The following is a 121,896-nucleotide window of genomic DNA, read 5'->3' as shown; positions in this document are numbered from 1 at the left end:
CTGGATATATGATGATCTTTAAAATGGACCTAGTGTTTCGGAAGGAGTGTATTTCTGAAGGGGGCCCTTTATGTGGGTCTAGTGCAGGGGTAGGCAACCTTTTAGTAGCACTGTGCCGATATAGGATTGTGATGTCCCGTAGCGTGCCGGTCCTATTTTTTTAAATTGAGGTCTGTAAGCTGCCGTTTTCTGCTTGTGTAATTTATACTGTAATTTCTTTGTATCTTTATATTTGTGCGTATATGAGCTATTATATTGTATATGTTAAGGAGTAGTTTGTGGTATCGTGTATGATACATATGAATGTGGGCTGTGTATGGGGACTGCTTGTAGAATTGTGTGTGTGGATGGATGAGTCACATTGTGTGTTTGGTAGTGTGTGTGGGTGGGGGCTGTTTGGGGTATTGCATGTGAGAGGCTGCATGTGGGGTTGTGTGCATGTATGTGGATTGTTAAAGGGTTACGTTTGTGCGGATTGTGTGTATGTTTGTTTGTGGGCTGTTCTTATTATTTGTATGAGGGGAGGGTTATTGTTCATTTCTGTGTATATCTAGCAGTGTGGGTGGCTTCCCTGGGTTCCAGTGGGGGGCCAGGCTGGTCAGGTACAGGTCAAGGACAGGAGCTGCAACAGCAGCTGCAGGATGCTCTACTACAGTGTGGATTCCCATTTACAAGTGCTGGGAGGAAGTGATATGAGATAGTTATCTGAGATCACTTCCTCTACGTGCTGCAATGCATAAATTGAGGATTGTCACCACCTTTTTGTATTAGCAGATATCTGAAGTTTCACTGGGACTCCTGATAGGCCAGAGCCTGTTTGGCTCTAGCAGCCTTGAGTGCCGTGCAAAGACACCTTGAGTGCCGTGCATGGCACTAGTGCCGTAGGTTGCCTACCCCTGGTCTAGTGTATTGTAGCAATTTGAAAAAAATTAGAGTTTGCTATGATGTCTATATTTGCAATTATGGATGCACTCAATTAGCTCTGATGATGCGGTGCTTTTATGCAACAGTATTGTACATTGTTTCAAATAAGTTGCAAAATAGGTCTGGTCTGTCTCCTCTATGCCACCTTGTGGTGATAAATACTACTTAGTATCGGATTGAGATTTTCTTAGTCATGGTTAGAGATATACTTATCTGCTATTTTAGTCTGGTATTTGTTTGTTGGCTGGTTTCCAGTTCTCTTTGGGCTCTGCGCACTGTGTATATGTGCACATATACTAAGCGCACATACATATTTTAGTTGTACAATTCATGGTGTTGTCTACTTTCTCTTTTTGTGGGGGGGGGGGGGGTTGTTGTACCTATTTATTGAATTAGTATATTGGAATGGGTTGCGGCTTTTTCTAATCTTTTTTTAGATCTTTGTACTTTTCTCTAATTCTGCACTCATATGGAACTCATACTTAAATTATGTAGACTAGTGGATCAAGGGTTAACTGATACTCAGAGCCTCACTTTCACGGTCACTTTCACTTTCACGGTCACCCTCGATCTAAATTTCTCAGGTGAGGTATTTAGGTTTGCACTTTTCATATTACCAGCTTCCTGATAAATGTCTTGTGTGTGAGACTAAAACCATGAAGTTAAAGCTATATCCTGCTTCTGATTAAATAAAGCCGTGACAAATTTCTGCAGCAAAACATGTGAGTGCACTTCATTTTGTTGAGTGTGTATATAAATATATATATATATATATATATATATATATATATATGTGTGTGTGTGTGTGTGTGTATACTCATTTGTATATATATTATTTATACAATATTTTACGAGTACGGATACATAGAGATTTAGCTAATTTTCAAGTATGTCAAGTATGTTTGGGAGACATTTCTGAACACAAATGTAAAACGTATTATGACAGTAATATCATCAGTGAAAGAGCAGTACTTGTGTGAAAAATGCAAAAAAAAATTAAGAACAATAATTTACAAAAACTGGACATAACCCATTTTTGCAAATGGTATGCCATAATTGTGGTGATTTTGATTCCTGGGTTGCCATCCAGTTTTAAAGGCAACATAGGTCCAGCAAAGCAATCTGGCAAATTACAATGTGTAAAAAATTAAATGGGCATGCTCTTTATTTGACCCTGTAACTTTCCCCAAAAAACATGAAACCTGTACAAGGGCGCAAGGTTGTACCCGTGGGACATTACAGCATACATATATGTGTATTTTATTGCAGTAAAAGCTTACAGTATTACAACATTCACAGTTAAAATGTCATGCAGAACTTGGAAATTAACAATATTTCATAATTTCTCACACTTTATTATTCATTTTAAATTATGTTTTAAATATAAATATGTATTTGGATTAATCCTTAAGGGGTCTCTTTATCTATAGCTGTACAAAATTGTGAAAAACACACACTATATATAATGTGTTTTTCATAATCAGTGTATAGATATAGATATTTTTCAGAGAATTTTTTTTTTTTTTTTTTACCATCAGTTCTAACTATTGACCCCAGGACTTTCTCCAGACCTGATTAACCTGCACTGCAGGGGGCGGAGCTGCACTGTTCCTACAGGTACCCATGTAACAAGCACATTCTATGGAATCCGCGGAGTAAGAGCTTGGAATACTGATACTGATCTAGAATGACGGAAGAGAAGACTCAGAGCGATGGGGACCGGCAGCCCCTGGAGGAGAGCTCGCCTCTCAGGGGTAAGTCCAGCTGGATCCCCCGGTGTCTCCGCCGAATGTTGCCTCCTGGCTTCCTGGATGAAGTGAAGGAGCAGTTTGCTATGGCCGGACCTGTGGTAAGAGGGTAGCAGCGCTATGGATATAATATAATATTATGTGTATATATGTGTTTATAAATGTATGCTGCCATTTGTCGGAAGTGTTAATATTTAGTTTCATTTGCTGTAACCTATATGATTATTTCTTCCCTTATCTAGGATGGCATCATTAAGCAAATTATCTTATCTTTCTAATAAAAAAAAAAATACTGATAGATTAAAACAACAATGGATTTAAACGTGCTTTTTAATGTATTTTTTTTTTGTGCAAATTACAATTTTTTTAGGCAGAACATGCAAATCAAGTATATAGTCAAACATTTTTCAAAAGGCAGATTAAAAATATAAATTTAATTTTAAAATATTATATGTACAGGTTTGGTTCAGTCTATTTGAACCAAAATAAATTTTCTTTCTAAAATCTCAGTAGTACAGTACAAAGTATTACAATGACAAGTGTAACCAAAACCAAACATTCCACAGATAAAAGTTTTTTTTTTATCATAACTTTATTTAGATCTTGCAAAATACAACCTTTTAACTCACATTTATTCATTTATTTTTACAGAATTTCTCATGGATCCCCCTCTTTTTATTTAAATTTACAAAGCACGTTTGTTTAAAATGATTGAAATGATTGAAAAGAACTAAAATCCAAAATAAAAAATTAAGATTAAAAAAAAAAAAAAAACAGAACATAAAATGATTTATGCTAGTTTACTTATGGAAACACGTTCTAAAATTAGGGCAGTCACCATAGTACATGGATGCCTCCTGGACAAATACCAATGAAAAGCTCAAGTTGGTTACCTATAGAGATCCATTATGTAATATCTCTGAAACACCAACGTACAGATCTACAGCATTGGAACATGGGATGTTTAAGTTTACAATTAGGGTTAGATTTAGGAATTACCATTTACATTGGAGATCCATAACACTTGGGGATGATGATAAAGTTAGAATAATGTTCAATGATTACATTTAGGGTTAGCATATCTGTTAGACTAAATTAATCCCTTACCTTAATTTTAAACCTCACATAAACCCTAAATTTTCTAACACACTCCCTAAATCAGGGGTAGGCAACCTACGGCACTAGTGCCATGCACGGCACTCAAGGTGTCTTTGCACGGCACTCAAGACTGCTAGAGCCACACAGGCTTTGGCCTATAAGGAGTCCCAGTGAAACTTCAGATATCTGCTAATACGAAAAGGTGGTGAAGGACAATCCTCAATTTATGCATTGCAGCACATAGAGGAAGTGATCTCAGATCACTTCCTCCCAGCACTTATGAATGGGAATCCACACTGTAGTAGAGCAGCCTGCAGCTGCTGTTACTGCTCCTGTCCTTGACCTGTACCTGGCCAGCCTGGTCCCCACTGGAACCCAGGGAAGCCACCCACACTGCTAGATATACATGGAAATGCAGAATAACCCTCCCCTCATACAAATAATACGAACAGCCCACACGCAAACATACACACAATCCGCACAAACATAGCCCGCTAACAATCCACATACATGCACACAACCCAACATGCAGCCTCTCACATGCAATACCCCAAACAGCCCCACATATACACACCCTACCAAACACACAATGTGACATATCCATCCACACACAATTCCACAAGCAGCCCTCATACACATCCCACATTCATATGTATCATACACGATACCACAAACTACTAATGAACATGTACAATATAATAGCTCATATACGCACAAATACAATGATACAAAGCAATTACAGTAAAAATAACACAAAATAGGACCGGCACGCTATGGGACATCACATTCCCCCTGCCCTAAATACAAGTGAAAACTTGACCCTGCAGGATCTTTAATAAGCAACCGTCATCAACCAGTGTTTGTTACCCAGGGCCGGACTGGGGATACAAAGCAGCCCTGAAAAAAGAAATCTATGCCAGCACCGCAGCACGGTGTGGGAAAAAAAAAGGTGAGTCAAAACACTATTTTTAAACACACACAGACACACCATGACAGACACAGACACACACATATACCATGACAGATGACAGACACACACACCCCATGACAGACACACACATACCATGATAGACACACACATACCATGATAGACACACACCTTGACAGACACACACACCATGACTGACACACAAACACACCTTGACAGACACACACACCTTGACAGACACACACATACCATGACAGACACTCACAACTTGACAGACACACACACACACACACACCATGATAGAGACAAACACACGTCTTGACAGACATACACCATGATAGACACACACACTCACACCATGACAGACACACACACACCATGACAGACACACACGTCTTGACAGACACACACACATCATGATAGAAAAACACACATCTTGACAGACACACACACACACCATGATAGACACAAACACCTTGACAGACACACACATACCATGACACAGACAGACACACCATGACACAGACAGACAGACACACACCATGACACAAACACAGACAGACAGACACCATGACACACACACACCATGACACATAGCATGACACACACACACACACTGACACATAATATAGCTACCTGTGGGCAACCGGCCAGGGAGTCGTGCAGGACAGACAGCTGGGTCAGGTGTGCTGGCGGCCACAGGGGGGGGGGGGGGTGGCTCCTGGCTGTTTCGGTGGCTGCAGGGGGGAGCTGGCTCCTGGCTGTTCTGTGCTGGCTCTTCTCCCCAGCGCGCAGCTTAATGAGACCGGATATTCCGACCCCGGTCTCATTAAGTAGCGTGCAAGGGCAGGGGAGCACAGCCAGCTTCACCATGCGGCCGACGGAGCAGCCAGGAGCCAGCTCCCCCCTACGGCCACCGGAACAGCCAGCCCCCCAGCCAGCTGTCTGTCCGGCCCCAGGTGTCGACGGCCCACCGTGAAATTTCCCGGTATCCCAGTGGGCCAGTCCGGCCCTGTTGTTAACCCATCTCTGCTGGTAACAAACTTGATCGTGACACTGTCTTTGATGAATTATTAAGAAGCAAACCCACATTCATATTCCCAGCTAAATTGCTTCATGCTCTTGTCAGAATCAGTGCATCTGAATGTTAGTGTGTGTTCAGGGTGATTGTCAGTGTATGGGACTGTTTATATATGCATTGTTAGTTATGTCAGTTTATGCCAGTGCCGCTCACGCGCATTAGAACTCCCCATAGGAAAGCATTGAAAAAGCTTTCAATGCTTTCCTATGGGGATTTCAGCAACGTTGGAGGTCCTCACATAGTGTGAGGACATCCAGCGACATTATAGCACACTTTTCTATAAACACGGAAGTGCCCTCTAGACAGCCACTAGAGGAGGAGTTAACCCTGCAAGGTAATTATTGCGGTTTATAAAAACTGCAATAATTACACTTGCAGGGTTAAGGGTAGTGGGTGTTGGCACCCAGACCACTCCAATGGGCAGAATTGGTATGGGTGCCTGGAGTGTACCTTTAAGCTACGGTGGTTGTGGAGTCTGTGGTGGTTGTGGTGCTTATGGTCCTCGGCATCAGCTAGGAAGCATCCGTCAATAGAGGTGCCCAGTTGGGGTGCCAGGTGATCCATTACAGCTTCAAACTGTTTTTTTTTTGCCTTCTTTTGGATCAACAGCAAAAAAATAAATGTGAGGAAGGCTGAACTTGATGGACGCAAGTCTCTTTTCAGCTATGTAACTATATGTAAATATGATGGCTAGATGACTGGATAAAATAATCTCCAAGATTACCACCTACCAAAAGTGGTGCAGAGAAGGACAAACAGTAAACCAGCATCAGGGTCATCAGGCTCATTGATGCACAAAGGGAAGAGAAGGCTTTTCCACCTGGTCTAATTAAACTGAACACCAGTTCAAATTGCTGTTGTGATAGTGATAAAGGAATCTTTTATGCAAACCGATAAGTTTGAATGACTATCTGTTCCTGACCAAATTAGAGATGTTTAAATTGCGTATACGCAGAAGTAAATTCACACTGACACAAGGTTCAGGTTAGATGAAAGAACTTCAGGAAATTTATTGGCATCTGTTAAAAAGCGGGCTCGCAGACCCTTTTAAAGGCAAAATTACATCATTGGAAGAAATCAAGATATAGGCAAATAAACATTGTCAATTGGCTCAAGTGCAAAGTGGTTAGTTAAATGCCCTCCCTGTTGGGTGTTACATCTTTATGTCATAGCTGACGTCATGACGAGCTCCTACAGGTTTCGGCACCATCTTGCTGGCACGAGGGAGCTCTCTCGATGGGAGGGGGCTTTTGGCAGTTGTCCATAATGAGCAACTGGCACGTTAGTCGGTCAAGGTTAGTTTCCTCAAGGCCTTTTTTAGCAATTATACATTCTATTAAGACTATCTGCTACAGTGTTTCATTTAATCAGGATTCTAGCATTTCCTGCTGACACGCTATTTCTATGAACAAAGCAATCTTGTAAGATTTAAACTATGAGGCCTGAGAACTGAATATGAGAATATAGTATTAAAGGGGCCCAGTAAGGGTATATTTTATGAGGGGCCTAATAATTCTACAACATTCCCCCCTATAGAGTGTTAATTACTAAAAAGGATAAACTTTATTTGTTAATATCAGAAGATTTGTTAGCCCAAAGACACATAAAACCCCCATGTCCGCTAATTTTGGTGTTAATGCAAAGTGCAAGTCTATCCCTAATCTGACCCTAATAGGCTGCAACTCATCCGTCAGTACGGCTCTCGAACACTTCACTCCATGGGTATCCCACGGTGGCTTGTCCACCACTTCTCCACACGGTAGGCTAACCCATACAGACGGAAGCTGTCCCTTAGCTGTCCCTCCCTAGAATTTCTGCACTTCGTCATAGGGAAGAGTTTGTAGCGGAATGCAGGGCGATGTGAGATCTTGATCACCAATTTCCAGATGAGTAAAGGTTGGTGTCGTTTGGTCTTCAGTCTTCTGTAGGAATTTTCTGAGGCATGGGAGGACACAACAAACGAGAAGAGCAAGAATAAAAAGAAAAATTAGTAGAGCCATACCAATATGAACTAAAGCTTTTTGCGAACCAGTCATCCAACCAAACCATTTTTCCCAGGGATCTGTCACCCCAGAATTTATTTTCAACTCTTCTGAGAGTTTATTTAATTTTTCTATGGCCAGGGTGACCTTACCATTAGGGCCTGTGTTTTCTGGAATGTAAGTGCAACATGTCATGGTGTCGGGTAGTATTTTACATACACCCCCCTTCTCGGCTAGAATCATGTCTAAGGCCAGTCTGTTCTGGAAGGTCATCTGGGATGTGGCTTGTAGTTGTTCGGCTAAACCCTGGAGGGCATCCCTGGTATAATTAACAAAGCGCTGTTGGCATTGGCGGATCCAGGGGGGGGGCAACGGGGCAATTGCCCCCCCCGAGATTCCCCCCGGCCGGCTAGTGCAGGGCTGGCATTGCCCAAGTGCCAGCCCTGCAATGTGCCTGCGGACCGGGAAGAGAGATCAGTGATCTCCCTCCCCGGTCCGCAAGCACTGTGCTGGCAGCCGGCAGGAGAGTGAGAGAGGACCCGGCAGGAGCTCAGCCTGCAGCTCCTCCGGGTCCTCCTCTCACTAGCATGGAGCGTTGCCGCGGTAACCACGGCAACGCTCCAAATCTCGCGAGAGTGAACTCTAGCCCTGGAGCGCGGGCTAGAGTTCACTCTCCCCACCTGACCACCAGGGAATCACACTGGGACCACCAGGGACGGAGAAATGTCCCCCCTCCTCCTCCTCAATAAAGGTAAGAAGGGAGGGGGGACATAAATATATTAATTTTATTAAATACATTTTTTTTTTTAATTAAAAAAACCTCCCTTCCCTCCTCCCCCCGTACACACACTGCCCCACAAACACACACTGTCCCCATACACACACTGTCCCCATACACACACTGTCCCCTTAAACACACTGACCCCTTAAACACACTGACCCCATAAACACACTGACCCCATACACACACTGACCCCATACACACACTGACCCCATAAACACACTGACCCCATAAACACACTGACCCCATAAACACACTGACCCCATACACACACTCTCCCCATACACACACTGACCCCTTAAAAACACTGACCCCATAAACACACTGACCCCATACACACACTGACCCCATAATCACACACTGACCCCATAATCACACACTGACCCCATAAACACACTGACCCCATAAACACACTGACCCCATACACACACTGACCCCATACACACACTGACCCCATAATCACACTGACCCCATACACACACTGACCCCATACACACACTGACCCCATAGACACACTGACCCCATACACACACTGACCCCATAAACACACTGACCCCATACACACACTGACCCCATACACACACTGACCCCATAATCACACACTGACCCCATAATCACACTGACCACATACACACACTGACCCCATACACACACACTGACCCCATAAACACACTGACCCCATACACACACGTCCCCATAATCACACTGACCCCATACACACACTGACCCCATACACACACTGACCCCATACACACACGTCCCCATAATCACACTGACCCCATACACACACTGACCCCATAAACACACTGACCCCATACACACACTGACCCCATAATCACACACTGACCCCATAATCACACACTGACCCCATAAACACACTGACCCCTTAAAAACACTGACCCCATACACACACTGCCCCACAAACACACACTGTCCCCATACACACACTGACCCCATAAACACACTGTCCCCATACACACACTGACCCCATAAACACACTGACCCCATAAACACACTGACCCCATAAACACACTGACCCCATACACACACTGACCCCATACACACACTGACCCCATAATCACACACTGACCCCATAATCACACTGACCCCATACACACACTGACCCCATACACACACACTGACCCCATAAACACACTGACCCCATACACACACGTCCCCATAATCACACTGACCCCATACACACACTGACCCCATACACACACTGACCCCATACACACACGTCCCCATAATCACACTGACCCCATACACACACTGACCCCATAAACACACTGACCCCATAAACACACTGACCCCATATACACACTGCCCCACAAACACACACTGACCCCATAAACCCACTGACCCCATAAACACACTGACCCCATAAACACACTGACCCCATAAACACACTGACCCCATAAACACACTGACCCCTTACACACACTGACCCCTTACACACACTGACCCCTTACACACACTGACCCCATAATCACACTGACCCCATAATCACACTGACCCCATACACACACTGACCCCATACACACACTGACCCCATAAACACACTGACCCCATAATCACACACTGACCCCATAATCACACTGACCCCATAATCACACTGACCCCATACACACACTGACCCCATAAACACACTGACCCCATACACACACTGACCCCACAAACACACACTGACCCCATAAACACACACTGACCCCATAAACACACTGACCCCATAAACACACTGTCCCCATAAACACACTGACCCCTTAAAAACACTGACCCCATACACACACTGCCCCACAAACACACACTGTCCCCATACACACACTGACCCCATAAACACACTGTCCCCATACACACACTGACCCCATAAACACACTGACCCCATAAACACACTGACCCCATACACACACTGTCCCCATACACACACTGTCCCCATACACACACTGTCCCCATACACACACTGTCCCCATACACACACTGACCCCATACACACACTGCCCCCATACACACACTGTCCCCATACACACACTGTCCCCATACACACACTGTCCCCATACACACACTGCCCCCATACACACACTGCCCCCATACACACACTGTCCCCATACACACACTGTCCCCATACACACACTGCCCCCATACACACACTGCCCCACAAACACTGTCCCCATACACACACTGCACACCCATATACACACTGCACACCCATACACACACTCCACACACACACACACACAGACACATACAGTGCCGTACACACACTGCTGCCCCCCCATACACGCATTGCCCCACACACACGACCCCCCGCATACACACACTGCCCCACACATACATACAGTGCCTCCCCATACATACAGTGCTCCCCATACACACACTGCCCCACAGACATACAGTGCCCCCCATACACACACTGCCACCCTCACACACACACTGCCCCACACATACACTGCCCCCTAACACACACACTGCAACCCTGAAATACACTGCCGCCCTTACGCACTCACACACACTTTACCGCTCACACACACACTGCACCTTTCACACACACCACTTCTCCTATGCCCTATATCCCAGCAGACCCCAGGTAAGTTGTCAAACTGTTCTTAAACGGTATGACTACTTACTCTGGGGTGGGATCCTGGCACTACTGGCACCATAACTACTACACTGAGCTGTAGTGGTTATTGTGCCATGATTATTTATTTAAATAATCTACAAGTGCCCCTCCCGAGATCAGGCTCTGGATCCGCCACTGGCTGTTGGTTGTAATAGATATAATTTATCCAGTTAAGGTTCTTATTGGCAGTGACTATAGTGAACAGTGATTCAAACCCCACTGCAACTTCATCTCTAGCTTTAAATTCATTAGGTACCCCCCTAGGTACCCCAATGGCATCTATGTAAACATGTGGGTCAAAACTGCCTTTTACTTGGGTTTCTCGTTTGGCTCTGGCTGGTGTATGTGGTGGGCCGGGTGTGTCAGTATGGTTATCGGAAATAATGTGTATGGGCATAATGACTTTAGCTAGGGCACACTCACCCCACCATTCAATCTCCAGTCTAGATCTTATCAGTAGATCCCCACATAACCAGTAAATATCCCCCAGTGACCTAGTATGATGCTGTAGCAGGTGTTTAGGGGCAGTTCTGTAGTTGGCACAATAACCTTTTGAAAAGTTACCCACAAATTTACCAGTTCCGTCATAGTTGGTATAGCAAGTATAATTACCTTTGTAAATTGTAACTCTGTCAGGGGGTTTGACATTTCCAACTAAGAGAGGGTATTCTGCTGTCCATGCTTTGCAGAGGGACTGGTTGGAACCATAATTAAAGGCAAAAAGACTTAGAAAACAGGTTTCTATTTCTAAAGGGATAGTTAAAGGGACGGTGCCAAGATGGGGTCGGGCACCTCCACATACATAACAGGCGGTTTTATTGTGCTTGTTGGCATTATATCTCATCCATTCTAACCCCAAATTTATATCATTAAAGCCTGTTTCAGCAGCCATAGTATCTTTAAAAGTAGGGTTAGCAATGGCCATCATGTCCCTAAAGGACTGGATATGAGGTTTTAGCGGATTTGGGACCATATGTTCAGCCCCTTGCCACTCTGGAGAGTGACACATGTCTTTGAGGTAGAAATGGCCTAGATAGGAACCTCTTCTCCAATACATTCCCATCACATATTGATCAGCATCCTCTGGGCCAGGATGTTAAATATTTAACATTAGTTTCATAGGTGTACCTCCTCCAGGCTTTCTTAAAGTCATTCTTTGAAGGAGGGATCGACCATGGTCATCTATTTTTGATAAAGCACTTTTAGGTTTGTAACCCCAGGCAGGCCCGGCATTCCATCCCGCCGCCCCCCAATGGTTACAGTTGTGCCCCCACTATTTGTCAACTACACAAACATAGGGGTCTTTTGCTTGTGGTATATCTTTATAAATGGCTTGAATCTGTGATTTAGGGAATGGGCAATCTACAATGTCACAGTAATCAAAAGTAAAGGTGGCTACACGGGTACATGATGAGTTATACCAGAAGGTGTACCCACTAGCATCTTTAGTAATGGCCACCTGCTGGGCTTTAAGAAGGCCAATCAAGGGGATTAGGTACCAGAAGTACATGGTTGTGCAGAATTAGCTTCCATTGGAGCGGGTGTCTTTTTGCAATGGGAGGCGTGGATCCAATGTGGCCTACCAGCCAGCTTGACAGAGGTAGCGGTGGTCAGGAGGACCTGGAATGGTCCCTCAAATCTTGGTTCCAGAGTGTGTTTTCGCACAAATTTCTTGACTAGGACCCAATCACCAGGAAGCAGACTGTGGTTGCCTGTGTCAGAATCAGGATCTGGAATTGAAGAGAAAACTTGGGCATGGATTTTGTTTAAGGCACTTGCAAGTTCAGTCACATAATCTACTAAAACATCAGTCTGAAGCTGCAGTTGTTGGGGAAAATAGCAACCTAGTCTGGGTGCAGTCCCAAATAGAATCTCATACGGGGACAATGAGGGCTTTCCCCTGGGTGTATGTCTGACACTGAACAGGGCTATTGACAAGCTTTCTGGCCAGGGCATTTTTGTTTCTTGTGACATTTTTAACATTCTAGTTTTCAAGGTACCATTCATACGCTCTACCTTACCACTACTCTGTGGGTGGTAATGGGTGTGAAAAGCAAGAGTCACTCCTAGAGCAGTCCAAATTTCTTTGGTAACTGATGCTGTGAAGGCCGGACCTTGGTCACTTTCAATGACTTCCGGCAATCCAAATCTACACACAATTTCTGTAAGTAGACGTCGTGCTGTTGTTTTGGCGGTAATGTTATTCACTGGGTAGGCTTCTGGCCAGCCTGAGAACATGTCCACTATTACTAGTGCATATTCGTAGTTGCCACTCTTTGGCATCTGGATATGATCTATCTGGATTCTTTGGAATGGATACATGGGCTTAGCCAGGCGCTTCAAGGGGACTTTAGCTGTTTTCCCAGGATTACATTTAGCACAGATGACACACGCTTTGCAGTAGTTATTGATTAGCGTGGTAATTCCAGGAGCTTCATAGTACTTCTGTACAAGAGCATTCATCAGATCTTTTGATAAGTGTGCAGGGCCATGCGCCCATTGAACAACTGCTGGGTACAAACTTTTAGGGAGACAGAATCTGAGGTTGTTGTAATACACTCCATCTTTTAGAACAGCCCCTTTCTGTTTCCATTTCTGTTTTTCCTCAGGGGCTACTGTAGCCTGTTGTTCTCGTAAGATCTTCAGGTTGGTTGGGAGAGTCTGCAAAGTGAATATTGGAGTTTCTTCATTTCCGGACACTCTTCTTTCCACTTCCTGTGGTCCTCTTGCAGCTTGCTTTGCAGCTTGATCAGCTAGATGGTTGCCCTTTGCTTCATCCGAGTCCAACTTCCCATGTGCTTTTATCTTCAAAACAGCCACTTCTTCTGGAAGTAGGAGGGCATCCATCAGCTCCTTGATTGCAAAACTGTGCTTGACTGGTGTGCCGGCAGTAGTAAGAAATCCTCTTGTTTTCCAAATCAGTCCGAAGTCATGAGCCACGCCCAGTGCATATCTTGAGTCTGTGTAGATATTGGCGCGCTTTCCTTCAGAAATCTTGCATGCTGAAGTTAGAGCTTGTAATTCAGCTTCTTGTGCAGACTTTGTTGATGGTAGTGATGATGACTCAATAATTTCATCTGTTGTGGTGACGGCATATCCTGTATTATATTTTCCTTCTTCATCAGCATATCTGGAGCCGTCCACAAACAGGGTGATGTCAGGATCTGTTAGGGGAACCTCAGGCACGGTTGGTAGGTGTATGGTTTCCATTTTCATTTGTTAAAAGCAGTCATGGGGGGTTTCTGGATCATAGTCATGCTGTATGTCCAGGTCTTCAAATTCTTCTTCCAGAAAGTAACATGGCCATGCTCTTACAGGCTCACGTTCAGTTGATGCATACCTGGCAACACCTATTTCTTGCAGTTGTGAATCATTCATGGTGGCCCATAATTTTGCCATGGGCCCAAGACTTAGTCTTTGACTTGGTTACAGGGACATGTGGAATGGCTGTGTCCCAATGATGGTACAGATGTTTAAGTTCATGTGGCAGTTGGACTAAAGTCATGCTGTAACCTTCAGTATCATAGTAGAAGTCCTGTAAGGTGAATGTTATCTCAACCAATTGGAAAAGTTCATCTTCATAGCGAGGGTCAGGGTTGATGGTTGGTTTGTACCACATGGTGCAAAAAGCATATTCAGGCCTGTCACAGGGAGGCAAGGTGGGGAGCAGTTTTGCCAGGGTGTGTATAAGGAGTAGGACATATCCTTCATCCATGATGAATCCATAATAGGTACCCCCCTCAGGGAGTGGCAGAAGAGTGGACGGGTTTAAAACCTGGCATCTTTGGAGGGTAAAAAACAGAGATAAAGGATGGCGCTAACAATTAGTTGTAATATAAAAAAATATCATATATAAAAGAACAGTGCAGCACACATAAAAACCACCCAAGTGTATAGTCACTGTATAACACTTACATACAAAGATAAAAGGAAAGAGGGCGGTGGTTGCGCACACAGTAAATGATATCCTTGGTCTTAAGCGTAGACCCCTAGGTTCTGTAAGTATAAAAAACCAACATAGGGCAGTACATCTTAGACACAATAAGAGTATAAAAAACTTGGAAAACTCACAATATTTAGAGCCTTTCTGAGTTGGCTCTAAACTTTTAAAGCAGTGTGATCAGTCTGGTGCAGGTAATGCAGTATGGGTCCCTTGGGAAAAACGCCAAACCACCTTCTTTGTATAGAAGAAATCAGGAACCAGGATCACCAGGTGAGTAGAAGGTAAATACTTTAATATTAAAACATAAAAGTATATGTAAAACACAACGCGTTTCGACCCAGTCCAAATAGGTCTTCCTCAGGTGCATAACAAAAACGGACTGACAACTTTCTTATATACCATACATGCTACATACAATTATTGGTAAAACATTAGCAGCTGTGTAAAGTCCATCCTTCCATCCATACAAGGAGTGTTTCCGGCGAGGGTAGTAATACTTGTGCCTCTTCCAAGATGGCCGCCGTCTATTCATGTCTATGGGAGTGCGAGCGACCTTCCCAAGATGGTTTCGCTTTGCTCCGGTCACATGGTACAGCTTCCGATCATGTGACACCAGGGGGAGGTGTGGGTAGATGATTGCACAAACGGCCAGATAGTGAATAAGGAGGATAGTAAACCCTATCACTCCAAGTCCATATTATTAGTCCATATTACATAAAAATAAAGAAAGAGAGAAAGTGATATCAGGTAGAGGTATTCACCAATGTTATCATTAATAAAAATGTATCATTAATAAAATATTAATAAATAAATGTCATAAAAAATAAAAGCATTCAGGTGAATAAGAGTAATATAATAAAACCTACATATCAAATTTGACTATAATAAATTAGTAGTATCACACATAAAATAATTTTTTTTTTTTTTATAAAATTGAGCTTATTCCAAAATCAATGTTTAAGCCTTTTGGACATAATGTTTGGAGCTCAAATATCCAGTTTGCTTCTTTTCTATTTAAATTCATAGCACCATTGCCACCTCTCCAGTCATTTTCTATTTTATGAATTGCTGTAAATTGCAACTCACTGGGATTAGAGTTATGTTTTTCTAAGAAGTGACTCGATACACTATGATTTAAAACCCAATTTTTATATTTCGAATGTGTTCATAGATCCTAGTTTTTAACGGTCTTGAGGTTTTACCTACATATTGTAGGCCGCAAGTACATTGCAGCAAATAAATGACATTGGTAGACTCACACGAGATAAAAGAATTGATGTTAAACATTTTTTTGGTTATATTAGAAATAAAATCCACTTTCTTTTTTTTGGTTATATGGGTATTTTTGCATGCATAACAATTACCACAGTGGTAAAAACCTTTTTGTGCTTCTGACCACTTAGTTAAAAAATTAGGATTCTTATTTTCTTTATCGACATAATTTGAGGTTAAAATTTGCTTAAAATTTCTTGCCCCCCTAAAGATGAACTTAGGTTGATCCCCTAAAAAATCTCGCATTTCATGATCCTGTTGTAAAATGTGCCAATTTTGATTAATAATCCCTTTTAAAGTGCCCACGTTGCTGCAATAATTAAAAATAAGAGGAATTTGTTTGTTAAATTCTTTTGGTTCTTTTTTATCCTTGTTCTTATAATTCAATAACTGTGGCCTATTTAGATCACCAATATTGTTAATATCCTGTTGGAGATCTTTTTCACAATAACCTTTTTGTACAAATTGTTTTTTTAAAAATAAAGATTGGGAATTAAAATCCTTTTTATCTGTACAATTTCTTCTCATACGCAGGAACTGGCCTTTTGGGATATTTTTAATCCATGGATCATAGTGGCAACTACTTGTTTTGATAAAACTGTTTACATCCACTTGTTTAAAGAAAGTGCGTGTTTTGAGTTGATTATCAGAGATAAAAATGTTCAAATCTAAAAAATCAATATTATTGGGGCTCACATTTTTGGTCAATTTAATTCCCCAAGTGTTCGAATTCAGGTAATTAAAAAAAGAATTAAAATCAGACTCAGTGCCTTTCACAATAATAAAAATGTCATCAATATAGCGTCTGTATAGGGCCAAGTTTTCTCCCCAGCCATGCTCCTGATAGATAAAAAGATGTTCCCAATCGCAAGAACGATAAAAGAGCTAAAGCCCAACAAAAGCCCAGGTCCAGATGGGTTCACTGGGCTATATTACAAGACATTCGCACCCAATCTGATACCACACCTGTGCACATTATATAACACCATACTACAGGGAGACCATCTACCGAATGAAATGCTACAGGCGAATATATGCCTCCTACCTAAACCCAACAAAACTAATCTCGACCCTGGACATTACCGACCAATCTCACTCCTAAATGTGGATATTAAGATATTCACCAAAATCCTAGCAGACCGCCTAAGCCCCAACCTAACCACACTAATAAACCCAGATCAAGTGGGCTTCATACCGACACGACAGGCAAGTGACAACACGAGACGAACATACAACCTCATCTGGTCAGCCCACAAGACACACACCCCAGCCCTCTTCCTATCACTAGACGCCGAAAAGGCATTTGATAGGCTCCTATGGCCCTTCCTATTCGCCACACTAGAAAAATTTGGACTCCCACAAACATTCATAAATGCCCTGCACGTGCTTTATGCCTCACCACAAGCACACCTCCTCCTCCCACTCACACGCCCTCCAACCTTCACAATCCATAACGGTACTCGCCAGGGATGCCCACTTTCCCCAGTACTTTTCGCTCTGTCCCTAGAACCACTCCTACAAATCCTCAGACTTCATAGGGACATAAAAGGAATGACGATACGAGGGGAAGAATACAAAACGGCGGCGTACGCAGACGACCTGCTCCTAACAATTACAGAACCAGTCACATCCCTACCACCACTCTTAGACGCCCTGCATGCCTACGCCAAGGTCTCGGGATATAAACTCAACATTAACAAAACGGAGGTACTACCAATACACATAGACCCCACCACTAAAACAGCTATACACAACATATATCCATTCGACCTTACTCTCAATCACATTAAATACCTGGGTATAACCATCCCGGCAGACCTTTCCCTTTGCTATGACCTGAACTACACACCTACAATTCAAAACATCACCCGCGACATAGATAGATGGCAAGACATGCCGATATCCTGGCTAGGACGGTTGGCGTCTGTCAAGATGAACGCCCTACCGCGACTTTTATACCTATTCCAAACTCTTCCGATCCCAATACGCCCCACAGACTTCAAACAGCTGCAGTCAAAGATCGATAAATTTATATGGGCCAACAGACGCGCTAGAATAAAAAGACAGACCCTATATGTACCCAACAAACAAGGAGGTCTGGGCCTCCCGCACCTCACCCATTATTATCAGGCTGCACAGCTGGCACAAGCACAGAACTGGCACGTTCCACCAGGGGCAAAGAGATGGGTCGACCTGGAACACAATATTTTTGGCAGGGATTTCCCCTCAATGTATATATGGCTGCCCAAACCAGCGAGACCCCCCCTCCCCCAAACATCACCCGCAATCCTAAACACTATTAAGGTATGGGATAAAATCGCACACAAACATGGCCTGACAACCCAAATTTCCCCGCTAACCCCCATACTCCGGAACACTCAATTCCCACCGGGCATGACGCCCAAAGACTTTACCCGCTTCGAAGATAATGACCTCACGAGACTACAACACTTTTACAAAGACGGCCGCCCGATTCCATTCGCAGAACTTCCACAAAACACTCCTTTTCGCACCTTCGACATGTTTCGCCACATACAAATAAAAAGCTTTCTAGAAACCCCGACAATAACTCAGGGAGGGACCAGAAAGCAGACACTCTTTGAAAAACAATGCCTACAAACCCCAGCACGTAAAGGCCAAATCTCAGAGATATACTCACACATAATACAACACACCAAAGACGGAGCACTCACGTACGTGTCGGCTTGGGAGAGGGACTTAGGCCCGGCAGAAGACCCATCAGACTGGGCCGACATCTGGGAAGCTATAGCTACCATCTCAATTTGCGTTAACCATAAAGAACAGGCTTACAAGACCCTCATGAGGTGGTACCTCACCCCCTTAAGACTCAAGCAGATGGGCAGGTCAGACAACGACTCATGCTGGAAGGGCTGCGGACAGAAGGAAACATACCTTCACATGTGGTGGGAATGCCCCCACACAGCGCAACTATGGCACCAAATTGCTACTATGGTTTCACAGATCTTGCACACTAACATCCCGCTGGACCCATGGATATGGCTCCTGTCCAAACCCCTGGCAGACACACCACGGGCCCAAAACAAACTCATCGCCAAAATAGCTCTGGCCACCAGAAGAGCAATCGCAGAAAAATGGGGTAGCCCAGATACCCCAACAATGGACACAATTAAGCGGAAAATCAAAGACACTATAAAAATGGACGAAATGTCCGCTTTAATCCATGACACTACAAAACACCACAACAAGATCTGGGACCCCTGGTTCTATGAATTCCCAACCCTGCCATAAGACATAAGAAGGAAACAATCCCCACCCGCTGGCGAAACACACACACCCACCACCACCTTCAAAACACAACCCAACCCACCACTCACAAAACCCACAAAACCCCTCTACGGAGAGCGCTTAATTGATAAAGACCTACACCCGAAACCGCAAAGACATTAACCAAGGGCGCACTCACACCGAGCCCACACATAAGAAAGGAAGAGAAAGTGGACTCACGAGGAGGACCACTACACAACAAACACCCTCCCACTAACCAGGGGAGATCAACACAAAAAGACCCATCCCACAGGACACACAACGACACCTCAAAACACCTCGAAACGAAACTCCAACAAGAACCAACACCCACACACACGATCAACCGTCACCACAAACGACTACACGCACAACCTTCCAAAAGGCTACAAAAACCCACCACAGACGCAACGACAAGCAAACATCAGACTCACACCCCCCAACCCAATCCCTCCAAAACCCACAGACACTACAGAGAAGTGCTACAACCGAATAGCCTAAGCTAATCCCCCACAAACTCACACACACACCAGATACCAGACAAACCCGACCCACAAATCAGTAAGAGGATACGACATCAGAGCAAAGACAAAAGGACAAAATATCAGGATATCCAATCCCCCCCCCTCCTTCTTTTCTTTTTGCACCCCACCCCAACCATTAGACAAGGAAAAGACGATACGAAACACATCTGTAACACTGGGCCAATGAACAAACGCCCAAAAACTAACTCTATAAACAATTGTATTGTATTTTGAACAACAAGAACGACCACTGCAAATAATGTATGAAACAAACTGTTACAGACATGTAAAACTGTTAAGCTTGATAAATTGTCATGTTAAAACATACCTGCTCTGTGAAACAGGTACTAATTATGCATCCCCAATTTTTCTTTTCTGTACCCCAACCCCAAACAACAAAATCTTTCAAAATAAAGAATTTATAAAAAAAAAAAAAATTATGTCGATAAAGAAAATAAGAATCCTAATTTTTTAACTAAGTGGTCAGAAGCACAAAAAGGTTTTTACCACTGTGGTAATTGTTATGCATGCAAAAATACCCATATAACCAAAAAAAAGAAAGTGGATTTTATTTCTAATATAACCAAAAAAATGTTTAACATCAATTCTTTTATCTCGTGTGAGTCTACCAATGTCATTTATTTGCTGCAATGTACTTGCGGCCTACAATATGTAGGTAAAACCTCAAGACCGTTAAAAACTAGGATCTATGAACACATTCGAAATATAAAAATTGGGTTTTTAAATCATAGTGTATCGACTCACTTCTTAGAAAAACATAACTCTAATCCCAGTGAGTTGCAATTTACAGCAATTCATAAAATAGAAAATCACTGGAGAGGTGGCAATGGTGCTATGAATTTAAATAGAAAAGAAGCAAACTGGATATTTGAGCTCCAAACATTATGTCCAAAAGGCTTAAACATTGATTTTGGAATAAGCTCAATTTTATAAAAAAAAAAAAAAAATTTCTTTTATGTGTGATACTACTAATTTATTATAGTCAAATTTGATATGTAGGTTTTATTATATTACTCTTATTCTCCTGAATGCTTTTATTTTTTATGACATTTATTTATTAATATTTTATTAATGATAAATTTTTATTAATGATAACATTGGTGAATACCTCTACCTGATATCACTTTCTCTCTTTCTTTATTTTTATGTAATATGGACTAATAATATGGACTTGGAGTGATAGGGTTTACTATCCTCCTTATTCACTATCTGGCCGTTTGTGCAATCATCTACCCACACCTCCCCCTGGTGTCACATGATCGGAAGCTGTACCATGTGACCGCAGCAAAGCGAAACCGGAAGTGAATTGAAATACACACATTCTCTTGGAAATAACGTGCGGCCATCTTGGGAAGGTCGCTCGCACTCCCATAGACATGAATAGACGGCGGCCATCTTGGAAGAGGCACAAGTATTACTACCCTCGCCGGAAACACTCCTTGTATGGATGGAAGGATGGACTTTACACAGCTGCTAATGTTTTACCAATAATTGTATGTAGCATGTATGGTATATAAGAAAGTTGTCAGTCCGTTTTTGTTATGCACCTGAGGAAGACCTATTTGGACTGGGTCGAAACGCGTTGTGTTTTACATATACTTTTATGTTTTAATATTAAAGTATTTACCTTCTACTCACCTGGTGATCCTGGTTCCTGATTTCTTCTATACAAAGAAGGTGGTTTGGCGTTTTTCCCAAGGGACCCATACTGCATTACCTGCACCAGACTGATCACACTGCTTTAAAAGTTTAGAGCCAACTCAGAAAGGCTCTAAATATTGTGAGTTTTCCAAGTTTTTTATACTCTTATTGTGTCTAAGATGTACTGCCCTATGTTGGTTTTTTATACTTACAGAACCTAGGGGTCTACGCTTAAGACCAAGGATATCATTTACTGTGTGCGCAACCACCGCCCTCTTTCCTTTTATCTTTGGAGGGTGACGTTGTCAGGTAATAGGAGGCGACACTGGAGTCGAAGGTGTCTGGCAGCTGTGACATGTTTGATTTGGACTTGGTTAATGATTGCAGAAATATCATGAGGTGCCAAAACAGTAAGAGGGTGACCAAGAACCAGGTCCCCAGTACATTCAATAAGTTCTTGAGCTGCAAAGACAGCACGAAGGCAGGAGGGGGTGCCCCTGGCTACGATATCCAGTTGACAGGAGAATAATCCAATAGGCCTCTGACGTCCGCCAGGACCATGTGGTTGAGTGAGGACGCCTGTAGCATGGCCTTGTCTTTCAGACACAAATAATTTGAAAGGCTTGTCATCATTTGGTAGGCCAAGAGCAGGGGCAGAGGCAATTGCTCGCTGAAGAGTATAGAAGTTGTCAAGTGCCTCTGGTGACAGGCAGAAGGGGTCTGATTTGAGAGCGTCATACAAGGGTTGCATGAGCAGAGAGGCCTCAGGGATCCAGGCTCTGCAGTATGAGATGAGGCCTAGGAAAGCGTGTAGGGACTTTGTGCTCTTTGGAGGTGGAATGGCCAACACTGCTCTGACACGATCACGTGTGAGGTGTCTGGTGCCATGTGACAGGCAGTGGCCTAGGAAGATTACAGTAGGCTGGCAGAATTGAAGTTTGATGAGAGATGCCTTACATCCTTGATCTGCAAGATAACAGAGGAGATCCAGAGAGCATTTTTCTGTTGTGGGGACATCATCTCCACAAAGGAGCAGGTCATCTACATATTGGAGTAGGACAACCTCCGGATGGTCAGACTGCCAGGGGTCAAGGATGGTACTCATTGCTTTTGCAAATTGGCTCGGGGAATTCTGTGCCCCCTGGGGCATAACAGTCCATGTATATTGTTGTTTTTCATGTGTGAAGGCAAACAGGTATTGACAGCTTGGTTCCAGGGGAACACTGAAGAATGCATGGCCAGGTCAATCACTGTGAAGTATCTGGCAGAAGGTGGAACGCCAGAGAGGAGTGTGTGCGGATTTGGCACAATTGGGGTGTCCAGGACTGTTGCCTCATTTACTGCTCTGAGGTCCTGGACCATTCGGTACTTCTCTGGTTCACCCTTGGGTGTCTTCTTTTTCACAGGAAACAAAGGAGTATTACATGGAGATTCACATTTAACAAGAGCCCCTTTCTCCAGCAGTGCTTGGACTTGCTTGGTAATGGCTGCCGCTTGGGCAGGTTTCAATGGGTATTGGGACTTTCTTGGTAGCTTTGCCCCTGGAATGAGTTTGACCATCACTGGTGGGACTTTGAGATGGCCTATGTCTTCTGGGCCTGAGGACCACAAAGTCTTAGGGACACTGTTCATTAGAGATTCAGGAAAATTGTCCCTCATGTTCTCTGCATAACCATGGGGAGTTTCTAGATGAAGCATCAGAGGTAAGGAACACAAGGCTGAGGTATCTGAATCAGACAGGGCTGAAGATAATTCCACTTGGCCATCAGGTGTGAAAGTGATTGATGCCTGCAGGCGGGAAAGTACATCAGCACCTAACAGGTTAATGGGACATGTGGATGACACCACAAAACGGGCAAGCAGACTAGGGCAGCTGCCAACCCGCAAAGGAGTAGTTAATGGACTTTGTCTTGGGAGACCATCCACTCCCACACAGGAGACATCAATATTGGACAGAAAGGAAGAATCAGGCAGGTCTTGTTCTCGCAGAACACTTCGGGCTGCACCTGTATCAACAAGGAATGTGGTGGGGTGGCCTTCAATGGGTAGAGTGACAGTGGCTAATGGCCCCCCTTGTTCCCCTGCAGAAACTGCCATAACAGGGGTTAATGATACAGGCTTGCCAATATCCTAGTCTTCTTGGGCTGAATCAGGTGAAGGAGGTGCTGGGGCCTTTGTGGCAGATTTAGGCCTGTTTGACGGTTGGGGTTTAAGCGGTGCAGGGCAGTCACTCCTAAAATGGCCCTTTTCCCCACAGTTGAAGCAGATTCCATCTGCAGGCTTAGTGCCTTTAGGGATCGGTGGTCGTGACACCATAAGGGGAGTGGGATGGGGTCTCCTTGGAACCTGTGCGGCTTCTAAGCCCCTGGCAACTAGGAGCAGCTTATCAAGGGGAACCACTCTATACTCAGGGCGGGCAGCAATAATACCCTTACGTATAGAGTCTTTGATGCCTAGTACAAAGGCACCGGAAAGCATCTGAGCGTGTATTTTATTACTGAGCTCAAACCCTAGGTCAGTGAACACTTGGAAAAGTCTAGCATGAAATCTAGAGGTAAGGCCTGCTGCTAAATCTGCAAGCTTATCTTTGGCCCAGGCCCTCAGTTGGTCACAGAACTCAATACCAGACAAATAATCTGTGTCACTGACTAACCAATTAGTACAGAGGTGGCGGGCAATGCTAGGCCAGTAGGCATCCCCAGCTTTAATGGCACAAAGGCTCAGTAAGTCTCGCCAAGCGGCGGAGTAAGTTTGTTGGATCTGAACTATTGCTCTGTAGAAGGGCATGGGCTGTTTTTCGGGGTCAGGGAGTGATTTCATCAGTGTACTGGCTTGTGTAGGGTTAAAGGTGACATACATTACAGGGGCCTCAACTTCCTGAAGCCTGCGGCCAAAGGGGTAATTTAGAGAACGCCGGGATGATTGGGGCGAAGTTTCCCTGGCGTCCGGTGGCACCTGGTAGCCATGGGTGCTAACCGAGTCAGATTCATCTGCTTGTGTCACCCGGATGCCCGGGGGGCGCACTACTTGGGGTGTCAAGGCTGGGGGCAGAAGTGGCACTCCTCCGGCTGGGGCTGCCGGTGTACTAAGAGTTGGTGGAAGCAGATCATTCGGAAGGACCGGCATAAGAGGTGCTGTGTTACTGGGGGACGCCATATTGGAGGCGTGGAAGGAAGTGACGTTTGGGTTCAGTGAGGAAGTGGCGGCCATGTTGGATGTGGGCATAACAAGGGCAGGTGTAAGAGGGGCTGGTTGCGTGACTACGGGAGGCACAGGGGAAGTGGGTGTATAGGGCGGAAGTGACGGATAAGGATATGAGAGGGGCCAAGACAGTTGGGTGGAGTAGGCGTAGGGCGGTGGTGACGAGTAGGGACTAGGAAGGGCGGAAGGATACAGAGGATATGGACATGAGGACGCGGAAGGGGAGGGAAGAGAAGCGGGTGGAGTAGGAGGGGGAGAGGGTGGTGTAGGTGGGGCTGGAGGGGTAGGAGGAGGAGAAGGTGGGACAGGGGAAGTAGGGGAGGCGAAAGGAGGAGAGACAGGCAGAGGGGATGGGTCAGTGGGAGGAGGAGAGGAAAATGGACAGGCACGAGGGCGTGTAGGTGGGGACGGGCGGAGGGACGTCATGTTGGAGGGGTGGAAGGGGCTGGAGGGAGATGGATGGGGTGACGGGTTGGATGAGGATGATGGGAGTTGCGGGACTCATGGTGGGGAAAATATGGATCCATCAGCATTCAGGACTGGGTAAACGGGGGCAGTGGCAGAGAGGGGACTAGGAGCGGGAGCTATGGTCAGTTGCTTTTCAATCATTGCTGAAGTGATGCTGGGAGGGGTCACCTCGTGTGCGCCATAACTAAGCGCAGGCTGGGAGAGCCTCCCTGAAACAAAGTTTCTGTAGTACACAAACAGTTTTACACCTTTATGATCAACCTCTTCCTCAATCCATCCCTCTTGCTGAATAGCCTTTGCCACCCGGTACCAAGCCTCAGCTGTCCGGACTAAATCATGATCTGAAAGCTTTCCTTTCTTTTCTGTCAGTAACTTACGCCAGCTCTCTGGCTGCAATCTACCGCACGGAGGTACGGCAATTCCACACACTTTAGCAATCTTATCAACCTTCTTAACCATCTCTTCCCCTTCTCTATCTTCTACCAAATCACACGCGAACCACCCCTTACTGGGTTTTCCTAATTTCTGTCCCATACCCTCTATATAAGGCGTCCCAGATACAGAGAGAGAGAGAGAGAGAGATAAATAGAAAGAGAATGTCTACAATGCTCGACTGCTACGCAAGAATAAATTCCAACGTACGTCTTCCCAAAACGTAGACTAGTCACTGATTCCGCCTACCCAAGGTAGCCGCGGATTGGAGCGAGGCGAGAAGTGTGTGACCAATCACTTCTCTCAGAACAGAGAAATAGGAGGGGAAAGTGTAAATGATACAGAGAGTAAGATGAAAGTAAATACAGGAACCAGCGTGACAGACAATGAAAACAATATTCAAGTGTAAATACAGTACATGCATCACAGTGTAAATAAGTTCAAACAGTTCAAACAGGGTTAACAAAAATCCCTTTCCCTTACACGTGTGGCAAAAGCCACCTACCTCAATCCCGTAGTACACCTGCAGACCCACCCGCAGGTACCACTACCACGTGGTGATGGAGACAGCAATACCAGCCTGAATCCACCTGCCACAAAAGTTAAACTGGAACACCCAGCGTCAGCGCTCAAGGCTGCAGTGTTCCACCTCTCTGCACACAACAAGCAGAGTAAAGTGGTGTCCAATGAGGCTAGCAGTCAAAGTGACACTTATGGGAAACCCCCAGGAGGCAGTGAGTCTACACCCCTCCACAGATTCCCCCCCTCTTTTTCCTTACTGCCGTAGCTACTCGGCACCTAAAAGAGGAAAACAGGTAAACAGAAGATCCCCAGGAAAACGTCCACAGATCCACCCCCCTTTTTCCTTACTACCACAGCCACGTGGTACCTAAAAGGGGTAAACAGGCAAATGAACAAATAAACCACCCAGGCACTAGAATAAGGACAAATTAATAAGAGCACACCCAGGTAACAGATAGTCAGTATGTGCAGGTAAAGTAGGTATCAACAAGTAAGGTGTGGGGTCTCTGGGCAAGATATTACCTGTCTTTGATGACCTCTTGGCAGCCAATCACAGACGCTGGGGCAGGTCAATCACAGGGGCTGGAACATACCGGGCAGGTGCTGCAGCAGACTCAACCGTGTATTCAGAGGTGATCAATCTCCTTCCTTCCCCCAGGATTCATCCACCCCACGCCTTCTCGGACGGCTGCCCTAGCAGGGCATAACCCAGGCCCCACGTTGGGCGCCAGCTGATAAAGGAATCTTTTATGCAAACCAATAAGTTTGAATGACTATCTGTTCCTGACGCAAATTAAATTGCGTATACGCAGAAGTAAATTCACACTGACACAAGGTTCAGGTTAGATGAAAGAACTTCAGGAAATTTATTGGCATCTGTTAAAAAGCGGTCTCGCAGACCCTTTTAAAGGCAAAATTACATCATTGGAAGAAATCAAGATATAGGCAAATAAACATTGTCAATTGGCTCAAGTGCAAAGTGGTTAGTTAAATGCCCTCCCTGTTGGGTGTTACATCTTTATGTCATAGCTGACGTCATGACGAGCTCCTACAGGTTTCGGCACCATCTTGCTGGCACGAGGGAGCTTTCTTGATGGGAGGGGGCTTTTGGCAGTTGGCCATAATGAGCAACTGGCACGTTAGTCGTTCAAGGTTAGTTTCCTCAAGGCCTTTTTAGCAATTATACATTCTATTAAGACTATCTGCTACAGTGTTTCATTTAATCAGGATTCTAGCATTTCCTGCTGACACGCTATTTCTATGAACAAAGCAATCTTGTAAGATTTAAACTATGAGGCCTGAGAACTGAATATGAGAATATAGTATTAAAGGGGCCCAGTAAGGGTATATTTTATGAGGGGCCTAATAATTCTACAACAATAGAAAGGTGTCAGAACACACAGTGCATCACAGTTTGCTGCATATGGAGGGCTATATAGCTGCAGACCAGTCAGAGTAATGAGCCTTGTCCACTGCCAAATAGCTTTCAAAGTGGACGTTAGTGTCACAACTGGACCATGGAGCAATAGAAGGTTGCCTGGTTTGATGAATCACATTTTCTTTTAGATCAGGTGGATAGTATACTTGGGAAAGAGATGGTAGCAGGATGCACTATGGGAAGAAGGCAAGCTGGTGGAGGCAGTGTTATGCTACAGGCCATATACTCCCCTTCATGGCAGTGAAGCATGAACAGTGTTCAATGGTGGCAGGGGCCTCTTTCAGCAAAGGAACGCACCCTGCCACAGTGCAGAAATTGTTCAGGAATAGTTTGAGGAACATGACAAAGAGTTTAGAGTGTTGCCTAGCCCTCTAAATTCCCCAGTTCTCAATCTGTGGGATGTGCTAAAACAATAAATCTGATCATTGGAGACCCCACCTCACACTTGCAGGACTTACAGGATCTGCTGCTAATGTATTGGTGCCAGATACTACAGGGCACCATTAGTGGTCTTGTTAAGTACATGCCTTAACGCACCTGAGCTGTTTTGGTAGCACGTGAGGGACCTACACAATTTTAGGCAGGTGATTTTAATGTTGTAACTGATCAGTGTACATGTTAATATATTCTGTCTTTTCAAAAACAATCTTGGTACACAATATTAAAGGCCTTCATCCTTCCCCCTCTGCACAATCATTGGGCCTGCTTAAGCACACTTTTCTAAACAGGGTCATTCTACCTGATAACACTGACATGCAGGTTTCACTGCTAGCACTTAAAATACCACTCAAACTCCGCATATCACTTCAACATTCTTGAGTATCCCATAATAATGCCAGTTTATTATAAGTGATTAATGACCCCCATTGGCTGTCAATCAACTCAGAGCCTGCCTCCTCCCCTCCATACCTCAAATCAGACCTCAGAACAGGATGCTGTATGCACGTGTGTGCATGGAGTAGGACTTTCAGAGGCTTCTGAAGCTCTTTTCAGACATACCCCAATGAAAACATGTATAAAATATGCATGGGGGTTTATCTAATAAACTGAGATTTAAAATGTTATGCCCATTTGGGCATTTTCCCATCAACAAACATGATAAACACTTTCTGGGGGAAATATCTGTGATAAGTAGTACAAAATGGCCTAATATAAAGGATCATGCAGATTAAAACTGGATGCACCTTTAAAACAGGGGTTCCTGAAAGGTGGATCCCTTGACACTTTGCATGCCATTTCTTGTCTTTAGAATAACAAAATATCATTGAAGTTGTATTTTTTAAAACATATGGGGATATATATTTTGGGCACACCTGCTTTAAAATGTTCAATATAAGATAGGATGGGAAAGGCACTTCTTAGTCAGTAATTCCTTATACTACAGATTCTGTATTAGAAAGAGTTCGTAACTGAGATTACAGTATGTGCTTTATAAAACAAAATGCTAATCTTACAGGTTTTGCATAAAACCACTAAGCACCAGATGAATACCCCTAAGGTAAAAAATAAGTAGTTAAGCCACATACCCTGTAATAGCATTGTAATTTTTCTGCTGAGGCATTTAAATGAAAGCAATGTAGTTATTCCATTACTTGTGGCCAAAAGGGACAGTTACAGCTCAAAGCCTAACTAAATAGGACATATTCTGAGTATTATGTGGCAGCAGGGTAAACTACTATTGTTTGTAGACTTTAGATTTTATGTTGTAGGAGAATACAACTTCTGTCATGCTGCTTTTCACTAAGTTTTCATGGAGCATAATGATTGCTGGGGTACACTGTACTGCCCTGTTGTGGTTATGGGACAAGCAGTGCCCTGGCACCCATCCATTGTAAGGAGTCAAACTGTTTAGTAAGTGTTAGGTGCACTAAGGTGCACTGCTCCACACCTCCTCTCTGCCAGAAGCCCTCTTCATTGAGCTTAGCCCGACACAGTACAGCAAGTTAAAAATAGCAGAATCTTGTGGCTCGCCTTGGCAGTAAAAAGGTGTCAAATAGGTGCCAGCCGTCACTTTCTCCTAGCGCTCAACATCATCACAGGGGGCACGGTCGGGTTATTAAAGGGCCTCTGGAAATACTTTGCCATTGAGGGGCCCTCATGGCATGGACCCCCAATGGACCCCTCAACACGGCAGGTACCGTGTTCGCAGGGGTCTACAGGGCAGCTGGGCACGGTTGCAGCTGCGACCCCTGAGACTGTGGTAAGTGTGTATGTGTATATGTCAAGGATTGGTTGGGATTGGTTGGGAAATGGTTCTGACACCAGTAGCAACTGCCATAACTAGAAACCCAATGGAGATTTTAATTTCCCACTGGTTTCCATTTACCAGTTGGGAAACAGTTCTTGGTGGTAAAATGATGTACAATGGAAATATTTTGTCTTGGATCCTTAAAGGGACACTGTAGGCACCCAGACCACTTCTGCCCACTACCCTTAACCCTGCAAGTGTAATTATTACAGTTTTTTTTTTAACTACAATAATTACCTTGCAGGGTTAAGTCCTCCCCTAGCGGCTGTCTATTAGACAGCCACTAGAGGGAACTTCCTGCTCTATAGCACAGGTTTTCTGTGCTAAAGCGTCGCTGGATGTCCTCACGCTGTGTGAGGACCTCCAGCATCGCTCAATTCCCCATAGGAAAGCATTGAAAATCGCTTTCAATGCTTTCCTACAGGGTGCGCTAATGCACATGCGCGGCATTGCCGCGCATGCTCATTAGGTCTCCTCGGCCAGGGGGCGGGATCAGTCTTGCGCACCAGCTGACGTAGGCAGAAGGTGGAGCGGCGGGGGAGGAGCAGGCAGCGATGTGGGATATGTCGCTGCCTCAGGTAAGTCACTGAAGGGGTTTTCACCCCTTCAGCAACTGGGCATTGGGTGGTGGGAGGGAGAGGAATCCTGCAGTGCCAGGAAAACGGATTGTTTTCCTGGCACTGGAGATTCCCTTTAAGTAAAGGAAAACCATGATTGAATATTGCCGTTAGGCATGATCCAGGTATCTCCAAACCAGACTGATGTATCAGTAGAGTCTGAAGTGCCTGTGGTACGCCAACTGAAGTACATCTCCCACTTGGCTTCAGACTCTACTGATACATCAGCCTGGTTTGGAGATACCTGGATCAAGTAGAAGTAGGCATCATTCTTAGTAAAAAGATAATATTGATCAATTTAGTTTGGGCTATCAGTAACTCAGAGGGGTATAAATCCAAAATAACACATTCTAGTTTGGAGGACATAAACACATGCAGGGTGGATAAAAATCAATAAATTAATAGCATTTTTTTTTAAATCAGACTATTTGTTCACCGTTATCTATATATTTCTAATGGTAGAAAATATTATTCAAAATATGAACAACCAGCAAGGATGAGATATTGAAAAAGAATGATTAAAAAAAGCATGTGCATGCACATTACGTCCACAATGCTCCTATGTGAGGACCATTGTATTGGACCTTGACAGACATAAGCAGCACAGAGGAAGCTTTGACCCTGGAAAAATTATAGTAAAACTTTTTTTTATTTTTTTTATTTTTGTTGCGAGGGCACCTGAAAAAGAGTTGGGACACTTTAGCCTTAGGAATACAGTTCTGTACAGTGTTGCTTTCATTTAATTGAAACCACATCACTTCTATAACCATAATGACTACAGTGGGCTGTAGTATTTTATTTATGGTGCTTGGATTGCTCCAGTTCATCAGCAATTCTGATTGCTTTAAGTACCAGCAGTTAAATTAGCTATAGGATGACACTACCATCAATCCCAGATAGTTCTCTTTTGAGATGCCATATACAGAATTTTTTTTTCAATTCTTTATTTAGGGGAGATGCCATATACAGCATTTTGTTTTCAATTCTTTATTTAGTCACTGATGCATCGCAAGATTACTCTTAGCAAGGCTTCACAGACTCAGATTTTACAAAATAAAATACAATAAACTCAAAACGATTTAAAGGTATAGGCAAGCAGAACATTTTTGAGAAACTGCAATGTTTAAATTGAAGGGTTAAAACTGCCTCTAGTGGCTGTCTACCAGACAGCCATTAGAGGTGCTTCTTACAGTTTCACAGAGTTTGGCTCAGTGAAACGACACTGGATGTCCTCATGCTTTGCAGTGATCGAGTGAGACTTGAGTCAATGCTTTCCTATTGGGAAGGCCTAGTTACTCCCAGCAGCTGACATCTGTAACATATTCTTCCTCACCTTGCGGTCAGCGGCCGTGCGTCTGCATGACTAACACTTGCGACATGTTAATGGCCGTTGCGGATCCACAGCTAATTATACCCCCACATCCGCTCACGTGAATGACAACATTGGCGTGCACGTGACGTCACGCACACACCGTGTTTTGGGGTCAAAGAGCGATCCCAGCCAATCGGAAAGGTAAAGCAGGTATAAAAACCTAGAATTGCCTTTCCTCATTTCCCTGTCGTGCTTTCCCTAGTGGTTGTCCGAGAGCGCGTTCCTGATTCAAGTTTTTTTCTGGTTTTTAACTTTGGCTTTGATTTTGACTTCCCTGTATTTCTGGTATCCCTGACCTCTGGCTTTCCTTTATCGTTGCGTCCCTATTTGTGTCCCCTGACCTCGGCTAGCACACTGACGATTCTTTGGTACGTTAGTCCGGCAATTCTAAGGCCCAGTAATATGTTACCTATTAGTCATCTGTGTAACACAATTTTACGTGCTGGATCATATAGTAATCCTGACAACATCATCGTCGTTGGATCCCTACCCAGGGACATCGGCGCTGGAATCAGCTAAGTTTAAAAGTTTTTTTTAACCCTTTACATCGCTGGTGGGGGGCAAGGGAGTGTAGGGCTAAGGGTTCCTATAGTGTTAGGAATACAGCTGTATATTCATAACACTATAGTGATCCTTTAAACTTAAATTCCCTGTGATACATGTCTATTGGTGATACATGTCTATTGGTACACACAAATATAGGTAATCTTTGCTCATGGAGAAACATGTAGTTATCCCTAGTCACTCCTTTTGGGCAGGTTCCCTGTCCTCCTAATCTCTCTCTTTACCATTATGCTATTTAATCCTCCAAAGGCACTGACAATTTTTATACTTGTTCATTATATTATGAACTATCTCTGTGAGCTTATCCATCAACCAGTTGTCCTTTATTTGAACTTATATCTCTTGTAAAGTCGGGAATCCATCTTTCAACTATCCCTCTGCTAAGGCTGTCTTAACCACCAGTACTATGAAATATCATATTGAATCATTTTTGAGAAAGGGGGAAACCCGTCAATGGGCCTAGACAGATATGTCCAGGGATCTAGGTTAAACTGTCTGAGAAACACTAAAGCTAGTAACGATTGGACCATTTTACAGAACCTCTTCATGCTTGGTCATCCCCACCACATATGTTCCTCATGACCCACATTCCCTCCAGCAATCATCTGTTGGTGTTTTTATCAATCTTCTACAGTTTCACTGGAGTGGTATACCACCGTATTATAAATTTAAACATTTGGTCTTGAAGGTTCCCTCATACGGACATCTTTCTAGCAGCCTAACATATATCCTTCCATCCTCCACCTTCTAGCTCTTCTTCCACCTACAGTATTTATTGATTAGGAAGTTTTAATTGCACAATCCTTAATGGGGGCAATCATATGTTCTTTACTAGAGCAGACACATCTATTATATATCTATATTTTGCAGTATATAATCTCCAGCATATTCCAAACAGTAGAATTGGCAATGTGTTACATGCCCTTCACATTAATCCCATCAGTGTCACAAGTCTATAGTTGTCATTTGGTTGCTCCTCAGATTCTCAGATTTAAACAAGTATCAGGGCAGTTCCCTCCTATGCATGCAAGGTTATTATGTGCTTATTTTGCAAGTCTGTGTCAGACACATTTTGAGGCACATAGTTCCCTTCTCTTAGAGTTACAAAGCTGTGACAAGTGCAGGCTTGGGTGCAAGTTTTGCATGCATGTCCTACCTAAGTCAGCATCATTGGCTATGTTTTTTGGACCTTATGCATTGTCCTGTTCCAGACTGACCTAATCATATCCATATTTTTTTGAGCAAATGTCCTTTTTCTTAGAAATATTAGTTGTAGTTGTTCCCATGGCTAGGATTTAGAACTGTAGTGCTTTATTGAACCCTTGCTCTATGCCAGTATCTAGCCGAGTGTGCTCGTGTTTGTTTTTGGATACATGCCAGATAAATGCTGACACAGCTGATCCTCCTCCCGAGTGTCCCTACTTAGGAGGAACAGTGCATATATTGGAGCCAAATCTCCCTGTCCGTCTTTTCTATGCCAATGGCCATCATTTCTTGGAGTTGCATATTGTTGGTGTTCCACAAGTCCTGAGGCTACTATAATTTGATGATATGCCTACAATAAATATTGGTTTGTGAGTGTGACTATTTATTAATTTACTCACACATTTTTTCAACAATATTGCATGTTTTTCTCTGTTGTTATTGTATTGTAGATTACCTTCGGGTATTTTTCTATATTGCTTTGAGGACTAAGAGTAGTCTGTCAGGATTACTGTTTGATCCAGCACGTAGAACTGTATAGCACGGATGACAAATAAGTAACGTATTACCGGTCCTTAGAATGGCTGGATTTAACGTACATAGAATAGTCAAAAATACTAGCCGAGGTCAGGGAACACAGAAAGGGACGCAGCGATGAGGAAAGCCAGGAGTCAGGATACCAGAATATAGAGAAGTCAATAAACAAAGCCAAAGTCAAAAACCAGGTAGAAAACTAATAACAGGAACACGCTCTCGGACAACCACAAGGGAAACCACGACAGGGCACTGAGCCGGATGAGAACTGGGCCTAAATACCCCTCCTTTAGTTCTGATAGGCTGTAACCGGCCTTTGACCCCAAAGTCAGTTACCAGGTTTCATTTGCATAATTGCTGCTCAGCATTAACCCTTCTGTGGATTAGGTTGCTGCTCGGCACAACTTTTCCTGTGTGGACAGTAAATGTCATTAACCACATTTCTATAAGCGGATGAATACGTGACATAGTCCTTATCTACAGTACTATCAGTACAAGGGTAATTGCTGTGAATTTTTTACCTTTTGCCCACTGAGTGTGTGTTCTATCCACCAATAGGTGTATCTGTATATACTATATTTGGTTATATTTTTGGTGTGTCTGAGTGCACAACAGAGCTTGACAGCAATAATGTGTTTATGAATGTGTTTAGAAATTAATTTGTGTAAATAAGGTACACTGTTCTTGTTCTAAGTTACATTTCAGTTGCTAAAATCGTTATTAGTAAGTCACCCAACATTTCTAAGAACAGATTTTCCCCTGGTCATAGACCCAACCACACCCCTAAAATTATGTCCATCATTTTCCATTTGAAATGTTTGGCGTTATGCAGATGAGGGTGTTGTTAAAGGGATACTGTAGTGCCAGGAATACAATGCTGTATTACTGGCACTACCGATCCCTCTGCCTCCCCCTCCCACCCCGGCACCATCCTCCTACCCGGTAATTAAAGGTTTAAAACCCTTTATTAACTTACCTGATCCCAGCACCGGGTCCCTCTGCGCTGGGTTGAAGCTCTGCCCCCTCCTCCGTCCCGCGTTGAGGTCTAATGGGCATGCACGGCAAATGCTGCAAGCGCATTAGACCTCTCGATAGGAAGGCATTGAATGAATGCTTTCCTATGGGGAAAAATCTGAAGTTGGAGGTACTCATGCAGAGCGTGAGGATGTCCAGCATCAAATAACGGACCAAAAGTCTGTTACGATTCCTGAAGCACCCCCAGTGGCTGTCTGTTAGACAGCCACTAAGGCAGACTTAGAGCTGCAATGTAATTGCAGCACAAGGTGCAAAAGGGACAGAGCACCCAGACCACTTCAATGAGGTGAAGTAGTCTGGGTGCCTACAGTGTCCCTTTAAGCTGACAGCACAGCTTGACTAGTTGATTTCTCTATTATAGGATTACTTAGACCAGGCATAGGCAACCTTTGGCACTCCAGATGTTTTGGACTACACCTCCCATGATGCTTTGCCAGCATTGTGGGTGTACAAGCATTATGGGGGATGTAGTCCACAACATCTGGAGTGCCAAAGGTTGCCTACCCCTGACTTAGACCTTCAGGCCTTACACTGTACGACTGGGTTCCTATGTCAAGTCTTTTAATATCATATCACAGGTGACCTGAAATATTCACATATAGCTGTTGCACTTAGTACTATCTCGCAACATGATAACATCCAAAATCCAAATCTTACATGCATGTGAAGTAGCATAGTTCAAAATGTTCTCAGTGTAACTAGACCAATGTATGCTACAAATTTTACTTTTTTGTGCAGTATCAAAAAGAATTAGCATTCACAGAAGGAAGGACAAGATCTTCCCAGTAGAGTGGCATAATGGCTTTTATTCTGTTAAATAACCTCTTATGGGTAGAGTATTTGTGGCTGATTGTTCTGTTGCACTATTTCAGGAATGTCAGTGAAAGAATTTCCGATGGTAAGAAATATCACACAAAGCGCAAAGGTTGAATTATTAGACAATACCACCATGAGTGAAGATATGTGGCCATACCAGCAGTATAAAACAATGTTTGAGAAGTCTAAGGAGTTTATATACAAATTATTACCCGTATCCTATAGCATTCTTGAAGGACCACTATAGTGCCAGGAAAACAAACTCGTTTTCCTGGCTCTATAGGGTCTTTGGGTCCCACCCACCATCAGGGTCCCCACCCGCCGGGCTCTAGGGGAGGAAGGGGTTAAACTCGTACATTTCTCCAGCGCCGGGCTCCCTCAGTTAAATTCAATATTTCAGAACATAGAAACAGTAAGGAAGAATTTGCTAATTTGAGATACCTATCAAGATGAGGAAGGTGATTGAACACTTAATTGCATATAAGTGACAGATGATTTTTGAGGCTAGTCGTTCTATATGTAGGATTGTGTTGAGGAGACAAGAGAGTAATGGCAATAGATAAGACAATACATTACAGTGTGGCGATTAATTATTACAACTGTATTTTTGTTTTCTTGATTTAAATTGTAAATACAGAAAATTATATAAAATATACTATATGACTTTCTCTTTCTTTTTTTAGATTCTGTCTCAGATTATGGTACTACTGGTGAATATTGTGAGCTGCATTTTTTGTGGTCATTTGGGTAAAATTGAGCTGGACTCTGTGATACTCGCTGTTGCTGTATGTATTCTCAATTTCTTATTATGCATGAAGATTAACATTTTGTGACAGTTTATGCATTATATATTTTATAATAAAAATATTTTTTATTATTAGTTATTTTGTTTCCTCACTGTCAGGACTAACCCATCCCAAACACGTAAACCGAGGTAGAGACAGAATAAAAGTACATACCGGACCTTAGAGTCACCAGGCTCACACTTAGTATAGATAACACAATGTCAGCAAGCAGACTGAGAGCAAACTTGAACAGGCCCAGGTCAAGGAATACAGATGCAGAAAAAACAAGGCACAAGCCAAGGTCAAGATATAAAAGTTTGCAGTTTGAGTCTCTTGGTGTCAAAAAATGATGCAATATCCTCGTTCTATACGAGGCATTATTTAGGCAAGCGTTCTACATTAATATTGGTGAGTGGAGGACACATGGCATCTTATGATTTTAGGAGATATGATGAGTCCTATCATTAGTACAGGAACAAGATCTTGTGTCAAAAGTGGTGCTAAGTATTATCAGAGGTGCAGGAACGACTTGGGAATTGAGCACAACACCTATGTTTAACCCCTTAAGGACCAAACTTCTGGAATAAAAGGCAATCATGACATGTCACACATGTCGTGTGTCCTTAAGGGGTTAAGGTTAAATGACACTGTGAAGACTAAACTCTTAATCTTTACCTTTTAAAGATATTAGACAAATGGTTAAGCACTAATGAGATGTCTTTAGAACTGAATAAAATATACAGCGAAACAAGTCAGGACCCTCTCCTCCTGGTCAATGATGAAATAGTTTGTGGAGAGAAAGGCAGTTGTGCCTAAATCCAGGGGAGTTATAGAAAACATAAAGCAGACAGTGAAGAGCAATCCACTAGTGTAGTATGTTTTGATATGTCTATAAGTGAAAACAATTAAACCAATACACTTACATTCTCTGGAGCTAAGAATAATGCTCAGATATAGTTACATAGTTACATAGCTGAAAAGAGACTTGCGTCCATCAAGTTCAGCCTTCCTCAAATATGTTTTTGCTGTTGATCCAACAAACTAGGAAAAAAATTCTTATTGACCCCGAAATAGCAGTCAGATGTCTCCTTGGATTAAGCAGGTATTATCACACTAATTAGAAATTATATCCCTGTATGTTATGTTTTTGCAAGTATATATCCAATTGCAGTTTAAACATCTGAATGGACTCTGATAAAACCACCTCTTCCGGCAGAAAATTCCATATCCGTATTGCTCTTACTGTAAAAAAAAACAGATGAAATCTCCTTTCTTCCAGCCTAAATAGGTGACTTTGAGTCCTATGTATAGCCCTGTTTATGAATAGATTTCCAGATAATGGTTTGTACTGGCCCCGAATATATTTGTATAATGTTTTCATATCCCCTCTGAGGTGCCGTTTTTCCAAACTAAAGAGATTTCAATTTTTTAACCTTTTTTCGTAACCAAAATGCACAGCATATTCAAGGTGCAGTCTTACAAGCGATTTAAAAAGAAGCAAAATTATATTTTCATCCCGAGAACTTATACCCTTTTTATACATGACAAAACCTTACTGGCCTTAGCAACTGCAGATTGACATTGCATATTGCTGCCTAATTTGTTGTCTATAGCAATTCCCAAATCCTTCTCGTTTGTGGTTATCCCTAATTCACTACTATTTAGGGTGTAAGTTGATTGTGCATTCCTGACCCCGAAGTGCATAACTTTGCATTTCTCTATATTAAATTTCATCTGCCATTTTAGTGCCCAGTCCCCCAATCTATCCAAATGCCTCTTCAGCAAAGCAATATCCTACTCACATTTTATTACTTTACAAAGTTTTGTGTCATCTGCAAATACTGAAACATGGCTTTCAATGCCTATTTCAAGATCATTTATAAATATGTTAAATAGAAGCGGTCCCAAAACAGAACCCAGGGGACACCACTTACCACTTTTGTCCAGCCTGAAAATTTACCATTAAGGACAACTCGTTGTACTCTATCCTTAAGCCAATGTTCCACCCAAGAACAAGAATATTAATCTAGACCAATTTCTTTTAGTTTGAAGACTAACCTATTGTGAGGAGCCGTATCAAATGCCTTGGCAAAATCCAAGTAGATCACATCCACTGCAACACCCTGATCTATACTTCTACTTACTTCTTCGTAGAATGCAATTAGGTTAGTTTGACATGACCTATGTTTCATAAACCCATGAAGATTATTGCTAATAACAAAGTCCTTCCCAATGAATTCTTAAATATTATCCCTTAATAGCCCTTCAAATATTTTCACAGTCACAGAAGTTAATCTCACAGGCCTATTATTTCCAGGAAATAACAAAAGAGACAACCAATAGTGCTCACTGAATAAAAATAATATAAATAAAATACGTATAAAATGGTACTCACAAGAGGGGAGCAGACTGACTGCTCCTTGAAATTAGCGCTGGTGGTATTATCCCCACCTCGGATTGCTTGGAGTCCAGGATATTAAAAAATGCCAGGTAACAAAATAATATACAGTGTAAAAAAGATAAATGGCACTAAATTAAAAGTGTCCAAATAATCTTTAATATGATAAAAATACACAGTAAAATTTCCACAAACGCGTTTCGCCAATACGGATTTATCAATATGGAGTACAGTGAGCACTATTGGTTGTCTCTTTTATCTTTGAGCATGGAACACACCACTGACGGAGGAATTTTCCCTATATCCCATAAGCGGGGATTATACCGCTGCACGCCTTCTACACTAGAGCGAGTTATAGCTCTTACAAATGTGAGTTTTATACCAGCTTTTAATTTTTTATCCATTTTTACTACCAGACATATTGCACTATCCTGTTTTGTATCTGCTTTATCTTTTCACATACGAGTGAATTCCCAAGAAGAAGATCAGCGAGGAACTTTTCCCTGACCGTGGATCTACAGATTTCTCATTCTCCATAGGAGCATCTTCTAGATAAGACTTTCTTTTTTATTTGGACTTATTGTCGTGTATATATTGATTCCCCTTGGCGCAGCCTTTTTTTGTTATTTCCTTTGTCTTATTTCCTAAGGGTTTTTGAGGGATTCCCTCATAGGGTTGCTGCCTTTTTGTTATTTAGCGCTTACTCTCTTTCCCTATTTTACTCTATTATTTCCAGGCAAGGATTTTGAACCCTTTTTAAATATAGGAACAACATCTGCCTTCCTCCAATCCTCCAGTACAATACCTGAAACAAAAGAATGTTGAAAAATTAAATACAGAGCTTCACTTATTTCTCCACTTAGCTCCTTAAGTACTCGTGGGTGAATATAGTCAGGCCCCGGAGCTTTATTTACATGAATTTTCTTTAACTGATGTCGCACCTTGTCTCGAGTCATCCAATCACAAGTTATCTGCATATCTCTTGCCATAGGATCCTCATTAATATATACTGAAGAAAAATACTTATTTAAAATGTCTGCCTTTTCCTGGTCTTCATTAGCTAACAGACCCATCTCTGTTTCCAGTGTACCTACACTTTCATTTTGTTTAAGAATTGATGTACTTCAAAACATTTTTGGGGTTGGTTTTGCATTCTTTGGCTATCAATTTTTCATTTTCTAGTTTAGCCACTTTAATTGCCTTTTTGCAAGCATTATTGGTTTCCTTATATCTTATATAGGATGCCTCTGATTTGTCCAATTTAAATGCTTTAAATTTCCTTTTCTCATTTTTAATCTCTGGTTTTACTTCACTACTAAGCCACATTGGTTTCAATTTGTTTCTTTTATATTTATTATCCAATGGTACATACTGAGAAATGTACCTTTCTAATATTTGTTTGAAGAGTTTCCATTTATCCTCCGTGTTTTTTTCACTAAAGAGTTTATGCCAGTCGATATGTTGTAGAGCTGCCCTAATCTTATTGAAATTGACTTTTTCTAAAATTATACGTTTTAGTATAGCCCACGTGCTTTTGCTTTTTTGAGTTTATTTTAAAAATGACTATATTGTGATCACTATTTCCCAAATGCTCCCCTACTTGAATGTTGATCAAAAGATCAACATTGTTTGTAATAATGAGATCCAGACAAGCATGGTTTCTAGTTGGTGCTTGTACCAGTTGTGACATGAAGGTATAATTTAACAAATGTAAAAACCTGATTCCCCTTGCTGAAGTACTAGTCACTCTATACCAATTTATGTCTGGGTAATTAAAATCTCCAATAATTAATGTGTTACCCCGATTTGCAGCTTTCCCAATTTGCTCTAACAGCTGTTCTTCCTCATTCATATTTACATTAGGTTATAACATATCCCAACCAATAATTGATTTCCCTTCGTTTGCCCCAAGCAGATATCTACCCATAAAGCTTCCACATTTTCCTCGTCGCACTCCACATGCCTAAGATTTGACTTTAACTCATGGTTGACATACAAACATACCCCACATATGTGTGCTTGAGTGCTACAATTCCTGCTTGTGGATTTAACTGAGCATGAATTTAAGATTTTAATTTATGAATTTAATTTATGATTTAAGTCCTCAACTAGATGTGCAAAGAAAACACACAGAAAGAAAAATTATCTATGGTGTAGTAAGTTGTTGATAGGCAAATATATATATAAAATAAGTGTGCACTCACATAATAATGAACATATTTGTATAGAGCACAATGATTACGTTTTCTACAATATTTTTGACAGAAACACTTAATTGTCCCTCTTAGTAACATGTTAAATTCAAGGATTTTACTATTACCATGACGTAAAGTCATGATTTTATTAATGACACGGAGGCTCCTATTATGCTGCACTCTTTCTTTATTTCCCTCAGCAGCAAAGAAAAAACTTTATAAATATAACAGTAGTAACATTAACAGTCTTAGGTGTATTCTTCCTAGTAACAGGAACAGCCAATCAGGAACAGCCAATCAGGTTCCACTTCTCCAGCATAATAGGCTCTGTCAGCCAATCCTGTTCCTCTTTATTTGCAGTCCCGAAGTAGTAAAGTGTCCAACCGAACATGAAACTGTACAGGAAGGAGTTTCCCCTTTCGATGTAGGGTAGATTAGGCTGTAAAAGAGGAGAAATATGGTAATACCTTAGCATCAAACTGGGTGTATGCATAATCATAGGTATTTGAGCTAGTGTTTGGTCAATGTTTGTCCAAGGGGATATTATTTAATCTGTACATACTGGTGAACGTATAGACAAAAGACTATCATAGTGAAGACTCACCTGGTTGCAAGTATAACTGTAATTTAATAGTCTGTTAAAATGACTTACCGTAGGTCAACTTACCCAACTCCCGTCTACCATTCCACCATCGCCGGGTGGGAGGGAGGGATAATACTCGCCTCCGTGTCATTAATAAAATCATGACTTTACGTCATGGTAATAGTAAAATCCTTGAATTTTATTAAGACACGGAGGCTCCTATTATGCTGGTTTAAAGCTGAGAAACTACCGTTCCTGCGAAGTGTTGTATTGGTTTGAAGTAGAAATCACGGAAGGTGGTTTCTGAGGACCAGTTGGCCGCTTTCAAAATGTCTTCCAGGCGACAACCCATGGAAGAGGCCTTGGAAGCCATTGCTCCTCTTATGGAGTGAGGAGAAAATATGGAGGTGTCAATTCCTGCCGTAGTCATGATCCATTTGACCCAGCGGGCCAGGGTTGTGGTAGACACCGGTAGGTGTGGTCTTTGGAAAGAGATGAAGAGTTCATGTTTATTTGGGTCCCGCAACGTCATGGTGCGCATTTCGTAGAGTTGTAGGCATTTAACCGGACATAAGAGAGGCTTGTCAGGAAAGGCTGGGTATGTCACTCTCTTTGTCAAGCTTTTTGTTCTCCGTGATATATCAAAAGTGACCCCTTCTGGCGTGTAGGACTGTGCAGTGATGTCTAACGCTCTAACATCTGAGACCCTTTTGCAGGATATGAGGCATAGGAGCATGACCAGTTTTGCCGACAGTTGTTTCAACGATAGTGATGCATTATCCGGCCAAGATTCGAGGAAAAGGAGGATAGTGGAGACGTCCCATAGCACTGAATAGCGTGGTAGCGGGGGTCGTGCAAATCTGATGCCGCGTATGAGATGGCATACCAATGGGTGGCGTCCTATCGGTGCGCCATTGGTGCCTTGGTGTACGGCCGAAATGGCCGATCTGTAGAGGTTCACCGTACGGTATGCTTTGCCGTTTTCAAATAATGAAGTTAAGAACTGCAGGATCGAATTCAGAGGAGCCGATATGGGATCCAGGTTCCGTTCCATGCTCCAATTGTGCCATTTGCTCCAAGCAGATTTATAAGCTTGTCTCGTGCCGGGTGCCCATGCGCTCTCGAGAAGTTGGAGAGTTGATTCCGAAACCCCTTCGATTGAGTAGGGTTCCCGGAAACCAGCCATGCCGTGAGATGCAGTAATTCCTGTTGAATCAGGGGGTGAGGGGACCCGTCCGGGTCTTGGAGAAGATAGTTGAAGTGTGGGAGCGTGCGGGGTATGTCTACCGCCATTTCCAACAGAGAAGGAAACCATGGTTGAGACGGCCATAATGGTGCCACGAGCACTGTCGTTCCCATCTGTTGCCGTAGGTGTATTAGGCATCGGGGAATCAACGCAAAGGGAGGAAATGTGTAGTTCCTTGTGTAGGACCAGTCTTGGGTAAATGCATCTGTTGCCAGTGCTTCTGGGTCTGGTTTCCAACTGAAAAATCTGGGGAGTTGTTTGTTCAAACGGGAGGCGAACAAGTCCTTGTCCAGAGGCCCCCATAGGGATTGGATGTCTTGAAAGACCCTGGGATCCAAGTGCCAGTCGCTGGAATCCCTGAGGTGCCTTGAGTACCAATCCGCCGTTGTATTGCAGAGGCCCGGGATGTACTCCGCTGTGACCGAGATGCCCTGTGCCAGGCAGAACTGCCAAAAGTCTTGTGCCAGATTCGCCAGGACCTTGGATTTCGTCCCGCCCAAGTGATTTATATAACGGACTGCCGATATGTTGTCCATTTTCAATAGGATGGCACATCGGGCTTGAGTCGTTGAGAAACTGCGGATTGCAAAAGAACCAGCCAGGAGTTCTAGGCAATTGATGTGAAGCGTAGATTCCATTTCGGACCATCTGCCACTTGTAGAGATATTGCCACAGCGTGCACCCCAACCGTGCAAGCTCGCATCGGATTCTATTACTATGTCTGGTGTGGTGCCGAAAATGGCCCGGCCATTCCATGCTTCCATATGGGAGAGCCACCATCTGAGTTCTGTTTTTGCCTCTGTGTCCAGAGAGATCATGTCCGTGTATGAGGACCCTTCTCTCAGATGAGAGGCTTGTAGGCACTGTAGCGCTCGATAGTGTAGAGGGCCCGGGAAGATGGCCTGGATGGAGGCCGCCAAGAGGCCAATCACTCTCGCCAATTGTTTTAGGGAGATCAGGGGAATCTTCATAGTGCGTCTGATTTCCTTCTTTATGGTGGCCAATTTCGCAGTCGGCAAGTGTAGTGTCTGTAGAGTAGAGTCCACTACGAGGCCCAAGAACTCTATGCGTTGTGTAGGGGTCAGGATGGACTTTTTCCCATTGATAAGGAAACCCAGGTTCTGCAAGAGATTCTGAGTCCACGTCAGATGGGTCTTGATAATGTGGTTGGATTGACCCATGATGAGGATGTCGTCTAAGTAGATTATTAGACGAACCCCTCGACTTCGAAGTAGAGCCACCACGGGTTTCAGGAGCTTTGTGAAACACCATGGGGCTGAGGATAGTCCGAATGGGAGGCAGGCGAAACTCCATTTTCTTCCTTGCCATATGAATTGGAGGAAGTTTTGGTGTTGACGTGCGATTGGTATAGTGAGGTAGGCGTCCTGTAGGTCTAACTTGACCATCCAGTCTGACGGTTGGAGGAGATCTCGGAGGCAGTGTATGCCTTCCATTTTGAAATGGTTGTAGGCAATAAAAGTGTTGAGCTGTTTCAAGTTTATCACTGGGCAGACGCCGCCGCCTTTCTGGGCAACTAAGAATAGGTTGCTCACATAGCCTGGGGTAGTCATAGGGATCTCTAAGATGGCTTGTTTGTGTGCCAATTCTGAGACCTCCTTGGAAACAAGGGAGGCGTCTTGTTGGGAGAATAACATTCCCCGTGGCGGGGAGATTTGTACTGGGAGTGACAGGAACTCTAAGGAATATCCTCTTACCGTGTTCAATACCCAGGCATCTGATGAAATGTGTGACCATACATGGAAAAAATGTCGGAGTCTGCCCCCCACTGCCCCTAGGGAAGAAGGAAGTAGGAGATGACTTACCATAAGGTCGTCTGCTTGGTCTGGTGCCACGTGATCCACGAGCAACCCATGGCCGCCCACGTTGTGGGAAGAAGGCCGGGGTGTTGCGGTGCTCCGTGAAGGAGGTTTGTCCAGTGTAGGAGCCTCGGTTCTGTCGGAATGAACCCCTGTTAACACGGCCGGACAGACGGCTCCTGGCTCTTCCGGCCCCACCAAAAACCTTAGGGTGGAAAACTCTGCACATGTTTGATTGCGCCTTGTCTAGGGCAGTAAAAGTATGTACAAAGGAGCCAAGCTCCTTGACAAAATTGTCTCCGAACAGGAGACCACGGGCCTGGGTGCCCGGCTCGGTAATAGCCATATTTACCAATTTTGGCTCTATCTTTAATAAGATCGCCTTGCGACGCTCTGTGGCTATCGCACAGTTGGCATTGCCGATCAGGCAAATTACTCTTTGAATCCAACCACTTATGGCGGTACGATCTAAGTCTTGGTCGTTTTCGACCATATCAAAAATTTTGGTTGCTGGGCCCAATATATCCAGTAATTTATCCTGGCAATTGCGCAGGGAGAAATCAAGGCCCTTATTAGGCTTCCAGCCAGTCTTGCCCAGGAATTGGACGATTTTTGGGTCTACTGCAGGTGTTGTGCAGGCCTCGTCCGGGACAGTAGGGTGTGGGCATTCTGCCCGTAGCTTATTGCGTGTTGCCTTATTTAAAGGCTTGCGAGTCCTTGATGCAACGTATTTGGCCACATGGGCCGAAGGGGACCAGTCTGCTGACCTTGGATGACGTAGGTCATCGGGGTCGAACAGGGGTTCCCCATAGGGGTCAACTAATTTGTTTGCATCGTCTGGGACCTTAAGCTCCATGTCAAACGATTCAGATGGAGGCGTATTATGCTCTCTGAGGCCATGGTTCTCGACCATATCATCGGATTCGGGATCTGATGGATCCTCAGTATCCATGCAGTTTTCCTCTTCAATCTCGCTGAGATCTGACTTGGAATCTAGTTGGGCTTTTGCCCGTTTCCATAACCTAGCCGATTTTGCCCGGCTAGTGGCTCTTTTGCGCTGTGGTATATTAGGCGCGCCATCTGTGACAGGTTTGTAGCTGTCATCTGTGAGATTGAAGAGTGTTTGGTTTTTGCAGTGGCCTTACGGCCAGTGTGAGGTTGTGAAGGGACCACTACTGGCAAGGCCTGGGTAACGGTCGGCTGAGCCGATTTCTGTGCCTCAAGCAGAGCCTGTGTAAGAGTCTGCGAGAAAGATTCAGACATCAATCCCATGGCCGATGTGAGGGCCTTAGTCATAACATGAGACACAGTGTCGTCAATCAGAGACTGCATATCAGCAGTGGGAGCAAAATCAGCGGGGTTAGCCGCTCCAATTTCAGATACCCCTGTGGGTGTTTTAACACTCCCTGGTTTGGTGACAAGGGACCCAGAAGGGGTGGGTAAATCTTTCTCACCAGGCATGCTTAGTATGACACTGGTAGTAATAATAATATCTGAGCTGAAACTAAAATGGGTTGATTAACCCAAAGGAAAACAATATACCTTTAAGAACAAAAAATGAATTACTCACATAAACTTTAAACTAACAGCAGTAATTGTCTGACCAAAATTGAAGATTCACAGGTAATAAGTAGGAAAATAGCAAGGAGGGAGCAAAGAGCCGTCCGACCGCCACTACAGCTTTAACCCAACTCCGAGGTCCGGACGTTGGGGGTGGAGCTGTGTGTGAGCGCGGGAAGGCAAAAAAAATGGCCGCCGCAGGCGGCAGAAATGGAAAGAATAGGGAGATTTAGCCGGTAAGTTGTGCTCGCGGCGAATGTGTGATCACTATAAAGTGTACACATTCCAGCGCCGCGAGCAGGGAACCGGCATTTGAGCTCTGTGAGCTCCGCGGATGGCGGCCGCTCACGGCGCCAGTAATGAAAGGGGGGGCGCGAAGCGCCGAATGCGGTTCCAGCCGGCGTCCCCGAGCCGCTCATTAAATTAGGCTCTGGGGACAGGCTGGACCGCGGAAAGGATTAAAGGCAAGAAAAATATAGCGAAATGAGAATGAATCAATAAATGAATTAAAATAACAGTAAAATACAATAACGGTATAATACTAATAGTAGTAATAATAATGAATAGTAATAATAATAATAATTAATAATAGTAAAATGATAATAATAATGATATAATAATCCCACAGTTAAGGAGCTGAGGGATCAGGTATACTGAGGGAGCAGCAAAGAAAGAGGAACAGGATTGGCTGACAGAGCCTATTATGCTAGAGAAGTGGAACCTGATTGGCTGTTCCTGATTGGCTGTTCCTGTTACTAGGAAGAATACACCTAAGACTGTTAATGTTACTACTGTTATATTTATAAAGTTTTTTCTTTGCTGCTGAGGGAAATAAAGAAAGAGTGCAGCATAATAGGAGCCTCCGTGTCTTAATAAAATTAAAATTTATTTTCCAATGAATAAAGTTTGTTGTCTTCTTCTTTCACATTATCGACTTGCGGTAACTGTTTAGTGAGTTATCTCCCTAGTGTCATTAGTAGTAGACAAGCGTATAGAATGAGATCACCATAGGGTAGTGCACCAATTATTATGAAACGACACCTCCCAAGATACACTAAATTCCTATGTGTGTAGCTGTACTTGGCTAGGTATCTATGGAATGCAGTTATATCACAGTCAAGGTGCTTCCGGCTATTGAAACTAGCTCACAGCCTACAGAGAAAACCAACAGATGTAACAAAAATGATAAAAGTAGAATGTTTCCCTCTGTAAATGATTTGTGGATCAATAGTTCACATATAAGAAGTTTTCTATTTAAAATAACAAGTATGACTCATTATTACTATTGTTATATGTGCATTATATTGTATTTATGAAGTGGCCTCTGAATTAAAACGTACAAGGCTGGTGCAGATTGCATAAGTAAGGGAATAAAACTAATGCAAGCATACCCTATGTTTCTTCAGGAAGCACTTTCAAAGTAGTGTAATGTTTTTGCTTTTTTTTTTACAATGGGGGAGTTAGTACTTTAAAGTAAAAAAGAACACTAGCATAAAAAAAAAAATCTGTTTATTGTAAATGCTAGTGTTCTTTTCAGTGGGTGGAATATATTTAAATATATTCCTAGAAATGGATGTAATGTATTTTTTAATGTTTGACTAAATAGTTTAAACAAGCTAAAATAGTGGCACTGTTGTTTGCGAGGTCTATGAATATCATTTTATTTTTTCAACTGTATGTATTATTTGTTTTACAGTGCTTTATACAATAATCTATCAAATAGTATCATAAATAGTCAGGCAAATGCAATATGTAGGTTTCATAAATTAGTCAACATGATGAAACAATGATCTATACAAATCCGTAATTACAAGTGATAAGATTCAAATAATAATAGGAATATATGGATAACAAAAAAAAAAAAAACACAAACAAAAAGAAAATGTGAATTATGTGCTGAACTAATTCAATATTTTGAGCAATATTGATTCCAGGAAGTGTGGTTGGCACACACGGCTGTAATTAAGTCTTTGCTCATGAGGCGGGCTTCATATTTAAAGAAACTATAGAACAGCAGACATCTTGGTTGGCAAAAACAACTATTTACCCTCCATCAGAGAAAACAGATCTCCTTGTCAATCTCTTTAAGAGCTCAGATGGATGATCTCCAGAAGAAAATCAACAACATAAATTTATAAAAAGTGGGATATTACTTGAAAATATTTAAAGATAGTAGCTACGAGTGAGCAAGCAAGCTGCTAGCTACTAGACAAAAATATAAACTAAAAGATAATTCCTTTCCTACCTTCTCATGTGGGCCGAAAAGTGCCCCATAGGACATGTGCAAGGAATTTGCACAATACTATTGCATCACATCACAGTGCAGAGCCCCTAAATAAATAAGTCTACTATATTGTAACCTTAGGGATTGCTTAGTGAATTGACTTTCCAACTGTATATCAATAGTTGACTCATTTGACGTGATAGTTGCCGTACATTGTATAATATTTACTTATTTTCATTATCAAATAAAGGTTTAACATACAATGAGTGCACACCACAATTTCCACAACTCCTCACCTTTGGTTACAAGGCCAGTCAATTTCATTTTCCCTTAAAATTCTACACCCTTGAAAAATAATTATTAAGAATTTCTGCCTTCTCCTTAACCTCCTTGATTAACTCACCCTTCTCACTTTCCAATTGATGAGCACTTTCACTCTTATCCTGTTTTAACGTACAGGTAAGTGAGGCTTTGGGGGGAGACAGCCTACAGATTAGGTACGTGAGTGATGGTGGGCAGCCTACAGATCAAGTAAGTGAGTTATGGGGATCAGGTGAGGGATAGGGGGAGACAGCCTAGAGATCAGGTAAGTGAGGCATGGGGGGCAGCCTAGAGATCAGGTAAGTGGGGCATGGGGGGAGACAACCTGCAGATCAGGTAAGTGAGGCATGGGGGAATGCCTACAGATCAGGTAAGTGAGGCATAGGGAGAGGGCAGCCTACAAATCGGGTAAGTGAGGCATGGGAGGGGGTAGCCTACAGATCAGTTAAGTGAGGAATGTGGGGGGGAATCCTACAGATCAGGTAAGTGAGGTATGGGGGGACAGCCTACAGATCAGGTAAGTGAGGCATGGGGAGGGCAGCCTACAAATCGGGTAAGTGAGGCATGGGAGGGGGCAGCCTACAGATCAGTTAAGTGAGGAATGTGGGGGGGAAGCCTACAGATCAGGTAAGTGAGGTATTGGGGGACAGCCTACAGATCAGGTAAGTGAGGCACAGGGGGCAGCCTACAGATAAGGTAAGTGAGGCATGGGGGACAGCCTACAGATCAGGTAAGCGAGTCATGGGGGTTATCCTACAGATCAGGTAAGTGAGGCATGGGGGGCAGGTTACAGATTAGGTAAGTAAGGCATGGGGGGCAGCCTACAGATTAGGTAAGTGAGGCATGGGGGGGCAGCCTACAGATCAGTTAAGTGAGGCATGGGGGGCAGCCTACAGATTAGGTAAGTGAGGCATGAGGGGAGTGTGGGGGGACACCAGTGGATTGACAGTCTCTGCTAAGAAAATAAATCTTAGTCTAATAACACATGGACTTAACTAGCTGACAATCATCCCCTTTAGGATTATCAAAAATAATTCAGGACTTCATGTATGAAGTCAGAGTAGTAGGATGTAGTCCTAAAAAAATATTTTTTAAAACTTCCATCTCTGCTGTATGTCCCATGTAGTCATATTCACTATCACCACATATGTGGACTATAATACATTAGAGAAAAGGGAAATGGCTACAGTCACGAAAGGGTTAACTAGGTGCATTACTTCTGCCAACAGTGTGCTTGTGGCTGCACAAAGCATACACAATACACTGGGCAGTATACCCTTTCTTAAAGGATCACTATAGGGTCAGGCACACAAACATGTATTCCTGACCCTACTGGGTTAAAAAATCTAGCCACCCTGTCCCCCTCATGCCTCCCTAAAAATAGTAAAATCTTACTTGAATTCAAGCCAGAAGCTGTAACTCTGCATGCTGTTTGCCTCAGAAAAACAAGCTGTCTGCTGACATCATAAGAGGTGGTGGCCTGATCCAATCACAATGCGTCCCCATAGGATTGGCTGAAACTGACAAAGAGGCAGATCAGGGGCATAGCCAGCACAATTTAAACACAGCCCTGGCCAATCAGCATCTCCTCATAGAGATGAATTGAATCAATGAATCTCTTTGAGGAAAGTTCAGTGTCTGCACTCTTTGAGGAAAGTTCAGTGAGTGTATGTATTGCAGTCTGTGCACATTTGCTACAGGCACCTTCTGTCCTTGTTTTGTTTTGGGGGCAATTGGATTGATGTTTAATCACGCTTTTGCCCCCCCCCCCCCCTCCTAGTTTAAATACATCCTAGCAAAACCTCTGAACTGCTCACTGAGAACATTTGTTCCCTTTTAAGAAAGATGCAAACCATATTTTTTGTACAGTTTATTTCCATTCCAAACAAAGCTACCATGAGAAATGAAGCCAAATCCTTGTTTCCGACACCATTCACCAAGCCACAAGTTAAAGTCCCTAATACGCATCCGCCTGTCGTTCTGACTGTTATGCACTGGCAGAACTTCAGAGAATCACAGTGTGGAAGCAACCTGCTGTACATCATTGGCAAAAACACTAAAAACTTCCTTTACCTCTGAAACCTCATTGAAAGCCAAGTCATTTGTCCCTAGATGGACAAGTACATCCAATTCCCCTTCCTGCTTTGCTCGCTTAACAATATTACAAATACGTCTCCTGTCTCTGTGACCAGTAGCTCCGGGAAGACATCTCACAAGACCACTGTTGTCCAGCTCCACACACCTCTTATGATAAAATCCCCCAACAACAACTGCTTTCTAGGCCTCACCATAGTCTCCAAGCCAGTCTCCATAATACCACTACACTCGGTGCCTGAGCCTGTCTCCAGAACACCACTACACTCGATGCCTTAGAATGTCTCCACAACACCACTACCCTCCGTGCCTGAGCCTGTCTCCATAACACCACTTGGCTTCAAATCAGGTTTTATATAAAGACAAACCCCACCCCTTTTATTTTCTTTCTATCCTCTATAAATAATGTGTATTCATTTAAATGAATAGCCCAATCAAGTGTTTCCTCCCACCAAGTTTCAGTAATCCCAAATATGTAATTCTGCTCTTTGTATGCCAATATCTCAAGCTCCCTATTTTCTTACATTAGTTTTTTCCATTAGCAAGCAGACATTTAAAGTTACAGTTTGCTTCTTGAACTTCATTTCAACAACATGTAATTAATACCTTCTTGCTCTGTCTGCTAATCTTACCACTTATCCCATTCTCCACCTTCCTGGACTTCAGCTGAATTACATCTCCTTTCTATATTATCTACCACATTTATCCTTCGTTGATATAAAGATTTAAACCCAGGCGCAAGATTTGCCCAGTACTCTAAAAAAGGTCAGCTACACATTGACCTCTCTGATCTCCCGCTGTTTTTCCACTGCAGTGCGCACCACAGGTAATCTCTCACAAAATACCACTATAGAGGCTCTCTTCCTGAGTTTGTTTCCTAATCTCCTGAACTCATTCTTTAAGGTCCTCTATCTTCCTCTAACTTTGTCTTTGGTAGTAATATTGACCATGACAGCCAGGTCATCCCCAGACCCACCCAATAACCCATCTATTCTGTCAGCAAAATGCTGGTAGACAGAAAACTATCCAGTTGATGCACTGAGAATAGCTGATTACCCTGTCTGTTATTTTAATAATAGAATTCCCTACCACCACTACCTGTTAGAGAGATCTGCCTGGGCCACTTCCAGCTCTGTAATCCAAGTGATCATGGAGTTGGCGAGTGTAGCGCTTTCATTATGTGCCATGACAACACTCTCCATTCTGTGCTCCAGGACATCCATTCTAGCAACCACAGCCTGTATCTTGAGCTTCACCTCCCAGGCCAAACTGTATATTTCACCAGCCTGTAAATTTCACTCCTTTACCTCAGTGAGGGATCACAAGATCTCCCCATGTTCTCTCGACATCTGGTCTGAGACTCCATAGATGCCAGGGAGCCCGGCAAGGCCGTCCCATGCATGTTTATGCCGTCTTGTGCAGCCTGTTGATAAGGCCTGTGTGTAGTCAGCATCGTAGCCACAGTCTGGTTCCCTGAGGACATTTTCCTAGCGTGCTTTCAGGAGGCCATACTGTTCTTTGCAGTATGTCTCAACTTTTTTGGCAAGTATTTGTTCTATAACGTGATTTTGTGTGCTTCTTTTGGAGAGCTCACAATTCAGGTGGGCATCACCAGTGGCAACCAAGCATGCTCCCCAAAATCATATTTTTGTGTGTGCAATGTTCCTTAATATGCATTTTATACAAATGTTGGTCTTTATGGCAGTTCCACTGATGAGAAATGCAATTTCCAATTCCCTTTTTTTGATGTAGCCTTCTATTAGTGTAGTCCTGTTATTTAATCGTTCTACCTTTACATTAGCCTGACCACTCTAATATGCTTCTTTCTATCCCTCTGTCTTTGCCTTTGTTAGGTCCCTGCCTCTCACCTTTTTGAGGATCCGCTCACCAATACTGACAGGCCCCCACCCGTCAGAGCCTTTTTAGTGGCTGCTATTGGCTCTGCCAGCATGCAAATCTTTCTGATCTTTGTTTAAATCCGGACTTGGAGGTGAATTCTCCAAGCCTGGATTTGCTGTATTTGGCCAAGATTTCATCCATCTGGCAGAGTTCAGTACAGTTGAAATCCGGACCATATTCAGGCCTGCAATACAAAATCTGGACATTTCAAAATCTGAACATTATTAATGGAATTCAGCAATCTGAAAGGCCCCCGTATGCAGCTTTATGGTTTTGCCTCATTCAGTTCAGAACTGTTTGGACTTTAGTAAATAACCGTGTAAGTAAACACCTGGATTTATGAGGCAGTTGATCCTCCTTTGGCAGCAATAACCTCAGTGTTTCTGTGTTTCTACCAGTGTTTCTGGTAGCTGTGGATTAGACCTGCACAACGTTCAGGAGGCATTGTGGACCACCTTATAGAAATGCTACTCCTCAGCCATATTCCTAGGATGTCTGTTGTGAACAGCTCTCTTGCGTTCATTTCACAGCAACTCTATGGGGTACAGGCCTGGGCTCTGATTGGTTAATGCCAAAAGGCTGATTTTCTTTTTTTTTTTAAATCATTCTGTATGGGTTTACTTCGATTTTTAGGATAATTGTCCTGCTGCATCACCCAACTTCTACTAATCTTCAGCTGGTGCACAGCCACTCTGATATTATCCTGTAGTAAAATTGGTAAACTTGGGAATTAATTTTTCCCTCGATGATGGCAAGTGGTATAGGCCTGAAGCAGCACAATGTTTTCATGTTGGTATGCAGTGCCTTTTTTATGCCATACTTAATGCTGCATGTTCTTACCAAAACACCTGCGCGGCGAGTGGGGGGCCCTAAGTTACAATAAGGGGGGACCTACTGTCCTCCCCCCTGGCCCCCACCCCTGCGCGGTGGGTGGGGGCCCTAAAAAACAATAAGGGGGCACGACCTACTGTCCCCCCCGGCCCCCACCCCTGAGCGGCGGGTGGGGGCCCTATAAAAGAATAATGGGGGGGGGACCTACTGTCCTCCCCCCCAGCCCCCACCCCTGCGCGGCGGGTGGGGGCCCTAAGTTACATTAAGGGGGGAGACCTACTGTCCTTCCCCCCGGCCCCCACCCCTACGCTGTGGGTGGGGGCCCTAAAAAACAATAAGGAGGGGGACCTACTGGGGGCCCTAAATGAAAATCCCCCCCCCCATCAAAGGTGACTAGGGGTCCTCAAGCCCCTAGTCACCCACCCCCCCACCCAAATAAAAAAGCCCCTACTTACCCCCCTCACCCTAAAAAATAGTGAGGGGGGAATAAAATTACTACCCTGTAAAGTAAAATTCAACTTACTATTCAACGTCTTCTTTTTTCTAAAATCTTCATTTTTCAGCCCCAAAAAAGGCCAAATAAAAAGCCATCATACCTGTCGAACTTAAAAATAAAATAAAAAACCCGAGCACAAAAAAAATTAATCCATCTTCACCCATGGAGGGCTCTGTGCAGACTAGGGTATTAACATATACCCTATTGTTACAATTGTTACTTGAAAAGCATGAGGAATGCCGTTGTACCTCCATGCACTACAAAAATAAAGAATAAAAAAAAAAATAATAATTATAAAAAAAAGAAAATGTATGCAGCTTCCAAATGAATCTAAAATGAATGCTGTCCAGGAGGTGGGAGGGTCTGGGAGGGAGGGCCTGCTGCTGATTGGCTGGAATGTGTCTGCTGACTGTGAGGTACAGGGTCAAAGTTTACTCAATGATGACGAATAGGGGGCGGACCGAACATCGCATATGTTCGCCATCCGCGGCGGACACGAACACGCGATGTTTTTCTTAACTAGTCTTTTGAATTTCTTGACTGTTTGTGTTTCTTATCCCCTCTTTTTATTGTCTTACCCACTTTAGTGTATCTTTTCTCCCATTTTCCCCCTTTGTGTGTCTTACACCTGCTTTTGTATGTCTCTTACAACCCCTCTTTGTGTATATTTTACTTCCTCCCAGCCTATTGTGTTTCTTTTTCCCCTTCTCCAACTTATCTGAATGTCTCTCTCCCCCCAGTGTCTTCTTCCCCCAAGCCCCTTCGTCTCTTTCACCCTTCCCCAGCAGTTCTGTGTATCTCTCTTTTTTCCACCCCAGCACCTTTGTGTGTCTCTTTCTTCCCTTCCCCACCCACTCTGTGTTTCTCTTGTTTCCTTTTCCCAACCCCTCTCTTTTACCCCAAGCTGTTTTTGTGTCTCACCCCATCCCCTGTGTGTATTTTTCTGTTTCCAACATTCCTCATTCCTTCATCCCAGGTTCTTCTTGTGTCTCATTCCCTCAGCAGATCTATGTATCTCATTTCCCCTCCAGTCCCTCCATGTGTCACGTTCCTCCCTTCCCAGCTCCTCGTGTCCCATTCCTCCAGCCAATCCATGTGTCTCATTTCCCTCCCAGCTGATCCATGTGTCTCATATTCCCCGCAGCCGATCCATGTGTCACATCAGTGCCTAGTCCATCCATGCGTCTCATTTCCACCCTCAGCCCCTTCATATGTCTCATTCCCCCCAGTCCTTTTATTTGTCTTACTTACCCTCAGGCCCTCCATGTGTCTCATCACTCACCAGCCCCTTCATGTCTCACACCCCAGCCTTTCCATGTATCTCATTCCTCCCCTCTTAGCTCCTAGTTGGTCTCATTTCCCTCCAGCTGATCCATAGGTCTCCTTTCCCCCTATCCCCTCCTTTTGTTTCATTTCCCCCCCAGCCCCATATGTCTCATCACTCCTCAGCCTCTCCATGTGTTTCATCCCCCCCAGCCTCTTCATGTGTTTCATTTCCCACTAGCCCTGCCATGTGTCTAAATCACCCTCAACCCCTTCATATGTCTCATTCCCCCAGTCCTTCTATTTGTATTATTTACCCTCAACCCCTCCATGTGTCTCAATTCTTCCCTAGTCCCTCCATGTGTCTCATTTCCCCCCCAGCCCCTACATGTGTATCATCCACCTTTCCTCAGCTCCTCCATGTGTGTTATTTCCCTCTTCAGCCCCTCCATGTGTCTCATTCCCCCCAGCCCCTTTATTTGTCCAATTTACCCCAGCCCCTCCATGTGTCTCATTTCTCCCTCCTCAGACCCTCCCTGTGTCTCATTTCTCCCTTACTCCCCCATGTGTCTCATCCCTCACTAGTCCCTGCATGTGTTTTATCCCTCATCAACCCCAGCAGCTCCATGTGTCTCACTTCCCTCCCTGCCCATCCATTCCCTTCCCCACCATATATTTCATCCATCAATGTATTTTTTTCTCTGCTGTGCCTGCAGACCTCTGTAACGTGTCCAAGCCGTGGACTGCGGTTGAGAATTTTCTGTTCCTCTCCCCGGTCTGACAGGAAGCAGTTCAGTGCTCACTGAGAACACTTCCTGTCAGGCCGGGTAAAGGTTACAGAAGCTCCTCTACCCGGGGCTCAGCCATGTTACATAAATTGACCTACAGAAGGAGAGCACATTCCCTCTTGTGGGTCACCCCATGATTGCACCCCCACTCACGAGCAAATGTGACCTAGGCGGCTACGCACCGGCCCGAGGGTAAGCAGGCCCAACTTAAAATCTCCCAATATCCCAGTGTGCCAGTCTGGCCCTGCATCAAAGTATGACACTGGTCAGGATAACGACACAGTTATTGTCACATCACATAGTGTATCCAGGAGGCAAGTAACAATTAGGATACATATCTAATATGACCCTATCAACTGCAATCAAACTGGGCAAAGATATACATGTGGGGTGTTACTGTTCTCGATGGCAGTAGTAGAGTACAAAAAAGGAGTCTTTACCTGATGGGTCTACTTTCTACAAATAGAGCTCCTTTCCACAAATGTGTCGCAATTTAGCATTCTCTAATTGCTATTAAAGTTAGAGGGACACTATAGTCTCCAGAACAGCTACACATATTGTAGATGCAGTGACTAAGATGACCACTAGAGGTGTTTACTGTGTGTACTAGCATTCAGCATCTCCAAAGCAGTGGGGATGTTATCCTAAACAGTGATTTTATTTGATTCATGTTTATGTTCCTGAATCTATGGTGTTCCTTTAACAAGTCAGCATGCCTCATTTAAATAAATTTTAGTTTTAAAACAAGAATTTACTGCTTGTCATATTAGTTTTTTCGTATTTTGCTTATAACTAGTATTGTGTTGAGTGTATATATGAAGTGAAGTGGGTCATAGGTAAATGAAAATTTAGCCCTGGCAAATAGAAATTCAAACTTGGTGAGTGTGCTATGTATACTCCAACCTTGTCGCAAGTAACTTTTAAGGCCTAGCTAGTAGTGAAGGACTTGAAATATCAAAGTGAACCTGTCAAAATGTTAATCTGCATTTAAAGGAACACTATAGTCACCTAAATTACGTTAGCTAGATAAAGCAGTTTTAGTGCATAGATCATTCCCCTGCAATTTCACTGCTCAATTCACTGCCATTTAAGAGTTAAATCACTTTGTTTCTGTTTATGCAGCCCTAGCCACACCTCCCCTGGCTATGATTGACAGAGCCTGCATGAAAATAAAACAACTGGTTTCACTTTCAAACAGATGTAATTTATCTTAAATAATTGAATCTCAATCTCTAAATTGAACTTTAATCACATACAGGGGGCTCTTGCAGGGTCTAGCAAGCTATTAACATAGCAGGGGATAAGAAAATCTTAATTAAACAGAACTTGCAATAAGGAAAGCCTAAATAGGGCTCTCTTTACAGGAAGTGTTTATGGAAGGCTGTGCAAGTCACATGCAGGGAGGTGTGACTAGGGTTCATAAACAAAGGGATTTAACTCCTAAATGGCAGAGAATTGAGCAGTGAGGCTGCAGGGGCATGTTCTATACACCAAAACTGCTTCATTAAGCTAAAGTTGTTCAGGTGACTATAGTGTCCCTTTAAACACCGTTCAAAAGATGTTTGACAAGACACTTTTTACAGAAAGTATATATTTTAAATGATTTGTAAATCCTGTAGAATTCCAACACAATATTCCTGGGGTGTATTTTTTTTAATAAAGATTCTCCCTTGATGAAAAACTTTAAAATGACTGTACAATTAATACTAATCGTTTTTTGAGCTGGGGCATTTCTAATAAGATTCTGAAGCAATAGTTTCTTAGTAACTTATTGTAATCTTATTTTTCAGGTCATAAATGTTACTGGAATATCTATTGGAGCAGGTTTGTCCTCTGCATGTGATACACTCATATCTCAGGTATTTTAAAGCAAATTATTATCCTATTGTGTACCTTCATATTATATTACACACTTACTGAACATGGTCAGTGGTGGTAACTTTTGTTGGTTGACCTTAGCTGGCCTCAGAAATGTAATGGTCCTCTTACTAGCTGAAATGCTACTGGCCAGCTGGGGCACAGATCTGGTCTTCCTCCAACAGACCAGCAGGTGTGAATCGGGATATGGATCTACCAGATCCCCTGGAAATTGGGATCCTAAAGATTGCACAATACCTGCAACTCTTTTTTTTCTATTTTTGATGCCTGTGACATAGCTATCCTTTTTTATTTTTGTAGTAATGTATATTTATTTTTCTTTTCTCTCTCTCTCTCTCTCTTTATATCTTTTCTTGTAAATTTTTAGACATATGGAGGTAGAAATTTGAAGCGAATTGGCACTATAATACAAAGAGGAATTCTAATACTGTTACTGTTCTGTTTCCCTTGCTGGGCCATCTTTATTAATGCCGAACACATCCTGCTGCTCTTCAGACAGAATCCAGACGTTGCCAGGTTAACCATGCTATATATATGCTTTTTTTCTGACATAAACAAGACATATACTAGCAAAACATGGGAACATTTATATTTATAGGAACATGGAGAATGGCACCTACTGATTATACCCAAGGGGTAAAGGGAATGGTAAGATTTACTAACCTGAACCTGTCCCTCACGAGCACACTACCCTCTTCCTACTGCTCTTCAGCTCCTGGTGCGTCAGGTGCCAAGAGCTGACATCAGAGCTGTACTCATGAGCTCTACGGAGGGCTGCGGAATCCTTCATAGAAGGAGCTTAATTTCTCCAACAACCATCACTAGTGATGGATGGGGAAATTACAAGGCTTGCTGAGGTAGCGCCACCTTGTGTCAAGTTTTGTCAGACGTAGGAAAAATACTGTGTTGGATGTTCACTGAAATTCCAACCCAGTCAAAAGATATACTGAGACACATATTTGACTGGGTTGGAAATTTACTGGAATTCCATCACAGTGTAAAAAGTGTCTCAGTATATCTATTGACTGGGTTGGAATTTCAGTGAACATCCAACATAGCCAATCTGAATATTTCATAAAGATTTTATCTTTATTAAAAACTAATTTTGAAGGGGAGGGATCACAGTGCCATTTTAATAGAATTTATATATAACTAATGCAGCTAAATAGCAACACTGCCCAAAAAGAAAAAAAATATTTGTGCTTTAGGAAAATGTGATAAATCTAAAAGCACTTTGAAAGTGTGCATATTTGTATAAAGTGCACATAAGGGTTTATATACCTAATAATGTTTTGAAACTTTTCCTTTTTTGCAATGTTGCTGTCATTATTGTAATGTGTACAACAACAAAAAACACCGTCTGTGTTCAGCTACATTCCTTGAGTACACTTGTGCACGCTATGTGTAGAATTGCCAATTTTTTTAAGTTACAGAGCCAAATTATGGACCTCCCATTCAGTTCCTCAATTTCAATTTAACATATTTGTTGAGTTCGTGTCTCTTTTGGGGCCCACCCTACAATGGGTCCAGTTAGGGTCTGGAAATTGCATTCAGACCCATTTTTGTTTGTTTTTTTACAGGTAGTGTGCAGGGAACACTAAATTTGCGTAGGAACCCTGAGTGTCTACCCAGCGCTCAGACTTAATCTACTGGCAGCATGCTTGACTTTTAGAGTTGCCCTCCCCTGCCATTACAGGTATAATAGCAGGGAGGGGGCATGAATCTACGTTGTAGCAGAGCTTGCACTACCTTGGCCTAGGGACCGGCTCTGTGAGGGCAGCAGCTGACTGCCACTTGGGAAGGAGGGGGGAATCATGGAAGGAGCCAGGGAGAGATATGGATGGGAAAAGAGAGACACAGATGGAAAGGGAAGAGCAGGGGAAAAGAGACATTGAAAGAAGGGGGAGAAAGACATGGAAGGGGGAGGAGAGACAAGAAAGGGGAAAATAAATGTAGAAGGAAGACATGGAAAGAAGGGGGAGAGAGACATGGAAGTCGGGTGCAGTCTGGCGCATTGGGGGAAATTTCTAGTGCTGTGGGTGCAATCTGGTGGACAGGGGCCATAAGAGTGAAAAGGTGCAGAGAACATGGTGTGAAGAGAAGTAGGTGAGGTTAAGTGAACCAAGGAAAGGAAAAGCAGGTGGAAATATATGTGTACATATTAAATGACCAGGGATAGGGTCAGCAAAGGGCAGCAACATATATCATTATTGAGGGTGGCAAAAAGTATTGCACTGGCCCTGTCTGGGATTGTGTGTGTCTGTGAGTGTGTGTGTCTGTGAGTGAGTGTGTTTCTGAATGTGTGTGTGTGTGTGTGTGTGTGTGGGTGTGGGTGTGGGTGTGTGTGTGTGTGTGTGTGTGAGCATATATGAGTATTTGTAAGTGTGTCTGAGTGTGTGTTAGTGAGTTTGTGCATGTAAATGTGACTGTGAGTAAATGTGTTAGTGAGTTTGTGTGTGTGAATGTGACTGTGAGTGAATGTGTTAGTGAGTTTGTGTGTGTGAATGTGTCTGTCAGTGAATGTGTCTGTGTATATGTGTGACTGAGTTGATGTGTTTGTGTGTTCATGCATGACTGTGGGAGGCAGCATTTGAGACTTGTCAGCACAATGTCTTGGATAGGCCCTGCTATCATGGCATACCACATGAAAATTAAACAACATAACATATTAAGGTTATTCACTAAAGTTAGAATTCAAATTAAAATTAAAGTGAATTTTAAATTTAAGGTTTAAATAGCCGAACTGGAAAAATTCCCTAACTCCGATGTGTTATCAGTTTGGTTACTCTGGCTTCAAATTTTAAATTAATTTTGAATTCTCACTTTATTAAATAACTCTGCATATTACACAGGGTCATTTTACCTTTGTCTTGTGGCCATTTTTAACCATTTTCTCTAAAATTTGGTAGTAATTAAGCTGGATATTTCTGTGAGTTCCATAAGCCTCATGTATCCTGCCTTCGTAAAGTTCCATATAAAACCCTACAGGGTTACTTGCTAAAGTGAACATTTTCAGTAAATCAATGTGAATTTCAAACTTTAGACCGAACTAGAAGCATAGTTGACTTGGATAATTTTTCCAATTCTGCTGTTTTAGTCTTAAATTTAAAAATTAGTTTGAATTCACACTTTAATAAATAACTGTGCTAGAGTAATGGGATATGTTTACTTTAAAAAAAATCAAAACAAAACATTATTTGAAATGTATTTTAAATTTATATGGAAAAATACCCAACCCAAAATAACAGAAGACATCAAATATATTTACATTTAAAGTTACTATATTTGCAACAAATCACAAAGCTTTAAACATCATCGAGTGATCAGTGACTAGAGACCAACGATCTGAAAATCAGGATATGCCAATTTATTTATACTTCAAATAAAGAAACTTTCCCCCAAATTCTTGAACATTAGGAATTTGTTGGCAGAGCAGGACATTTTTAGGAGTTGTAGTTGAGTTTTCCATTTATAATAGATGCTAACATGATGGATGATAACAATGCAGGATAAAAGGGAAGAAACTGGACCTTTGGAGAAAAAATATTGATTTATAAAATGGCTCTATCACCTTCTGAGTTCTTCAAAAAAAAATTTGTAGTGACTGGGGAGAGGGTGAAGCTGAGGGTAGATATACTCACTTGAAGCCCCCCCTTCTCATCTTTCTTCAGAAGCCTGCATTCCTGCTCTTTCCACATGGGTTAGTTGCCTAGAGGCCCCACAAGCATAGGAGCCTGCGCTATACCTATGGGCTAGCACCGACAGGGGGGATCTTTTAATGTCCCTTGCTGGCCTTTGCAAAGCCAATCTTGCTATCTGCCTTCTCGGGCCGGTGAGGGAGATCAAAGATTTCCATCACTGGCCCAAAGGCACTTCCTTCCAGGATAAGGGAGAGGAGGAAGTTGTGTATTATTATTATTATTATTATTATTATTATTATTATTATATTTATATAGCGCCAACAAATTCTGTGGCGCTTTACAATAGGTGGACTAACAAACATGTAATTGTAACCAGACAAGTTTAATACACAGAAACAGAGGGGGGTGAGGGCAATGCTCAATGAGCTTACATGCTAGAGGGAGTGGGGTAAAGTGACACAAAAGGGAAGTACCGTATATACTCGAGTATAAGCCGAGTTTTTCAGCCCATTTTTTGGGCTGAAAAACCCCAACTCGGCTTATACTCGAGTCAAGGTCTGTATTATGGCAATTTGCATTGCCATAATACAGACTGGGGGAGAGGGGTGCTGGCAGAGTTGTAACTTACCTTTCCTGCAGCTCCTGTCAGCTCTCTCCTCCTCTGCGCCGTCCGGTCAGCACCTCGGTCAGCTCCCAGTGTAAATCTCGCGAGAGCCGCGGCTCTCGCGAGACTTACAGTGTAAGCTGACAGAAGAGCAGAACGGACGGCGCAGAGGAGGAGAGAGCTGACAGGAGCTGCAGGAAAGGTAAGTTACAGCTCTGCCAGCACCCCTCTCCCCCCCACTGAACTGCCACTGGACCACCAGGGAAGGAGAGCCCCCCTCCCTGCCATATATCAAGCAGGGAGGGGGGACGAAAAAAAAAATATATAAATAAAATAAGAAATAATAATAAAAAATAATAATAATAAAAAAATAATAATAATAAAAAAAAGGGGGTATAAGGACCACTATGGGAGGGAGGGGGGTATAAGGACCACTATGGGAGGGAGGGGGGGGATAAGGACCACTATGGGAGGGAGGGGGTATAAGGACCACTATGGGAGGGAGGGGGGGATAAGGACCACTATGGGAGGGAGGGGGGGGGGATAAGGACCACTATTGGAGGGAGGGGGGTATAAGGACCACTATTGGAGGGAGGGGGGTATAAGGACCACTATGGGAGGGAGGGGGGTATAAGGACCACTATGGGAGGGGGTGGGATAAGGACCACTATGGGAGGGAGGGGGGTATAAGGACCACTATGGGAGGGGGTGGGATAAGAAACATAGAAACATAGAAACATAGAAACATAGAATGTGACGGCAGATAAGAACCATTCGGCCCATCTAGTCTGCCCAGTTTTCTAAATACTTTCATTAGTCCCTGGCCTTATCTTATAGTTAGGATAGCCTTATGCCTATCCCACGCATGCTTAAACTCCTTTACTGTGTTAACCTCTACCACTTCAGCTGGAAGGCTATTCCATGCATCCACTACCCTCTCAGTAAAGTAATACTTCCTGATATTATTTTTAAACCTTTGTCCCTCTAAGGACCACTATTGGAGGGAGGGGGGTATAAGGACCACTATGGGAGGGAGGGGGGGTATAAGGACCACTATGGGAGGGGGTGGGATAAGGACCATGTTACAAATCGCTATTTGTAACTGGCCCTTTAAATGAAAAATTGCCCTGCTTCCCTGGATTGTGGAGAAGCCTATTTGCCAGCCTCCTTCCTTATGACTATGGCCCTGTGTGAGCGGTGATACCCCAGATGGCTATGCCATGGAGCCTATTCATATAATGAAAGACTATGGGAAAGACTTTAGCTCCGTGGCAATTGAACTGTGTGAATAGGATCTGCGCGCTATTCAGTAGTTTTGTGCGCTCAGATCCTAGCTATCTGGGGATATGTGAAATGTCTGTGTGTTATGTGTAAAATGTGACTTTATGTATTTTAAAGTGTTTTATGTTGTTTTGCAACCATGTGGTTAATGGAGTCTGCCTCAAGTCCTGGATAATTGAATTACTTCCCCCCATTGTCTCCAGGATAGAGGGCCCTGTAAAACCATGCTTCCAGAAGGTCAAATGCACATTTTTACTAACTTCTGAACCCCTGGTCCAATTCGTATGATTTTTGAGTATGTTGTTCCCCTGAATGGATTGATTGTGAATATGTATTTTTATGCGAATGTGATGTATATTTTGGGAGTTATGAATGTTGTGTAAAAACTGTATTTTTACTGTCTGTGATAATTATGTTAATCCCTTGTGTAGCATAATTATATCACAGACATAGGGGAGGATTTTGTGTGTAATTACTGGGAGTGGTTTTAATGATGTACGTGTATGATTGGTTGTTTTGTCCCGCCCTGTGGGTGGTCCTGTATTTTCAAAATGGTAATAAAAACCAGGCTGGGTGTTCCAGCACCTCAGACCTCTTCTGACCCTCTAACTTGCAGCCTCGACTCATGTTTGTAGGGGACAGCTATAATCACTACAGGGATTGCTATGCTCTGCATACTCCCTTAGCTACTGAGCTCTTGTAAGAGCTCTTGTTCCTGATCCTGCTTCGCTCGACAGAAGGAAGAGGTTCGCCTATTGGAACCTGGAGCCTGGTCGTAGGTCCAGGGCGCAGAGCAGACGGCGAGATACCAGCCCAGCAGCGGTGGTTCGTGGAGTCTGAAGTGCTTATGGTGGCTGCGGTGCTGATGGTCCTTTGGTAAGCGCTAGGAGCATCCATTTCTACGGTCCAACTTCCAGCCAGCCTGGAGGCAACCGTAACATTTGGTGGCAGCGGTGGGATGGCGTCCTAGCGCAAGGAGCAGCACCCCAACAGCACTGGTATCGTATGAGAGTTATTGAGGGCAACGCTAGCCACTGCGCAGCGTCCCTACCTTGAGCAGCATGGAGCCAGCCAGTCCGTGCACAGCAGCCGAAATGGAGGAGAGGTTCCTCAACAGATTGCATGGCTTCCTATCCTGGAGAGATGGGGAAGTCTCAGAAGAGGAGATGTGTGGGTACAGACATGAGGCCAGATTTGAGCTGTGGGAAGAAGCCCTACAGGAAGTTCAACGTTGGCGAGGAGATCGTAGTATCAGCCGAGAGCAGCAAATCCAGGCTCGAATGGCAGAGCGGATGCCCTTCCTGGGCAAACAACCCCTTCCAGTGTGGGTAGCTAAACTAGAGAAACTAGTATACAACGAACTGTGGCTCGACACCGCATACCAGGCGCTACAGTGGTACGCAACTCAGCTCGCTCCAGAGATGGCTGAGTATGAATTCCCAGAGTGTGGGGATTACGATGGCCCTGATCTATTCTGGGAGAATATGGACGATGATGACTTTGGTAGGGCTACAGATTCACGCTTCTGGGACCTGTTTGATGACCGGGAAGACAAGCTGGGCCTCCCTAGAACTATTAACCTAGAGGCAGATCTGCGGTACCTAGTCACCAACGAATGTGACCTTGAGTGGAAGTACCAGCACCTCATCGATGGGTCCCGGGAAGAGACACCCGGTCCCCTTCCTCCACAGCATCCAGAGGTACCCCAGGAGAGCACAGCAGCAGAGCCAGGTCGAGAGCCCTTCAGCTGGCAGGACATCGTAGGGGTATACTGGGAGGAACCTCCGATGGCAGGTGGAGATGGGACCGCAGTCTCTCTACCGGCCCTACAGGGATGCTGGGCAGGCGGCCCAGATCCCCAACCCCAGGGTGAGTTACAGGGAGAGGAGAGCAACGACCTCCCTCCCCAGCGGCAGCGTGAGTTAAAGGGAGAGGAGAGCAGCGACCTCCCTCCCCAGCGGCAGTGCACTGTACAGAGGGAAGAGACAACCGGTCTCCTTCCCCAACCACAACCAGAGGTACCCGAGGCAGCAGGCCTCAAAGACTGGTCCTGGGAGGACCCCCAGCAGGCAGGTGGAGATGGGACCGCAGTCTCTCTACCGGCCCTACAGGGATGCTGGGCAGGCGGCCCAGATCCCCAGCGGCAGCCTGAGTTACAGGGAGAGGAGAGCAGCGACCTCCCTCCCCAGCGGCAGTGCACCGTGCAGAGGGAAGAGACAACCGGTCTCCTTCCCCAACCCCAACCAGAGATACCCGAGGCAGCAGGCCTCATAGAATGGTCCTGGGAGGACCCCCAGCAGGCAGGTGGAGATGGGACCGCAGTCTCTCTACCGGCCCTACAGGGATGCTGGGCAGGCGGCCCAGATCCCCAGCGGCAGACCCAGCTACAGGGAGGGGAGAGCATCGACCACCCTCCCCAGCCGGAGTATGCCTTCCAGGGAGAGGAGACAACCGGTCTCTCTCCCCAGCCGCAGCATGTTCCACAAGAAGCGGAGAGCATCGACCTCCCTTCTCAACGGCCGCAGGAGTATCAGGAGGAGGAGGTAAGCCAATTCCCCCCTCCTCAGCTAACTTCTAACCTGGGCCCAGGGTTAACAGTTCCCTTTGCCCCCGGGCAGGACTATGCCCCAATTCCCCCAGCAGAAGCGCTGGCACCAGGGCAGAGTGCCGCTGGCCTCTGCCCCCCAAGTACTACCAGCTATTTGCCCAGCTGCACCCGGAAGGCAGCGAGTGCTGCATGTTTACCCTACAACCTGGGACCTACAGGCCAGTACTATTTATTGTGGGGGGGCTTCTCTGCCAATGTTTATTTGTGGGTGGGCTGCGAGACTAACTTAGGCACTGACCGACAGAAGGTCAGGTGCCTGGTTAGTCTCCCTCCAAAAGGGGAGATGTGTTACAAATCGCTATTTGTAACTGGCCCTTTAAATGAAAAATTGCCCTGCTTCCCTGGATTGTGGAGAAGCCTATTTGCCAGCCTCCTTCCTTATGACTATGGCCCTGTGTGAGCGGTGATACCCCAGATGGCTATGCCATGGAGCCTATTCATATAATGAAAGACTATGGGAAAGACTTTAGCTCCGTGGCAATTGAACTGTGTGAATAGGATCTGCGCGCTATTCAGTAGTTTTGTGCGCTCAGATCCTAGCTATCTGGGGATATGTGAAATGTCTGTGTGTTATGTGTAAAATGTGACTTTATGTATTTTAAAGTGTTTTATGTTGTTTTGCAACCATGTGGTTAATGGAGTCTGCCTCAAGTCCTGGATAATTGAATTACTTCCCCCCATTGTCTCCAGGATAGAGGGCCCTGTAAAACCATGCTTCCAGAAGGTCAAATGCACATTTTTACTAACTTCTGAACCCCTGGTCCAATTCGTATGATTTTTGAGTATGTTGTTCCCCTGAATGGATTGATTGTGAATATGTATTTTTATGCGAATGTGATGTATATTTTGGGAGTTATGAATGTTGTGTAAAAACTGTATTTTTACTGTCTGTGATAATTATGTTAATCCCTTGTGTAGCATAATTATATCACAGACATAGGGGAGGATTTTGTGTGTAATTACTGGGAGTGGTTTTAATGATGTACGTGTATGATTGGTTGTTTTGTCCCGCCCTGTGGGTGGTCCTGTATTTTCAAAATGGTAATAAAAACCAGGCTGGGTGTTCCAGCACCTCAGACCTCTTCTGACCCTCTAACTTGCAGCCTCGACTCATGTTTGTAGGGGACAGCTATAATCACTACAGGGATTGCTATGCTCTGCATACTCCCTTAGCTACTGAGCTCTTGTAAGAGCTCTTGTTCCTGATCCTGCTTCGCTCGACAGAAGGAAGAGGTTCGCCTATTGGAACCTGGAGCCTGGTCGTAGGTCCAGGGCGCAGAGCAGACGGCGAGATACCAGCCCAGCAGCGGTGGTTCGTGGAGTCTGAAGTGCTTATGGTGGCTGCGGTGCTGATGGTCCTTTGGTAAGCGCTAGGAGCATCCATTTCTACGGTCCAACTTCCAGCCAGCCTGGAGGCAACCGTAACAGACCACTATTGGAGGGAGGGGGGTATAAGGACCACTATGGGAGGGAGGGGGCGTATAAGGACCACTATGGGAGGGGGGGGGTATAAGGACCACTATGGGAGGGAGGGGGGGGGTATATGGACCACTATGGGAGGGATGGGGAGGGATAAGGAACACTATGGGAGGGAGAAGGGGGATAAGGACCACTATGAGAGGGAGGGGGTGGGATAAGGACCACTATGGGAGGGGAGGGGGAAGTAAGGACCACTAGGGGAGGGGAGGGTAAGGACCACTAGGGGAGGGGTGAGTCAGGACCACTGGGGGGGGGGTGAAGGAACACGGGGGTGGGGAGGTAAGGACCACTGAGGGAGGAGGGGGGGAAGTCAGGACATATGGGGGGGGAGGGGGCGGCAAAAAATTTTTTGCCTACGGCGGCAAATATCCTTGCACCGGCCCTGCACACACTGCATTCACACACTGCATTCATGCACACACACACTGCATTCATGCACACACACACTGCACTCATACACACACGCTGCACTCATACACACACGCTGCTCTCATACACACACACATACGCACACACTGCATTCATTATACACACACTGTAAATAAATATTCAATTAATATATTTTTTTTAGGATCTAATTTTATTTAGAAATTTACCAGTAGCTGCTGCATTTCCCACCCTACTCTTATACTCGAGTCAATAAGTTTTCCCAGTTTTTTGGGATAAAATTAGGGGCCTCGGCTTATATTCGGGTCGGCTTATACTCGAGTATATACGGTAGATTGGTAGAATAGTATTTTTTAGTGGGGGTTTTTTGGAGCCATTAATAGTTGAATTGATATGCTTTTGTTGAAAAGTGAGTTTTTAATGATTTTTTGACTGAGTGGAGACTGAGTGAGCATCTAACGGAAAAGGGAAGGGAGTTCCACAGGAACGGTGCAACCCTAGAGAAGTCTTGGATACGAGCATCAGAGGTGGGAGTACGAACAGTGGATACAGGCAGGTCTTCGGCAGAGCGCAGGGGTCTAGACGGTACATACTTGTGTATTAAGGAGCATAGATAGGTGGGAGTAGTATTATGTAGAGATTTGAAAGCAAGAACCAGAATTTTATAATGAGACCTATATCTTACGGGAAGCCAATGCAGGGATTGACAGAGGGGTGAGGCGTGGGAGGTGGGGACGGACAGGAAGATTATAGACTCCAATGGGGCAAGTTGGGAGCACGTAAGACCAGTGAGAAGTGTATTGCAGTAGTCAAGGTGAGAGAGGATAGTGGCATGGACCAGCACCTTAGCCGTATCTGGCGTTAAGTAGGGGCGGATGTGCTCAATGTTTTTGAGATGGAAGCATTCAGCATTCTGTAGTCTGTATGTTTGTTTGTGTGTATTCATCAGTCTGTGTATGTATTCAGCAGTCTGTGTGTGTGTGTGTAGTCAGCAGTCTGTGTATGTATTGTATGTATGTATTGCATTTGATGGAGGTACCAATAAATCTTAGTTTAATCCCTTAAAACCGGAGGGCGTACTCGTACGCCCTATTCTAAGCAGCTCTAAACACCGCAGGGCGTAATAGTACGCCCTCACGTTTTTTCTTACTTACCTGGTAACCTGCGATCCCACGCTGGCGATCACGGGACTCACCTGGGATCCCAGGGAGTCCCCCGCGGTCGGGTCCTGCCTCCTCCGACCTCACAATCACATGACCGGGTTAGCTGGTTGCTGCTTTGCCAGCAGGGGGACTGCCTGTAATGACAGTTAGTCCCCCTGCTTGCTGGAAATCAGATAAAATAAAGTTAAAATCAGTGTAAAAAAAAAATTATATACTTAGATCATATATATATACTATATATATATATGATCTAAGTATATATATATACATATACATACACACACATACACTGTCTAGGTGCATTTTACTATTAATATATATATATAATTATATATATTAATATCAAATTACACGTAGACTGATACTGATTATATATATATATATATATATATATATATACATATATAATTATTGTTATATATATATTTATATATAATATAAAAAAATATGTAAATACGTTAAAAAATAAAAATAAAAAATAAAAAATAAATAATTAAAAAATATATAGATGTGTGTTATTTCGTTCTAACTGTATTGTGATATTAATATATATATATATATATATATTTATATCAAAATACACGTAGAACGAAATACTATATATATCTATATACATAAATATATACGTATATATCAATATATATATACCTATATATAAATAAAAATATTTTTAAAAAATTATATATATATATATACATATATTAATTCTACATATATATTTATGTAATATTTTTTACATAATTAGGTATTTTAATTAATTACAATTAGCGGGACCTGCCTGACAACCCATGCCGAAAGTATAGGGAATTTAATTTGCTAGCACTATATTTAGCCCTATAACTTTTCAAGACACCATAAAACCTGTACATGGGGGGTACTGTTTTACTCAGGAGACTTCGCTAAACACAAATATTAGTGTTTCAAAACAGTAGAATGTATTACAATGATGATATCGCCAGTAAAAGTGAAGTTTTTTGCATTTTACACAAACAAACAGCACTTACACGGACGATATTATTGCTGTGATACTTTTTTACTGTTTTGAAACACAAATATTTGGGTTCATCGAAGTCTCCCGAGTACAACAGTACCCCTCATGTACAGGTTTTATGGTGTTTTCAAAAATTACAGCGTCAAATATAAGGATTGTGTTTCATCTTTTTCACATTAAAATTCGCCAGATTGGTTACGTTGCCTTTGAGACTCTATGGTAGCCCAAGAATGAAAATTACCCCTATGATGGCATACCATTTGCAATAGTAGACAACCCAAGGTATTGCAAATGGGGTATGTCCAGTCTTTTTTAGTAGCCACTTAGTCAGAAACACTGGCCAAATTTGGCTTTTTTTTGCATTTTTCACACACAAACAAATATTAATGCTAACTTTGGACAGTGTTTGCGACCAAATGGCTACTAGTGATGTCCTGAACAGTTCACAAGGAGCCGTTCACCGGCGAACGTAGCGTGTTCGCGGTCGCGAACACGCGCGATGTTCAGTCCGCCCCCTATTCGTCATCATTGAGTAAACTTTGACCCTGTACCTCACAGTCAGCAGACACATTCCAGCCAATCAGCAGCAGACCCTCCCTCCCAGACCCTCCCACCTCCATGACGAATAGGGGGCGGACCGAACATCGCACGTGTTCGCGACCACGAACACGCTATGTTCGCCGGCGAGCGGTTCCTGGCGAACTGTTCGGGACATCACTAATGGCTACTAATAAAGACTGGACATACCCCATTTGCAATACCTTGGGTTGTCTACTATTGCAAATGGTATGCCATTATGGGTGTAAATTTAATTCCTGGGCTACTATACAGTCTTAAAGGCAACGTAACCAATCTGGCGAATTTCAATTTTAAATGTAATGTGCTATTTTTAACCCTGTATCTTCCCAAAACACCATAAAACCTGTACATAGGGTGTACTGTTTTACACGTGAGACTTTGCTGAATACAAATATGTGTATTTTTTGCAGTAAAAGCAAACAGTACTATGACATTGACAGTTAAAATGTCATTTAGAACTAAAAAAAATAACAACATTTCTTATTTACTCCCATTTTTTTCATATTAAATTATGTTTCATAGCTAAATATTTGATATATTTGATATTAAATATTAAATTATGTTTCATAGCTAAATATTTGATAGATTTGATATTTGATATTAAATGAAAGCCCCTGAATAAAATGATATATAACAAGTGTTGGTGCATTTAATATGAAAGAGGTGAATTACTGTTGGACAGACATGTAGCGCAAATGCCAGGTTTTGTTTATGTTTTGTTTTGTTCACAACGTGTACATTTGGCTCAGTCCTTAAGAAGTTAATTTTATCGATAATTTACATATTTATTCCTTACGTGGTTGTGTAGGCAGGCTCCCAGTGTACTACTTTGCCCAAGGTCCTTTAATGCTGTTAAGACAGCCTTGCCACTGCTGTACTCTTGTGCAATAGTACAACATTTGAGGTCTATGAATAGGGTTCTGTTAGTGAACAGCATCCTACGTAGCCCAGCTTGCATAATGCACAAGAAAATTACCATTTCCCACACTCTTTGTTAGAGATGGCTGAAGAAGTTGACACAATTTGATGGTAGGAGGTCAACCTTTTGCAAGGTTTTAAAACCTTACCAATGATTGTCAGATGAAGTAGTATTTACTTTGTCTTGTAATATCAATTTAATATGTCAGCTATTACATTGCGTGGGAAAATATTAGTAAGAGCACTCTGATTGGTTGGCTTGTCTCAAACTTTGGCTGTTGGCGTTCTCTCATAGGTTGACTTACAAACAATCATAGCGTATAAAATTTCCCACATGATGCTATAACTGACATTGCTTGGAAAACCCTTTATAAGAGATTTCTGTGGGGCAAGGTGGATTAATTTTGCTGCGAATGCAGCAAATCCAGGCTCATAGAAATCCAAACTATTTACCTGCTAAAGCCGGTGGGCAAATAGTTCCAAACCCTCAATTGTGAAAGCGCTAGTATGTGCCAGTGCTTGCTAGCCAGCCAACACAAGGAAAAGTAAAATTATGTCATATTTTGTTAATGATGGCAGGTGGGGACATATGGTGGTACATTACCTGCATTAACGAAATATGGGTTTCCTATTGATATCCCATAGGATTTTTATTTGTTTTATTTAGGGATCGACCGATATTGATTTTTTAGAGCCGATACCGATACCGATATCCTGTGAACTTTCAGGCCGATAGCCGATATAATTTGCCGATATTCTGACATTTACCATTTTGGAAAATAAAAAACTATTTCTAAAGGTAAATGCACAAAATATACATGCCACGTGTAGTGGATGCAGTGTGTTTAGACAGGGGAGCTGTGCATGTGTGTGTAGTGGATGCAGTGTGTGTGTAGTGGATGCAGTGTCTGTGTAGTGGATGCAGTGTGTGTTTGTATAGTGTGTGTGTATATAATGCAGTGTGTGTGTATATAATGCAGTGTGTGTGTGTACATAATGCAGTGTGTGTGTTTGTATAGTGTGTGTATATACTGCAGTGTGTGTTTGTATAGTGTGTGTGTGTATATAATGCAGTGTGTGTTTGTATAGTGTGTGTGTATTTAATGCAGTGTGTGTTTGTGTAGTGTGTGTATATAATGCAGTGTGTGTTTGTGTAGTGTGTGTGTGTATATAATGCAGTGTGTGTTTGTATAGTGTGTGTGTATATAATGCAGTGTGTGTTTGTGTAGTGTGTGTGTATATAATGCAGTGTGTGTTTGTATAGTGTGTGTATAACAATGCAGTGTGTGTTTGTGTAGTGTGTGTATATAATGCAGTGTGTGTTTGTATAGTCTGTGTGTATATAATGCAGTGTGTGTTTGTGTAGTGTGTGTGTGTATATAATGCAGTGTGTGTTTGTATAGTGTGTGTGTGTATATAATGCAGTGTGTATTATATATACACACACTATACAAACACACTGCATTATATATACACACACACACTATACAAACACACTGCATTATATATACACACACACACTATACAAACACACTGAATTATATACACAGTGTGTTTGTGTAGTGTGTGTGTGAGGGGGCATTTTTTATTAAAACATTTTTTTTTAAATTTTTATATTCAATTAATTTTTTTTATATATATTTAATTATTATTATTTTTTATTTTTTGTTGTCCCCCCTCCCTGCTTGTTGCCTTGCCAGGGAGGGGGGATATGTTAATCCCTGGTGGTCCAGTGGCATTGGCTTAGCTGGGGGAGGGGAGGGGCAGCAAGCGTTTACTCACCTCCCAGCAGCTCCTCCAGCTCCCCAGTGTAAATCTCGCGAGACCTGCGGCCGTAGGGCTTGTAATGAGCTTGGCGGTCCTGGGAGGTATTATCGGCAATATCGGTATCCCTATTGGCCGATACCGATATTGCCGAAAATACCGAATATCGTCCGATTATATCGGTAAAACCGATAATCGGTCGATTCCTAGTTTTATTACTTTTTAATGTGGCGACAGGCTAGCAATTCCTGGCCAGCCTCCACATAATTAACACTTATGCTGCCAATGCAAATGGCAAGTGAATGATAATTTGCGAACGTGCATCTAATGGGATACATTTGGTATTGCAAATTGCAAACAATTTTAGATTTTCCGAACTGTTCTTTGCAAAGCATTTTGTCTATGTAGATATATATATATATATCTATATATATATATATATAGATATATATATATATATATCCTGATGTGTATTTCAATGCAGTGTTAATTTTGTCGACTAACAATTTTAGTCAAAGTTTAGTCAACTATTTGACATTTAATCAACTAATACTAGACTTAAACTATAACAATTCAGATGGCTAAAATATGACTAAAACTAAAATGACTTTTTAGTCAAAAGACTATGACTAAAACTAAATTGAAATTTGCTGTCAAAATTACCACTGAAAAGAGGGGCTGTGGAAGGGGCAAAAGAGACAGACCAGGGCTTCGGAGAGAAACATCTACAGGGGCTGGGAGGACACAAAGAGACACAGAGGGGCTGGGGAAGGGGCAAAAGATACAGATAGAGGCTTTAACTAAACCCAGTAGATTTTAGTCATGTCGACTAAAATCTACCTGGAGATTTGGTCGACTAAAATCTACTGGATATTTAGTTGACAAAAATTTTATTAAATTAATACTTATCCATACTTTTCCAATATTTTCTTATAGGTTAACACAGACATATATGATGATTTATACTCCAGCTCTTCCAGTAAGTTGATTTGTGAGCATTTTGATATGTAAAAGTTAATGTTATTCCATTTGATGTATACGTTCGTATGTCAAAATGTAAATGCTTTGTTTTACATCCTTGTTTGTATCCATTTGGTTTATTGCCAGAAATATAGGACCTTTCAATAGTACATTAGCCTATGACACAAACTATGGCTTCAATTCCATATTATCAGCAAACTCCTGTCAACAATTATCTGGTTTTGTCTAATATTTTTAACAAATTTCAACTGGATTAAATGCCGCCAGTTAAACATTTCTAGCAGTCAAATGTGATCAAAGGAAGCACATTTATCAGCCTATTTAAATGACTAATACAAGCCTATGAGGTGTAGTAAGGGAGGTTGCCACGAGTAGGGGCATGTCCACTCTGTGGCGTCTCCAGGATTCATACTTGGGGGGGGGGGGGGGCACATAAGGGGCCAGGGACAAAAGTAGGGGGGCAGTTATAAAACGTGTATAGATGTGTGTGTGTGTGTGTATATAGTTAATACATTGCTAAACACAAATGCACACACCAGTTAAGCCATACAACTTGATTTTACCACAGACATCTCACTTTAACAGTGCTCTCATGACTGCAAGGGATTCTGGGTAGGTGTAAACAAATGAGCTCACAGGGCTCGACAAACCCCAGGCGCCAGGTGTAGACATTTCGCCCTGGTGCCTGGCATTTGTCAGCCCTTTGCTAAGCCGCGCAGGAAATATTGAAGTCGGACGCCACAGAGAGCATTGAGGCACGCGAGGGAGCAGTAACCTTCCTGCAGTTCCTCTCTGCTCCCCTGCACGCTGTTTAGTGACATGACGTCACTCCGGCTCCAGCATCACTACAGAAAGCACGCAGGGGAGCAGAAAGAAACTGCAGGAAGATTGAGAGGAGACACACTGGATGCCAGGGAAAGATACACTCAGCTCTCCCAAAAGTAGGGAGGCTGGGTGTGTGTCTCAGTCAGAGAGTGTGTGCCTGTCACTGTATGTCTACCAGAATGTGTGTATTTCTGTCAGTGTGTCTGTCAAAACCTGTTTTGGGCCCCTAAAGACACATGCCCATCAGGTGGCCGTAATTATATGGGCCACTCGATGGGCCCTGGTGTAACCGCAGTTAGTAGTTACACCACTGCGCCTTCCTTATTACAGACAAGACACATTTTCATGCAAGATAATCTTACATGGTGTTTAGAAGGGGCTGTGATGAAGTGTGTAGAGAGGAGTCTGTTTATGGTGTACTATGTGTAACTAGGGGCTGTAGTGTGAGCACGTGCTCATGTATAGGAGCTTTTGAGATTGTGTGTGTGCTAAAAGTGTCAGGATCCAGACAGGGATCCAACACGCAGAGTACTAAAATAGATAGACGTATACCGGACCTTAGATTGGCTGGACTAACGTCACATAAACATAGAATAGTCAGGGGCGAGCCGAGGTCGAGGGAAGGAGAAGACAGGTAAGCGAGGTCCAAGCCGAGAATCAAGGGTAGGAGATAGAATCAAAGTCAGAAAACACGCCAAGTCAATAACCAAAAACCAAACACAGAGAACGCACTGAGGGAACAGCCAAGCTGAAACCACGACAGGGCAATGAGTTACTGGAAGTGATTATCATTTATACCCTCTCTCTTTAATTGGTGCCCATGCTCCCAAAACGTCCTGGTCTGAATGTTCAGGCGGGTCGTGACGTCATCGTCGTCGTGACGTCGGCGGAATTGCGCCGCGTCATAAAAGGAGCCGGGTTTATCGCGGCCAGCGTTCAACATGCCGATATTGCTGGAGGGGAGAGAGGTATCAGTAGCAGGTACCATGACAGTAACCCCCCTCTTAGGAACGCCCACAGGGCGAAGAGGACCAGGCCGAGACGGAAAGCGGGCATGATACGCCCGAAGAAGGCGAGGAGCGTGGATATCCGCATGAGGAACCCAGGATCTCTCTTCAGGACCAAAACCCTTCCAGTCGACAAGATACTGTAAATTCCCCCGAGAGATACGGGAGTCAAGGATGAGATTTACCTCATATTCCTCCTGGCCCTCTACCTGAATAGAAGAGGGAGGAGTCGAGTCCGAGGTGAATATATTGCAAACGAGAGGCTTCAAAAGAGAAACATGAAAAGAATCAGGAATGCGTAGACTAGGAGGAAGAGCAAGTTGGTAAGCAACAGAATTGACCCTCCGTAGGACCGTGTAAGGACCAACGAAACGAGGAGCGAATCTCATGGGGGGAACCTTCAAATGCAAGTGTCTGGTACTTAACCACACTTTATCCCCAGGGTAGAACGTAAGAGCAGGCCTTCTGCGTTTATCCGCATGCCGTTTGAATAGAGCAAAAGTGCGAACAAGGACATGGTGAATCTGATCCCACAACTTCCTCAGATTGGCAACGTGGTCATCAACCATCGGCAAACCCTGTGAGGAGGATACCGACGGAAGAACGGTAGGGTTGAAGCCATAATTCATGAAGAAGGGGCTAGTATGAGTAGAATCGCAAACCAAATTGTTGTGTGCAAACTCCGCCCAAGGAATCAAATCAACGCAATTATCCTGGTGTTCGAATACAAAACAGCGCAAATATTGCTCGATCTTCTGGTTGGTACGTTCAGCAGCCCCATTAGATTGGAAATTCAATTGGATACCCAACTGGGAACAGAAGGATCTCCAAAAACGAGATACAAACTGGGGACCCCTATCAGAAACAATATCCGTAGGCATTCCATGCAAGCGAAAGATCTCCCTAGCAAAGATCACGGCTAATTCGGGAGCAGAAGGTAGTTTAGGTAAGGGAATAAAATGAGCCATTTTAGTAAACCTGTCAACAACAGTGAGAATGACTGTGTGGTTATGAGAGACCGGTAATTCGACAATAAAGTCCATAGCTAAACTGGACCACGGTTTCTTAGGTATAGCTAAAAGTTGTAGTAAGCCACACGGAAGCGTGTGAGGTTGCTTAGATTTAGCACAAACGGTACAAGCCATGACATACTCTCTAGCATCTCCACGTAAGGTAGGCCACCAAAATTTTGGGAAAATCAGAGAGAAGGTCTTGTGGATGCCAGGATGTCCGGCAATTCTACTGTCGTGGAAGCATGAGAGTAATTCAGTCTGGAGAGAAGAGGGAACAAAGTACTTCCCAACAGGGGTATTCGCTGGAGCCAAATGTTGTTCCTTCTCTATTTTGAGTAATAAAGGTGAATGAACTTTCAAACTGGTATTGGCTACAATGTTCTGCTTAGGAACTATGGAAGACATGGGAAGTTCCTGAAATGTATTAGGTTCGAATTGACGTGAAAGAGCATCAGCCTTGGTATTCTTGGTGCCAGGTCTGTAGGTTAGAACGTAATTAAAATGAGCAAGGAACAAGGACCAACGAGCTTGTCTGGCGGACAATCTTTTGACTTCCCCAATGTAAGACAAATTCTTATGGTCAGTCAAAATGGTAACTGGTAGCAAAGTCCCTTCTAAGAGATGCCTCCATTCCTTCAAGGCCATTATCACAGCCAACAGTTCCCTGTCCCCAATGTCATACCGTCTCTCCGTGTCAGATAATTTTTTCTAAAAAAATCCACACGGATGTAACGGTTTACCCAACCCTTGCCTTTGTGAAAGCACTGCCCCTACCCCCGTCTCAGAGACATCCACTTCCAGTAAAAAAGGCAAAGCGGTGTCAGGATGAACCAAAATTGGAGCAGAGGCAAAAGTCTCCTTAAGAGTCTTGAAGGCAGCCAATGCCTCCTTAGTCCACACTTTGGTGTTAGCCCCCTTCTTGGTCATGTTAGTAATGGGCGCTATAGTCGACGAGAATCCCTTAATGAAGCGTCTATAATAATTGGCGAACCCGATAAATCTTTGTAAGGCTTTGAGTCCAGAGGGTAAAGGCCAGTGTAAGATAGACTGAAGTTTCAGTGGGTCCATCTTGAAACCTTCACCGGAAATAACATAACCTAGAAAATGTATCTGGACTTGGTCAAAACTACATTTTTCCAGTTTGCAGTATAAACCGTGTTTTAAGAGTTTATGCAATACTCTCCTAACTTGTCTGTGATGAATCTCTTTGTTTTTGGAATGTATTAGTATGTCATCTAGGTATACTATTACGCATTCCTCTTGAAATTCTCTCAAAACTTCGTTGATGAGATCCTGGAAAACAGCTGGAGCATTACATAGCCCGAAGGGCATCACAGTATACTCATAGTGCCCATAATGGGTATTGAATGCAGTTTTTAACTCATCGCCTTGCAGAATTCTTACCAAGTTATAGGCTCTTCGTAAGTCCAACTTAGTAAAAATTCTGGACCCCTTAATTCTATCAAATAGCTCAGTGATTAGAGGAATAGGGTAAGCGTTCTTAATGGTTATTTTATTTAGACCCTGGTAATCTATGCATCCTTTTTTGAAACAAAGAAAAATCCAGCCCCCGCTGGTGATGTAGACCATCTAATAAAACCTTTCTCCAGATTTTCTTTTATATATTCTTCTAGTACTAGATTCTCTTTAGTGGATAAAGGGTACACAGTACCTCGGGGAGGCATCGTGTCAGGTAGGAGTTTAATAGAGCAGTCAAAGACCTATGGGGGGGTAAAGTGTCAGCCCTACCTTTATCAAAGACTGATTTAAGGTCCTGGTACTGAGGGGGTATTCCTGAATCAATGCACTGGGAATGTTGAGAGGGTATGTTATTTATGGGAACCGGTCTGATCCGAAGCAAGAACCTGCCCGTACAACCCGAACACCACGATACTATCTCTCCTAATTCCCAGTCAATGACAGGATTGTGTTTCCTTAGCCATGGATATCCTAGAACCAAAGGAAAAGAAGGAGAAGAAATCAAAAGTAACGATATAGTCTCCTCGTGTAACATGCCTATAGTAGCTTTGATTGGTAAGGTCTCATGAGAAATGACAGGCTCTGACAGTGGTCTACCATCTATGGCCTCTACGGCCAAGGGTGTTTCTCTTAATTGAAAGGGAAGGCATTGTTTTTTGGCAAAAGCTAGATCTATGAAGCTCTCTGCTGCGCCAGAATCTATTAAAACAAAGGTATTCACGGAAATCTTCTCCCAGATCAAAGAGATAGGAATAAGGAGCCTATGGTCTGAGTGTTTATAGAGGACGAGATCGCATCACCGAAGGCCTGTCCTCTGGAGGTACTTAGGTGGGAGCGTTTCCCGGCCTAGTAGGACAGGTAGTGAGTAAGTGACCCCTTTGTCCACAATATAAACAAAGACCCTCTCTTTTCCTGTATTGTCTCTCTTGTTCAGTTAGTCGAGTAGTTCCTAACTGCATAGGTTCAGGTAGTGCTAGAGCCATAGAGTCGGAGTTTTGGAACGAGGGAGCTAATCTAATAGAAGGTCTACGAATTCTATCTCTAGTATTTTGTCTTTGTCCCATTCGTTCATTAATGCGGGATAAAAATGAGATCAGATCTTCCAAATTTTCAGGAAGTTCTCTAGTGGCTACCTCATCTAACATTTCATCAGATAGTCCATTTAGAAAGACATCTATGAATGCCTGTTCATTCCATTTCACCTCAGAAGCCAAAGATCTGAATTCCAACGCATAATTCACAAGAGAACTATTTCTTTGCCTGAGGCGTAGTAATGCCTTAGCGGCGTTAGTCTTCCTCCCTGGAGGATCGAATGTTCTCCTAAAGGCTTCTACAAAGGCGTTATAATTGTAAACTAGCGGGTTATCATTTTCCCATAATGGATTGGCCCACCTAAGTGCCTTATCTATCAGCAAGGTTTTGATAAATCCGACCCTGGCTCTGTCAGTAGGATAGGCCCGGGGTTGCAATTCGAAATGAATACTAATCTGATTCAAAAAACCTCGACAAGTATCTGGTGAACCATCATAGCGTAGTGGTGAGGTTACACGAAAGGGAGCCCCTACCGTAGCTACTTCTAATCCTGTGTTACCAGGGCCAGAAAAAGACGTACGGGTCTCCTCAGACTGCAAGTTCGGCCGAGATAATAAGGCCTGTAGGGCCATAGCCATTTGGTCCATTCTATGATCCATTGCTTCGAATCTAGAGTCCTGAGAGGAGGCCTGGGGACTAGTACCTGCAGGATCCATTGGCCCTGTCGTAATGTCAGGATCCAGACAGGGATCCAACACGCAGAGTACTAAAATAGATGTATACCGGACCTTAGAGTGGCCAGACTAACGTCACATAAACAGAGAAAAGTCAGGGGCGAGCCGAGGTCGAGGGAAGGAGAAGACAGGTAAGCGAGGTCCAAGCCGAGAATCAAGGGTAGGAGATAGAATCAAAGTCAGAAAACACGCCAAGTCAATAACCAAAAACCAAACACAGAGAACGCACTGAGGGAACAGGCAAGCTGAAACCACGACAGGGCAATGAGTTACTGGAAGTGATTATCATTTATACCCTCTCTCTCTTTAATTGGTGCCCACGCCCCCAAAACGTCCTGGTCTGAATGTTCAGGCGGGTCGTGACGTCATCGTGACGTCGGCGGAATTGCGCCGCGTCATAAAAGGAGCCGGGTTTATCGCGGCCAGCGTTCAACATGCCGATATTGCTGGAGGGGACAGAGGTATCAGTAGCAGGTACCATGACAAAAAAGGCCTGTAAAGTGTGTCCGTGTGCATCTAGGGGCTGCATTGTGAGTGTATGTGTATTGGGGTTGCATTGTGTGCTTTATATGGGAAGGCAGGGCCTGGAATTGTGGGAGGGGCTGATCCGGCCTATATATGCTCAAATCTACCTCCGTACCGGGCTGACGTTGATTGGTCACTTCCGGTTCCGGTTTCGCCAGAAGAGTTCCCTCGTGGTTTTCCAGGCCCAGTTACAGCCAGAATACTTTCCAGGCAATCCAGCAGGCCCTCGTTGCACAGAACACCGACGCCGGCTTCAACCGATCGAACATGGTTGCTCCCAGCGCCGCTAAGCTCCCAAAGCACCTTACCGTACGTCCGGGTCAGCTGACGAGCACCTGGTAACAGTGAGTACACGTAAACACGTATTGAAACTACCAAACGAAGAGCACACGTACAAACGCGATAAGAATTAATACGTAACTCACATTTAAAACGGAATGACACGAGCATTTAGGCACGAACGTGACCATACGAGCCCATTTAACATCACCAAATACACAGTCATTCACATGGTAGAGACCCATATGGCTAATCTCTCCTTCACATAATATGAAACATTCTGTTTGGCTTAATCCATGTTACTTAGCTTTATACAAATGACATATGTCAGCTCCGCCACCTACCGTGGGAAGCACAAAACTACACTGTTATACTAAACATATCACTACCTTGCTTACAGTTATAGTTGGTCTTACTGGGTTAAACTAATTGTATTGTTGTGCCATGATATGTTTTATCATGTAAGTTAATCATTACGCTTTAATCAAACATAGGTTTGCTCTGGTCACATAGACAGCGCCAAGTAATCTTTTTTTTTTTTTTTTTTTTAGACAATCTTTATTTATTAGGTTTTTCCATTTTTATCCAATACGTCAAATAAAAGAAGGGTTTACAAAGGGAGTAGAGGGAGGGAAGTCAAACTGTTCCGTGTACAGAAGCGGTAGTAAACTTTTCAGTTACATAGCATTGCGTATTTTCATGTGTACATATCCCGTCTAAAATCAACAAAAGGAATCCTGCTTAGAACACGGGGAATGTCTGATAGGCCCTAGTGGTCTCCCATCTCAGCTTCGTTTACATAAATTCCAACTGAAGTCAGTGTTTATTTTTCCTAGGTTGTCTAATCGCGCCTGTCAGTGCTGGGACTCTCACCTTTCTGAGTCTCTTATGTGAGATGTACTGATCAGGCGCAATTGCGCAACTAGATTGTGTATAACCCGTCTTCGTCTGTCACTCTAAGGGGGGGGGGGGGGGACAGGTCGGGTGGGTGAGTCTGAGTATTCAATGCCCCCTGTCCGAACTTGTCCAAGCCGATGTGATGCCCAGTGGTGAGAGTAGAAACCTCGACCCCGATTACTCGAGCGTGGCCGTGTAAGTCCATCGTCTCGTCTCAGTATATTATGTCCATGACCGTAGCTCAGTCTATGGGCCTTGAGGCGGAGGGACTGTCGTATGGACGGGGTAAGTGTAGGGCCGAGGAGGAGGGCTAGGGGGGGGGGGGAGAGTCGGCAACAGCGGGGAGGTATCAGGTGATGGGTCCGCCCGCGCCACCCCGACACAAAGCCCAACAATTCGTGTCTTCACAAACTCCCGTCTATTCGGTCCCCCGGACCCGGGTACCCGCCGGTACACGAGCCGTGTACGCAATCCAGGGGGCCCAGAGTCTGGCGCACTTTTCCGCCGTCGCCCTGAGGTCAGCTGTGAGGCTCTCCATACTGTATATCTCTTCTACCGCTTCCATCCAGTTAGCTATGGTTGGGGCTATTGTGGTTTTCCAGCGAGTGGGAATTAGGCTCTTGGCTGCGTTTAGGAAGTGTCGCGTAAGAGATCTCTTGTATGCTCCCAGGGGCATCGCGGAGTGGTGTAGTAGCATCGGCAGGGGTTGCAATGGTATGTCTGAATCCAGTATCTCCCGGAGTTTCTCGTGGACTTGTCGCCAGAATGCCTCGATGGGAGGGCAGGACCACCAGATGTGTAGGTCCGTACCTTCGTTCGTCCCGCACCTCCAGCATGTAGCCGATGGTAGCAACCCCATCTGGAACAGCCTATGGGGGGTCCGATACCAGTTCGTCATGAGCTTGTAGTTAGTCTCTTGGAGTTTCGCACTGGACGTACCTTGATGAGAGAGGACGTGTATCTTCTCCCAATCCGCCTCCGAGAGGACTGTGCCCGTGCTTTGTTCCCATTTAGATTGGTATCTCGCAGGGGGGAGTCTGGCAGCCTGTATTATCATAGAGTACAGCGTGGAAATTCCTCGTGGTAGGTGTCGTTCCTCCGTACAGAGGGTCTCAAAGCCCGTCTTTTTCCTGAGTAGTAGTTGCTTACCCGGGAGGGAGCTGTGGTAGTGCCGGATCTGTTGGTAACGAAACCGGGTGAGCCCCGTTGGGGGGGCTGAGGGGGTTAGCGTCTCTAGCGGTTTTAGGCGAGTTCCCGCGCACCATTCTCCCAGATATGGAGTGTTCAGGTCAGTCAAGTCGGCAATGTCCCTGGGGGCCAGTCCGCCTCCAATCTCCGGATTATGGATCACCGGGGTCAACGGGTTTGGGTTAGTGGTGAGGTCGAGTTTGTACCGTAAAGACGCCCAGATCTGTAGGGTAGCTCCAATGAGTGGGTGTGAGCGAATCTCATTTGCCTGTGCGGGCCTCGGCAGCCAGGTTGCCCAGGGTAGGCGTTCCCTGGAGGCGGCTCGCTCCAAACCTACCCATTGCTTATCCGTGTCTGGCACGTGCCAGTCTATCACCCTGAGGAGATGCGCAGCCTGGTAGTAGGCTTGAATCGAGGGTAGTGCTACCCCCCCCCTGGCGCTTTGGCCTGATCAAGTGCGTGTATCTAAGTCTGGCGACTCCTGAAGCCCACACGAAGCGACTGATTGCCGTGGATACCTCGGTGAAGAAGGTTTTGGGGATATAGATGGGGATCGTCTGAAATAGGTACAGGAGGCGCGGCAGGAGGTTCATCTTGACCGCGTTTATTCTCCCGAACCAGGATATACAAGACCCTCCCCATCTTTTCATGTCCGTGGCCAGAGTCCGCAGGAGGGGGAGGAAGTTTTCAGCGTATAGCTTTGTCATGTCTCTCGTCAGCCAGATGCCAAGGTATTTAATGCGTTGCGTGCACCATCGGAAAGGGAAGTTAGCTTTCAGTTGGGTTGTTAGGTCGGGGGGGAGCACCAGGGGTAGTGCCTCGGATTTCTCCGTGTTCAGGCGCAGGTTGGAGAGCGCTCCATACATATGAAAGGCCCGCAGCAGATTGGGAAGCGTTATTATCGGGTTACCAATAAAGAAAAGCAGGTCATCCGCATAGGCGGCTACTTTGTGTTCCGTGTTAGCTACTTTAATTCCCGTAATGCCCCCATCCCGTCTGACCGCCGCTAGAAAGGGCTCCAGCGTGAGGGCAAACAGGAGCTGGGACAGGGGGCACCCTTGTCGCGTGCCATTGTTGATGGAGAAGGCAGGGGATAGCGCTCCGTTTATCCTCAGGCGGGCCTTCGGGGACGTATATAGGGCCGCTATCCAAGAGCGAATGTTTGGGCCGAAACCCATATTCCGGAGGGTTTCTTCCACGAACTGCCAGTCGACTCTATCAAAAGCCTTCTCGGCGTCAGTGGAGAGTAGGAGGCCCCCCCGGGAAGAGGACGTAGCGGAGTGGATTATGTTGAGGGCTCGGGTCGTATTGTCCTTCGCCTCCCGTCCCGGAATGAAACCCGTCTGGTCCGGGTGAACCAGGTCCGGTGCTACCCCCCCCACGCGGCGGGCCAGAATCTTTGTGAAGAGCTTAAGGTCCGCGTTGAGGAGGGAGATAGGCCTATAACTGGCGCAGGACGTGGGGTCCTTACCCTCTTTCGGGATCACCGCTACTGTTGCCATCAAGGTGTCCTCCGGGAACCTCCCACCCTCCAGCACCGAGTTAAGGCTCGTCAGCAGTTCAGGCAGGAGCTGTTCCTCAAATGTCCGCAGGTATGCCACCGGGAAGCCGTCCGGACCTGGAGCTTTGTTCGTCTTTGCTGCCTTAAGGGCGCCTTTGAGCTCTTCCAGGGTTATTGGGGCGTCTAGGTCCTCGGTTTGTGTCTGCGTAAGCCTCCGGGTGAGGTGTTGCTCCAAGTATTCCTGGATGTCAGCCCGTCTCCGTTGGACCGTCTCCGCATCGTTCCCTTTCGGTAAGTTGTACAGTTTCGAGTAGAATTCCCTGAATTCGTTCATGATGGCTTCTGGCTTCCGCTCGGGGGGTGAATTAGTCTTTTGCAGGACTGTAATGCTGGACTGTCTCCTTTTTTTGCGAAGCATGCGGGCCAGTAGGCGTCCGCATTTGTTCGAGTTCTCGTAAAAGAATCTCCGGGACCTGCGGAGTGTGTGCGTCAAGTTTCGTGACAGAAGGGCACGTAGGTTCCTCCTCGCCTCCAGCAAGGGGCGGAGATTATCCGCCGTCGGATCGGCTCTGTGTGTTTTTTCAAGCTGCGCTGCAAGTTCGTGTAGGTCCTTCAGTGCAAGGTTTTGTTCTCGTTTGCGTCTCGTGCAGGTCTTTATAAAGTGGCCGCGTAGGACACATTTGTGGGCTTCCCATCTTACTTGAGGGGAGGTATCCGAAGCTGGGTTCTCTAGGAAGTAGCGCCGAATGACCTCCTTCGTTTCCGTACATACTACTGGGTCCCCGAGCACCTGTTCATTCAACCTCCATTGTCTGTTTCTAGGTTTAAACAGGGGAGAGCGCAGCGAGGCTAGAACTGGGGCATGGTCTGACCATATCGTCGTCTGGATGTCGCAAGACATAAGGAGGTGTAGATATTCCTGAGAGATCAGGATATAATCCAGGCGGCTATGGCCATGGTGGACCTGTGAGTATAACGAGAAGTCCTTATCTTCAGGGTGGAGAACTCTCCAGGCGTCGGCCAGTCCCGCGTCGCGTAGAACCTTCCCGACCGTCCGGATACAGAGCCCGGAGTGTGAGCTGCAGCCTCTGGAGGTGTCGAGTCTGGGGTCTATCGGAACATTAATGTCACCGGCAACGATGAGCAGGCCCTCTCGGAACTGTTCTAGTAGTTGGAGGGTCTTTGAGAGGAATCGGTGTTGTCCCGTATTCGGGGCTTAGAGTGAGGCCAACGTGTATTTCTTATCGGCAATCGTACCCTTAAGAAATAAGTAGCGCCCGTTAGGATCGATTTTCGATTCCGTGCAACAGAACGGAATGTGTTGGGCGAAAAGGATTGCCACTCCCGCCCTTTTTGCCGACTGGTGATTTGCGAAATACCCAGTTGGGAACCTCGAGTCCCCCAGGGAGGGGGGGGCAGTACCCTTAAAGTGGGTCTCCTGGAGGAATGCTATAGAGGCCCGAGCCGTCCACAGGGACCGGAGCAGGTGGGACCTCCTTTCCGGGGTGTTCAGACCTCTCACATTGTTGGTCCAGAGCCGCAGGGGGGCCGGGTCAAAACCACCACCCGAACGCCCCGCCATAGCCGACAGGGAAGGGGGGGGGTGAGTTCTGTGGGCCGGGGGGGGGGAGGGGGGCAGGTAGTCAGTGGGGAAACTCGTCAAGGGGGGGGGGGGGGAAGGGGGAGTCCGTAGAGTCGGGAGGGAGGTCAGGAAGTAGCGGATAACCCGCTATCAGAATTAGTTGGACTTGACTGTGTGGGAGGCATCCGACAGGTCTGAGTCCCCAATCCCTTTAAATAACTCAGCCACCCGCGGTCCTCCCGTCCGTTACCCTCAGTCTGTCCGCGGGGTCGTACGCGAGATCCGTACAGGTAGAGTCAGAGCACTCTGTGTAAGGCGCGGTGAGACAACTAGTATGTGTAAAACACAACGTCCGGCCCTCGGCCGTTCTAATATGAGCAAAACAAGCATAAGCAAAACTAAAACTATATCTAATACTAGGGTCTAGGTACGCATCTGGTTTCAACAGGTCTTTAACATGGTAGGGGGTCTAACTCTCGTCTAACTGACCAATACTCAAAGCCCAACTCCCCGGGCTTCGAGGCCCAACGTGCTTAGCGGAACCCAGTGGTACACATTATACACCCCCATCTCCCCCCCATCCCAGCCACCCTCCAGAAAGCAGCCAAGCCAGGAAGTTTAGTCTGTTCTCTCGAGTCCAATCAGGCCAATGCCCTCCAAAGACCCGTCCCCCACCCAAATCCCGGGGAGGGCTAACGTTTAATCTGTTTGCTTACCCTGATAATTCAGCGGGGGGGGGGGGGGGGGAAGAGTGCGGGTACAGTTCCTTGAGAGCGTCCCAAAGTTCGTTTCAATGCATATCTGCACGGGGGGGGGGGGGGAGCGGTAGCAGAGTCACCTTTGGCCAGCGTCCGAGGTTCATTCCCACCTCCCAACCTACAGACTATTGCCCGCTATGGTCAACCACGATGCCCACCCCAGGTACCTCAATAGTAAGCCGTGTCTATGCTCCAGTAGGGTGTCACTCTTCAGATCCTGCCGGGCCACCAAGCATCCGGGCTGGGGATTCTCTTATTCTCCGTGCGTCCGGCGGTGGGCTGCTCGTTTCCCGTCTCCGGTTGGGAGCCAGCGGCGTTTCCAGCAGCCAGTTACGGGTGCGCACGTGGGGTAGTTGTAGCGCTCGCAGTGTGGGGGCTACATCATCAGGCCATTGGATATGCAGCCAGGTGTTGCCCTGTCGTATCTGCAGGCTGAATGGGAAGCCCCAGCGGTAGGGCACATTCTTCTCTCGCAGCATGGCCGTTATGGGCCGTAGTGCTCTCCTCGCGTCTAAGGTCAGGCTAGAGAGGTCCTGGAACAGTGCCACGTTTGCTCCCTGGAACATTATATTATCGGAGCCCCTAGTAGCCGCCATTAGTGCGTCTTTCAGGCTATAGGCGTGGAGGCAGCATAGCACATCTCTGGGTTTCCCATCTTGCCTTGGGGGGCCCAGGGCTCTGTGGATCCGGTCAAATTGGATTGTCTCAGGGCAATTGCGGCCTAATATCTGCCTGAATAGGGCCTGTACCTTTTCTGACAGTGGGGTTGAGTCCGGCTCCGGTAGGCCGCGGATGCGTATGTTTTGGCGGCGGCTCCGGTTTTCTAAATCCTCTACCTGTCGCCTCAGTGTTAATAGGAGGTTCCCTTGTCTAGTGGTGGCTATCTCGGCCGACCTGTGTTGGGATCGGCTGGCCTCCTCTACCGTCTCCAGTGCCTCCACCCGTACCTCCACTGCTGTCAGCTCGGAGCGCATGGCGGTTATCTCCTCACGCATGGCTGCTCGGAATTCCTTCAGCATTGCAGTGGAGTCCGCCTTCGTGAGCATGCTGGACGAGATCCAGGTGAGTTCTTGCCGAATCATTGTTAATGCGTCCATGTGGTCTCCATCTTCGGAGGGGACTCCCGCGTTTTCCACCTCGGGGGAGGCCGACGCCATCTTAGCAGTCGGCCCGGCGGAGCGAGAATCCGACGGCGTGGAAACAAAGTCGTCCAGGGTACCTCTACTGCTCCTCGGGGAACCGGTGTTGGGGGTACCCAGAAGCAGGTGTCGCTTAGTTCTCACCATTTAGGGCTCGTTTGCAGGCTTAGCTAGCTGTGAATATAGGCCGAGGGCACGGAGCTCACCGTCTACACGTCTGCTCCCATGCACGGTCCGGCCACGCCCCCAGCGCCAAGTAATCTTGTGGCAGGAAATGCAAATGGTTAATCAGTCAGAATTTTCTTGTGCATACCAAAATATGCTCGCATTGTCATTATGTACTTTCAGAATGCAGATCAATACTTTATCGTTAACCAACCAGTCACATTGATTCTATTGTATACACGGTACGTTAAGATTTGAGCAGTGTCCAGGCGGGTGGGGGGATGGAGGGAATGCTGCAAACATAACCTTGGCAGTTTACGAAAATACTTACTAAGGCACAAACCTAGCTCCAAACTTTACACAGGCGTCTTAGGGGTTAACGTCAGTATAAAGAGTACTAAGTGTCATGGTAAAGAGTCTTGACATATCATAAATACGATTTAATTACAGTCAGAACTACTACCAGCACCGGCTCAGACGGGTATGCAAGAATCCACCCATATACACGATCTGTATCACAAAATACAACCGTGAGTCATGTTTCAGTGTTGATGCTGGCATCTACATAACATGACCACTAGAGTAAGCTCCACTCAGTTCATAAGTAAGCTAATAAGCATACTAACCTAGTAATACCATTAATAAGCAGGACGCTAATTCATGCAAACCAATGTAGAAATACAACTACATGTGTACGTAGCCAAGAGACTATAAGACATAGCACAGACAATCAGGTCTTACAGTTACGGGAGCCTAAAAACAAAATATGGAAACACCCAAACGCACAAGGTCGACAATTACGCGGTAACATCAAACATTGGCTCACAGCTCTAAGAATTTCATAGGTACAAACAAACCACTTAACAGGTACAAATCTTTACGTTATCTAATAGGAGCACGCCTAACTATTTGAAAGTTTAACTTAAGCTTAATTTCAATCCCTTAGTCTGATAGGTCCAGAAGTAACAACCCCTTAAGAGGAGTATCAGCATACCCAGGTATGTATCAATTTTAAAGGACCACTCTAGGCACCCAGACCACTTCAGCTTAATGAAGTGGTCTGGGTGCCAGGTCCAGCTAGGGTTAACCCATTTTTTTATAAACATAGCAGTTTCAGAGAAACTGCTATGTTTATTAATGGGTTAAGCCTTCCCCCAAATCCTCTAGTGGCTGTCTCATTGACAGCCGCTAGAGGCGCTTGCGTGATTCTCACTGTGAAAATCACAGTGAGAGCACGCAAGCGTCCATAGGAAAGCATTGTAAATGGTTTCCTATGCGACCGGCTGAATGCGCGCGCAGCTCTTGCCGCGCGTGCGCATTCAGCCGACTGGGCGGAACGGAAGAGGATAGGAGGCAGAGAGCTCCCCGCCCAGCACTGGAAAAGGGTACGTTTTAACCACTTTTCCCCTTTACAGAGCCGGGCGGGAGGGGGACCCTGAGGGTGGGGGCACCCTCAGGGCACTCTAGTGCCAGGAAAACGAGTATGTTTTCCTGGCACTAGAGTGGTCCTTTAATAGTATCATTAACTCAATCAGGCATGGTAAGTTTAACAACCACAGTCTGCTTTCACACTTTTTACCCTTGCATTATTAACTGGCTGGTAGGGAACTGGAGCGGCCCCATGCACAAGTTAAAATACTTCGAAGTTTCTGCGAGACCAACACCCATCCTTACATGGAGGTATTTTCGCCCATCAGCCCAAATAATAGCTAGAGTCTTGCAACACTCTGCTAAGAGGTTTAGTAAGGGCATCACCTTCCTTATCCTTTTCCATTTTATCGAGTTCTCCAGAGGCCTACACCTTGCCATTGCTTCATGGCACAGCACAGGGCCAAATCATAGACAGTGCCTCTACCAGCCACTTGGCAATTAGCAGGGCCTCACCATCTCACTTATAGTTCTTTGCCACCCAGCATTTAAAAAGAAGCCAATTAACACAACTTACAAACAAACATATCATAACAAGTCTCATTTTAATGTCATTTCTCCCATGTCAGACCAAGGAGAGGACTTCTCCCTACCTAGCATGCCAGCTAGACCACCAACTCCAACCACTGTCCCTACTGCAGACGAAAACCAAGACCCATCAATTTGACAAACATGAATCACTGTTTTGCCGAACTTTGGTTGATGGGGATATAAGGTCATAGGCATGCAGTAGTGGAACTAATGTAGAGAGGGTCCTTGTGCAAGAAATGTTTTGAGCTTCCCGAGCACAAAGGTGGCCAAGATGTAGAGATTCCCTGTTGTTCATATTTCACGATGCTTTGCTACCATTTCCCTATTCTTGCAGGATGTATTTGTGAATGCAAGCTTTTTTTGTATGGGATATGTGTGTGTGTGAATGTAGAGGTGTGTTTGTATGTACTGTTGCCATTTTAAAAAGCAGTGGTGTACTTGTGTGTGTGTGTACTTAAAGGACTGACCAGACATGCCAATTGGGTGGCCCTCCTGTAAGGCCCATTAGCTTGCAAGCCTTCATGTGGCTGCACCAGCTTTGGCAACACACACATCAGCAAAAGCTACCTACGCAGACCTACACACATCCTTCCCATGCTCAGCAACAGACATCACTTACAGGTTCTTTATTGTGACTGTGATTGCGCTCATTCAGTAAGTATTTGCATAAGTGACATAAGGAGACTATGCTCTAATCAAATGGCCACACCATGGACACAGCGACAGTAGAGGACAGAAGGCAAGAAAAGGACAGCTCATATCATCCAAAACATTTTAAAATATTTTAATTTTTTTCTCCTTCTTTGTTAGTTTTTCATGCCTCTTGCAGTGGATTTACATTATTTTTTATTAAAGATGCTTTATTTTCTCCCCTGTCATGTGCTCAATCTGCCTAGGTTTGTTTTGTAAGAACTAAAATAACTGGTCCTTCTCCACTAGATGGTAACTACACTAGCAGATGTATGCACACACCCCACACACAATAGAGAAGGCTCCTTCCTCCCGAGAAAACAAATCTATCTTAAAAATACAATAGATGTGAACTAGACGACATTTAACAAATAATCAAAAATAACAAACTGAGAGCAGCTACAACATTCAGTAGATACTCCTTAACAATCCACAACCCAAAATATGCCAAATATTATCTTAAAGCGGCACTATCATGCCAAATCCCGTTTTTTTTTTTAACCCCCCCTCCCGCCTCCACTACATCCAATTGACCCCCTAGTCACCCCCAAATACCCCTAAGCCCCCCAGATTACGGGTGGGGGCCATGAAGATAATGAGGGGGGGCCTACTGTCCTCCCCCCTAGGCCCCCACCCCTGGGCGGCGGGTAGGGGCCATAAAGATAATGAGAGGAGGGGGACCTACTGTCCTCCCCCCAGGCCCCCACCTCTGGGCGGCGGGTGGGGGCCATAATGATAATGAGGGGGGGGAACTACTGTCCTCCCCCCCAGCCCCCACCCCTGAGCGGTAGGTAGGGGCCCTAAATAAAGAGAGGGGGGGACCTACTGTCCTCCCCCCGGACCCCACCCCTGAGCGGTGGGTGGGGCCCTAGATAAGAATGGTGGGGGGGACCTACCGTACTCCCCCCCGGCCCCCACCCCTGAGCGGTAGGTGGGGGCGCTAAAAAAAAAATAAGGGGGGGACAGTAGGCACCCCTGAGCAGCGGGTGGGGGCTCTAAAAAAACTGTCCTCCCCCTTGGCCCCCACCCCTGAGCGGTGGGTGGGGGCCCTAAATAAAGAGAGGGGGGGACCTACTGTCCTCCCCTCGGCACCCACCCCTGAGCAGTGGGTGGGGGCCCTAGATAAGAATGGTGGGGGTGGACACCTACCGTCCTCACCCCGGCCCTAAATAAGAGAGGGGGGGACCTACTGTCCCCCCGCCTCCACCCCTGAGCGGCGGGTGGGGGCCCTAAAAAAACAATAAGGGGGGGACCTACTGTCCTCCCCCCTGACCCCCACCCCTGAGTGGTGGGTGGGGGCCCTAAATAAAGAGAGGGGGGGGACCTACTGTCCTCCCCCGGGCCCCCACCCCTGAGCGGTGGGTGGGGGCCCTAGATAAGAATGGTGGGGGGGTGACCTACCGTCCTCCCCCCCGGCCCCCACCCCTGGGCGGTGGGTGCGGGCCCTAAAAAAACAATAAGGGGGGACCTACTGCCCCCCCCCCGGCCCCCACCCCTGAGCGGCAGGTGGGGGCCCTAAATAAAAATCCCCCACAATCAAGGTGACTAGGGGTCCCTAGTGACCCCCCCCACCCAAATCAAACTATCCCCTACCTACCCCCCTCACCCTAAAAATAGTGAGGGGGGAATAAAATAACTAACCTGTAAAAAAAAATTAGACTTCTTTTTTCTAAAATCTTAATTTTTCAGCCCCAAAAAAGGCCAAATAAAAAGCCATCGTACCCGTCGAACTTAAAATAAAATAAAAAACACGAGAGCAAGAAGAAAAAAAAAAAAAACAGACAAAAAAGAAAAAACCTGAGCGCAAATAAATAATCCATCTTCACCCATGGAGGGCTCCGCACAGACTGAGCTACGCAGGGTGGGGGAACGCTTATAAAGCCTTGCCCCGCCCTGCAATTAGGCTAAGAACAATCTGATTGGTGGGTTTAAGCCAATCAGAGTGCTCTTCGTCATTTTACAGAGCGTGAGAAAATTCCAAAGAACTTTCCCACGCTGTGTAAAATGACACAGAGCACTGTGATTGGATGGCTTGAAAACCATCCAATCACAGTGCTCTGTGTCATTTTACACAGCGTGGGAAAGTTCTATGGAATTTTCCCACGCTGTGTAAAATGACATAGAGCACTGTGATTGGATGGATTTTAAGCCATCCAATCACCGTGCTCTATGTCATTTTACACAGCGTGGGAAAGTTCTTTGGAGATTTCCCACGCTGTGTAAAATGACACAGAGCACTGTGATTGGATGGATTTCAAGCCATCCAATCACAGTGCTCTGTGTCATTTTACACAGCACGGGAAAGTTCTTTGGAATTTTCCCACGCTGTGTAAAATGATACAGAGCAGTATGATTGGATGGCTTGGAAGCCATCCGATCACAGTGCTCTGTGTCATTTTACACAGCGTGGGAAGTTCTTTGGAATTTCCCCATACTGTGTAAAATTACATAGAGCACTGTGATTGGATGGATTTCAAGCCATCCAATCACAGTGTTCTGTGTCATTTTACACAGCGTGGGAAAGTTCTTTGGAATTTTCCCACGCTGTGTAAAATGACACAGAGCACTGTGATTGGATGGCTTGAAAACCATCCAATCACAGTGCTCTGTGTCATTTTACACAGCGTGGGAAAGTTCTTTGGAATTTTCCCACGCTGTGTAAAATGACATAGAGCACTGTGATTGGATGGATTTCAAGCCATCCAATCACAGTGCTCTGTGTCATTTTACACAGCGTGGGAAAGTTCTTTGGAATTTTCCCACGCTGTGTAAAATGACACAGAGCACTGTGATTGGATGGATTTCAAGCCATCAAATCACAGTGCTCTGTGTCATTTTACACAGCGTGGGAAAGTTCTTTGGAATGTTCCCACGCTGTGTAAAATGACACAGAGCACTGTGATTGGATGGCTTGAAATCCATCCAGTCACAGTGCTTTGTGTAATTTTACACAGCGTGGGAAAGTTCTTTGGATTTTTGCCACGCTGTGTAAAATGACACAGAGCACTGTGATTGGATGGATTTCAAGCCATCCAATCACAGTGCTCTGTGTCATTTTACACAGCGTGTGAAAGTTCTTTAGAATTTTCCCACGCTGTGTAAAATGACACAGAGCACTGTGATTGGATGGATTTCAAGCTTTTTTTATTTTTGTGCTCAAGTTTTTTATTTTAAGTTCGACGGGTATGATGGCTTTTTATTTGGCCTTTTTTTTGTGCCTGAAAAATGAAGATTTTAGAAAAAAGAAGACGTCAAATGGTAAGTTTAATTATTTTTACAGGTTAGTTATTTTATTCCCCCCTCACTATTTTTAGGGTGAGGGGGGTAGGTAGGGGATAGTTTGATTTGGGTGGGGGAGGGTGACTAGGGGCTTGGGACCCCTAGTCACCTTGATTGGGGGGGAGGGGATTTTCATTTAGGGCCCGCCGCTCAGGGGTGGGGGCCCGGGGAGGGACACTAGGTCCACCCCCTTATTGTTTTTTTAGGGCCCCCACCCACCGCTCAGGGGTGGGGGCCGGGGGGGGAGGACGGTAGGTCCCCCACCACCATTTTTATCTAGGGCCCCCACCCACCGCTCAGGGGTGGGGGCCGGGGGGAGGACAGTAGGTCCCCCCCTCTCTTTATTTAGGGCCTCCACCCACCGCTCAGGAGTGGGGGCAAGGGGGGGAGGACAGTAGGTCCCCCTTATTGTTTTTTTAGGGCCCCCACCCACCACTCAGGGGTGGGGGCCGGGGGGGAAGACGGTAGGTCCCCCCCACCATTCTTATCTAGGGCCCCCACCCACTGCTCAGGGAGGGCCAGGAGGGGGGAAAAGTAGGTCCCCCCTATCTTTATTTAGGGCCCCCCACCCACTGGGGGTGGGGGTGGGGGCCAGGGGGAGAGGACAGTAGGTCCCCCCCCTTATTGTTTTTTTAGGGCCCCCACCCAACGCTCTGGGGTGGGGGCAGGGGGTGAGGACAGTAGGTCCCCCCCTATCTTTATTTAGGGCCACCACCCACCACTCAGGGTTGGGGGCCGGGGGGAGGAAAGTAGGTCCCCCCTCTCTGTATTTAGGGCCCCCACCCACTGCTCAGGGGTGGGCGGCAGGGGGGAAGACAGTAGGTCCCCACCTTATTGTTTTTTTTAGGGCCCCCACCCACCGCTCAGGGGTGGGGGCCGGAGGGGAGGATGGTAGGTCCCCCCCCACCATTCTTATCTAGGGCCCCCACCCACTGCTCAGGGGTGGGGCCGGGGGGATGACAGTAGGTCCCCCCTATCTTTATTTAGGGCCCCCACCCACTACTCAGGGGTGGGGGCCAGGGGGAGAGGACAGTAGGTCCCCCCCTTACTGTTTTTTTAGGGCCCCCACCCAACGCTCTGTGGTGGGGGCAGAGGTGGAGGACAGTACGTTCCCCCCCCCTATCTTTATTTAGGGCCCCCACCCACCGCTCAGGGGTGGGGGCCAGGGGGGGAGGACAGTAGGTCCCCCCCCCTTATTGTTATTTAGGGGTCCCCCACCAGCTGCGCAAGGGGGTGTGGGGGGGAGGTTATTAGGTTTTTTTGTTTTTCTTTACAGTGAGCAGGCACAGTCTGCTCACTGCTTACTAGACATGCCCCTACTCGCTGTATAGCGAATAGGGGCATATTATTTACTAATACTAAGTATTTTTTACTTAGTATTAGTAAATTTGGCTGAAAGACCAATTTAGGTCTTTCAGCCTTTTAGTAGATTGCTCCCTGATACCATGGGAATTAGGGAGTTATCTACTAAGCGGCTGCAAGATGCAGCCACAGGAATGAATAGGATCGGAGTTTCATTCATTAGAATGAAATTGCGTTCCGAACAAAGTGCCGAATTGCGTTCTAAAAGAAACGAACATACTGTTCTCATTCAGTTAGAACGCAATTCGGCAGTTTAGTCTAAAATGACAGGAAGCATCGCGGGAGCAGGGAGGAAAGGTAAGGATCATGGGAAAATTGCTCTGACTTTGCTCCTCCGCTGGTCAGAGCTGGTCAAGCGGAGGAATCCTCCATAAGGCAAAGTCCCTACTTTGTCTTATGATTTTAAAGAAAACTATAGCAGACTGGAAGAAACGGAGAACAGATCCTGAGAGGGGGGGAGAAGAGGAAGAGACTGAGGAAAGGTAAGTTCGGCATGACAGTGCCGCTTTAAAGGATCACTATAGGGTCAGGAACACAAACATGTATTCCTGACCCTATAGTGTTAAAACCACCATCTAGCACCCCTGGACCCCTCATGCCTCCATAAATATAGTACAAATCTTACTGTATTCAAGCTTGAAGCTGTAACTCTGCATGCTGTTAGACTCAGAAAAACAAAGCAGTGTGCTGACATCAACAGAAGTGGTAGCCTGATCCAATCACAATGCTTCCCCATAGGATTGGCTAAAACTGACAAGGAGGCAGATCAGGGACAGAGCCAGCATGATTCAAACACAGCCCTGGCCAATCAGCATCTCCTCATAGAGATGAATTTAATCAATGAATCTCTATGGGGAAAGTTCAGTGTCTGCATGCAGAGGGAGGAGATACTGAATGTTTGGATGCATTTTAGGCAGCCATGACCCAGGAAGGATCTCTAACAGCTATCTGAGGAGTGGCCAGTGAAGTTATCACTAGGCTGTAATGTAAACACTGCATTTTCTCTGAAAAGACAGTGTTTACAGCAAAAAGCCTGAAGGTAGTGATTCTACTCACCAGAACAAATTCAATAAGCTGTAGTTGTTCTGGTGACTATAGTGTCCCTTTAATGTTTCAATGATAAACCCCAATAAAAAACAAAAAGTGTGAGTGAAGCGTTAATAAATAAAATAGCATATACCCTTTAAATGCACCGGGGTACCATGAACTATGTAAAAAAATAAAAAAATAAAAACAAGAACAAATAATTGTGCAATCTTGTATAAAATATAAATATATTGTGAACAATGATGGTGAGTAATGAATACTTACATTTTGGGGAGCCTTTTATGGAGACAGGCTCTAAATGTAAGAGCTTCTGTGTCTTTAAGGCAGTAGCACTACCTTCTTTGGCAACTACATGGCCTTTTCTTCCTTCAGTGTTCAGGGGAAAAGACAAAAATGGAGAGCAAACTTGGTGCCGTTTTAAAGACACAGTGATGAATTATGAATAGCTCTAAGAAGGTAATAACTTAATTAAATACAGGGGAATAATAGTTTGCAAATAATAATAATAATAATAATAACAAAGTATTTAACCAGGAAAGGTACATTCAGATTATTCTGGTTTTCATTATGTGAGTCTGTAAGAGTTCCGGTAGAAGATTATGTAGAATAGGGTCAATCCTTAGAATTGGCAAACATCTGGTGAAGATTTATTTTTAATTTAGTAACTGTTTTTCTTAAAAATAGAAATAAAAGTTATTTCAGAATGATTATTATAATTTTCTTTGGTTTGTATGACAGTATGGATCCTCTATGTGGATACCATCCATAATTAAATCAATATGGGATTCAGGATATATTTGTAATAAAAAAAAAAAAAAAGAATTATGTGGCTTCACATGCTTTTGTATGAGATCTAATAGTGTACAGCCAATTCACATCAGCTTTGACTAGAAATTTTTTAAAGTGCCTTATTAAGAACTTTTTTATCTGATTTTGGTAATATTTTATCTGCTAATTGAAAAGCAATTGATTTGTTTAATGCGTGTCTCAATTTTCTCTTCTGAATCTTGATTCTTCCTTTATTTGTTACTTAGAAAATGTCCCTTTAGTTCCCCTTTGCCTCCTGGAAAAGAACTAATGATGTATTTACTATTTACTATGTTGCACTTCTTTTTATTTCAGGCTGTTTTCCTTTATCAGCTAGAGTTGCGCTATTTACAAAATCAGGTAATTGTCCATGCATTTTAAGGATATTCAGCATTCAAAGGTTTCTAAGTTTTGATAACCTTGTTTATATAGGTGTAACATTGTAGTTCAGAGATTTTAGATTAAATCTTATTTTGGGTATGTGTGGAATTACAGTTATGTCAGCTTCTACAGATATTTAAATTACATATAAATGTCACTTACTCAAGCTGGGTGACATACCTATGTTGTTAATAATATAGCATATATGTTATTTCTACAGAATGCCTAGGGACAAAATGCTACTCTCAAAGCATATGGTGTCAGGTTTTTCCATATATTTTGGCATAACTAAGCAGAAAAAAGGGGGGTGGGGGGATGAGCCAATCATGGAGGTTCTATATGCTGTATATATATATATGAGGTATATACACTCTATATGTATTAGTGATATTATGGCTAAATTGGTTGATGGAGCCAAGCCCCAACGCCACTTTTGACAGTCAGACGGATCTTTGCTGGCATAAAACCCAGTTTGAAGTACTTTCTAATTTCGCAACAAAGAAGGAAAAAAAATTCCTTCTTGATTCCAGACTGGCAGTCAATTCTCTACTTGGATCTAGAAGCTATTACCACACAAATTAAAAATTATACCCCTGAGTATTGTTTTTGCAAGTATTTAGCCAGTTGCTATTTAAACATCTTTAAAGACTCTGATAAAACCACCTCTTCAGACAAAGAATTCCACATCCTTATTGTTCTTACTGTAAAAATCCCTTTCCTTTGCCTTAAAACCTAAATCTAAATGTGTGACCTATATGTAGTCCTGTTTATGGATAGCGTTCCAGGCAATGGTTTGTGTTGGCTCTGTATACATTTGTATAATGCTATCATATCCCCTCTGAGGCGCTATTTTTCTAAACTAAACAGATTTAAATGTGTTAACCTTTCTTTATAACTAAAATGTTCTATTCCTTTTATTAATTTGGTAGCCCACCTATGCACTTTTTCTAGTGCCATAATATCCTTATTTAGAACATGTGCCCAAAATTGCATAACATATTCAAGGTGTGGTCTTTTATAAGGAGGCAAAATTATATTTGTATCAGCCTTAGCAACATCTGATTGACATTGTACCTTGTTTGCTGCCTATAACAATTCCCAAATCCTTCTCATGTATTATCCATATTTCACTACAATTTATGGTGTAAGTTGCTTGTGCATGCTTTACCCCAAAGTGCATAACTTTGCATTTATCTACATTAAATGTCATCTGCCATTTTAGTGCCCAGTTCCCTAATCTATCTAAATCCCACTGGCAGCAAAGTAATATCCTGTTCACATTCTATTACTTTAAAAGGTTTTGTGTCATCTGCAAACACTATCAATGCCTATTTTTACAATAGAAGCTGTCACAGAACAGAACCCTGAGAGACACCACTTTTGTCAAGATTTAAAATGTATCATTAATGACAACTCTCTGTACTCTATCTTTACGCCAATGTTCTACCCAAGAGAAGAATTTTCATCTAGACAAATTTATTAAAGTTTGACCACTAAGCTATTGTGCGGAATTGTATGAAACGCCTTGGCATAAATCCAAGTAGATCCACTGCAATTTGTAATTATGTTTTTTTTTTTTTTTTTTTAAATTGATTTAATATCAGTTATGATTTTCAGGGTATAATGTGGCCTCAAGTGTTTACTAGTGGTGTAGTAAACCTTATAAATGCTGGTGCTCATGCTGTGTTGCTGTATGTGCTAAAGCTTGGAATTGTGTAAGTACCACCTTATCTGTGCTTAACGTGTGAAATCTGGGTAATATTCCTACACATGATTGTAAAATTTATTTTAGTGTTATTGTAACATGGTGAATAATATTTACTAAGCTGTGAAATGTTACATATGCTTCAACTAGTTAAAAGAGTATTAACTATAGTAGCTAGCTATGTTTTATAGTTCATCTATTTGGCTTGCAATTTGACATTTGCTTTGAATTCGCAACAATTCACACTTTAGCAAATAAACCTGACTGAGACGCATGGAAGAGACTGGGGTGAAACTAACACATGAAAGTCTAGTTAGGGCTAGAAATTTTAGTAAGGGATTTTAGGAATATGGGTTGGGGTTCACTGGAAAAGGTCTATGTCCTAGTCAACATCAACTACTTGGCTCCAAAAAGTTATTGCTTTGTTTTCGCTGCAAAACCATCCAAAACCTATATTTCTTCATATTTAGCCATTTGTCATATTTTATTGGTTTTATGCACTGTCTTTGAGGTTTGTATAGTGTTTCTGTTTGCCAATTTATGTTTAGTTTAGGCATGAAAATATTTTTTATCACATGCACAATAGTCAATCGTGCCGAAATTAATTCACTCTAGTTTAAGAAGAGATTTTCTAGCAAAAACAAAACCATATTCTGTAGAAAAGCAAAAAAAAAAAAAAATGGCCCTTTCCCTTAAATGTGTAAACGTGGTTGAGAATAATCTTATAAATGTCCTAATTTATAACGATCCTGATTTTATTTTATTGTAGAGGCTCTGCTATGGCAAATGCCATTTCTCAGGTCATGATGTGTTCTCTTCTTTATATATATATATATATGAGAAAACTGCATGTGGAGACATGGAAAGGTAAGCTGTTAATAAATTCACCTACAAGTAATATATTTACACAAATAAGAATGTTTTATTTTGTGTAAAGGAAAGTTACAAATATCACTGCAGGTTTCAAACAGGAAATCCATCCCTAACTTTAGAAATTGAAAATCATATGCATGAATTAAAATGATTTACAATGAATATTACTCTGCTAGATGGAAATCCATATGTCCCAGTTGTTCTGGATCAAATTTTCTTTTCTTTCTTTATTATTTATTTATTACTGGCATTTATAAATCGCTAACATATTCCGCAGCACTGTACAAATATGGGAGAACGTACAATATAAATAGAACAATACAAAAGTTAAAGAAGGCCCTGCCCGTGAGCTACGATCTAGCCATTGAAGCTCTTTTATACAAAGTGCTTAAACAGACTGTGAGCTTACAATCTAAAGGATATTTGTTTGTTTGTTTGAGACAAGAGGTAGCAAAATGTACACATAGTAAAGTGTATATAGTGATGCAAAAAGTTGATGTTTCAGTCCCAGTGTGGGACCTTCCTCAGGACAGCATAACATGAAATCCCACATTAATCCAAAATATACGTAAAAATACAATAAGTGAACTCACCCAGGTGTGTTAACCAACCCTTACCGGCTTCCATGAAAACTGCGTCTGCATGTGCAGCCTCAATCCAACCCATTGCGGATTTACTGGACGTTCAGGTTGCCATGATAACCGCTAATGCCTGCATTTGATTGGTGGGAAACAAGACTTCCTCTTTTCAGTTACAACATGGTTCCTGTTGTATTGGACTAAGAATTATGTTAGTCCAATAAAAAAGGTATCATTGCATAATGCAATACTCTGGTATTTTGGCATTTTATATAAAGATATAATATGCAAAACTGCATCTGCATTTCTGCATTACTTTCTTTTTCAGGATGGTCCAAAGATTGTCTCCAAGAATGGGGATCTTTTATGCGTCTGGCAATTTCTAGCATGCTTATGCTGTGTATAGAATTGTGGAGCTTCGAAATCGGAGGATTCCTTGCAGGTTAGGTGGTAGTGTTTTGGGCTTTTTTTTTTGCTGCAACATAACAATGCATTGTTGGTAAATATGTGTGCTTTTGTAATTTAGGTTTCCATCACAATCCTGCTCTTGTTTTTTGTTTTATAACAATTTCTAAACCTCTTCCATTCAACATAATCACATTTAAAAATGTCTGTTTTTTTGCGATAAATACGCAAGAAGTTGGAGATTGCAATTAACTTTATGCCAGGCTTAACTTTTGACATTGTCAATATTCATGCTTCCTATAACAACCAGACGGTACTCCAACTGTGCATTCACACATTCACACATTCACACAGGAGTCACTCCAGAACCCTAAAGTACTTCAGCTTGCTAATGTGTATTATGTATGAAGAATGTGTCCTCTTTTTTTTATTTGCAAAAAGTGCAGATTTTAATAGAGATTGGCACGTTTATAAATTAACCTTGTTGCACTCCCTCACTGCAAGTCCTGTTATTTCCTGGTAGCAAAAAAATAAAAATATTAGATGTTATATATTATCCTGGTGCTTTAAGCATATGAGGCAGAATATATATATGTACGTGTATTTATATTTATTTTTAGGTCTTATCAACATGGTGGAACTTGGAGCACAGGCTATAATGTTACAAATGGCAAGCGCTGGTTTTACGGTGAGAGAATTTACTGAAACAATAATACGCTTTACAGTTTTTGTGGTCTGGGTGGGAGGAGGCAGAGTAGGATTGTATTTCCTAATGACATTTCTCAAACTAGACCCCAATGACAGCAAATGTTCCATGACTTAGGTAGTAGGAAAAGGATACCCATAAAGTTCTAGACTTTTATCACTACCCAACAATATTAAAATTAATAATAATAAAAAGTGTGTGTGTTATAGTGGCACTTCATCAAGCTTTATGGAAATTAAGGCATTAATTATGTCAAATCATTAGGTCATTTGGTTTTAATTATAAATAAAACATAAAAGTGATTCTGTGTAGATAAAATTGGACTTTGTAAAAAAGGGCTAAATTAAATTAAATTATTTATGGAACTTATTATAGTTGCAACAGCATACAGGCTTCAGCTTCTGCCCTATTTCCCCAGGAACATATCTTCTTTCAGACATATGATGTTCCCTTGGGGGAATTTTGTTTTGAGACTTACACTGTATAAGTAAAAAAAAAAGCATATCCTTTTCCGCCTGGCACCATCAGTAAACATACTGTTACTAAATGCTTTATTCCCAAAATAGTGTAAACATTAGCTTTATAAGTACCTTTTTTAATCTTTTTTTTTTTTTTAATTTTTTTTTTGTTCTTTATTTAGTTGTGCATGTAGGGTACAAGTAGGCAAGCAATGCCCCAACAGCGATTGCTAGCGTATCAGTCAACATTAGTAAACATTCGTTGGCATATAAAGACATAGCACATTTTATATTTTAAATACATTAAACAAGCCGAGAGTAAGTGACAACGGTTGTGGTACCCCTTGTGGGTGTGATAAAAGTAGAGGGCAGCCTGATGGTATCATCGATAGATTTATACCTCCTTCCACTAGGCTATGTGTTCGGCATTTTAAGGTTGGGTCTCTGGAAGGGGGGGGGAAGTAGTAGTAAATGAGCGGCAGTGTTTACTTGGCCGTGCAGTGTGCAAGGCGCTAGTGAACGGATCAGTGTGTCCTCTCAGTGTGTGTGCTCGTTACCCTCTCATGTTACAGTGTGATTGGCCGCTTGTAGGACTATGAGGTTTTGTTAATTTGTTACAGGATACGTAATAAAAAGGAAAAGATAAATTGAAATGAAGAGAAAAAAACGTATATACATAAGAACATCAAGGCATATTAACGAGAGAGAAACATAAACATTCTCTAACTGTGGCAATCATGGAAGATATTAATGGTGGAACGCAAAAAGTCCCCATGGGTGATTCCGCTTCTGCTCGCTCAGGTGATGGAGCCATTTGGTGGGGCTTCTCGGTGCCCTCTCGGGGTAAAGTCCCGAATGGTGGCCAGGTTCAGCTGGGATAATCCCGGTTTACTCGGCGGTGATGTCTGCCAGATGCCTGCGGATTGTAGGTGTGCTTCCAGCTCCTTGTATTCCTGTGCTCTGAGGGTAGTCCCGTTGTGTGAAAACATGGTAGCTCGTGGTGTACCCCATTTATAGGGGATATGTTTGGCACGAAGGTGTTGCAGGAGAGGTTGTAAGGATTTCCTCCAGATAAGCGTGCCCCTGGTGAGGTCTGGGAAGACTGTAATTGAGGAGCCCTCGAATGTGATGGGCGTTTGGTTTCGCAAGGCTGTAAGGAGTGTGGCCTTGTCGGATAGTGCCTGGAATCTGAGGATGAGGTCGGCCGTCGCTGTTGCCGGTGCTCTGGCTGGTTTAGGCAGCCGTAACATGCCATCAAGCTTCAGGGATTTAGCCTGCTTTGGTGGAAGCAACCCTCCTATGAAGCGCCGCACGTAGTGAGGTAGGTCAGCGGTGTCGACCGAGTCGGGTATCCCCCTGACCTTCAAATTGTACCGCCGCCTCTGATCTTCAATAGCATCCAGCCTGTCTGTTGTGGTTAGTTGGTGCCGTGCCAAGTCTGCTACTTGCTTTTCCACCTCTGTGAGCCTGGTGTCTTGGGTGGTAGAGTGGGTCTCCAGCTGGGAGATTTTGGCTGTGGCCCCTGCTATGGCCTCTTTATATCCAGCCATATCCGTTGCCAGGTCTTTACGGAGATCTGCCAGCATCTTTTTAATTTGGTCTGCAGTGACCGGGTCCCCGGTCTTCTGAGGCGCCATTGCGGTCTGGTATGCAGCCATAAGGTGGTTCATCCAGGAGGTCTGGTGTGAAGTCCTCCGAGGAATAGGAGGTTAAGTCGTCGGCCGGCACCATTTTGGGCCACGCGGCCTGCTGCGAGTTCCACGGCATGTCGCCGATGTCTCTCCCCTGGGAGCCTTTGTCCGCTTTCGCTTTTTTTGTTTTGCATCCCATATCGCTTCAGCCAGTTGTTGGCAAGGTCTGGGGTGTCTTTGACTTTCGGGTTCCACCATAAAAGCCTCGTTAGGGCGAGTTAGAGCAGGAGCTCCACGAGATGCGACCGCTCTGTTGCCTAGCTCCGCCCCCCTTTTTTAATCTTTACTTTTTATCATATTTGCTGCTGCTCCTCTTATTGCATATCATTTCCCCCATTGCTTTCTTCCTGCTTCCTGTATTTCAGCTGGACTGTCTGCCAATGGCCATGTTTCAGTGATTCTTTATAAGAATCAGTAATGACACACCTATTGCATCTTTCAACACATGACCACAATGTCTTCCCAAGTATATATATATATATATATATATATATATAAATTATTATATGTAATTATTATATGTACAGTTGTGTGTGTATGTGTGTGTATATACATGTGTGTGTATATACATGCACCGGACGTCACAAGGGAGTGCTTTCTGACACAACACCCACCCCCCATTACTCTCCCTCCCTCACGCCTGCCCTGTAAATAAAGTATTATATTGTACCCCAAGATGCTCTCCACTCCCTTCCTCCCTGTACTCCAAGTTGTCCCTTGTGCTCAACACATTCTTCTCCTATATGTACTTCTCTCCCTCCCTGTAATACAAGGTATATATATATATATATATATATATATATATATACCTTGCATATATATATATATATATATATATATATATATATATATATATATACCTTGCATTACAGGGAGGGAGAGAAGTACATATAGGAGAAGAATGTGTTGAGCACAAGGGACAACTTGGAGTACAGGGAGGAAGGGAGTGGAGAGCATCTCGGGGTACAATATAATACTTTATTTACAGGGCAGGCGTGAGGGAGGGAGAGTATGGGGGGTGGGTGTTGTGTCAGAAAGCACTCCCTTGTGACGTCCGGTGGTAACAGTGGTTAGTGAGGTTGGCTGATAGTGGTTGGAGGGTTATAGGTTAACAGTGATAGAGAGGTTGGCTGACTGGATGGAGAAAGATTAACAGTGATAGTGAGGTTGGCTGACTGGATGGAGAAAGATTAACAGTGATAGTGAGGTTGGCTGACATGAGCTGAAGTAGAATGTATTGCTTGCATTACAGGGAGGGAGGGAACAAAGCACATATGGGGTGGCTGGGAACAGGGGGAGACATGTCTAAGAAAAGAGGAAGGAAAGAAGAATAGAATAAGGCTTCATCAAAGTTATGAAATAAAAAGAAAAGAAAGAAAACAGAAGTGAATGCAAAAGAGTAACCAATATTACACACACTGTGCTTTGCTCCTGATTCCCAGTCTCTGAAAGAAACGTACCTCTTTCAGCCAATAAAAATATAATTTGAGAGGGGGAAGGCTTAGGAGGCTGGGTTACACTGCTGAAATCATCAAAACATTTTACAGCACTGCAGGAAAACTTCGCAGAATTGAAGGAAAGTTATGTGTGCTTATTAGCTTTAATTTAAGCTTAACCTGTTTAGCTGCCTGGTGTGTCCCTTTAACACATGAATACTTTAAAAGATGCAGTACAGCTGCAAATACAACTAAACTAAACTACTGATTTCAGTATTTTAGTAGTACATTTTACTGGAGCGCCCATTAAAGTTGATTATTTCTTCTTGGTAAGGAGAGTATGTATATTTTTAGTGAAATTGGATGGAATTGAGCTATGGCATTTATTTGTCTGGTATTTAATTTGAAAAGATTTCCTAATAAATGATTGCTGATATTGGAAATTTCTAACTTAATGAGTTTAAAATAAACCCCTACAGATTACTGTTGGATTGTCATCATCTGCCAGTGTCAAAGTTGGAAATGCGTTAGGAGCTGGAGATGTTGAGCAAGCCAAGTTCTCTACTAATGTTTCTCTAATATGCACAGGTAAGAAACTACATGAAAGTATGTTGATATCAATATGTATATAATACTTAATAGAGACATGAAGAATATTTTTCATGGCCTCCCATCATAAGTACAGCTTAATAAATATACATAATTACTCATGATGGGTGGCCACTGATAGGAACAGTGCTCTGTGGAGCATGCTGGATTCTCTTGCAGAAGACCATCTGAAGGAGATGCAGTACCCAGGTTTTGTCAAACCATACTAAAACAGTTTTGCAATTTTCTGTGATAAATCACAAGGACAATTTATGAATCAGAAACACAAAGAAATTCACCACTATCTCATCCACGAATAGAAAGTGTGACCAGTCAGTCATCATATTAACCGAAATATCCTGGACTTGTACCAAAAGAAAATTAGATGGCACCAAAAGTGCCAAAGTAAAACACTTAGGCACAAACAAAAACCAGCTGAACAGGGCCGGATTTAGATGAAAAGAGACCCTAGGCTATTCCACTTATGAGGCCCTTTCACCTCCCATTTTTAAGTTTGTAAATTACATGAGAGACAATAAAATACATCATTACTGTGATATATATCAATATGTTAAATGAAACATGTTGTGATTGGTACTAACCTTTTTAAAAAATGTGGCACGGATAATAAATAAAAAAAAAGTCGAGATGAGGAGAGGGGGGGTGATTGTGAGAGGGAGGGGGTTGATGAGGAGAGGGGGGGTGATTGTGAGAGGGAGGTGGTGATGAGGAGAGGGGGGGTGATTGTGAGAGGGAGGGGGGTGATGAGGAGAGGGGGGGTGACTAAAAAAATTACCTTAAATCCCTGGTGGTCCAGTGGGGGCTGCCTGGTGGTCCGGTGGGGTTCCTGGTGGTCCGGTGGCCCTCATTTCCGGTCTGCAGCTCGGCAGAGCTGCAGACCATGGATCTTGCGAGACCCAATCAGAGCGTTGCCGTGGTAACCCGCGGCAACGCTCTGATTGGGCAGTGCACGCGAGATCCATGGTCTGCAGCTCTGCACATTGCGGAGCTGCAGACCGCCGGTCTCGGTGATCGCGGCAGGAGGGGCATTGCAGTCTGCCCCAGGCACCCCCCTAGTAAGTGGCACCCTGGGGGGACCAACCCCCCGCTCCCCCCCCCCCCTAGTAACCCACTGGTCATATTATATGCATAGAATTTCTCCTTATTTTCGGTTCAGTGTTTTAGTGTTCACTGTTTTTAGAATAGTGTAATTTTACTAACAATTTGCTAACAATTTGAATGTAGGCCCCTCTTGATCTTGAGGCCCTAGGCTGAATCCTAGTTAGCCTATAGGAAAATCCAGCCCTGCAGCTGAATATATACTAGGTATATATCCAAGGCATAACCCTATTCATCAAAATTAGAAAAATAGGAAAAGGAGGAAAATGCCTAGGGAACTTATTTACTCTCCTATAAATATTGAAAAAGACTATGTGAAGTGCAGAGTGCAGAAATCAATGAAAGGTACCCAAGTTATACCTCTTACTAATCAAGTTAAACAAAATACCTCCGTTACCCTCTATCTATGAAATAGGTGTAACCTACAGAATTCTGGTCTAGTCTGACTGCATTCCCACTACAACAAATCATTACTATAGCTTGCCTCCAGCTGTGTGAACCATCACAACCTGACAAAAGGCCAGAAAATAGCCTATCTTTTGGCAGCTCTGTTGTGGTATTTGTTAAGGATAGTGCTAAGCACTGAGTAAAATCATTATCTCTAACTACAGATACAAATTATATCCTTCAGTGACAAACTAACTTTTAGAAAGAGGCTTTGTGTCTCATACCGCCCTAAATACATTGTGAAAAAAGTTATAATTGCAACAAGCAAGTAAAAGTTAAAGGAGCACGATAGTTTCTCTGAAACTGCTTTGTTTACAGCTGCAGGGTTAAAACTATGGGGATCTGGCACCCAGACCACTTCATTGAGCTGAAGTAATCTGGGTGCCTTTAGTGGTCCTTTAAGAAAATGCCCATTGTACATTTCGGTGATTACATTGCACCCTCATCACACCTTGAACCTTAACCACTACAGCAGAGGTAGGCAACCTTCAGCACTCCAAATGTTGTGGACTACATCTCCCATAATGCTCTTACAACAGTAGTGCTGTAAAAGCATAAGGGGTAATGTAGTCCACAACACCTGGAGTGCCATAAGGTTGCTGGCCCCTTCTGTAGTGCTTATGGTACTTGGAGTTTTCTTTTAAAAACTAATGCGTGTAACTTGCCAGTTTTTCAAATAAAACACTAACTTCAAGGAAAGGTCATAAAACCTGGAGCTACTAGATTCCACATATTTTAATAAAAGCATGTGATATACATCTGTTTTCTTTTTCACATGCTAATGTAGCTGATTCATTCATTCTGTCTTCTAATCACTCAGCAAGTTTTGCTATCCTGGTTGGTGTTTTTATTGCTGCATTGAAAGGTGAAATTGCATACATTTTCACGTCAGACAGGTATGTTAATGTCTGTTTAAAGGCTAAGTGACTTTGTAAAATTTCAAGACCTTTACTTCCAGTATATAAAATAAAAAATTGCTAACACAAATACAGATTTTATTCTGACTAAATATTCTGACTAAATATAGACAGTGATGTCCCGAACGGTTCGCTGGCGAATAGTTCCTGGCGAACATAGCTTGTTCGCGTTCGCCACAGATGGCGAACATATGCGATATTCGGTCCGCACCCTATTCGTCATCATTGAGTAAACTTTGACCCTGTACCTCACAGTCAGCAGACACATTCCAGCCAATCAGCAGCAGACCCTCCCTCCCAGACCCTCCCACCTCCTAGACAGCATACAATTTAGATTAATTCTGAAGCTGCATTCTTTTTTCTTTTCTTTTTTATTATTATTATTTTTGTGTGTTTGTGTTTTTATATACATTATCCTCCATAGCCAGTAACCTGTGTTTATTATACATTATCCCCCATAGCCAGTAACCTGTGTTTATTATACATTACCCCCCCATAGCCAGTAACCTGTGTTTATTATACATTATCCTCCCATAGCCAGTAACCTGTGTTTATTATACATTATCCCCCACAACCAGTAACCTGTGTTTATTATACATTATCCCCCCACAACCAGTAACATGTGTTTATTATACACTATCCCCCCATAGCCAGTAACCTGTGTTTATTATACATTATCCTCCCTATAGCCAGTAACCTGTGTTTATTATACATTATCCTCCCATAGCCAGTAACCTGTGTTTATTATACATTATCCCCCCATAGCCAGTAACCTGTGCTTATTATACATTATCTCCCCCATAGCCAGTAACCTGTGTTTATTATACATTATCCCCCCAAAACCAGTAACCTGTGTTTAGTATACATTATCCCTCCCATAGCCAGTAACCTGTGTTTATTATACATTATCCCTCCCATACCCAGTAACCTGTGTTTATTATACATTATCCCCCCATAGCCAGTAACCTGTGTTTATTATACATTATCCCCCATAGCCAGTAACCTGTGTTTATTATACATTATCCTCCCATAGCCAGTAACCTGTGTTTATTATACATTTTCCCTCCCATAGCCAGTAACCTGTGTTTATTATACATTATCGCCCCCATAGCCAGTAACCTGTGTTTATTATACATTATCCTCCCATAGCCAGTAACCTGTGCTTATTATACATTATCCTCCCATAGCCAGTAACCTGTGTTTATTATACATTATCCCTCCCATAGCCAGTAACCTGTGTTTATTATTCATTACCCCCCATAGCCAGTAACCTGTGTGTATTATACATTATCCTCCCATAGCCAGTAACCTGTGTTTATTATACATTATCCCCCCACAACCAGTAACCTGTGTTTATTATAAATTATCCCCCCCATAGCCAGTAACCTGTGTTTATTATTCATTATCCTCCCCATAGCCAGTAACCTGTGCTTATTATACATTATCCTCCCATAGCCAGTAACCTGTGTTTATTTTACATTATCCCCCATAGTCATTTATCGTTGGACCTAGGCAGCAGGATGTCTTAGGCCGGCCCAGAGAGTGAGTAAGTGAGTGAGTGAGTGAGTGAGTGAGTGAATAATATAATATATATGTTCAGAAACATATTAGTCATATATGTAAATCGGGTTCATGCAAAGAGGGTAAAAAGGTATTAAAGAAAAACACACTTATTGCATCAAATTTACAAAGCCAAACTTTTAAAAGCTTTCCTCATTTCTTTCTCGGGATGAGGAATATATCGGTTGTAGACTGAGGATTTCCATCTGCCCAATCTTTTAATAATATGCATTGGAGTGTCAGTGTTGAAGGAGACCGAAGCTGCCCCTATTCTAAATGAAATAGGATACAACCCAATCTTAGGAGTAGTGTTCTGATGTAGAAGATGAATTTAGCCATAGTCAGAGGGATTCAGTGAGAGTAGTGGTGAAATGTGTGTGGCATGACTGAGTGTGGGTAAGTAAGAGTCAAGTATTTTAACTGGGCACTAGTTCTAGGTGGGATAAAGTGGTATAGCGGATGGATGAGTAGTTTGGTTCGTTTTAGAGGTTTGTAGAGAAAGTATATAGTGATCATGATTTTTAGCGATACCCAATATTTTTAAGATGGTCCCAGTGCCACCACTCATATCTGGTGTCACAATAGCTTGCATTTAAAAAAAAAAAAACTTTTTTGACTGTAATATAATAGCAGTCAGTTTCCTTCACACGTGTGCGTTTCAGGGCCTGCCAGGGCACAGTGTCACACCAGTGCAACTCATATCTGGTGTAACAGTAGTGTACATTTAAAAAAAAAATACAGGGGGCTTGTTGTCACCTTTCGGGGACCCTTGGTGTTGTACGTGGCTGGGTGGAGGAAGAGCCCTTCAATGACATCAGTGAGGACAAGGAACAGGACATGGATAGCTTGGTATCCAAACTTGTGCAAATGGGGAGTTTGCGGTTGTGCAATTGACTGTTTGCGGTTGTTTGCGGTGTGTTAAACGGGGAGTTTGGTCTGTCACTGTGAAGCGGGCATAACCCTTACACTACCTGATCGATACAACATCATACCTGATGTTTTAAAGCACCTTATTCCAAACAATTTAGGAATGTTAGGTGATTTATGCTCTTTATGGATTAAAACCAGACTGCATCAACTATGTAATTTTCCATGGGAGTTTTGCCATGGATCCTCCTCCGGCATGCCACAGTCCAGGTGTTAGTCCCCTTGAAACAACTTTTCCATCACTATTGTGGCCAGAAAGAGTCCCTGTGGGTTTTAAAATTCGCCTGCCTATTGAAGTCTATGGCGGTTCGCCCGGTTTGCCGGTTCGCGAACATTTGCGGAAGTTCGCGTTCGCGTTTGCGAACGTAAAATTTTATGTTCGCGACATCACTAATAGACATGTATAAGATAAATATGTTTCCAGTTTGGTTATTTTCACTTTAAATTTGAAATGTACTTTGAATTCACCTTGAATTCTCACTTTCATGAATGTTGGCTGTTTTAATCCAAATATTGCAGTTTGGTTGTTAATTCACTGATGTTTTCTGTGTATATAAACCCCAATGTTCTCTCCAGGCATCATTCTAACTCAGCACTTCCTCCAGAAAAAATAATAATAATTAACTGGAAGTGGTGAGCTATTCCCAGAAGAGTCAACCTATGAAATAAAATAGTTTAGTTTTTGCAGAGTTCGACAAATATGACAACTAGTTAATCAACCTTATTATATTATGTTATTAAGTATTCTCTACCATTTGTTTTTATCATATTAAAGCATTTAAGCTTCCTATAACAATGTAATGAAAAATGTCCTTTCTTCTTTGCAGAGACATTATTACTCTAGTGTCAAAGCTCTTGCTAATCTTTGCCCTGTATCATGCGTTTGATGCTTTTGCTGTAAGTAACTCAGAGAACATATAGGTTCATCAAAAATATGCACAAATAATTTATAATATATTGTATGATTAAAATTTACAGACCACTAGTGCTGGAGTTTTACGAGGAACTGGAATGCAAAAATATGGCGCTATTATTATCGCAATTGGGTATTATGTGATTGGTTTACCAATTGGAATTTCACTGATGTTCTCTGCAAAGCTTGGTGTAATAGGTAAGAATTTATTACTTCAATTTTATATTTCAAAAAAATATATGTAATTGTGCTTCCTTGTGTTCCTTGTTGTGTGTGTTTTAAACATATTTTTAAACTGTTTAATCATAGCACTTTGTTCAGTATTACACATCATTTAACATATATTTTCTCTTTTAAGGTCTTTGGATTGGAATTGCTGTATGTATATTTCTTCAAGCCATCCTTTTTTTAATATTTATCATGAAGCTAAATTGGAATAAAATATGTAAAGAGGTAATGCTTAATTCTCTCTTGCTTTATAAAGAGTAAATCCTCCAAATTGTCCCAAACCTGTAACCTCAACTACTTTAGATTCCATAATCTTCTATTTCGTATGAAATTTATTTTATTTTACCCTTTTATAAACTTTTGTTTTCACAAGCTAAGGCAATTCTCTTACCGTTGAACACCAGACAAGGTGCCATTACATAATAACCCCCGTTTGCCAACATGAAAGCCCCAAACATTATGTATCCCCAGCTAGCTCATGTTATCTGCTACCCTCCCTGCAAATAATGTTCAATAATGCTCATAATGGATAATGGGAACGAGCACCACCCAATTGAAGGTTTTACTAGCCACATGTGAGTTCTGGCTGAGAGTTCCTTGCTATAGTTCAGCATTCACCTCCAGCCTTTAGAAGGGTGTTAACATTGCTGCTTTGCTTTGAATCCTTAAACATGATATGCCCTTGGATAACTTGCATTGTCTGCTACTCTTGGTCAAAATAGCACTCATGTAGTAAATCAGGTGTCTGAACTCCACCCTGTTGAATGATGGACTGTTCACATGTGAGTTCAAATTTGGATGAGAGTTCCATGTGGCAGGTCTAGAGTTCAGGATACATCCCCTGCCACTTTCACCCCACACTCTGCCCCCACACTGTCACCCTCACATCTTGCCCCCTACACTACCACTGTCACCCCCACACATTCACCCTAACATCCTCCCCTCACAATTGTCACTGTCACCCCCACACCCTGCCCCCAACCACTGTCACCCTCACATCCTGCCACCCACCACTGTCACATCCTGCCCCCCACTGTCACCCTCACATCCTGCCCCTCACCACTGCCACCTCCACACCCTGCCCCCCACCACTGTCACTGTCACCCTAATACCCTGCAACCCACCACTGACTTATCTCTTCACACCCTGCCCCCACATTGTCACCATCACACCCTGCCTCCACACTGTCACCACAATACCCTGCCTTCACAGCCATCCTACACAGTGCCCCCTTCCTACACACTGCCCCCATACTGTCACCTTCCTACACACTGCTTCCTATACTGTCACCTTCCTACACACTATTCCCCCTATACTGTCACCTTCCTACACACTGCACCCCCCCCTCTCCCCCCCCTCCAGCCCAAAGGTAAGAGGCAGGGGGGATCAGCCCAATTTAATTTAAACTCCTCACCCCCAGGACCCAGAACATACTTGAAAACAAGAGAAATCTTAATGTATCTATCCTGGTAAAATATTTTATAAATAAATTTATGCAACACTACACACACTACACAGACACTACCTCCACTACACAGACACTGCATCCACTTCACACACAGTATTCACCCTAAATACCCTGCATCCACTATACACACACAATGCATACACACTACATCCATGATACAAAAACAGACACTGCATCCTAGACACACAGGCACTGCCTCCCCTACACACACACACATACACATAATGCATTCACTACACACACTGCATACAATACACACTCTGCTTCCACTACACAAACACACATTGCACTCACTGCACACACACAGCATGACATAATTGATATTGGCATACTTTTGTTGCAAGGGGGAAGATGGAGGGGGGGGGGGGTGTTGCATTTCATCCTTGGACCCAGGCAGCACAATGTCTTGGGCCGGCCTGGTGTGCACCTAGTTAGGTCTCCATACTATGAGACATCATGTAAAAGAGTAAAATATGACTGTAATCTCTTAAAGGGTAACTCTAAGAACTATAACCACTACAGCCTCCTAGAGTGGTTTTGGTGCTAGTAGTCTGCTTGTGCATCCCATGATTAAGAGTCAAATTAATTTTGAATGACTTGACACTTGCCTGGGTCTCTGGGCAGGTATAGTCCAGGTGGAATATATATCTAAAATGGAAAATTCCCTTTCACAATAGCAATTTTAGTTTGCCCCTATTAGGACTTCATTCATTGGCTGAGGAATGTCAGTTGACACTCTCAATGATAATAAATGTTATCCAGAGATAGAATTGGGAGCTAATGCCGAACGGCAACATCCATTATAACTATATATGTGAAGAGGGACCAGAACAATTTTACTCTTGCCTAAGGGATGGCTGGGGAGACAACAGTGCTTAAAATGCCCCTTGTAAGAAATATAATTATTTGTATCACTGCTGCTGTCCCTTTCCTACTTAAATTCTTACCGTTTGAAAAAGCAAACCCTCCAATGAAATTTACTTAATTCTGTTTGTAAGCACTGGCTGTCTTTAGTTATTTTATCTCATTACATTTTATATATATTTTATATGTGTTGCGAATTTTCCTCCAGTTTTATTGTTGTTTAAACCTACATTTTTACAATGGTCAGGCTCAAGTTCGAGCTGGAGTGAAGCAGAGCACAAAGAAAAAGGACCCACGACCTATCATATTAAAGACAGAGAAAAAAAAAGACATAGCTGAAACTGGTAAGGGAATTGGCTCTGAAAGGGGAACCACCACTTCTCAGGATTTTTCATATTGGAGTGATAGTAAAAAAAAAATCCTGTTATTTAAATGTGCATAGGGATTTGGGAAAGTATACAGGTAACTTTTTGCTTTTTTTCTGTGTATTTTGGATGATGAATACTGTGTCTGCTAACCATGACTAGTGAGAGTTTAAGTGCAGTGCTTAATTTTTGTGTTTATATTTACTTCTGTATTACACCGCCATTTTGTAGTGCTGCTGCAAACTCTATGTGTACCCATTTAAAGGTTAATATGGTGTGTATGGTTTTATAAAAAAAAAACAAAAAAAACCTTTTATAAAAATAAATAAAAAAATACTCCTTTTATAAAATCAAAATAAAAAAATACCACTTTTATAAAAATAAAAGAAAAAATACCCCTTTGATAAAAACAAAATAAAAATTATCTTATTATTATTATAGGAGTGTAGGACTCCCCTAAGAGATTTGTCTTGATAAGGCAGATGAGCTTGCACTTTGATGTCTATTCAAATGGTACTAAAAACCTTTTGTTATTTATTTTATTTGTGCATTGGGATTTGGAATAGTGTGCAGGGAACTTTTTTTTTTTTGCTTTCGCTCTAGTAATAGAATAATGGGGTTTGTTTTGGTTTTTTTTTTGCTTTTGTTATAGAAATTAAATTATGTTTTTCTTTTTTTTTTTTACTTTGGTTCTAGAAATGGAACAATGTTTCTGTTTCTCGTCCTTATTTGCAATGTTGGTTTAGGCTTTTCCACGTTTGAACTAGATTATGATGTAACTTGATAAATCTTTAACATCCATCTAAATGAAAATTTTATAAAGTTTAACACAAGTTATGGGTGCTTATTTACAACATGGTTATTTACAATGCTTTATTTAATTGTATCAATTCCCGAGACCCTTTAAGTAAACAAACAGCATTATGTTAATGTGCAATTAGGCATAATTTCTGCATAACTGTACAGATTTGTGTTCATATAACAAAGCATTCTTTTCTGCCTATCGCAGGTAACATTCAGTCCATTGAGCTAAAATGTAATATAAAGCAACATGTCAGTACAGATAAACATCCTATTTTATCAGACAATGAATCTGCCGGGGAGTATGAAGATATGTCCGCTCAGAAAGAAGATTCCACAACTGCACAGGAAAACATTGTTGGAGATGTTCTTACAGTGAAGCAGTTGATTGTTTGGCGTGGTTTGGCTGTAGTTTTAGCTGTGGCTACACTGATTATTGGTATAACATTTAAATTTATCATTGGCAAAGGACAATATTAAACATTTGAATGGAACATAATATGAGTGTAACGTCTGAATGGAGGAACCTTAAAATAAATTATTCTCAGTAGTATACCAAGATCATTGTGTTAGAGGTTGTCTGCCGCACCAAATATGTTTTTTATGTTGAACTGATCTTTCTGCTATTTTTAGATATCTTAATCTATCTACATAAGGAACATTTCTATGCAAAACAATAGGACGCAAGCACTTTATTCACATGACCAAAGCAGCTAGCTTGTCTGCCCAGTGCAGAGTCCTTGTTTAGGTATAATAATGTTAATACACTGCAAAATACCAACTTCCCTACCATGAGGGTGTCGAGAAAAAATACAGAATTCAGTTAATAAAATTAACACCACCACACACAATGCTAATGTCTCTATTTGTGGCCTCTTGTGTGTGATATCAGTTTGTGGGTGCTGTATTGGTGATTAATTGATACCAAGTGTTTGTGGGTCATGTGGCGTACTTGATGAATACTAAATAAAATGCCATATGTGTTGTGGATGTCATTGGAAGTAATTAATGGGTCAAATTACCAGATTTTACTAATCTCATGATGTAAAGTCATGATTTTATAAAGAACACGGAGGTGAGTATTATGCGTATCTCTTTCTTTATTCCTTAGCAGCAAAAGAAAGGATATTGTATATATTCAATGAAAAAAATTTCAATAACAAAATATCATTTACCCCAAAGGGTTAGCCATATATACCAATGAGAGTGTTCCTAGCATAATAATGTCCCATGTGACCCTAAGCCACTCCTCTTTCTTGATGTTGCCGACGAACACTCCCATAGATAGAAAACCGATGTAATCCAACAGATGTGTAGAACTGTGATTCCAGGGAGATTATGGTAATGGTACTCCAGAGAATCCGGCAATCTTCTGTTTGAACTTGTTATGGACAGACATGGACCAGTATGACAACCCAATTAGGAGGCTCTAAGACAGAGAAATGAAATGGTAAAATACGTTCTTGGATAGTATGTCCACATCTATATTACAACTTTAATCAAACAATATGTTAGGGAAGTACTAGTCAATCAGGTGAAAACAAAACATTGCATTACCACACGGTTCGTGCCCCATTACGTGACGGTATATTCACAGGGAGGGCGCAACTTACCTGGATTGGGTGGGATAATACTCGCCTCCGTGTCCTTTATAAAATCATGACTTTACGTCATGAGATTAGTAAAATCTGGTAATTTTATTAAAGGACACAGAGGCTCCTATTATGATAGTTCAAAGCTGCGTGATCACTGAAGTGGAAAAATGAGAAACTGGTCGAAAATAAAATTCCTGGAACGTAGATTCTCTGGACCAGTTGGCTGCATGGAGGAGATCTTCCAGTCTACAGCCTAAAGAAAAGGCTTTTCACAGAACCACGACCACGACGGCCCCTGCGGGGTGGCCTGCCTCTGCCTGTCATTTTTTTTTCGATTAGTGGTACTATGCGTGCAAGCTACTGTGACAACAGATATGAGTGGTAGCACTGGGCAAGTGGGCACAGTATACGCTGTGAGCCTGACACACACGCTGGCAGATAACTAACTGCTATTCAATCTATTACAGTCAAAATTGTATTTTTTTAAAAAAAATGTACACTACTGTTACACCAGATATAAGTTGCACTGGTGTGACACTGTGCCCTGGCAGGCCCTGAAACGCACACTAGTGAAAGAAAACTGACTGCTATTATATCACCGTCCAAAAAGTTATTTTTTTGTTAAATGCAAGCTATTGTGACACCAGATATGAGTGGTGGCACTGGGCAAGTGGGCACAGTATACACTGCAAGCCTGACACACGCTGGCAGACAACTAACTGCTATTCAATCTATTACAGTCAAAATTTTATTTTATTTTGAAAATGTACACTACTGTTACACCAGATATGAGTTGCACTGGTGTGACACTGTGCCCTGGCAGGCCCTGAAACGCACACTCGTGAAGGAAACTGACTGCTATTATATTACAGTCCAAAAAGTTGATTTTTTTTTTTTAAATGCAAGCTATTGGGACACCAGTGAGTGAGTGGTGTCACTGGGCAGGCCCTGAAACGCACACTAGTGAAGGAAACTGACTGATATTATATTACAGTCCAAAAAGTTTTTTTTTGTTAAATGCAAGCTATTGTGACACCAGATATGAGTGGTGGCAGTGGGTAGGCCCTGAAACGCACACTAGTGAAGGAAACTGACTGCTATTATACTACATTAAACAAATGTCTGGGAGGGAGGGTCTGCTGCTGAATGGCTGGAATTTGTCTGCTGACTGAGGTACAGGCCAGGGTCAATGTTTACTCAATGATGACGAATAGGGGGCGGACCGAACAGCGCATGTGTTCGCCATCCGTGGCGAACGCGAACAAGCGATGTTCGCCTGGAACTATTCGCCAGCGAACAGTTCGGGACATCACTAGTTAGAAGGGTAGTGACTATGATTTAATGAACCATAGGTTTTAATAAAGGTTGATTTTAATATTGTATTTGACACTCGTGCTAATTAAAGGAAGAGCCACAGAGGAACACTGTACTCCTAGAGATCACAAGCAGTCGTAGTACAACAGCATCAGAGGACATGCTGATAATAACAAGCGCCCTTTGGCCATTGGTTGCAAGTGAATGTAATGGGACACTCAAGGCTGGAGATGATGGCAAACCAGGATACACTGGTCTAAGTAGCTTATCAAGTAGGAGTTGTACAGTGTTGACAACCAACATGAAAAAGGGATTCCAAAGTAACTGACCTGGAAAAATCATCATTTGCATCATTTGCAAATTGATATCCTCAATGATGATGGGATAAATATTTAGATTTGTTCTATCCCATGAAATTTGAGACAGAGGTATACAGAGGTGGAAAACACAAAAAATATGCTGTCCAGAACAAGTATGTGGTTAATGTGTTTGTATTGCTATGCCTGTTAGATAGAGAAACAACTGCAGACTGAACTGTGATCTAATCCTAGGCAAGACACAGAAGGCTGTTTTAGAGACAGCTTGATTGTAATGCACTATGTTTGTGAAAGATCTACTATTTCTTCGACATAATGCTTTCTGTATGGACAGAAGCCATAATTTCTTCATGAGGCATCTCAAAGATGGAGCCCTGACTGTGACAGGGATCCAAAACATGGGATTTTCTATTTAAGCTCATAGCTGTTATCATCTGAGAGATAAGAACACACTATGTACACCACAGTGGTACATATAAAATATGATACAGATGTAGTATGACCTAAATAGTGATGTCGCAAACATAAAATTTTCGGTTCACAAACGGCGAACGCGAACTTCCGCAAACGTCCGCGAACTGGCGAACCTGGCGAACCGCCATAGACTTCAATGGGCAGGCGAATTTTAAATCCCACAGGGACTCTTTCTGGCCACAATAGTGATGGAAAAGTTGTTTCAAGGGGACTAACACCTGGACTGTGGCATGCCGGAGGGGGATCCATGGCAAAACTCCCATGGAAAATTACACAGTTGATGCAGAGTCTGGTTTTAATAAAGGGCATAAATCACCTAACATTCCTAAATCACAATGGATATGGATTGACACCTGACATATGGATTGACACCTGTCTTCAGAGACCCTGATACACACTGACACAGAGCAGAATAGGGACTGTTCCCCCTACATAGGGTCACTTGGCAGATATGGATTGACACCTGCCCTCAGGGACCCTGATACACACTGACACAGAGCAGAATAGGGACTGTTCCGCCTACATAGGGTCACTTGGCAGATATGGTGTTACAAACTGCCATTTGTAACTGTTATTTTATTCAACAAATTGCCCTGCTTCCCTCTGTTATGGAGAAGCCTAATTGCCAGCCTTCTCCCCCATGACTATGGACCGGCAGTTAAACAGTTACTTTTACTGTGCAGAAAGGGTTATTCCTTCCCTTCTGCACAGCCGTTCGGTAGATTCTATCAATCGACCACCCAATAGCTGCGGTTAACCGCAGCTTAATTGATTGTTACCGGGTGGTCGCGGTTGCACCTAGCCGCCACACGATGGCGGTGTTCTGGAGCTCCCCGGGCAGCCAGCGCTTTTCTGCCCGGCTTTCCTGCACTAAAAGCGGACACTTTTGCGTGCAGGCACCGCTGAGCCTCCAGTCCCCTGGTTCCTATTTGGGACTTTGAATTTATATCCCAATCTATGTGGAAGTACCCAGATAGCCTGCCATGGAGCCTGTGGAATTAAAGACTTTGGCTCCAAGGCAATTAAACTGTATTCGTGTGGTCTGAGTGCCATTCACCTAATAATGTGCACTCAGACCTGAGCTATCTGGGGATAGTTTAAATGCCTGTTTCTTATATGTAAAATTTAACTTTATGTATTTTAAAGTGTTTGCTGTCTTTTGTGTCCCCACGTGTGTAATGTTGTTTTGTCTCTGTCCTGGGAGATAATTGAATTACTTCTCAATTAACTCCAGGATAGAGGGATGAGATCAGGATGCATTGTGGGGATGTTTTACTTCTGTATGTCCTGAAATGCTACTTGTTTGTCCTTTGTTACAGTCTTCCATCTGGTCCCCTAGGGGAGTGTCCACTAGGTGGGAGACCTGCATAAATACAGGGGCAGGTAGCCCTCAATAAACAGATCACTGCTTGACCCTCAACTCGCAGCC

General features: G+C 43.6%; 1 protein-coding gene across 2 annotated transcripts; it reads left to right on the top strand.

The window, feature by feature from the left end:
* Positions 1 to 1,559: 1,559 nt before the first annotated feature.
* Positions 1,560 to 117,344, top strand: LOC134612684 (multidrug and toxin extrusion protein 2-like). Of its 2 annotated transcripts, none has more exons than XM_063457115.1 (18): positions 1,560 to 1,646; positions 2,494 to 2,773; positions 36,979 to 37,080; positions 58,586 to 58,654; positions 59,041 to 59,189; positions 75,025 to 75,067; positions 98,653 to 98,697; positions 100,336 to 100,433; positions 101,193 to 101,290; positions 102,203 to 102,316; positions 102,900 to 102,967; positions 107,050 to 107,158; positions 109,545 to 109,620; positions 112,956 to 113,025; positions 113,107 to 113,239; positions 113,400 to 113,494; positions 115,849 to 115,945; positions 116,976 to 117,344. In XM_063457115.1, the coding sequence occupies exons 2-18, from the start codon at positions 2,612 to 2,614 to the stop codon at positions 117,245 to 117,247; spliced, it is 1,800 nt and encodes a 599-aa protein (XP_063313185.1). In that variant the 5' UTR covers positions 1,560 to 1,646; positions 2,494 to 2,611; the 3' UTR covers positions 117,248 to 117,344. The 2 variants fall into 2 exon arrangements, with proteins under 2 accessions (XP_063313185.1, XP_063313177.1); XM_063457107.1 differs by having other exon boundaries at positions 2,463 to 2,773.
* Positions 117,345 to 121,896: the final 4,552 nt, after the last annotated feature.

The sequence above is a fragment of the Pelobates fuscus genome, chromosome 1, assembly GCF_036172605.1.
Source record: "Pelobates fuscus isolate aPelFus1 chromosome 1, aPelFus1.pri, whole genome shotgun sequence".
NCBI classification, from domain to species: Eukaryota; Metazoa; Chordata; class Amphibia; order Anura; family Pelobatidae; genus Pelobates; species Pelobates fuscus.
The sequence above is the reverse complement of the archived record's forward strand: the minus strand, read 5'-3'. Positions and strand labels throughout refer to the sequence as shown.

Excerpts from the sequence above, each read along its gene's own strand:
- LOC134612684 (XM_063457115.1), top strand. The coding sequence starts at position 2,612 with ATGACGGAAGAGAAGACTCAGAGCGATGGGGACCGGCAGCCCCTGGAG. Across the intron at positions 109,621-112,955 it reads TACATTTTCACGTCAGACAG|AGACATTATTACTCTAGTGT; the intron begins GTATGTTAATGT and ends TCTTCTTTGCAG. Across the intron at positions 113,495-115,848 it reads GGAATAAAATATGTAAAGAG|GCTCAAGTTCGAGCTGGAGT; the intron begins GTAATGCTTAAT and ends TACAATGGTCAG.